The 144179-nt window shown below is 46.6% G+C and overlaps 2 protein-coding genes across 2 annotated transcripts in view; both read left to right on the forward strand.

Moving 5' to 3' along the window:
* Positions 1-6914, forward strand: part of LOC143961307 (transmembrane 4 L6 family member 5-like) — a 20677-nt gene extending 13763 nt beyond the window's left edge. The window contains exon 5 of the mRNA XM_077470564.1: positions 4103-6914. Within this exon, the coding sequence (XP_077326690.1) occupies positions 4103-4107 (5 nt within the window). The 3' untranslated portion in view covers positions 4108-6914. The remainder of the gene's footprint in view (positions 1-4102) is intronic.
* Positions 6915-25733: 18819 nt separating this feature from the next.
* Positions 25734-89834, forward strand: LOC143961309 (transmembrane 4 L6 family member 5-like). The gene is made up of 5 exons (XM_077470566.1): positions 25734-25981; positions 61421-61488; positions 78028-78230; positions 80469-80701; positions 89235-89834. Exons 1-5 carry the CDS (start codon positions 25801-25803, stop codon positions 89237-89239), a joined length of 690 nt encoding a protein of 229 aa, XP_077326692.1. The 5' UTR covers positions 25734-25800; the 3' UTR covers positions 89240-89834.
* Positions 89835-144179: the final 54345 nt, after the last annotated feature.

The raw sequence follows: 144179 nt of genomic DNA on the forward strand, positions 1-144179 counted from the left end.
CACCCTGAGACGCACTGCACACATGGAGTAATTAAAATTAATGTGTTCCCTTAGTCCTATTATTTCACCAGTGGGGCAGAAGAAGAACCCCTCTTGGCTGCAGACATTGTTTGCACTATATACGATTAAGAAGTTTAGGGGTAGCAGTAGTATACAGTGCCACACTGTCTACACCAGGGGTAGGCAACTTTTGAGAGGTGGAGATCTAACTTGACAATTAAGAGATCAAATGGGGTATGGCGCACTTTTTTATATAAAAAAAAAAAATTTACTTGCAAGCCCCCCGGTGAAAAGTAATAACAAGCATGGCATGGAGAAAACTTGTAAAAATATAAGTGAAGCCTACCTTAAAAGTTAGCGTCAGCCAGGCACTCGGTATTCACTTTAATTCACAGTTTTTTTCATGTCTGGGGAGTCTTCCCCTCAAGTCTGATGCCGGAGTCCATCATGAAGGCAGAACATCTGGTAATACAGGCTAACTTGCTTGATTAGTTCCAGGCCTTGCTTTCTGCTCTGAGTAGTGGGTAGGTCAGTGTACAGAGTTCAGTAGTAGGTAGGGCAGTGTACAGAGGTCAGTAGTAGGTAAGTCAGTGTACACAGGTCAGTAGTAGATAGGGCAGTGTGCAGAGGCTAGTATTAGGTAAGTCAGTGTGCAGAGATCAGTAGTAGGTATGGCAGTATACAGAGGTCAGTAGTAGGTAGGGCAGTGTACAGAAGTCAGTAGTATGTAGGGAAGTGTACAGAGGTCAGTAGTAGGTAGGGCACTATACAGAGGTCAGTAGTAGGTAGGGAAGTTTACAGAGGTCAGTAGTAGGTAGGGCAGTGTACAGAGGTCAGTAGTAGGTAGGGCAGTATACAGAGGTCAGTATTAAGTACAGCAGTGTACAAAGGTCAGTAGTAGGTAGGGCAGTGTACAGAGGTCAGTAGTAGGTAAGGCAGTGTACAGAGGTCAGTAGTAGGTAGGGCAGTGTACAGAGGCTAGTAGTAGGTAGGGCAGTGTACAGAGGCTAGTAGTAGGTAGGGCAGTGTACAGAGGTCAGTAGTAGGTAGGGCAGTGTACAGAGGCTAGTAGTAGGTGGGGCAGTGTACAGAGGCTAGTAGTAGGTGGGGCAGTGTACAGAGGCTAGTAGTAGGTGGGGCAGTGTACAGAGGTCAGTAGTAGGTAGGGCAGTGTACAGAGGCTAGTAGTAGGTAGGGCAGTGTACAGAGCCTAGTAGTAGGTAGGGCAGTGTCCAGAGGCTAGTAGTAGGTGGGGCAGTGTATAAAGGTCTGTATTAAGTCGAGCAATGTACAGAGGTCAGTAGTAGGTAGGTCAGTGTACAGATGTCAGTAGGAGGTAGGGCAGTTTACAAATAGGGCAGTGGACATGGGTGAGCAGGACAGGGGGTCAGCAGAGCAATATACAGAAGGGCATGGTATGAGGGGCTCAGGAAGGCCTGGTATGGGATTGTCAAGAGGGCACGGTGCACAGGGCTCAGGAATGAATGGTACGGGGGGCATTTAGGATGGCCTGGTATGGGAGGGTCAGGAGGGAATGGTACAGGGGGCTCAGGAAGTCATGGTACAGGGGGGTCAGGTGGCACGGTATGGGGGAGTGAGGGAGGGGGCCTATATTGAAGGAAAGGTGTAAGAGGGGCTTTGCAATTGGCTAGTAATGGTGCCAAAAGCACAAGTCCCTGCCCTGCTTCTGTCCTTTTGCTAGAACACTATCCCACCTAACACTAACCCTCTGCCATATTGTGCCCACTCCATGCTTGAGGCCTCCACACGACATTCCCTGCAGTTGATCTTTATATCCTTAAAATTAATGTCCACTCATGTATAAGGTTGCTGTACTTGATTGATGGTACTCAGGAAATGGCATAACAATCACATCGACATACAGTGCATTTCAGAGCCACTTGACATTACATAGTCAAATTAATAAATCACATTTAGTGGACAATCTACAGCAGTCACACATGAAAGCATATGTAGCACTTGGAGCAGCCATCTCCCTCTAACAGACTCTCCTTCAAAGTCCACTCCATAGCTCTACCCAGCCAGTATGCTTCTTGCCGTTACTCTGCTGGTCCCAGAGTCATTAGTATTCACTCAGAGGGCTCTGACTTGCCCATTAGGCTTTAGGCATCCAGCTCACGACTCTCCATTAGTAGTTCCAGAGACAGAATTGCTGCAGTTGCTTCTACTGAACTCTATACTCCTCTCCTGGGACTTCTGCCCTGAGCAGGACCTTGGCTGTGCTGACTACCCCTACATAGGCATGGGGTACTTGGCTCCTATGCCCAATCTGCTATAGGGCTTCTCCCAACCTGGCTTAAAAATATTTGCTGCCTCACCCATGACATCACTGCAGAAGGGCTCTACCTAAAAGGGGACTAACACGTCTACTGTAACCAGACATCGTTCTGGCACAGAGCCATCTAGTGGCAGACTAGCTAACTGCACCCGCCTACACTGGTCTGTACTAATAAGGGAGGGTCTATATTGAGAGAGAGGTTTTGTACTGAGGAGGGGGGTCTGTACGGAGGGGGTCTGTACTGAAAAAATTGGTCTATACCAAAGGGGGGGGGGGGGGGCTATATACTGAGGAAAGGGGTCTATACAGAAGAAGGGGTGTATTTACTTAGGGGGTGGGCTGGAAGGGGGTTCTAGTCTTAGTGGGGGCATACGGTGATGGAGGGGTCTGTACTAAGGAAGGAGGGTCTATACTTTGGGGACAGCACTGAGGAAAGGGGTCTGTACCGAGGGGGTCTATACTGAGGAGGGGGGACTATATAAAGGGAGGGAGTGTACTGGGGGCCTGTACTGAGGAGGTACTCTGTAGTGGGGGACTGTAGTGGGGATCTGTACTGAGGTGGTGCCCTGTACTGGGGGTCTGTACTGAGATGGCGCCCTGTACTGGGGGTCTATACTGAGGAGGTGGAGGTGGTCTATTTGTTATGCACTCTAAACTGAACAGGTGTTGCAGTACCCCTAGTGTCACAGGTTTCATCCATTATCTGTGTGGAGGGGGGGGGGGGGGTTACACTTTGGTATCTTTGCCCCCTCGTCCTGTATACTGCGATGCACATTAATTTAACCACACTCCTTTAAGCCACACTCAATATTTAGAGCAATGTAAACCACACCCACTTTTTTACCATGGCGCACTATTTTTATTTCTTTTTCCCTAGGGCCCAATTTATGATACTGAACACAGGTCAATTGATTTCATAAAATGCCCCTGATAAACAGTTACTTATAATATCCCTATCCTCCACCCACCTACATATAATATGTTATCCCAACATTTCATACTCCTGATATGTGTCTGTTTTACCATGTACTTGCGTTAAAAAGAATCCTGTTTTCTTTGCATTGCTTCCTTTGTATGAAACACCTGGTGATCCTGCTAGTCCCCCTTCTTCCTTAATTTAAACTGACCACTCCAAGCATGAGAGCATCTCCATCTCGGTGTGGTCAGATTTCTAAATGTGCTGGGAGAACAGCCTGTCTGTGCTCCAATGGCCAAGCCTTGTGCAGACACGCCCCTTATGCAGCCGAGAACAGAAATCATGTGATCACTTAAAAAAAATAAAAAAGGTATTTATACTTTATATCTTATACCTTTGCACAAATGTTTTGCCTTTCATTTATATTGTAAAGTAAATGGGTTGTTTTACAAGAGGAGGCTTCACATATACAGTAAACATTATTCCATAGCCCTCTCCTAACATTACAAAGCATGTAAGGATTTTTTGCCAGAAAGTAAAAAACACCTAAAAAGGTAACTAACAATGATTTTTAGTTATGCTATGTTAATGGAGATATGTAGCAAATATAAAGTAGGTGTTATGCCAATTTGGCTGCATAAGGTTCCTGTTCTGGTGACAACTGAAAATATCAGATTCCCCCAAACTTTTTGTCATAATGACAATGGTACAAATCAATCAGGACAAATAAAGAGGATCAACCTTCTTATACCTACTTATCAGGGGTACAGACAGCAATAAAAACCTAACAGGGGTTCAAATTTGCAGGTTGACTTTCAACGTAATATTTGCATTTGATTAGTTTGAATATATTTGTAATCATTTTTTTGTTTTTGTTCTCATTACAGGTTAATACAGCGACTACGCTTGGAGCAAGAAGCACTTTCCTTATAAACATTTAATTTCCCTTTACATAGACTGGATGTGGGCTGGTTGCTTTTAAAAATGAATCTGGATCTATACATGAGGCTTCTTGTGTCCTGCCAATTATTATCTGTTAAAGCGGAACTAAACCCTCCTATACTTTTCAGCCAAGGAAGCTGCCATCTTGGCCTCTGTTTGATCCGCAACTGCCATAGTGCTGCACATGTGATCAGTTATGACTCCAGACATGTCATGGTTTGACATTTTGGCTGAGAGCAAAACCAATGTGAGGCTGGGAATGTAACTGTTTTTTTAAACCGTTAAGTTGTTGGGTTTAGTTCCACTTTAACCACTTTTAAGATCAGGCTTTTTTCTCACACTTCTCACATACATGTAAAAATTTGTATTTATTGCAGAACACAAGCGCCCTTTGAATTCCGGTATAGGTCCACTTTAATGCTATCTTTCCACCCTGAACTGAGCATGTTTTAAATGAGAACTCCTGGTACAGAGCAACATACAACAATATAAATACAATGTCAATAACTACTTAATAGATTAAAGTACACCTATTGCTATCAAAAAATGTGTTACTCCTGACCTTACCTAAAGCAAATCTGTGGCAAAACAAGAGGTACTAATTGACAATAGCATGATCGTTAGCTTCTCTTTTATGATCTGCTCTGAGCATCTTCACCCCCTTTCCCTATCCTCCATCCCGCTTCCTTATCCTCCACCCTCCTTCCCTATCCTCCACCATTCTTCCCTATCCTCCATCCCAGTTCCCTATCCTCCATCCCGCTTCCTTATCCTCCACCCTCCTTCCCTATCCTCCACCATTCTTCCCTATCCTCCATCCCAGTTCCCTATCCTCCACCCGCCTACTCTATACTCCGTTCCGCTTCCCTATCCTCCACCCTTCTTCCCTATCCTCCATCTCACTTCCCTATCCTCCACCCACCTACTCTATCCTCCATCCTGCTTCCTTGTCCTTCATCCCCTTTCCCTAGCTTCCACCCCCTACTCCATTTTCCATCCCGCTTGCTTATTCTTCCTTATCCTCCATCCCTTTTCCCTATCCTCCATCCCCTTTGCTTATCCTCTACCCCGTTGCCTATCCTCCACCCCCTACTCCATTTTCCATCCCGCTTGCTTATTCTTCCTTATCCTCCATCCCTTTTCCCTATCCTCCATCCCCTTTCCTTATCCTCCACCCCATTGCCTATCCTCCACCCCCTACCCTACCCTATCCTCCATCCTGTTTCCCTATCCTCCAACCTCCTTCCCTTGACTCCACCAACCTACCCTATTCTCCACCCCTTACCATATCCTTCACATCAGTTCCCTATCCTCCATCCCTCTTCCATATACTCCACCTGCCTACCCTATCCTCCACATCCTGTTCCCAGAACTCTATGCCTCTTTCCTATCCTTCACTCCCTACCCTATTCTCCACCATGCTTTCATATTCTCCACCCACCAATCCAGATCCTCTACCATCCTTCCCGATACTCCACCACCCTTCCCTGTCCTCCCCCCTGCTTCCCTATCCTCCACCCCCCTTCCTTATCCTCCACCCACCTACCCTATCCTCTACCTCACTTGCCTGTCCTCTATCTCTCTTCCATATACTCCACTCCCTAACCTATCCTCCACCCCCTACTCTATAATCCATCCCTTACCCTGCCCTCTACCCCCTATCCTGTCCTCTATCCCTCTTCCATATACTCCACACGCCTACCTTATCCTTCATCCCCTACCCTTTCCTCCACCCTCCCTTCCCTGTCCTCTATTCTATCCTCCACTATCATTCAATATCCACCACCCTTTCCGATCCTCCACTCCCCTACCCTATCATCCACCCTCCAACCCTACCCTCCATCCCCTTCCCTATCTCCCATTCCCCTTCCCTATCCTCCACCCACCCTCCCCTGTTCTCTATCTCTCTTCCCTATATTCCATCCCCCTACCCTATCCTCCACCCCGCTTCCCTATCCTCCACCCCGCTTCCCTATCCTCCACCCCACTTCCCTATCCTCTGCCCTGCTTCCCTATACTCCATACTGCTTCTCTATCTTCTGCCCTGCTTCCCTATACTCCCCTCCCTAATCCTCCACCCCTTTTTCTATCCTACACCTCCCTTCTCTATCCTCTACCTCCTGCCTGATCCCTCACCCCCTTAGCTATCCTCCCCCCTACTCAATCCTCCATCCCCCCATCCTCCACCACCCTTCCCAATCCTCTGCTCCCCTTTCCGATCCTTCCATTCCTGATCCTCCATCCACTCTGCTCTATCCTCCACCCTCCTTCCCTATCCTCCACCACTACCTCCACTTTCTGGTTGTAGGAGATTCATTCAGTGTGAAAGAGGCAAAACTGAAAGTTTAGCTATTTTCTCTCCAGGTTCTATACAGAACAGAGTGAATCAGGACACCAGTTTATAACCACTAGATGGAGCTGGTAATCATAGAAAATGCACATTATGGATATCAGCTCCATCTAGTGGCCATAATGTACTATTTTCTCAAACCACTTTTTGTGAACATTTGACCTGGAGAGAAAATAGGCTGATAACATTCGATTTTGCATGCAGTTTTACAAGATGAGTAGCTCTGTGATTTTTTTTTTTTACTGTTGTTGTAAATTGTATCAGAAACAACAAATGCATATTTTCTGATTTTATAAACATTATTCCTGACTGGACTTCTTGCTGTAAACACCTTGAGGACAGGAGGAGAAAAAGCGACTGGCCCCTCCCTCCCAGACTGACCAATAAACATCTACTGCAGCAGAAAAGGGCTAACTGAGTTTTTATTGTGATGTACAGAATATGTAAATAGCTTTATTCATTATTTAATATCTTTATGCGACTTGTGAGATAAAACTAATTATACATTTTTGTGATTAAGCAATGGACTCCTTTGTGTTTTCTACAGTTTGATCTGAAAATATTCTGTGTTAAAAAAAGGTTTAGTATTAACAAGGGCTATATAGCACAACACCAACATGCACAATCCTTGGTATTTAATAGAAAAAAAAAACAATGTGTTAAACTGGCCATACGCCTGAGACCGGGTTCACACTGGTATGACAGACATACAATCTGACTTTGGGAGCCCATGTCACATTACGTGTATAAAACAATGGTTCCCTTCGAAAGCTGTCTTAACTGGCCTGACACAAGTCGGTCTGACTTTGAAAAATGTTCCTGCACTACTTTGGTTCAGCTTTGGTCATACTTCAGTCCATTGAATGCCATCAAAGTCGGATCAAAATCGGATCATCATCTTAACTGATCCGACTTTGGTATGTGACTTGTGCTCTGAGGATCTTGAAGGGGAACCACACGCCAAAATAAAAAAAAAGGCAAAGAAGATGGAGACCATGCCCCTTGTGACATCACCGCCCGGCGCATGATGGGGCAGTGACATCACAAGGGGGTGGGGTCTCCAGATGATATCATCGGATGGCCACACCCCATGGCTATAAGTAAGTAATGGCACATGCTGGAATGAACATTTACAGCGGGAGCTAGTGTTGGGAGAAGAACTGGAGGAAGAAGACAGAGGAGAGGGGAGAACCGGAGGAAGAACTGGTAGTGGAAGGAGACATCAGTGCAGTGAGAAGAACCAGAAGATGAAGACCTTACCACAGGGAGAAAAAATTGGAGGGAGAAGAGGTGCTGGAGCTGCTTTAATAAAGGACTTTGTCAAAAACCTGTGTGCTGGTTTTATTTCTTTTTGACACTTTTTTGGGTGAATGGGTAGAAGTACAATGTACCCCTTCCCATTCACATACAATGTACCCTATACTCATTCACATGTGGGGACCTGATAAGCCCCCCACCCGCAGACCCCTGGAACCACCGCCTAGGGTTATAAAGAAGAGGCCCTTGTCCCCATCAGCATGGGGACAAGCTGCTTTGGGGTGGGGGGGGCAGCATATGATAAAATTGGCAGAACAGTGGCTTAGTCGTTAGCACTTCTTTCTTGTAGTACTGGGTTCCTTCGTTTATAGCCTGGCTATACCGGGCACTCGATGTCCACTGGTGCACACCGATCATTGGCTGGGAACCCAGAAGGAAGACCGAGTGCAGATGGAAGAGCCTGCAGCAGTGACGCCGGAAGGCTTAGTTTTCAATTTAACATAAAGTGCTAGTATGCAATGAATACTAGCACATTATGCCTTTACCTTTCAGGTTACAAAAAAAAAACACCTAGCGGGATCACCTGTCCTTTCAGCCAATTAGGTGATGAGTCTCAAAACCTGTTTCCTGATTGGCCAGTAGGAGGATCAGTGTTACAATAGCGAATATTCATTCGCTGTTGTAACACACCTGGGTGGGCCTTGAGTGCATTCTCTGCGCCTTGAGCCCACCCTATTTTGAAAGCTATTGGAATCCATGCATCCGTCATCCTGCAAGGGGCCAGAACGTTGCATGGGGGGGGCGGTGATGGATAGCGGGAGGGAGCCCCCTGCTACGCAGGTTGAGGGGCTCTAGGGTGCTCGTCTAATCTGGAGGAAACTCTGTTTGGGATCTGGAGATTTGTGATCTGGGTGGAGGACATCTTGAATCCTGGGACCCTCCCAAAGAGTCCATGTGTTTGGAGGGGAGAAGCGACAAGTGTGCATGTCAGACAGAGCTGACAAAGGGCCCGGAGCAGCAGGAAAGAGTGCCAGCAGAGTTGCAGAGTGTGTACGGAAGGACAGGGACACTGTTACAGGGTCAAGAGGACTGAGGCACACACCCTGAGCAGTAGTGCTGACCAGAGAGTAGGGTTGCCACCTGTTTAGGATTCACCTGGACAGTCTGGGTTTTAAATCACATGTCCGGTTTTAGTTTGCCTCAAACCCGGACACATTATCCAGACCGGACTGTGGCTCCCCACGCTCCATGGGCCTGTCTGTGACATCTGGATAGAGGGGGGGGGGGACATTACTACTCTCCTTGGGGCACCCAAAGGTGTCCCAGATCTTTTACAATGCTATAGTGTATACTACAAAAAAAAATAAAAAATTGCTGTGCATTGCTAAAGTGTTCAGGTTTGGCTTGAAGAAAAGGTGGCAACCATAGAGAGCCAGGTGGCTCAGTATTTTTCCTTAACATTGAAACCCCTGTTAGCCCCTGTACACACGGTCAGAGATTTCGACAACCAAATCCGTCGGATTTTGCCCATCGGATTTTGTCCGTCGGATCTTGTCCGAAACTGTTGAATACACACGGTCGGGCTAAGTTGTCGAAAAATCCGATCTTTCAGAACGTTATGACGTAATTTCGTTACGATGGGACTACGTTCAGGCTGGTAGCCAATAGCTCAATAGCTTTGATGTAGGAATTTGATCTGAGCATGCGTGGCACTTGGTCCGATCAAAATTCTCTACACATGATCGGAGTATGTCCGATCGAACCAGTTGGTCGGGAAATATTTCCAACAAGTTGGAAATTTGGGTCCGACGGATATTCCGACAGAAACATTCCGATGCATACCACACACAGTCGGATTATCCGACAACACGGTCCGATAGGACACATTCCGACGGATTCTCCGATCATGTGTACAAGGCTTAATGGAATCCTGGATGGACTGTTTATTTATGTTTAATAAAAGTGGGCCAACAAGCACTAGATGTTTACATTCCTTGTGACAGCAATGAAAGTGATCCAAACTTTATTTTTTTAAAGAACACTGTAAAAAAATGTTTTTAAAAATATTTATTAATAAAAAAAAAAAAAAGTGCCCACTTCCTCCCGTGCTTGTGCACAGAGGCGAATATGGGCACGCATGCACGCAAACAACAACCATCACACACATGTGAGGTAATGCCACGAACGACAGATCTTGGGCAGTAATTCTAGCACTAGACCTCCTCTGTAGATATAAAGTGGTAAACATTTTAAAGGCTTTCAAAGTATTGCCTATAGATAGTAAAATTGACAACATTTTCCAACGTGGCCGTGCACAAATTTGAATCATGACATGCTTGGTATCAATTTACTCGGTGTGACATCATCTTTTATATTTTATTAAAAAAAATGGGTTATGTATTGTGTTCTTTTGCTTTAAAATTTCAAAAAAACACTACGCAAAAATCATGTGACATAAAAAATTAGCAAAACCCACCAATTTATTCTTTAGGGCCTCTGCTTTAAAAAAAAAAAAAATATATATATATATATATATATTTATAATTTTTTTTGTCAAATGTTTTTTCATTATATTAGTAGTTATGTGTGTGTGTGTGTGTGTGTGTGTGTGTGTGTGTGTGTGTGTGTGTGTGTGTGTGTGTGTGTGTATATATATATATATATATATATATATATATATATATATATATATATATATATTGTATATATAATGTTTGGGGGTTCTAAGTAATTTTCTAGCAAAAAAAAAATATTTTCACATGTATATAACATGCCAGAAAATGCCTGGTCTTCAAGAACTGGCATGGACTTTACTCACTGGTGAGCGCTACACTGAGCTAAACAACTCCCAAACATTACAATCCATATAAATAATATATATATATATAAAATATAAATAAATAAGACCGATATGTACAATTGTTTTATATATATAACTACTAATATAACGAAAAAACATTTGACAAACAAAAACCCAAAATATTTATATATGCTAATAAATAGAGCCTGTATTTTCTGTCTATATCTCATGTATAAATGTCAGCATTGAGGGACTAGCAATAACTAGCCAGCAGAGGGAGTGTGGAGCATAGCTTCCACACATTGGAAAATATACATAAACAAAAAAGAAACAAAGTATCTCATTTTAACAGCAAAAAAGTTAAAACATTCAACAAGTCCAGAAACACAAATATTAAAGTGGTTGTAAACCCTTACCACTTTTACCTACAAGTAAGCCTATAATAAGGCTTACTTGAAGGTACTGGAAATATCTTCTAAACCTGCACGGTTTAGGAGATACTTGCGCAAATGTCATCGGCCCATGCACTCCATGCACACTGAAGAAAGGGCACAAGCATGCCATGACCGTCGGATCCCACGTGCATGCGCGGAAGTGATGCCAGGCAACTCTGGCCAGTCACAGAGACAGAGTCCACAGCACCGCAAGGAAGAGGGGTGAAGATGGATGCGGCCACCAGCAGGAACATCGCGGGCTTCGTTTGCAGGCAAGTGGCACATAATGGGCAGCTCATTGATTTCAATGGGCTTGCCACCAGCAGGAACATCGCGGGCTTCGTTTGCAGGCAAGTGGCACAAAGGGCAGCTCATTGATTTCAATGGGCTTGCCCTACGCATGTCAAATGCAGCAGGGTAGCTCACGGAGCTTTTTGCTACATTCTGCTAGCTGCATTTTTTTTGCTTCACATTCTATCACGTTTGTTGTGCGCTTTTGTGCGCGCTAAAACACAAATTTTCTTGCCGTGTTTGGTGTGCCATTTTGTGCATGCTTTTACATGCATTCCTAGAACGCACTGATGTGAATGGAGCTATAAGCCTTGTACGCACGATCGGATTGTTGGCAGACTGTTGTCCTAAAATTTGACCGTTAGAACGCTCCTTCTGACAATTGTTGTCCAGCTTTCAGCCAACAAATGTTGGATGACAGGCTAGTACATTTTTGGTAGACAATAGTCTGTTGTCTGATTTTCTGATGGTCAATACACAAGTCCGTCACACAAAAGTCAAAAGTACAAACACGCATGCTGGGAATCAATGCTCACCAAACACAATATTAGCAGAAGGGGCCCAAAGGGTGGCTCTCAAGAGCTGAAATTCCTCATAGTACGTCACTACGTTTGTGTTTGTTGGCTGACAATTGCGTACCCTTAGTATGCAAGACAAGATCCTGGCACACACCCTTTGGACAAAAATCAGATGCTTAGTTGGTGAACAATTGAATCGTGTGTACAAGGCCTTAGACCCCATACAAACTATTCGATTTTCTGCAGATTTCTGTCTTCAGATTTACCAAAACCATGTAGTGTAAAGCCTTGTACACATGATCAGATTTTCTGCAGACAAAACTTCTGACTTTTGTCTGAAGGGTATTGGCCAGCAACTTTTCTTGCATAAAAACAGCAAGGAATTTTCGGCCAACAAACAAGAACATAGTGACATACTACATGGTTTTTCAGCTCTTTAGCACCACCCTTTGGGCTCCTTCTGCTAATTTTGTGTTAGTAAGGCCCCTTTCAGGCGCTACAGCGCTAAAAATAGCGCCTGTGTAGCGCCTGAAAAAAACGGCCCCTTTCACTCCTGTGTGAAAGCCGGAGGGCTTTCACACTGGAGCGGTGCGCTGGCAGGGCAGTGAAAAAAGTCCAGCTAGCCGCATCTTTGGAGCAGTGAAGGAGCGGTGTATTCACCGCTCCTAAACCGCTCCTACCCATTGAAATCAATGGGGCAGCGCGGCTATAAAACCGGGGTTAAAACCGCCCCGCTATCTGCCGCATACCGCCGCTAAAACTACGGTAAAGTGCCGCTAAAAATAGCAGCGCTTTACCGCCAATGCCCGCACCGCCCCAGTGTGAAAGGGGCCTAAAAGTTTGGTGAGTGTTGATTCGCGCTTCTCATTTTGCTCTTTACATTTTGCACATTTCATGACCAATTATGTCATATGCCTTTGCTGTGGGAGCTCCAGTAAAATAATCCGGATGATTTTCGGAATTATCTCCAGATGAAGGACCCCTGCTTTCACCAACTCTTGGCATTGTTGACCCCCTATTTTAAGAAGTAGGACACATGTATGAGGCTTTTATTTTATTTTTTTGGTTGAATAATGATTTGATTTAGTATATTTTCTAGATTTTTGATGCATAGAATACAGTTTTTGGTTAAGTTCTATTGGCAGAGAACATGTTAATTTTATTTGTTTTCTTTTTTTAATTCACAATAAAAAAATTGTGGAAAATAATACTTGACTATGTCTTTTACTTCAAATGACAGTTTGGGAGTAGGCAGTTACATTTTAAAAAATACAATGTAAAATTAACAAGGGACACCAACATAGTTGTATCTTTGATCTTAAAAACTACGGGATAAGGGCTCCTTCACACGGACGTGTCCGGGTACAGAGCCCGCTCCACTCAGCGGGGGATCGCTCCGTCGATCCCCTCTGAGCAGGAAGATGACAGGTCTGTCTTTGCACACTGTGCAGGGACGCACCTGTCAGAGCGCCACTCTCCCCTATGGTAGATCGGATGACGACGGATCATAGAGTCCGTCGACATCTGATCTGCAGATGGATGGAAAAATACGTTTTTCCTCCGTCACACGTTTTCAGACAGGTCACCGCTGACATCCATCCCTCCATAGACTTCTATGGAGTGTTCGTTCAGGTCCACCTAAAAAACTGACAGGCGGGCCTGAATGGATCGTCCATGTGAAAGGGGCCTAATGGTGTTGTGGTAATTTGCACCAAAAACAAAACAAAAAAAACAAGCATAATGTGCTCTGCATTTGGAGATTTTCATAATTTTCCGCATCACGAATGTGAATTCTCCATTACGAACGCTAGTTTACAAGACCGACCATGCTTCCGAGCATGCGTGTTTGTACTTTGGACTTTTGTCCGACAGACTTGTGTACACACGCTGGGAAATTCCGACAATGCACATTTGTCCACGGAAAATATTAAAGCCTGCCATCCAACATTTATCTGCGACAAAATCTGACAAGAATTGTCCGATGGAGCATACAAATGGTCGGATTTTCTGCTAACAACCTGTCATCACAAAATCCGATCGTGTGTACAAGGCTTAAGGGCCTGCCTGATTACATACAAATTGAAACTCTAATGCCCCGTACACACGAGAGGGATTAAGTCTGACAGACCTCCAAAGGAGTTCCGCCGGAGTTCCGACGGAGTTCTGGCGGACTTTTCGACCGAACGGACTTGACCACACACCATCACACCAAACTCCGACGGAGTCGAACGTGATGACGTACGACTGGATTCGACGTAGGAAGTTCATAGACAGTAGCCAATAGCTGCCCTAGCGTCGGTTTTAGTCCGTCGGAGTAGCACACACACAAGCAAATTTTTCGAAGGGGACCGGGTCCGGCGGAGTTCCGTCGGGAAAATTTGAAGCATGCTTCATTTCTAAAGTCCGTTGCAGCCCACACACGATCGGATAGTCTGACGGACTCAGTCCGTCGGAGTTTGGATGTCGAAAAGTCCGCTCGTGTGTACGGGGCATTAAGGTTTCACCTCATATTATATGGTTTTGGTAAATCCAAAGACAAAAATCTGCAGAAAATCAAATAGTGTGTATGGGGTCTTAGGGCATGTTAGGCTACCCTTCCTCCACCCCCCTCCCTATCTTGCAAATGGTATACACTTTCCGGCCACTTTATTAGGTACACTTGTTCAAATGCTTGGTAACACAAATTGCTAATCAGTCAATCACATGGCAGCAACTCAATGCATTAAGGCATCTAGACGTGGTGGAGACAACCAGCATCAGAATGAGGAAGAAAATAGGATTTTTGTACTCACCGTAAAATCCTTTTCTCTTTCGTTCATTGACGGACACAGCTCCAGTAATCTTGACTGTAGGGTTATTACGCCACCTCCAGGAGAGTACTAGGCAGAACATGTAATACATGTGAAAAACAAAAGAACTTTACGGTTCTGCCCAGGGGGCAGTCCCTCTGGTAATAACCCCTCAGCCTGCTTCCTGCAGCTCAGTACGTCAACAAGCAGTATAACGTAAACCAATAGGAGGGGAGGGTGCTGTGTCCGTCAATGAACTTCAGAGAAAAGGATTTTACGGTGAGTACAAAAAGACTATTTTCTCTTTCGTTCATTGATGGACACAGTTCCAGTAATCTTGACCGTAGGGACATCCCCAAGCAGTGTCATAATGAGGGGTGGGAACAGCAACATAACTTCAGCCACAACCAGAGGTGCTCCCTAATGGGGGAGTCGCCATCTGAACCAACTGCATCAGAAATTGCAGTCAACATATGCATCAGAGTGCATCAACATTCAAAAGGGTAACTTTTCTCTTAACAGAAGAAAGAGTGTAAAATTACAACATTACACGGCCGGAAAATGTGCTTACATCCACTTTGTAGAATTTAGTAAAATTTTGAACGGGCGACCAAGTTGCCGCCTTACACACTTGAGTGACTGACGCTTTATGTCGAAAGGCCCAAGAGGTCCCAATTGCCCTGGTGGAGTGGGCCGTGACAGGAAAGGGGGGCACCTGTCCCTTCAAGGCATAAGCCTGGACCACAATCTGTCTGATCCACCTGGAAATTATGGACGACAAGACTGCCAATCCTTTTTTCGGACCAGCTACCGAAACGAACAGAGAGTCTGACTTTCGGAAGGGAGCCGTGGCAGACAGATATACCCTTAGATCCCGGACCATGTCCAGGGAATGGAGGGCCACCTCCTTAGGATGTCTCAGTTTAGGACACAGGGATGGTAACACAATGTCTTCATTGAGGTGAAAAGCCAAAACCACCTTCGGTAGAAAGGAAGGTTGCAGACGCAACACCACCTTACCCTTGTGTATAATGAGATAGGGAGACTTGCAAGACAAGGCCGCCAGTTCCGAAACCCTCCTGGCCGATGTAATGGCCACTAGGAAGACCACTTTCTGAGAAAGTGTTAACAAAGGGATTTCCCTGATGTTCTCAAAGGGGGTTTCTGAAGCGCCGACAACACCAGGTTCAGATCCCACTGAGCTAAGGGTGGACGCACCGGGGGGACTACATGCCGGACCCTTGTACAAAGGTGCTCACTAGAGAGTGAGACACCAAGGGTCGTTGGAAAAAGACAGCCAAGGCTGATATCTGTCCCTTGATGGTGCTTAAGGCCAGTTTCTGGTCCACTCCTCGCTGTAGGAACAGCAGGATCCTGGAAATGGAATAGGTGTGCGGACACCACCCCATCTCCTCACACATATAGAGATATAAGCCTTCCTTGTACGATGGTATATCTTCCGAGAAGAAGATTTCCATGCCCTTAACATAGTGGAAATCAGACAGACCTCGGTTTCTTAGCACCTGGCTTTCAACAGCCATGCCGTTAAAACCAGCGACGGTAAAGCAGGATGGAGAATCGGGCCTTGTGACAGAAGGTCTTCTCACATCAGTAACCACCAAGGAACATCCGCCAACAGGCGTAACAAGGACTACGAGGCCAATCTGGGGCAAGCAGTATCACCGTTATCCCCTCAGCCTCCACTCTGCGGAGAAGACGTGGTAACAGTTTGAACAGGGGAAAGGTGTAAATCAGCCGGTACTGTTCCCATGAAGCCACCAATGCGTCTGACGCGTCCACTCAAGGATCGCTTGTCCTGGATACGAACCTCCGCACCTTTCGATTGAGCCGAGAGGCCAGGAGATCCACATTTGGTGTACTCCACCACAGGCAAAGAAGCCTGAACACCTCCGGATGCAATGACCACTCTCCTGGGTCTGGCATCTGGTGACTTAGATAGTCCGCCTGACAGTTTTCTACTCCCGGGATGTATATGGCCGACGGGCCGGTACGTGCCGCTCTGCCCACCGAAGGATGTGAGTGACCTTCCGTGCTGCAGCCGAGCTTCTTGTTCCTCCTTGATGGTTGGCATATGCCACCGCCGAGGCGTTGTCTGACTAGATCCTGATCGGACGTCCTCATAGTCTCATCGACCATGTGGAGAGGCATAGCCTGATCGCTCAAAGTTGAGTGAGTGTAATATTTGTATTGCGCACAACGCGAACTGAATCGTCTCAAGGCGCTGTGAAGAGCTTAGTTGTCCTTCTAGAAGAGGAAGGTCTTGAGTTTTTTCCTAAAGGCTTGGTGGTTTTCTTTCAGGCGGATGTTGGTTGGTAGCGCGTTCCATAGCCGTGGTCCTTGGACAGTGAATCTCCATTCCCCCTTTGATTTATACCGAGATTTGGGAACGAGGAGGAGGTTTTTGTTAGATGATCGAAGACTGCGGTTTGGTGTGTAGTGTTTTATTTTCTCAATTAGGTATTGAGGAGCATCTCTATGCACGCATTTGTGGGTGAGGCAGAGGGTCTTGAATGTGATCCGATTCTTTATGGTTAGCCAGTGTAGGTTCCTCAGGGAAGGGGAAATTGATTCCCAGGTTTTTTTTCCTGTTTTCAGCCTTGTCGCCGTGTTTTGAATAAGTTGTAATCGTGCAAGTTGATATTGGGGTAATCCTATGTACAGTGAGTTTGCGTAGTCAAGTTGTGAGTTAATGACTGATCCAACTACCACTGCTTTGTCATTCTTTGGGATAAAAGGGATGAGTCTGCATAGCAGGCTTAGCAGATGGTGAGAACCACTGACTAGTGCTCCTATTTGTGCATCCATTGACATTTGTGAGTCAAAGATGACCCCAAGACTCTTGGCCTTAGTCTTTGGGGAGATAGTCTGCCCAAAGATGGTGGGTGGTGTCCAGGAGGTCTTGGTTCGGGGATTATGGTTTGAGCGAAGGATAAGAAGCTATGTTTTTGATTCGTTGAGTTTGAGGGAGTTGGTGGTCATCCAATCTTCTATTAAATTGAGGCAGTTTTCTAGTTGTTGTTGATGGTCTTTTTGTCCGGTGATACGGAGGTAAAGTTGTGTGTCGTCAGCATACGAGTGGAAGCAGAGGTCTGAAAATCTGATGATTTGAAGAAGAGGGCGAATGTATATGTTAAAGAGGACTGGCGACAGGGGCGATCCTTGAGGGACTCCGCAAGTGATTGCCTGGGATTCAGAGGGGAATTTGCCTAGTTTTACTGTCTGTGAACGATTTCCTAGGAAGGACGCGAATTATTGAAGATCAGAGCCTGTGACTCCTGAAACTTCTGTGAGGCGGATGAGTAGGGTATTGTGATCCACTGTATCAAACGCTGCACTGAGGTCTAACAGTACCAAGAGACATGATTCTCTGTCATCCGCTGCTTCAAGGGCGTCATCCCATATCTTGAGGAGAACTGTTTCTGTTCCATGGCCCGGGCGGAAGCATGATTGCAGCTGGTCCAGGAGTTTATGTGTATCCAGGTGGAGTTGTAACTGTTGTACTACAGCTTTCTCCATGATCTTGAATATGGTGTTGAGGCTTGTTATTGACCTACGGTTGATTGGGTCCTGAGGGTCGAGGGGTTTGATGATGCCTTTTTTGAGGGCGCTGGGAACGATCCCTTCTTGGAATGACCGGTTTATGAGGTGCCTTATAGTTGGAGTCACAATGTCTGAACATTCTTTCAGAAGTTTAGTGGGGATGATGTCAATTGGTGATGTACTGTCACAGAGTTTTTTAATGATGTTTTTAGTGGTGTCCACAGTAATTGGTCAGCGAAAACTTCGGCGGTTGTGGGATGTTGTTGTAGATATCATCTTTTTGCTTTTGTTGGCTGAGGTTGGCTGTTTTCTTCTGATAAATTGATTCCCTGATGGTTTCGATTTTGTTGATGAAAGTCAGACAGTTTGTTACAGTAATCTTGGGTTTCGTTTGCTGGAGGCTCTAGGCATACCGGGTTCATTGATTGAGTGACTATTTTGAAAAGTTCCAGAGGGCGGTTTAAGGCCGTTGAAATCGTATATATGAGAAATTATCCTTTTTTGCTTTGAAGATTGCTTTGTGATAATTCTCCGTGAGTCCTTTGTAGTTTGAGTGGTTTTCCTTGGTGGGATTTTTTCTCCATGTTCTTTCAGCTCTTCTGCGTTCTTTCTTTAGTAGAGAGGGGGAGCCATTAAACCATCCCAAGTTTTTTTTCCTGATGAGAGTCCTGCGTTTCAAGCACATTGATCGGCAACTGGGATTCCTCCCTCGACCAGAGGCCCTGGGTTGACTGTACTCCCAGTACTCCACCCCAGCCAGTCAGGCTGGCATCCATTGTGATCAGTGTCCAATGAAGAGGTAGGAACGACTTCCTGGACCGAAGGGCTGGAGATCTCAGCCACCAGAGAAAGGCATAGCAATGGGGGCAAAATTCACCCCCAGTCTCGCCAATCTGTTTATGGCCAAATGGGAGGAGGATGTTGTCTATTCTGAAAACAGACCATCATTGGTCTTGTGGGCCAGATACAGTGCCTTGCGAAAGTATTCGGCCCCCGTGAACTTTTCATCCTTTTGCCACATTTCAGGCTTCAAACATAAAGATAGGGTATGTCTCTATCAGTTTTGCACATTGAGAGACTGAAATTCTTGCCCATTCTTCCTTGCAAAACAGCTCGAGCTCAGTGAGGTTGGATGGAGAGCGTTTGTGAACAGCAGTTTTCAGCTCTTTCCACAGATTCTCAATTGGATTCAGGTCTGGACTTTGACTTGGCCATTCTAACGCCTGGATACGTTTATTTGTGAACCATTCCTTTGTAGATTTTGCTGTATGTTTGGGATCATTGTCTTGTTGGAAGATAAATCTCAGTCCCAGTTTCAGGTCTTTTGCAGACTCCAACAGGTTTTCATCCAGAATGGTCCTGTATTTGGCTGCATCCATCTTCCCCTCAATTTTAACCATCTTCCCTGTCCCTGCTGAAGAAAAGCAGGCCCAAACCATGATGCTGCCACCACCATGTTTGACAGTGGGGATGGTGTGTTGAGGGTGATGAGCTGTGTTTCTTTTACGGCAAACATATCGTTTTGCATTGTGGGCAAAAAGTTTGATTTTGGTTTCATCTGACCAGAGCACCTTCTTCCACATGTTTGGTGTGTCTCCCAGGTGGCTTGTGGCAAACTTTAGACGAGACTTTTTATGGATATCTTTGAGAAATGGCTTTCTTCTTGCCACTCTTCCCTAAAGGCCAGATTTGTGCAGTGTACGACTGATTGTTGTCCTATGGACAGACTCTCCCACCTCAGCTGTAGTTCTCTTCAGTTCATCCAGAGTGATCATGGGCCTCTTGGCTGCATCTCTGATCAGTCTTCTTCTTGTCTGAGCTGAAAGTTTAGAGGGGCGGCCAGGTCTTGGTAGATTTGCAGTGGTCTGATACTCCTTCCATTTCAAAATGATCGCTTGCACAGTGCTTCTTGGGATGTTTAAAGCTTGGGAAATCTTTTTGTATCCAAATCCAGCTTTAAACTTCTCCACAACAGTATTACGGACCTGCCTGGTGTGTTCCTTGGTCTTCATGATGCTCTCTGCGCTTTCAACTGAACCCTGAGACTATCACAGAGCAGGTGCATTTATACAGAGACTTGATTACACACAGGTGGATTCTATTTATCACCATCAGTCATTTAGGACAACATTGGATCATTCAGAGATCCTCGTTGAACTTCTGGAGTGAGTTTGCTGCACTGAAAGTAAAGGGGCCGAATAATTTTGCACGCACCACTTTTCAGTTTTTTATTTGCTAAAAAAGTTTAAAATATCCAATAGATTTCGTTTCACTTCACAATTGTGTCCCACTTGTTGGTGATTCTTCACAAAAAAATTTTTTTTATATCTTTATGTTTGAAGCCTGAAATGTGGCAAAAGGTTGAAAAGTTCAAGGGGGCCGAATACTTTCGCAAGGCACTGTATATAGACGGCATCCTCCACCTATGGGATGGTACCCCTGAGTCACTTAGCAAATTTTTCACTTTTCTTAATCATAATGACAGAGGGATTTTTTTTACTTTTGAATTCAGCACTACAAAGGCTAATTTCCTGGATTTGGAGATAAGCATTTGTTCGCGCAAGTTTGTTTCAAACCCATTTCAAGTCTACTGATCGGAATAGCTTCATACCGAATTTTAGTTGTCATCATCAATCTTGGCTTGAGTCAGTCCCTCAAAGCCCATTTTTTCAGTTACGCAGAAATTGTACCAATATTGATACATTTTTTACTTTGGCTCAGTCACTTAGATGGAGATTTATTGAAAAAGGTTATGATCTAGTCAGTAGAATTGATCGCGACCTACATAAGGTATTTATGACCAAAAAGGAGTTCCTTATTATCAACAAAACCTCCACTATCTCAATTGGGGACCCACTACACTATATAAAGGCAGTTATTAAAGTGGATTGGCACCCCAGATGATGTCCAATGAGACGAAACGCGTTGGGAAGGACTGCCGAATCCACTGCTACTGCCTTGTTTTAAGCACTTGATTGTTACCACTGAAATGTGTGTCTCTCTTTTAAATAAATTTTAATTTTGCTGTAAATTCTCTTAGCAGAATTACGCTATGTGTTCTCCTTTTCTGTTTTCTCTTCTTTTGTAACTAACCGTGTGGCTATTTCAATACAACATTGAGAGTTATCTAACTGTTTCCTGATCCCTGTGACTGTGAAATTGGTATTATTACCACTCAAGCTAAAGTGACCCAGTGGGTATACACCCATTTGTGTCCAATCGCTTCAGTAAGCCTCCTAATATTCATGACGGCGGATCTCTTGTTACTTCACTCACTGAATAACATACTTTTGACTGCATATTATTACTTCACGGTTTGAATCACTATCACGACCATTTGCTTCTGGATCTATTTGGACGTTATTATTAAGACTTTGGATTACCTTTTTTATATTCTTTTACCTTTATGAAGATTTTTCATCAATTATGCCACTATTGTTTTTGCACATATAGAGCACTGGTGTATTGTTATATTAAGTATTGTTTATTATTTGTATTATTTCACTATTTTCATTTATAAGTGATTTTTTGAGCGCTGCACTTTTTTATCTTTTATCACCAGAGAAGAGAGTCCCTGACTAACTGGCTCATCTGAATCTGTTGATCCAGTGATAACGGACATTTTCTCAGCATCCCAGTCAGGCAGCATCCCCCACGGGGGGGTAACATAGGGACAGGGAGAGAAGAGAGGGAGGAGAGAGACCCCTTAATTGACCTCCCAGGGAATACCCAGCTGCTCTGTCCCCATCCGGACGAGCTGGGGACATCCCATTACAGACCCACACCGAGCAGTAGATATGTGCAAAAGGAAAAAATTTGTTTAGTTTCGTTTCATTTTAATTAGTTAATTCATTAATTTCGTTTTAGTTATATTCGTTAACTTCCTTAAATTCGTTTTCGGATTTCGTTTAGTTTTCTGCCAAATTCGAAAAATCAGCCACATTCGAAAATATTTCAACCAAATTCGAAAATATTTCTACCGGATTCGAAATGATTTCAACATGATTCGACATTATTTCAACCACATTGCGAAAATATTTTGTGACCCGACTTTAGGGCCATGTATCTCTGGGTCACTTGGTGCTAGAAACTCCATACCAAATTTGGGGTTTCTAGCTATAAGTGACCCCGAGATATGTGGCCCCAAAATCGGGTCGCAAAATATCATTCTCTGCTCTAACTAATAACATTTTGCGACCCGATTTTGGGGCCACATATCTCGGGGTCACTTATAGCTAGAAACCCCAAATTTGGTATGCAAACACAATAATACTAGCACTACAAAATATCCAAATTTGAAGTATCTAGCTCCAAGTGACCCCGAAATACATGGCCCTAAAGTCGGGTCATAAAAATATTTTCGAATGCGGTTGAAATAATGTCGAATCATGTTGAAATTATTTTGAATGGTATGAATGGTTTGAATAGTATGGGGTGGCTGCTGGCCACGGCACACTGTGTCAAAGACATCTGTAGTCTGGTCATATGTGTGCCCCTGAGCATTGCGCTCACCGGCCACCCCTGGAGCCTGAGGGGCATGCAGCCAGCTGTTGATAACAGATTACAGGATCTTAAAATCTTGTGCAAAAAGTCAAAAACAGGAAAAAATCCCCAGGACCAATGGTCCGGGCAGGGAGCCTAGGTCCTTCTCCTTCACTAAGCAGAAAAAAAAGTGACCCCGAGATACATGGCCCTAAAGTTGGGTCATAAAAATATTTTCGAATGCGGTTGAAATAATGTCGAATCATGTTGAAATAATTTCGAATGCGGTTGAAATAATTTCGAATCATGTCGAATTCATTCGAATTCATTTGTTATATTTCTTTCGTATTCGTTGTAATTTGTTATTTTTTTATTTTTTGTTTCGTAACTAATCGAAATTCGGCCGAATTTTGTATCTTTCAGACATTCGGATGCATCCGAATGTCCGAAAGATGCGAAATTCGGCCGAATTTAGATTCGTTACAAAACGAATTGCACAAGCCTACCGAGCAGTATGGGGTGGCTGCTGTCCACGGCACACTGTGTCAAAGACATCTGTAGTCTGGTCATATGTGTGCCCCTGAGCATTGCGCTCACCGGCCACCCCTGGAGCCTGAGGGGCATGCAGCCAGCTGTTGATAACAGATCACAGGATCTTAAAATCTTGTGCAAAAAGTCAAAAACAGGAAAAAATCCCCAGGACCGATGGTCCCGGCAGGGAGCCTAGGTCCTTCTCCTTCACTAAGCAGAAAAAAAACCGGAGCTGCAGGAAGCAGGCTGAGGGGGTTATTACCAGAGAGACCACCCCCTGGGCGGAACTGTAAAGTTCTGTCGTCAAGATTACAGGAGCTATGTCCATCAATGAATGAAAGTGAAAGAGGTTTCACAGTGCCTTGAAAAACTATTCACAGTTTTCACAAATGAATTTGTAAAAAAAAATGAAAACCATTTATCATTTTCATTCTAATTCACAATTATGTGCCACTTTGTGTTGGACTATCACATAAAATCCCAATAAAATACATTAACGTGTTTGCTTGTAACATGACAAAATGTGGAAAATTTCAAGGGATATGAATACTTTTTCAAGGCACTGCACACAGTTTTAGGGTCTTGGTAATCTGCTTATAGCCTAGGCCATTAATATTTAGAGCAACAATTCTTTTTTTCAGATCCTCAGAGAGTTCTTTGCCATGAGGTGCCACGTTGAACTTCCACTGACCAGTATAAGAGAGTGAGAGCAATAACACCAAATTCAACACACTAGGTCCCTATTCACACCTGAGTCCTTGTAACACTAATGCCGCGTACACACGTAGCCGACTATCTGGCAGACTTAGTCCCAGAGGATGTTGGGACTGTGACATCATAATAGGCGGGGACATCATCCGGTGATGTCCCTATATAAGTCGCCGCGCGTCGCGTCCATGCCACTGTGAGCGGAGGATGCGACGAGGCAACATCTGAAGAAAAGAAGAGAAGAACAGAAGACGGCGAAAGCAGCGACATCGGCAACAGAAGACCGGGCCACCGCCTGTAAAAGAGCTAGAAGAAGGCGCGGTGGCCCGGCAAGAAGAACCGAAGAGGGGGACAAGACCCCCGAAGTCGGAAGAAGAGGGCGGCGGCAAAGAAGAAAGCCGGGCTCCTCCCCTAGCAAAAGAGCTAGCAGAAGATAGCGGAGGAGTCCGGCGAGAAGAACCCCGAAGACGGAAGACCCCCGGAGCTGTGCAATAAAGTATTTTATCTCGTGTGTTGTGTTTTTTTTTGTACTTTTATTTTACAGGTGAATGGGTAGGGGTACATTGTACCCCATACTCATTCACATAGGGTGGGGGGACAGTATCCAGGGGCCTCCTTATTAAAGGGGGCTCCCGGATTCTGATAAGCCCCCCGCCCGCAGACCCCGACAACCAACAGCCAGGGTTGTCGGGAAGAGGCCCTTGTCCTCATCAACATGGGGACAAGGTGTTTTGGGGTGGGGGGGGCGCGCGGCCCCCCTTCCCCAAGGCACCCCCCCATGTTGAGGGCACGTGGCCTGGTACGGCTCAGGAGGGGGGGGGGCGCTCGCTCGTCCCCCCTTTTCCTGGCCGGCCGTGTAGCGTGCTCGGACAAGGGTCTGATGTGGACCTGGGGGGGCCCCCATGCCGATTTTTCAGCGTTGGGGTTCCCCTTTAAGTCTATAGCAGGTGACGGGGCCAGCGACGCCTCCTTCGCTGGCCCCGGCTACCTGGAGACGCGCTCAAAATGAGCAGACTTTTCTCCAGGCGGGAAAAGTCCGTTCATTTCAAAAGTACGGTGGACTGGCACACACACGGCCGGAAGGCTACACACGGGCGGATTGTCCGGCGGACTTGACTTTTCCCCTGGATTGTTTGATCGTGTGTACGCGGCATAAGGAGTCAAATGACATCGGGCAGGGAAAATTGCTAATTGGGCCCTATTTGGACATTTTCACTTAGGGGTGTACTCACTTTTGTTGCCAGCGGTTTAGACATTAATGGCTGTGTGTTGAGTTGTTTTGAGAGGACAGCAAATTTACACTGTTATACAAGCTGTACACTCACTACTTTACATTGTAGCAAAGTGTCATTTCTTCAGTGTTGTCACATGAAAAGATACAATAAAATATTTACACAAATGTGAGGGGTGAGATACTGTATATATATATATATATATATATATATATATATATATATATATATATATATATATATATATATATTCTTTTTTGTTGTTTTAATTTGTACTGCTTTTTGCATTCAAATCTTATACCTACTCCTAACCTGCATATTTGTTTCAAGATAGTAACTTGAAGCTACTGGATAGTTGTGGCAACCAAGGAACTATAGTAATTCTGAATAGGAGGTAGGCATTGGCAGCCTTCATATGTCTTCTTTTCAGGTTCCCTTTACTTTGAGACAAATATCCATGCAATAGGATTACCTCTCTGCTGTCATCCTACACATCATATAACTCCATCAGGCGATATGGTATCAGCACCTATATCTTGGAGAATCTCATCTCTATCTTGCAGAGAGCCAGTCCAAACTCCATGTTCCAATGCCGTGACTGCGAGCAATCTGGGAGGCTGGTCTCCTCTTCTGGCTGTACTTTATAAGGGTGGCCAGGGACTTCTCCATCAGTGCTCACCACCTCTCACCATGTGCACGGGCAAGTGTGCCAAATGCATTGGATGCACCCTCATCCCCCTCTCCATCATCTGCATCACATGTAACGCCATTCTGTTTTTCCCGGGATGGAGCACAGAGCCGTCTAAGGAGCCCGGGACTAAACTGACATCAGAAGTCACCACGTGTTTGGGGATTTTAGGAGGCGGCATTAATGTAAGATGGATTTCTTTAGTTTACTAATGCAAACTATTATTTAACCTTATTTCAGATTGTTGGTGCTGAAAGCGGTACAATTATTTAGCATGAAAATTTGGCGTTTTATATTGTAGTCCTGTAATTCTTAGGAATAACTCACTTAAATCTGTCCAAACCTAGCAGACATCCCGGTTATGATAACGTTTGAAAAAACTAAATCATAAATTATAATATAATAAATAAAACCTTCGAAAAACAGCGCTGGTCTAAACAAAGTGCTAGACAAATATATATGAAAAAATCAAGTGTAAATAAAACAAAAACTTGATATTAGTGTTAATACTGACAGTAGTAAGTTCTTGCTGCAACCCAATGCGAGACACACACAATATACAAAAATCAAAAAATATAGCTGCGCTAAAACTTATAAAACAAAATTATAAAGTGACATAATTTTTCTAATTTACAAAAAATCCCAAAAACATGCAAAAATAGTGCCAAAGTAATGATTTCCAGGCATATAAGCAGTCCAAAGAAAAGGAAAGATGGATAGGATGCTGAATCTTAGTCCATTTTCGGTGACTCTCAAAAACCACCCTTTACACACGTAGCAGGTGCACCCAGAGTAGAAAGAGATTATCCACCACCAAATTAGAGGAGGCTTACCAGCTGTCAAGATCTCTTTCTAAGGAGATCATACGGGCTTGTAAAATGTTACGTTCCTGGTCCCCACACTGGGCTCTGTTGGTAACACCAATCTATCTGCTCCCTCTTTATGGTATATCTCGTTCCACCACAATCATTTAGTACGGCAAAGAGAGAAGAAAAAAAGCTCCCATAGCATAATTCCGTAAAGATTTATTAAAATATAAAAAGTAAAGTAACAACTCACGAATTCCCAGCAGAGTGTAAGCGTATAGCGTATAAAAAACGAGCCGGCCGGCTCTCTCTTGTTTGCACTGCCCGCCCTTCCGGATTAACGTGGAAATGCGGTGACGTCAGCAGGCCGCTCACCCTATGTCGTTTCGTCAAAAGTGACTTCTTCCTGGGGTACCGTACCAGATAGATTGGTGTTACCAACAGAGCCCAGTGTGGGGACCAGGAACGTAACATTTTACAAGCCCGTATGATCTCCTTAGAAAGAGATCTTGACAGCTGGTAAGCCTCCTCTAATTTGGTGGTGGATAATCTCTTTCTACTCTGGGTGCACCTGCTACGTGTGTAAAGGGTGGTTTTTTGAGAGTCACCGAAAATGGACTAAGATTCAGCATCCTATCCATCTTTCCTGACGCATCATGGCAGCACACACAGTGGGTTGTGACTCCGCCTCCACAACCTGATAGGACTGGTTAGCTATAAGGTTTGAAGAGGAGTCCACCGTTGCATTCTCCTTTTTTTCCTCACCTGTATGGGACATTACGTTCGAGTTCGGTTAGCAAGGAACCCCTTACCGCACCACCCCAGCTAGGTTCAGCCTCTCCTACTTGGAAGTCCCTGTCCGTACGGTCTCTAAATGAGCCATAACGCAGGGAGCCCCACTCTGGTGGTCTCAGGGGCAAAAAATTACTAAGCAGCAAGCCTTTTTAAGAAAAAACAACAACAACCTTAAAAAGGTTGTAATAACTGCAGCGGTCTCCCCCCTTTTCCTATCTGTTGAGCTCCCCAACATGTCTCCGTTCTCTGCCTACCTTCTGTTTCAGTCCTCAGTTTCCTTCCTTCTTTTTTCCTTTTTTTTTTTTTCCTTCCTTTTCCCACTCTGGGCATGCTGAGCCCTGTAGTCCCACGGCGCTGTGTCCCTTCCATCATGGCGGTTCCGTCTGGATGTTCGGCGCTCAGGAAGTGACACTCTCCCTTGCCCTCTGCGTTTGCCAGCATCCAAGATGGCGCAGGGCGGCGCAGGCGGCCAGTGCGCATGCGCGGCGGTGACGTCATTCCTCCAGCGACGGCGGGCTATTTAAAAAATGTCATTTTTCGTTTTGAAGTGCTGCTTGTGCCTTCCACGCCATCTACCAGCCTGATCTCTGCACACAGCCTGCTGCCTTGCAAGACAAGTCCTCCTGAACTCTGGTAAGCTGCTTTTCTTTCATCCTTATGCACTTTGCCATTCATTTATTTGCTGCACCTTCAGCCCATACTCTGCATTGGCTCTTATACTGAAAACCTCTGGTCACAGGTGTACTCTATTCTTCCTCATGGAGACCGCTGCCTTAGTAGACCATCCTAGAACCATAAGGTAAGGGGGCGTATGGATTGGTAAGTAGCGAAGAGGAGAAAAAGAGAGCTCTGCCACTAATACCTTTCATTTTGGTAGCTCTGGCAGGTCTTCGGGGTCATCCCATTCTAAAAGAAAGGAACGTTCCCCCTCAAGACACTCTCACTCTCGGCGAAGTCGGTCAAGGTCTTCCCGTCATCGCAGAGAATCGCCATCCTCACATCGAGAGGAACACCATACCCGTCCTGCGGTTAATACCTGCTGGGTCTGCGGAGCGCAAGCATTACCTAGTAAGCTTGTCTGCCAAGTCTGTCTGGAGGAAGCAACCCGGGACAAGGAAGCGGACGCTAGAGAAGCCTCCAATATTATAAGAGACTCAGTTAAGGAAACGATCCTGCAGGTGACAGCTTATGAACCAATCAGGTCATCTAACTCAGCCTCAACCTCTCATTCTCCTCAGGATCCAGATGACTCCCCAGAGGATGAGGATCCTCTGACTCCTACAGTTTTTGACTTTGCGTTAATAAACCCCTTTGCGAAATCGGTTAAGGAGGCGATCGGTTGGGAGGAAGAGAGAGACGTTCCGCCTAAGTTAAGGAAATACTTCCCTAACCTAAAAAAAGACCCTGAGGTCTTCCCCTTTATCGAAGAGCTAGAGGAGCTCATAAGAGATGAATGGCAAAAACCAGAAAAGAAATCCGGCTTAAATAACAGATTAGCGAAGCTCTATCCCCTAAAAGAGCCAGCAGTGAATCCTCTTATCTCTGCTCCCGTGGTAGACTCATCACTGATGCGCTTAGCGCGCCATGTAACCCTACCAATAGAGGACGCCGTAACCTTTAGAGATGTGATGGATCGCAAAATCGATCTCGACCTTAAGAAAGCCTACTCAGCAGCGGGGGGGGCCTGTAGGCCCGCAATCGCCCTAGCAGCGGTCGGTAGAGCCATCACCTCCTGGACATCTGGAGTTGAAAAATTAATCGCAGAAGCGGCGGACCAAGACAAAATTATTTCAGCTCTGCAGGAACTTAGCCTTGCGGGTGATTTCGTAGCGGAGGCGGCAGTGGACGTTATTCGGTCATCAGCAAGAGCAATGCTGGCCTCAGTAACTTCCAGAAGGGCTCTCTGGCTAAAACCTTGGGTTGCTGATGCGACTTCCAAATCCAGCTGGTGTAAGATCCCTTATGATGGCACTAACCTTTTTGGCTCAAAATTAGATTCCGCAATATCAAAGGTCACGGGGGGAAAATCGGGTCTAATACCATCGGACAGAAGATCCAAGCAGCAGAAAAATCCGCCTTTCAGACGTCACCTTCCGGAAAGGTACCGGGACGTAAGGTCCTATAGACCCGGCAAAGAATTCAAACGGAATTGGCGAAGCACACAACCCTCTTTTGTAAGAGTCCAAAAATCGAAGACAACCGCGCCGGGAGACCAACAAAAATCTTTTTGATGCCACGCATGCCCAGCCCGCAATAGTTGGTGCGAGGCTGAGGCTATTTGCCCAAACTTGGGTAGACAAAATAGAAGAACCCTGGGCGATATCCACCATTCAGCAAGGTCACAGGTGGAAATTCAAGCAAAAACCGCCAAAAAACCACTACAAATCTACCAAGCTACCCTTTTCGCGCCTGAAGCGAAAGCTTTTAGTCAGATACATTATGGAGTTGCTCCAGAAGCAAGCAATTATAGAAGTTCCACAGGAGCAGAGAGGAGAGGGGTTCTACTCCCCCCTTTTCTTGGTGTCAAAGAAAACAGGCGACCTGAGGCCCGTGTTGGATTTAAAGAAGTTAAACCAAATGATTCTAGTCGAATCATTCAAGATGGAGAGTCTCCAATCAATATTACTAGCAATAGGGGAGAAAGATTGGTTGCTCTCGGTCGATTTATCCGACGCTTATCTACACATTCCAGTGCATCAAACCTTTCAAAAGTATCTACGCTTTGCGATAGGCAAACAACACTTTCAATTCAAAAGCCTCCCATTTGGGATATCAACGGCACCCAGGACCTTCACAAAGGTGTTACTTCCGGTTATAGCACTACTGAGAGAAAGAGGTCTAAGAGTCCTACACTACCTCGACGATATTCTTCTTCTAGCAGACAGCCGAGAAATACTTCTACGACATCGTTCAATTCTGATTTCCACACTCCAGCAATTCGGGTGGATAGTGAATTGGAGGAAGAGCAACCTGGTCCCAGTGCAGAAGATGGTCTTCCTAGGAGCCGAATTGGACACCAGATCCAACACGGTAGGGCTTCCCCAGGAGAAAATTCGTCCTCTTATCCGCAAAGTGAGAAAGCTACTATCAGTAGAACACCTATCTGCAAGAAAATGCTTAAGTATTCTGGGCTCAATGTCATCAACCTTTCTAATGGTTCAGTGGTCTCAATGAAACTCCAGGGTATTTCAGAATTCGTTCCTAAAACAATGGAACGGGGTGTCCATGTCACAACAAATAACAATCACCAGAGCAGTCAAGGAGTCAGTACGTTGGTGGACTCAAACCAACAATCTAACTCGCCGTCGTCCTATCGTTCATCCACTCCCAGAAATAGTAACGTCAGATGCCAGTTACCTTGGTTGGGGTGCGTATCATCTAGATCGGGGAGCACAGGGCCGCTGGCCCTTCTGTCCACAGGGGATAGTCTCGAATGTTCTGGAACTCAGGGCTGCATGGCAAGCACTTCTAACTTTCAGTCCTCTCCTTTCAGGGAAGAATGTCCTCCTGCGTATGGACAACACAGTGGCTGTGAATTATGTCCACAGGCAAGGGGGCACAAGAAGCAAAGTCCTAATGCGGGAAGTACGACCTATAATCGAGTGGGCCCAAGTCTACCTGACGGATCTGAAGGCAGTATACGTACCTGCAATTCACAACCAACTCGCGGACGATCTAAGTCGAATATTTATTTCAAACAACGAGTGGTCTCTCAGTCACAAGGCCTTTACTCTTCTGACACACAAATGGGGTGTTCCCGACATAGATCTGGCAGCGACTCCAGCGAATCGCAAATGCACTCGCTTCTTAGCAAGGACCGCCTATCCAGCAGCAACAGGGATCGACTGTCTCCACCATCCTTGGGAGTTTCGCCTTGGTTACATATTCCCTCCGGTGCCCTTGATAGCCAGGTTTCTGGCCAGACTGAGGACTTCGTCTTCCACGGTAATAGCAGTGTTGCCCTTCTGGCCCAGAAGACCGTGGTTTCCGGCCATCCTGCAATTGAGCACAGAAGAGCCTCTCCCACTTCCACTGTTCCCAGACTTGCTCTCACAGGGGAAATTTCTACACCCGTCACCACCAGAACGACTACACCTGATGGCTTGGAAACTGAAAGGGAAAGGTTACTAGATCAGGGTTGTTCATTAAGAGTAATATCCACCTTACAACAAGCAAGGAAGAAGTCGACAAACGACATATATAATAAGATTTGGAAAAGATTTTCTGCAATAGCCCAGCTACAGTCCTGGAATCCCCTTTCTCCTTCAGTCTCTCAGGTGTTAGAATTCCTACAACTAGGCCTAGAGAAAGGCTTAAGATCAAGCACTTTAAAAGTTCATGTCTCTGCCATATCCGCAATGACAGGAATCAAGTGGGCCTTAAATCCCCTCATCATCCAATTTCAGAAAGCATGCCTAAAAATAAGGCCTCCTAGAAAACCAATTTTTCCGACCTGGGACCTATCGATTGTCCTGGAAGCTTTAACCAAAGAACCTTTCTCGACGGGGGGATCAATATCCCTATGGGACTTGACACTAAAGCTATCGTTTCTAGTTGCAATCACATCGGCCAAGAGGGTCTCTGAGCTGCAAGCTCTACTAATCAAAGAACCACACCTAGTTTTCTTCCCAGACAGGGTCGTACTCAGACCTTCGGAACGGTTTGTGCCAAAGGTAGCTTCTAGCTTCCACTTTAATCCGGAGATCAATCTTCCCGTATTTCTCAACACAGATGGAAACCCACACCCTCTGGACGTGAAGTCTGCAATATCCGCCTACCTGGAGGCTACCGCTCCATTCAGGAAGTCAAAAAACCTCCTAGTCATTCCGCATGGCGCCAAAAAAGGTCAAGCGGCTTCCTCAAGAACAATATCCTCATGGTTGATTAAAGCCATCAAAAAAGCATATCTAGTTCAACATCTTCCAATACCGGAAAGCCTGAAAGCGCATTCGACGAGAGCGATGGCGACCTCATGGGCAGCATACAGCAGAGTATCACCAGAGACTATTTGCAAGGCAGCAACTTGGTCATCAAAAACCACATTCATGTCTCACTATAGAATAGATCCGGCTCAATTAACCACGGTTGAGTTCGGGAGATCAATTATTCAATCAAACTCATCTATATCCTGTACTTGAGTAAATAAAGAAAACTTCTAAAACGCACCCTCCCATGTAGCGAGTTATTTCCCACTGTGTGTGCTGCCATGATGCGTCAGGAAAACGGAAAATTGTATACTCACCTTTCCGTAATTTTCCTTTCCTGACGCATCCCATGGCAGCACACAGGATCCCACCCCTCTAAGGTGATAGTTACTGAGAATGCAACGGTGGACTCCTCTTCAAACCTTATAGCTAACCAGTCCTATCAGGTTGTGGAGGCGGAGTCACAACCCACTGTGTGTGCTGCCATGGGATGCGTCAGGAAAGGAAAATTACGGAAAGGTGAGTATACAATTTTCCGTTTTCCTTTTCTTTGGACTGCTTATATGCCTGGAAATCATTACTTTGGCACAATTTTTGCATGTTTTTGGGATTTTTTGTAAATTAGAAAAATTATGTCACTTTATAATTTTGTTTTATAAGTTTTAGCGCAGCTATATTTTTTGATTATAATATAATAAATAACTATAAATAATTATACCAAATAATAATATAATAATAATAAAAATTATTCAATAATGTAATCAAACCAAAAACAATGAAATTTGCTTTTCAGTATTTGATGACGGATCTCCCCACAAATCACTATCGCTCAATTCTACAAGTGATTATAATTTATTATCGCTGTTTTCTAGCTGGTCTAAAACCACTTTTGATGTAAAGGGATGATTTTGGTTGCTATGGACAATCTCCAGTTTCCAGGCAGAAAGAACAGTTTTTTATAATATAAAACTGCATGCAGGGCACTGGAGAAACTACTAGGGACAAAAGGAATGTGAAATTATTTCATACAGTAATGTAATCTGTAAGATTACATCATACTGTATGTATAGTGTGTGTTTCACTTTTTGAATTTGGCGCCGTTCTCTGTCCCCGTGCGTCGCAACTGTCGCTTGGCTCTGTGATGAATCGAACGGAGACATTGCAGGATGCAGGGGACAAGGTAAGTAAGCTCTTCCTGGATCCTGCAATGCGATCCTGAGTCTGGCTTGGGGTTACCGCTTTTGGTTCTGAAATTCCACCCCGAGCCAGACTCGGGAATACCGCCAGGGAGGTTAAAATGGGAAAAATATATATATTCATTCCTATGTATGCAGTGGCGTTGCTATGGGGGTCTGGGGGGGGGGCCACCCGCACCAGATGACACCCGCCAGAGGGGTGACACTGGGGCTGCCGTTAAATACTGTACTATATTGCTTGCAGCGGAGCGGTGCGAGCAGGGCACTCAGCCGTGCGGGGGAGGCTTCCTGTAACACTTCTCAGACCAAGACTGGGATGCCATTAAAGTTCATGTGTGTGTAAAGGCTTGGAAAAAAATTTGTATCGAATAAATTGGTAGTCACATGACTTACACTTGAAAAATATTGCTCATAACATGCAATACAATTGATAAGTTGACATGATAGACAATAGATAGAAAATAATCCCCACCCCCCCCTTTTTTATAGGGCAATATTAATATTTGATATTTATCTATTTTTACAGTACATTGTCGAATTACACTCCTGATGAGTGGCTGTAATGCCATGAAACGCATTGAGTGCTATTAGATGCCAAGATACATCTGGTTTAACTATGTATAAATTTCCTGTATTCAATTTATTATCTATGTCTATCATGTCAACTCATCAATTGTATTACATGCTATGAGCATTATATTTCAAGTGTAAGTCATGTGACTACCAATTTATTCGATACAAATGTTTTTCCAAGAGTCTGGTATGAATTTTAGATTATAATAGTAAACAATTTAATTACGCATATATTTATGTATCTATTCTGTTCTTCTTATTATTTTTATGGCGGGCCTCATTCAAAGTCCCAATTCACTCTTCTTTACTGTAACTTACAACAGGGATGGAGGTCTGCCATTTGGCTGTGCCAGGTCACACCTATTTCATTTTGGCAATATAGTGTATCACTATGCAGTGGTAAAAATAAATAACCAGCTATATGGTTGGGGAACAAAATATCTTCTCTGCTCTGAAAATAACAGCTTCAACTCTTTTGGGAAGGCTGTCTACAAGGTTTAGTAGTGTGTCTATGGGAATGTTTGACCATTCTTCCAGAAGGCACTGATGTTGGACAAGAAGGCCTGGCTTGTAGTCTCCGCTCTAATTCACCCCACAGGTGTTATATTGGGCTAAGGTCAGGACTCTGTGCAGGCCAGTCAAGTTCCTCCACCCCAAACTCGCTAATCCATGTCTTTACGGACCTTGCTTTGTATACTGGTGCGCAGTCATGTTGGAACAGAAAGGGGCCATCCCCAAACAGTGCCGACTCTGCCGAGTTGTGAGCATGAAATTTCCAAAATGTCTTGGTATGTTGACGCCTTAAGAGTTCCCTTCACTGGAACTAAGTGGCCAAGCCCAACCCCTGAAAAAAAAACTCCACACAATAATCCCCCCTCCACCAAATGATTTGCACCTATGCATAAAGCAAGGTCCTTAAAAGACATGGATGAGCGAATTAGTTTAATTTAATTAGCCAAAATATGAGCTATGGTGAAAAATCAACTAAATTCCATGGAATTGTCAGCTGATCAGCGACTGCATCCTAGTGCTAGCAACTAGGCACTTATCCACATCAAATATAAGGCAGTTTCAGTAGTGCAGAAGGCATACAGGGTTTACATTCAGTAGGATGCTGGAGGCTTTCTTCCTGAAGCAGGTTTTCTTGTGGCTAATTAAGGGATGCTGCACTGTCCTACAGTGTGCAGGCTCGCTCCAGACTGGTATGCTGTTTACATGCAGAGAAGTTCCTTCTTCCCACCAATGGGTACAAACAGGAGTTGTCCTGGATGTCCCTAGACTTTCCCTTCTCAAGGCACTACAACTGAAAAAAAGAAATGTAGAATCTGCACCATCTGCAGCCTCACTGTGCCCATCAAATGCGGACTCACTGTGCCCATCAAATGTGGCTTCACTGTGCCCATTAATTTACACCTCACTGTGCCCATCAAATACAGCTTCACTGTTCCCATAAATTGTAGCCTCACTGTGCCCATCATATGCAGCCTCACTGTGCCCATCGTATGCAGCCTCGCTGTGCCTATCATATGCGGCCTCACTGTGCCCATCAAATGCGGCCTCACTGTGCCCATCAAATGTAGCCTCACTATTCCCATCAATTGCAGCCTAACTGTGCCCATCAATTGCAGCCTCACTGTGCCCATCAATTGCACTCTCACTATGCTCATCAAATGTGGCCTGTACAGTACGTAGGGTGTACAGTATGTGCATATAGAGAGGGTGGATTGTGTTAGTATATACAGGGTGTGTATATATAGCTGCACACAGGACATATGATGATATATACCTGCAGTCAGTGATGGAGGAAGGTCTCTATATAAAGGAAGGAAGATGGGTGTATACAGCTATATATACACCCACCTTCCTTCCTGTATATAAAGACCTTCCTCCATCATCAATGACTGCAGAAATACATCATCTGTCCTGTATACAGCTATATATACAGGAAAGATAATGAATATCTGCAGTCAGTGATGATGGAGGAAGGTCTCTATATACAGGAAGGAAGGTGGTTGTATATATAGCTGTATACAGGAGAACAGGATATGATCTTTCTAGCAAATCCATTAGCTTGCACTTCCAACTTTCCAATATGCGTTGCTCCTCCTAAGTTGTCACCTAGCTGGCTGTGGTTCCTCACTCCCGGGTCACTGCGGAAGGTATGCGGCATGCCAGTCCAGTGTGCCACTTGACTACAGGATTTTTTCCTGTGATGATGAAGGCAGCCTAGGCAGTAGGCAGCGATGAGTCCTCCTTGCTTCCTGAGTCGGATCTCTTCCTTCAGTCCTCAGTGAGCGATGCACACTACTCCAGCCAGTGCCAGTCCTCAGTCCACTTGAGTGCGCGGCACCAGCCAGATCTATAATGACAGGCTGCACTGCATGTGACTCACTGGAGGCTGGAGCCAAGTAGCAGAGTGGAGCCATCACATCGGATTAGAGCAGCAGCCAGCAGTCATGTCAGCAGAGTCAGAAAAAAGTCAGTGCCAGCGGACCCTTGACAATTTCCAGGAGGGTCACTTGCTCCCCTTGCGGACGCCCATGATGGCTGCAGTCCAAACTCCAAAACAGGATTTCCCTATATGTCACATGTGCTCTCACACACTGCACAATCACCCTTGGGATTTGTGTGCCAGCAAACATTGCACACATGGAGGGTGATGTCATAGTGGGGTGGAGTGAAGGGTTCGGGAAGGTTAAAAGTGGGGTGGAAAGGAGGGTGCAGAAAGGTTCAGAGTGGGGTAGGTGGGAGGATGCAGGGAGATTCAGAGTGGGGTGTATAGGGGGGGTGCAAAAGGATCAGAGTGGGTTGAAAAGAAGGGTACAGGGAGGTTCAGAGTGGGGTGGAAATAAGGGTTCGGGGAGGTTCACGATGGGGTGGAAAAGAGAGTGCAGAAAGGTACAGAGTGGGTTGGAGAAGAGGGTGCAGTGAGGTTCAGAGTGGGTTGGAAAAGAGTGTGCATAAAGGTACAGAGTGATTTGGAAAGGAGGGTTCAGGGAAGTTCAGAGTAGGTTGGAAAAAAGGGTGCACAAAGGTTCAGAGTGAGGTGGAGTCATTCTTCCAGAATCAACTTTAGCAACTATCAACATCAAGGCAGAGAGGACATATTGGTGCCATGCCTGACTTCTCCCTAACACACAGAACAAAAGTACTTCTCTTGACAAGCTCTCTAATTAAGGAACTAAGAACAGGTGTAGACATCTAGTAGTGAAAAGTACATACCTAACACCTTGATACATGCTGACCAGAGTTAAAGATTGCACAATGCATTAGGCCGCGTACACACGGGCGGACTGTTCGCCCAACCTTGTCCGCTGAACAGTGTTTGGGCGGACAGTCCGCTCGTGTGTGGGCTTTCAGCGGACAGTTTCAGCGGACAGTTGGACGGACAAAGTCTTTCGGAAATTCCGAAAAACTGTCCGCTGAAACTGTGTTTGAGCGAACAGTCCGCCCGTGTGTGGGCTTGTCCGCTGTACTTTCGAAATGAGCGGACTGTTCCCGCTCGGAAAGTCCGCCCATTTCGAGCGCGTGTACAGGTAGGCGGGGCCCGCGAAGGAGACGTCGCGGGCTCCGCCGCCTGGAATGGGCTTAAAGGGGAACCCCAACGCCGAAAAAAATCGGCGTGGGGGTTCCCCCCAAGTCCACACCAGACCCTTGTCCGAGCACGCTACCCGGCCGGCCAGGAAAGGGGGGCGAGCGAGCGCGCCCCCCCTCCTGAGCCGTACCAGGCCGCGTGCCCTCAACATGGGGGGTGCCTTGGGGAAGGGGGGGCCGCGCGGCCCCCCCACCCCAAAGCACCTTGTCCCCATGTTGATGAGGACAAGGGCCTCTTCCCGACAACCCTGGCCGTTGGTTGTCGGGGTCTGCGGGCGGGGGGCTTATCGGAATCTGGGAGCCCCCTTTAAGAAGGGGGCCCCCGGATACCGGCCCCCCACCCTATGTGAATGAGTATGGGGTACAATGTACCCCTACCCATTCACCTGTGAACTAAAGTACAATAAAAAACACAACACAGAGAAAAAATATTTTATTGCACAGCTCCGGGGGTCTTCCGTCTTCGGGGGTCTTCTCGCCGGACTCCTCCGCTATGTGTGTGTAGCTCTTTTGCTAGCGGAGGAGTCCGGCTTTCTTCCTCCCCGCCGCCGGCCTCTTCTCCCGACTTCGGGGGTCTTGTCCCCCTCTTCGGTTCTTCTGCCGGGCCACCGCGCCTGGTCCGGTGGCCCGGTCTTCTGTCGCCGTCTTCCGTTCTTCTGTCGCCGCCTTCGGTTCTTCTGCCGGGCCACCGCGCCTTCTTGTAGCTCTTTTACAGGCGGTGGCCCGGTCTTCTGTCGCCGCCGCCGCCTTCCGTTCTTGTTCTTCTTCTTGTTCTTCTTCTTCTCCTGGAGATGTTGACTCGACGAGCTCTCCGGCCGGAATGCCAGGGACACGCTCCGCTGCCACTTATATAGTGACAATGGGGCGGTGTCACATGGTATATGTCACATGGGTTGGTCACATGGGTTGATGTCACATGGGGACTATGACATCGTAAGGGGGCGGGGTCACCATGTGACCAACCCATGTGACATATACCATGTGACACCGCCCCATTGTCACTATATAAGTGGCAGCGGAGCGTGTCCCTGGCATTCCGGCCGGAGAGCTCGTCGAGTCAACATCTCCAGGAGAAGAAGAAGAACAAGAAGAAGAACAAGAAGAAGAACAAGAACGGAAGGCGGCGGCGGCGACAGAAGACCGGGCCACCGCCTGTAAAAGAGCTACAAGAAGGCGCGGTGGCCCGGCAGAAGAACCGAAGGCGGCGACAGAAGAACGGAAGACGGCGACAGAAGACCGGGCCACCGGACCAGGCGCGGTGGCCCGGCAGAAGAACCGAAGAGGGGGACAAGACCCCCGAAGTCGGGAGAAGAGGCCGGCGGCGGGGAGGAAGAAAGCCGGACTCCTCCGCTAGCAAAAGAGCTACACACACATAGCGGAGGAGTCCGGCGAGAAGACCCCCGAAGACGGAAGACCCCCGGAGCTGTGCAATAAAATATTTTTTCTCTGTGTTGTGTTTTTTATTGTACTTTAGTTCACAGGTGAATGGGTAGGGGTACATTGTACCCCATACTCATTCACATAGGGTGGGGGGCCGGTATCCGGGGGCCCCCTTCTTAAAGGGGGCTCCCGGATTCCGATAAGCCCCCCGCCCGCAGACCCCGACAACCAACGGCCAGGGTTGTCGGGAAGAGGCCCTTGTCCTCATCAACATGGGGACAAGGTGCTTTGGGGTGGGGGGGCCGCGCGGCCCCCCCTTCCCCAAGGCACCCCCCATGTTGAGGGCACGCGGCCTGGTACGGCTCAGGAGGGGGGGCGCGCTCGCTCGCCCCCCTTTCCTGGCCGGCCGGGTAGCGTGCTCGGACAAGGGTCTGGTGTGGACTTGGGGGGAACCCCCACGCCGATTTTTTTCGGCGTTGGGGTTCCCCTTTAAGCCCATTCCAGGCGGCGGAGCCCGCGACGTCTCCTTCGCGGGCCCCGCCTACCTGTACACGCGCTCGAAATGGGCGGATTTGCCTCCGCCTTACGTGGGCGAGTCCGTTCATTTCAAAAGTTGAGCGAACTGTTTGCCCAACCTTGTTCGTCAAACAGTCCGCTCGTGTGTGGGCAAGTCCGCTCATGCAAATTTTGAGCGGACTGTTTGATGAAACTGTTTGCCGAACAAGGTTGGGCGAACAGTCCGCCCGTGTGTACGCGGCCTTATAGGTAAGAGCCAAAATTCGCCCACTGCAAATATGCCCATTCAGGGTGGTGAAATCATCACCGGGCAAATCCTAATCTTATACCTACTCCAAACCTGCATATTTGTTTCAAGATAGTAACTTGAAGCTACTGGATATTTGTGACTAGGGATGAGCTTGGTGTTCGAGTCAAATGCACATTCGACTCGAACACCGGCCGTTCGCCCGTTCGGCGAAGCCAGCACTCTTTGGGCCGTTCGCGCCAAATTCACATGGCGCTCACGGCCCATGATGCACTGCGCCATCGCAGTGCATTGCTGGCTCATGATTGGCAAAGCATGCACTGTGACCCCGCATGCTTGGCCAATCTGGCCAATTATAGCTCAGGCTGTGTAGTGTTCCGGCGTCTGCAGGAGTTAGTGGATGTTGTGTGTGTGCCTTCACCACACAATACATCTGTATCTACCTTTCATTGCTGTTCTGAGTGTTCTCTAATTAAGCCATCTGCCATCTACCATCTACCATCTGCAGGAGTTAGTGGGCGACTGGGTGTTGTCTGTGTGCCTGCACCGCAGAATACACCTGCATCTACCCATTGTTGCTGTTCTCTAATTGAGCCATCTGCCATCTGCAGGGGTTAGTGGGCGATTGGGTGTTGTCTGTGTGCCTGCACCGCAGAATACACCTGTATCTACCCATTGTTTCTTTTCTCTAATTGAGCCATCTGCCATCTGCAGGAGTTAGTAGGCGACTGGGTGTTGTCTGTGTGCCTGCACCGCAGAATAAACCTGTATCTACCCACTGTTGCCGTTCTCAAATTGAGCCATCTGCCATCTGCAGGAGTTAGTGGGTGTCTGGGTGTTGTCTGTGTGCCTGCACCGCAGAATACACCTGTATCCAGGGGCGGATCCAGAGTCCAGTCTCAGGAGGGGCACTGCTATCAAATATGTTTTTTTGGGGGCAATTTATATGGGAAATGGCTGGTATTGGCGCTTCAATCATTACGGCACCATGGTTGTTATGGTGTCAGGATGATTGAAGCGTATTATTTCTAGTAATACATTGTAATATAAAATTAAATGGTTCAACTCACCATAATGCAGAATCAGTGGGAGCCCTGAGGGTGTCATTTGCCATGTCGCCTGCCACCAAATGCGGATTGTTACTTGCCACGTCACCTGCCACACATTGCGGATTGTCACTTGCCACGTTGCCTGCCACACATTGCGGATTGCCACTTGCCACGTAGCCTGCCACACATTGCGGATTGTCACTTACCACGTCACCTGCCACACATTGCGGATTGTCACTTGCCACGTCGGCTGCCACCAGATGCGGATTGCCACGTAGCCTGCCACACATTGCGGATTGTCACTTGCCACGTCACCTGCCACACATTGCGGATTGTCACTTGCCACGTCGCCTTCCACACATTGCGGATTGTCACTTGCCACGTCGCCTTCCACCCATTGCGGATTGCCACTTGCCACGTCACCTGCCACACATTGCGGATTGTCACTTGCCATGTAGCCTGCCACACATTGCAGATTGTCACTTGCCACGTCGCCTGCCACACATTGCGGATTGCAACTTGCCACGTAGTCTGCCACACATTGCGGATTGTCACCTACTGTGTCACTTTTCTGCTAAGGTGTTCTTTTGTTGAGTCCAGAGTGAAGATAGGCAGCAGAGAGATGATGTAATCTCTCTGCTGCACACAGCTTCCCGCACAGTGAGGGCGGAACTGGAGGGATGCAGGGCAGTGAGAGATGATGTCATCTCCCTGCTCCCCTGCCTGCTGGCTTCCTGATTGGCCAGCAGCCCTCCTAAGCCACCCAGCTGCCCCCCCTCACCCGTCCACTCAGCGCAATCACCCTCGGAACCGGCCACGCTGGAACCCGCGGAACCGGCCGCACTGGCACCTGCGGAATCGGCCGCACTGGTACCCGCGGAACCGGCCGCGCTGTCATCAGCTGCCGGTATTCTCGGAGGGGGCAATTGACCCGTTGCCCCCCCTGGATCCGCCCCTGCCTGTATCTACCCTTCATTGCTGTTCTCTAATTGAGCCATTTGCAATCTGCAGGAGTTAGTTTGTGTTGTGTGCCTCCAACGCAGTATACACCTGTAGCTACCTATATTGCTCTTCTCTAATTGAGCCATCTGCAGGAGTTAGTTGGTGTTGTGTGCCTCCAGCACAGCACAGTATAAACCTATATCTACCCTTTATTGCTGGTGTTCTATAATAAAGGTATTTGCAGGAGTTAGTGGGTGTTGTGTGCCTCCAGCACAGCACAGTATACACCTATATCTACCCTTTATGGCTGGTGTTCTATAATAAAGGCATCTGCAGGAGTTAGTGGGTGTTGTGTGCCTCCAGCACAGCACAATATACACCTGTATCTGCCCTTTATTGCTGGTGTTCTATAATAAAGGCATCTGCAGGAGTTAGTGGGTGTTTTGTGCCTCCAGCACAATATACACTACCCAATTTCTGGTTTTCCTATCTCCCTGCAAGCCATTACCATGTCTGGAAGGCCAACAATGAGAGGCAGACAGGCACGAGCCAATAAAAGAGGGCAAGCAGGCTCTGTGTCTAGAGACAACAGTGCTGGTCGTAGACGCAGTGTATCGTCATCAGCATGGGACACGCTTGTCCTTATTTTCGGCAGCTGGACATGTTTAGCCGCATCATGCCGAAGACTTGGTAGAGTGGATGACCAAGCCCTCTTCATCCTCCTTATCCTCTCTCACCCAGGCTCAGGGTACTAGCAAAGCAGCTGCCAATGCATCCTCTTCCCTCATCTCAATGTCATCATCAGTGACTCCTTCCCTAGACCCACCACGTCCTACTGAGGAGTCCCCCGAACTGTTTGAGCACAGTGTTGGGTACATGCTCCAGGAGGATGCCCAGTGTTTTGTAGACTCTGATGATGATACTCAGCTAGAGGAAGGCAGTAGCATGAGCGCAGAGAGAGGGGATGCCCAAGAAGGACAGCAATCTAGCAGTCATGTTCCACAAGCTGCAGCATACTGCCAGGTTTGCTCCAGTGATGAAGAGGGAGGGGATGATGAGGGCACTGACTCCACGTGGGTGCCTGGTAGAAGAGAGGAGGAGGAGGAGGTACATCTCCAATGAGGCAGGATGCCCTCTGGGGGCCAGCTTAGGGGCAGCACACCGACTGAATCACACCACAGAGCTCTGCCTGTGCAGGGCCCTGCCTCTGTGCGTTATTCTAAAAGTTCTTTGGTATGGGCCTTTTTTGAGACGAGTGCATCAGATTGCATAGCTGCTTTTTGCAACATATGTCTCAAGCGTATCTTGCATGGCCAAAACATCAGCCGCTTGGGCACCACATGCTTGACCAGACATATGTTGACCTGCCATGCAGCTCGTTGGCAAGCTTACCTCAAAGACCCACACCAAAGAACAAAGCAGACCTCTCCTTGCTCCTCATCAGCTGGGATCTCCAACCCCACTAGACCTTCAGTCCTCTCTGAAACTTGTGCTGAGAGGAATGAAGGTGTAGAATTAGGTGTGTCACAGCCAAGTGCTGGTGGGCACTCTGCTAGCAGTACACCCACATCCGATTGTAGCAGGCAAATTTCCCCGCCCCAGCTGCTGGACCGTAGAAAGAAGTTCACTCCCAGCCATCCGCATGCTTGTTGAATGCTAGCTTGGCTAAATTGCTAGCACTTCAACTGCTACCTCAGTTGGTAGACTCGGCCCCCTTCCGTGAGTTTGTGCAATGTGTGGTTCCTCAGTGGCAGGTCCCCAAACGCCACTTTTTCTCATGGAAGGCGATTCCGGCTCTCTACCGGCATGTGGAAGGCAATGTCCTTGCCTCGCTGGACAGGGCGGTCAGCGGTAAGGTGCATATTACTGCTGACTCATGGTCCAGTAGGCATGGACAGGGACATTACCTGTCTTTCACGGCCCATTGGGTCACTCTTCCGGCAGCTGGGAAGGATGCAGGACAAGGTGCAGTAGTGTTGGAGGTTGTTCCACCACCACACCTCCAAAATGCTACTACTGGTTGTGACACACCTCTCTCCTCCACCCCCTCCTCTTCTTCTTCCACCATGGCCTCTTCCAGTGCTCTGTCCTCGGAACCAGTGGTGCTCCATAGGCGTTCAAGGGGCTACGCAAGTACACAGGCAAAACAATGCCATGCCGTTGCGCCTTGCGCTGGTTTCTTTGGGGGACAGGAGCCACACTGGGGCAGATATTTTGTTAGCTCTGCCGGGGCAGGCCGAGAGGTGGTTGACGCCGCGCCAGCTTAAGCCAGGATTGGTGGTTTGCGACAATGGCACCAACCTCCTCTCCACCCTCCAACAGGGACAACTGACCCATGTGCCTTGTGTGGCTCACGTCCTTAACCTGGTGGTGCAGCGGTTCTTGGGCAGGTACCCGGGCTTACAGGATGTCCTGAAGCAGGCCAGGAAAGTCTGTGTGTATTTCCGCTGATCATTTAATGCCTGTGCTCAGCTGGCTGAGCTCCAAAAGGAGTTGAACCTGCCCAAGAACCGCCTTATATGTGACATGCCCACCAGGTGGAACTCAACGTTGGCCATGCTCCAGTGGCTGCACACGCAGCAGAGGGCCATCAATGAGTACCTGTGTGACTACGGCACCAGGACAGGGTCAGGGGAGCTTGGTTTTTTCTCACCACGCCAGTGGGGCATGATCAGGGATGCATGCACTGTCCTGTCACCATTTGAGGAGGCCACAAGGATGGTGAGCAGTGACAGTGCATGCATCAGTGACACTGTACTTCTTGTCCACCTGTTGGAGCATACACTGCGGGGAATAATGGACAGGGCACTTGAGGCAGAACAGAGGCAGGAAGAGGAGGACTTCCTTGCCTCTCAAGGCCCCCTTTATCCAGACAGTGTTCCTGCTGTCCCACACATCACACAGGAAGAGGAGGAGGAGGAGGAGGATGATTGAGACAGCATGGAGGTGGAGCCTGGCTCTCAGCATCAGCAGCGGCAGTCTTGTAGGGATGATTTAGAGTCCCAAGAAACCTGTGGACTTGTACGTGGCTGGGAGGAGGTAGCTGCGGATCATGTTGTCCTTAGTGACCCAGAGGACTCTGGACCGAATGCCTCAGCTAACCTACGCTGCATGGCCTCCCTGATCCTGTTAAGCCTGCGGAAGGATCCTCGTATTCTTCAGATCAAGGAGAGGGACCATAACTGGCTGGCCACTCTCCTTGATCCACGGTACAAGGGTAAGGTTGCAGACCTTATCTTGCCGTCCCAGAGGGAGCAGAGGATGAGACATCTCCGGGAGGCATTGCAGAAAGGTCTGTGCAACGCGTTCCCAGAGACTGGGAGGTTACAAACTCCTGGTCCTGGACAACGTGTTGCTGAGGCATTGGTCAGAAGGAGCGGTGGAGAAGGTGGCCACCTGACCGATGCATTCAGACAATTTTTTAGTCCGCAGCCCCAAGGTATGATCGGTTCCAGCAACCATCGCCAGCGTTTGATTTACATGGTGCAGGAATACCTAGGGGCAAGGTCAGACTTGGACACCTTTCCCACCGAAAATCCTCTGGCTTACTGGGTCTTGAGGATGGATCACTGGCCAGAGATTGCACAGTATGCAATTAAGCTACTGGCCTGTCCTGCATCCAGCGCCTGTCCTCCAACTCGGTTGATCGACTGACCTTCATAAAGATGAATCAGTCTTGGATCACCACCAGCTACCAAGCACCTGAAGCTGATGTAACTGAATAATTTTTTTTGAAATATCACATCCCTTCAAGACTGCCTGTGCTGATGCTGAGTGACTGTCCTGTTATGTTGACTGTCTATCCTCTTCCTCCTCCACTGATATCTTGGAAGAACATTTTTGGTTCTGGGTGATGCCACCAGCCCAATGTTTCAGCCCCTGTTTAACAGGGGCGTGTAATTACAATTTTTGATGCAACGCTTTGCAGCAGGGCTCATTCCTGCACTACAAATAGAGTATATGGGAGAGGTAGCAGTGTCATGGCACCAGCACCAATGCCTAAGGCCCAATTTTTCAGCCCTTGTTTAACAGGGGCGTGTAATTACAATTTTTGATGCAATGCTTTGCAGCAGGGCTCATTCCTGCACTCCAACTAGAGTATCTGGGAGAGGTTGCAGTGTTGTGGCACCAGCAAGCAGTGCCTAAGGCCCAATTTTTCAGCCCCTGTTTAACAGGGGCATGTAATTACAATTCTTTATATAATATTTCACAGCAGGGCACGTTCCTGCGCCCACCGAGAGTAACTGTGAGGACTTACAGTGTTGTGGCACCAGCACCACTACCACCACCACAACCACCAAAGGCCCTATTTTTCTACCACTGTTCAACAATGGCATGTAATTACAATTCTTGATATAATTGTTCACAGCAGGGCTCCCCAGCACCTACCAAGAGTCACTTTGAGGGCTTACAGGTTTGTGGCAACACCAACACCTTAGGCACAAATTTCTGCAGAGCATATAGGGCAGGCCCCTACTTTCAAACATCCAACTTACAAACGTCTCCTACTTGCAAATGGAAGGAGACAACAGGAAGTGAGATAAAAAAATACGGACAGCAAAACAAATTATACAGGGGTGATAACACTTCCCTATGTTTTCCAAAAAGCTTAAAAATAGATTTTTTGACTGGAGCTACACTTTAAAAATGTACCAGTTCAAAATTACAAACAGATTCTACTTAAAGCGGGAGTCCACCGGGACTCCGCGTTTTTTTTTTTTTTTTTTAAAAGCCAGCAGCTACAAATACTGCAGCTGCTGACTTTTAAATAGTGACACTTACCTGTCCAGCGCGCCCGCGATGTCGGCACCCGAAGCCGATCGCTCGCTCGGCTGCCGGGTCCCGCCGCCATCTTGGGTATGGGAATCAGGAAATGGAGCCTTTTGGCTTCATTTCCCGGTTCCCTACTGCGCATGCGCGAGCCGCGCGGCGCAATCCGGACGGTCCCCGCTGCCTCTGGGAGCTGTGTGTTTCCCAGCAGGCAGCGGGGCACTTGCTGAAGGGGGTGGGCGCTTGCGGAACGGGGGCGTAACGTACGCCCGTTCCGCAGAGAGCTAGCCCGGAAGTGGGTGCAGTTACCTGGATTATCCAGGTAACTGCACCCCCCTCCCCCCTGAAAGGTGCCGATTGTGGCGCCGGAGGGGGGGGGGGATTCCGATGAGCGGAGGTCCATTTTAGGGTGGACCTCCGCTTTAACACAACAAACCTACCCAGTCCCTGTCTTGTTTGCACCGTCTGTATACCCCTGTTCTGAGTATATAGGGCCTGGGGGCCCCACGCCTTTCCTTTTTTTAATATGGGTACGGGGTTCCCCTTAATATTCGTACAAGACCCAAACTGGCTGGTAATGGGCAGGTGGGCTACCTATGCCATTTTCCTCAATGATTTTCATCCATATCGCCGGAACCAGATATTACATTAAAACCGCAAGCAGTTTTAAATGACTTTTTTTCCGTTAAATGTCCTTTTGTACAGGGACTGTTCTAAACACGGGAAACACGTGCCACTTCACAGGCATACTATAGACACCCCCCAGGCATATTTAAAGGAATATTTCACTTTTTTTTCCACTTTAATCGTCATTAAAATCAGTGCTCCTGAAAAAACTGCAGTTTTTAAAAACATTTTAGACAATGTCCCCTGGGGCAGGAGCCAGGTCCCCAAACCCTTTTTAGGACAATATCTTGCATATTAGCCATTCAAATTACCACTTTTTATTTTGAACGTTCGAGTCCCATAGACTTCAATGGGGTTCTAACGTTCGTGCCGAACGCGGGGGTCGTTCGCAAGTTCTGGTGCGAACCGAACCGGGGGGTGTTCGGCTCATCCCTACCGGCCGCTCTGTATGTAGCTTCTGACAGGCATTTTTGAAATCCTGACAATTACAGTATCAAAAGAAAAAAGAAGGCATAAACAGGCTGATACTTGTAAATTCCCTCTTGCTTTGATTTTTCTTTTGATACTGTAATTGCCAGGATTTCAATAATCCATTCTGAGGGGTAAATTTAATAGAAATTTCACAGTGTTTTCTTCACCATAATCCCCCATTTATTGTGTAGGAGTGTAATGGCTTTTTACCCCGGGTGATGAAATAGACCAGGAGATCCGTGCAGCTTTCCAAAGGGACACAACCCAATCCTTGATGAATGAGGAAGAAATCAGTGATTTGAAGAGCATAAAAAAATATTCATTAAACATTTAAACAGAAAGTGGGACGTGTCCTTTCTGGATATCTATACAGAACACAGAATTATCCCAAGGGGCCTCCATGACAAAGTTGTCCCTGCTGAACATCTCCATAATGAAAGGTTTTTAAACAAATGGAAAACTTTGTATATAAATCATGGGATTGATAGTAGAGGAATAAAAAATCCAGGTGGATGAGTTAATTAAGCAGACTGAGGAGAGTACTCAAAGTTTAGAAACATTCAGACACGGAGGACTTTCAGAAATATAATGAATAATTTAAAAAGGAATTAGAACGAACACAGCGAAATCTAAAATTCATCAGTCAAAATTTCGAGTGGACTTAAATGATTGGGAGACAGGATATCTTTGACCTAACCCAGTGATGGTGAACCTTGGCACTCCAGATGTTTTGGAACTACATTTCCCATGATGCTCATGCTCTGCAGTGTAGTTGAGCATCATGGGAAATGTAGTTCCAAAAAATCTGGGGTGCCAAGGTTCGCCATCACTGACCAAACCATTCATAGTAGACGTAATAGTTCTAGGAGACAGGGACCATTATCATCATCGTGCTCAGGTGGTGACAGAACCCCAAGCGCCACAGATGAGGAAATAGGGGAAAAATCTGTGACTTTTTTTTAGAACAAGAGGGGCCAGAGGGCCCCAATAATCCACAATAGGAACAACAGCGTGGAAAAGGGAAAAACAAAGAACAAGGGAACCACAGGCAGGAAAACAAGAGCATGGAATCAAAACAAATCAATATAGAAAGTGTAGAAGAAACCCTAAAAAAAAAAATGATAAACCTCGGAAATTGGTTTTCCATTGTCACCTAGACATATCATTTTATATTTAACCACTTGCTTACTGGGCACTTAAACCCCCCTCAGTCCCAGACCAATTTTCAGCTTTCAGCGCTGATGCACTTTGAATGACAATTGCGCGGTCATACAACACTGTACCCAAATGAAATTTTTATCATTTTTTTCCCACAAATAGAGCTTTCTTTTGGTGGTATTTAGTTACAGCTCGGAGTTTTATTTTTTGCTAAACAAACAAAAAAAGATGCAAAAAAAAAAAAAAAAAAAATCATGTTTTAATAGTTTGTTATAAAATTTTGCAAACGGGTCATTTTTCTCCTTCATTGAAGTACTGATTAGGCGGCACTGATAGGCTGCATTGGTGGGCACTGATGGGCTGCATTGGTGGGCACTGATGGGCTGCATTGGTGGGCACTGATAGGCTGCACTGGTGGGCACTGATAGGCATAGTTAAGGCGGCACTAATAGGCACAGATAAGGCGGCACCGATGGGCACAGATAAGGCGGCACTGATGGGCAAAGATGGGCACAGATAAGATGGCACGGATGGGTGGCACGGATAAGTGGCACGGATGGGTGGCACGGATGGGCACTGATAGGTACCACAGATAGATGGGACTGATGGGCACTGATAGGTGGCACTGATAGGTGGCTCTGATAGGTGGCACTGCTGGGCACTGATGGGCGGCACTGCTGGGCACTGATGGGCGGCACTGCTGGGCACTGATGGGCGGCACTGGGGTGCAGCACCTTTGAGGCAGATTTTGGGTGGCACTGTGGGTGGCACTGCTGGGTGGCACTGTGGGCACTGCTGGGTGGCACTGTGGGCACTGCTGGGTGGCACTGTGGGCACTATGGGCACTGCTGGGTGGCACTGACAGGGGGGCACTTACTTTATTTCAGGATGGCACTGCGGGTGGCAGGTGGGCACTGGCAGGGGGCAGGTGTCCGTTTAAATTGCTGGCCGTGATCGGGACTGATGTCCCGAACACGGCCGCCGGCGATCGGCTTTTTTTTTTTCTCCTCGCGCTGTCAGACGTAGTCCCGAAAATGTGGGTCCGCGCTATTGCCGTCATTTTGCAATAGCGCGGTACCCAAGTGGTTAAGGGGGATGTCCTTTTCACCAACGAGCAATATGGACGAATTTACCATCTATAAGGACATAAACCTCTTTTTTACGGAAAGTCTTTTTAAGATCATTTTACGATCCAAAAGGATACATCCCAATATATTAATATATGGACACTAAGGCCGCGTACACACGGGCGGACTGTTCGCCCAACTTAGTCCGCTGAACAGTGTTTCAGCGGACAGTCCGCTCGTGTGTGGGCTTCAGCGGACTGTTTCAGCGGACAGTTTGACGAACAAAGTCTTACGGAATTTCCGTAAGACAGTCCGTTCAAACTTGGTTTTGTCCGTCCAAACTTGGTTTCAGCGGACAGTCCGCTCGTGTGTAGGCAAGTTGGACGGACTAAGTATCGCGCATGCTCAGAAAGGGTTTACACGGCCGAAGGTTGCATTGCAGTATATAGGACGTCGTTTTTCTAGTCCCGTCGTACGTGCTGTACACGTCATCACGCACGTTTTCAGTGGACTGTTCGTTCATCGTGTGTGGTCAAGTCCGTTCATGCTAATTTTGAACGGACTGTCTGTCGGATTGTTTGACGAACTAAGTTGGGCGAACAGTCCGCCCGTGTGTACGCGGCCTAAGTCTTCATGTACATGGGACATTTTTACAATCTCTCGATTTTACTTGACAAATAGTAATCCATGTTTAAAACTCCCGTTTTGCCTCGTTTACATGCCGCGTTTAGCAGTGTTTTGCAGTGTTTGCCTTTAGAGGCGTTTAAAAAGAAAATATTTTCTAATAGCCAAAAATTAAAAACACCTGTAAACCAAACATGGCTAAATGCAAGTTGCCGCGTTTAGAAGCGTTTTGCACTTGAAATGCCTCTAAACTCAGCTTCTAAACCCCATTTTTTGCAATCCAAAAAAAGCCTCTAAACTCAACTGCCTAGAAACGACTATAAACGACCCTGTATACATGTACTGATAAGATAACAGAGGAGAGTTCAGGAGCTGTTGGAAGAAAAATGTTCAACTGCTCATAAACATACGTTTACCAGCAGCAGTGTACATGAGGCCTTATCTGTCCAAGGAGCCCACAATGTCAGCACCCCAGCCGATCTTCGGATTGGCTGTCGGGTGCTGCCTGCCAAAATCGGCACTAAGGGAAACCGGCAGGGAAGCCTTTCAGCTTCACGGGCAGCTCCCTACTGCGCATATGCAAAGCGCGCTGCACTTTCTAATTGGCCTAGTGGCGTAAGGAGGAGGAGGGGCCAGAACTTCCCAGAGACTGCGCTACTACGCCATCTCCGGAAGTCCCTCCTCCCCCCATAAAAATGCCAAATGTGGCACTGGTGGGGGGGGGGGGAGCAAATAAGGGGAAGTTCCACTTTTGGGTGGAACTCCACTTTAAGAAAAAATAAATGTTTCTTGAAATGGTTCAAATGGATTTAAAAACCATTGACTGTAATTGCAAAGATCAGGAAAATCTCACTCTCGAGGAACGTCAAGAACGAACAAAGTAAATTATAAAAAGAAAGTGAAAATACAGCTGAGTGATAGTACCACCTGTAGACTATTTGATCAAAATCCTTTCCTAATACAGGTTAAACATCTTAATGAGAGACTAAGTTTGGCAAGTGAAGCAGGGCTACTAACCAAACGTCAATATGACTATCTGAAAGTGACTGACTATCATGTACCCACATTTTATATAATACCAAAGATATGTAAATGTGCAAAAAATCCACCGTTGAGACCCATAGTGTCAGCGATAAAGGGCCCCCTAGAGAGGATAGGCAGGTACTTGGATCTCTCGCTGAAGGACATGATGGTCCAATTAAAATCCTAAGTACACATCCTCCGTAAAAATTGATAATTCGAAAATAGAGGGAGACTAGTGGTTGGTTGGAATCAATGTGGAATTACTCTATACATCAATTCCTCTATACACCACTGTGGCTTATAAGCAGTACAATTTTTCTTGGACTACCATTATCTGGGTATGGGTCTGCAAAATGAGCTACTGTTGGATCTTCTGGAGTTTGCCTTGGAAAATAATTTTTTTAAACTCTCCAGAAAATACTACCAAAAAATTAGAGGAACATTCATGGGTGCACTGTGGGCTCCGCCCTTCGTGTGCCTCCATTTTGGATTATGGGAGGAATTTGATGTTTACACCTCACCAATGTACCTTGACCATGTTCACACCTGGTTAAGGTACATTGATGATGTGCCCCTACAGTGGAAAGATGATATAGATACACTGCATTCTTTTATTGAACATTTAAATCAAAATGACCGTAATATTTGCCTTATGTACTCCTTTGACAAAACCCAGATTCCTTTTTTAGATTTATTGATTTCTACTGAGGACAGCTATTTGGTAACGCAAACTTTTCATAAACAAACGGCAGCGAATACTCTACTACAGGCTGAAAGGCATCACCCAAAATGGCTCAAAAATGTAATACCTGTGGGCCAATTCCTCCACATTAAGTGGAATTATGCTAAACAAAATTGACTATATAAAAGAGGAAAAAGAGCTTTACTCCAGGTTTTGGGAACGTGGATACTCACACAGGCAACTGCATGGGACTAAACAGAGAACAGTGATCTGTGATAGAAGAGTACTCCTCTAAAGGACAGATAAGAAAAATGAAACTGACAGTCCTGGTCCCTTCAGATTGATAAAAAAAAGTGAGAGAAGTGCTCCAACTCCAAAAGCACTGAATAACCCATGGCTAGCTAAACATGTTGGAGAAATTAAAAAAATGGTGGCCCGGAGGGCACAGAATTTTAGGAGAGATTTTGGAATTCACAAGGACACCTATCAGCAATCAGAATATCCCAGAACAAAAGAGATATTTCCTTGTGGAAAGTGCCAAAGTTGTCCTTTTGTGGATCACACAAATGTATTTATGGATGAAAAAAGATACCAAATAAAAGATTTAATTGCTCTACCTCTCGGGTGATATATATGGTTCCATGTGATAAAAATCTATATTGGAAAAACTAAAACAGCTTTGAATCTGGATGGGAGAGCACAAGAGAAATTAAAGAAAAGAACCCCGAAAACCCTTAGCTAAACATTGTCAAATGGTACATGGGGACAAGTTGGGCGGTATGAAAATGAAAGTATCTCCCACGAGGGGAGACTTCAATAGGGTTCTGCTAAGAAAGGAGAAATGGTGGATATATAAACTTATATCACTTGTCCCCTGTGGCTTGAATGAGATGAATCTCCAGGTGTTCCTTGAGGATTAGGTAATATATGGCACAGTATTATCTCTCCCGGTGTATTTATATACCTTAGCCTTAGATAGGTAAAGATGGTTTTGATCATTGGAATTATTAATACATATTAAACTAAAATCTTTCAGCAAAGTCTTTGTATAAAGAAAGCTGTTGCCTCCAATTCTAAATAACCCATAAGATACTAAGGAGATTAATAGTGCTTCTCCGGTACACAATGAATGGGGACTTTGTGCATATGCTTTTCATATGGGAATTGCAGTGTCACCTTAGGAGAACAGCAATGGACGGCTCTACCATTTGGACCTACACAATATAAGGAAGGCAGTGGGTAGATGTACATCATCCTGGTGAAGCTACCCTTGTACTTAAGTGAAACGCGTTGACATCACAGATACTTCACGTGATGCCTCAGATCCATGCCTCCTTGGCTCTCAAGCAGGTGGCGAGAACAAAACGGAACTGCAGTGACAGCTCCCGAGACAGGTCGCAGTGACTGGAGGCTGGCCTGACAGAAGTTGGAGCTGGAGCAGGAGACCAGCGACTATTATCGGCTGTGAAAACCAACAAAGCTGCGCTAAATACAAACATTTTTAGGTGAAAATGCAATATAATAAATAAAGTCCATGTGAAATGGTGAAAGATATTAAATAAAGCTTCTTTAAAGTTCCTTTAAAACTCCAACACCTCAAGTGATAAAAGCTCCTTTTGTAAATACCACCACCTCTGATAATAAGGGCACTTATAAGATCCTATTGACCTTCTATCGCTAGAAAGGTTAAACGAGCAACAATCATAACCATCGGTGCAATGTTGTATGCCCCTCTATGGAACTTTGACTTCTTCCCCTTATCTCCAAACCAGCCACACCAATGGACCCATGTATATAGGGAAAAAGATGCTCCAATAGTGTAAAATCATTTACTAGTTTATTAAAACAATTTAAAAGTTGCATGTACATCCATTTTTAAAATACACGCCAGCTGTACAGTCTCTCTGGCCGGAAAAACAATACACCTGTGCTTCCGGGATCAGTGTAAACGCAATGACATCAGCACATAGCACTGTCCTACATGTTTTGTCATAGATGAAGTCTTCCGGGAAATATTACCGGCTGACAGCTGAATTCTATGTAGCAGCCACCGAAGGATCAGGAATCTTCCATACCAGCAGGGCCGGATTAACAGAGGGGCTATTGGAGCTGCAGCTCCAGGCCCCTTTCTCAAGATAGGCCCATTTGTCAAACCCCCCCCCCCCCAAAAAAAAAGATTGACTTTGAGGATTGTAGCTCGGCGATCAGGAGTGACAGAGACCCCACATTTGGGGGGTAGGTAGCTAAAGACCCACTCCAGCACTGGTTAAAATATGGGGCTGCTATCATCTATGGTTCCGGAGATACAGGGCTCCTTGCGCTGCCTGTCAGAAGCTACATACAGAGCGGCCGGTAGGGATGAGCCGAACACCCCCCGGTTCGGTTCGCACCAGAACTTGCGAACGACCCCCGCGTTCGGCACGAACGTTAGAACCCCATTGAAGTCTATGGGACTCGAACGTTCGAAATGGAAAGTGCTAATTTTAACGGCTAATATGCAAGATAGTGTTCTAAAAAGGGTTTGGGGACCTGCCTCCTGCCTCAAGGGACATGGGTCACTGCAAAAAAAAGTTTTAAAAACTGCCGTTTTGGCGGGAGCACTGATTTTAATGACGATTAAAGTGAAAAAAAAAGGTGAAATATTCCTTTAAATATGGTGCCTGGGGGGTGTCTGTAGTATGCCTGTGAAGTGCCATTTGTTTCCCGTGTTTAGAACAGTCCCTGCACAAAATGACATTAAACGGAAATAACACCATTTAAAACTGCTTGCGGTTTTAATGTTATATCTGGTTCCTGCAATATGGTTGAAAATCATTCAGAAAAATGGCATGGGTAGCCCTCCCTGCCCATTACCAGCCTATTTGGGTCTTGTACGCATATTAAGGGAAACCCCGTACCCATATTAAAAAAAGGAAATGCGTGTGGCCCCCAGGCCCTATATACTCAGAACAGCAGTATACAGGCGGTGCAAACAAGACAGGGACTGTGTAGGTTTGTTGTGTTAAGTTGAATCCGTTTGTCATTTTCAACCGGTACATTTTTAAAGTGTAGCTCCAGTCAAAAAAAACTATTTTTAAGCTTTTTGGAAAACATAGGGAAGGGTTATCACCCCTGTATAATTTGTTTTGTCGTCCATCTTTTTTCATCTCACTTGCTGCTGTCTTCTTGCGTTTGCAAGTAAGAGATGTTTGTAAGTTGGATGTTTGAAAGTAGGGGCCTGCCCTATATTATAGCGGTATGTACTGGGTACAGAGCACGCAGACGCACGCACTATCTCCTAACACTACTGACTGCAAGCTCTATTATTAACCACTTGACCACTGGGCACTTAAACACCCTTAATAACCAGACCAATTTTCAGCTTTCGGTGCCCTCACATTTTGAATGACAATTACTCAGTCATGCAACACTGGACCTATAGGAAATGTTTGTCCTTTTTTTCACACAAATAGAGCTTTCTTTTGGTGGTATTTAATCACCTCTCAGTTTTTATTTTTTGTGCTATAAAAGAAAAAAGACCGAAAATTCTGCGAAAAAATGAATTTTTCTTCGTTTCTGTTATAAAATTTAGCAGATTAGTAATTTTTTCATCATAAATTTTGGCCAAAATTCATACTACTACATATCTTTGGTAAAAATAAGTACAAATTGGTGGATATTATTTGGTCTTTGTGAAAGTTATAGAGTCCACAAGTTATGGTGCCAATATCTGAAAATTGATCACACCTGAAGTACTGATGGCCTATTTCCTTTTTTTTTTTTTTCCACAAAATTGTCATATTATCAGGTTATTTCACACACACAGCATATGCATACCACAAATTGCACCCCAAAACACATTCTGCTATTACTCCCGAGTACGGCGATACCAAATGTGTGAGACTTTTACACAGCGTGGCCACATACAGAGGCCCAACATGCAGGGAGCGCCATCAGGCGTTCTGGAGCACCCAGGCCAATTCTGACATTTCTCTCCTACATGTAAAAATCATCATTTATTTGCTAGAAAATTACAGAGAACCCCAAAACATTATATATATATATTTTTTTTAGCAAAGACCCTGGAGAATACAATGGTGGTCGTTGCAAATTTTAATCTCACACGGTATTTGCACAGCAATTTTTCAAACGCGTTTTTTTGGGGGAAAAAAACAGTTTTGTGCTTAAAAAACAAACAAAAAAAACAGTAAAGTTAGCCCAATGTTTGCATAACGTGAAAGATGAAGTTATGCTGAGTAAATAGATATCAAACATGTCACTCTTCAAAATTGCACATGCCCGTGGAATGGCGCCAAACGTCGCTACTTAAAAAATCCCCATAGGCGACGCTTTAAATTTTTTTTTACTGGTTACATGTTTTGAGTTGCAGAGGAGGTCTAGGACTAGAATTATTGCTCTCGCTCTAACGTTCTCGGCGATACCTCACATGTGTGGCACATGCGAGCACATGGGGACATGGGCGCTTTAATTTTTATTTTATTTTTTTATTGTTCATTTTACTTTATTTATTTTAGTTTGACATTTTTTTCCCCAAAAATATATTTTTGATCACTTTTATTCCTATTACAAGAAATGTAAACATCCCTTGTAATAGGAATATGGGGTGACAGGTCCTCTTTACAGTGAAATCTGGGGGGTCAATATGACCCCACATCTCACCTCTAGGCTGGGAAGCCTGAAATAAAAAATAAAAAAAAGATTCTGGCTTTGATCGTACTGGCGAGTTGGTAGAAGCACCGAAGGGCGGTGAGGGGTGGGGGGCGTCTATGGCTGGGTATTTCAGGGTATCACCGAGTATGGCTGGGTATCTCCGAGTATGGCTGGGTATGGCAATTTATGGCAGGGTATTACAGAGTATTGGCGGGGTACTACAGAGTAATAGCAGGGTACTGCAGAGTATTGGGGGGTACTACAGAGTAATGGCAGGGTACTGCAGAGTATTGGGGTTACTCCAGAGTAATGGCAGGGTACTGCAGAGTAATGGCAGGGTACTGCACTGCAGAGTAATGGCGGGGTACTGCAGAGTAATGGCGGGTACTGCAGAGTATTGGGAGGTACTGCAGAGTAATGGCAGGGTACTGCAGAGTAATGGGGGTTACTGCAGAGTAATGGGGGGTACTGCAGAGTAATGGCCGGGTACTGCAGAGTAATGGGGGGTACTGCAGAGTAATGGCAGGGTACTGCAGAGTAATGGCGGGTACTGCAGAGTATTGGGGGGTACTGCAGAGTAATGGCAGGGTACTGCAGAGTAATGGGGGTTACTGCAGAGTAATGGGGGGTACTGCAGAGTAATGGCAGGGTACTGCAGAGTAATGGGGGGTACTGCAGAGTAATGGCAGGGTACTGCAGAGTAATGGGGGGTACTGCAGAGTAATGGCAGGGTACTGCAGAGTATGCACTGGTATTGCAGAGTATTGGCAGGGAATTGAGGGGTTAAATTTGGTGAGCAGCGATGTGGGCACTGCAGATGCAGCCCACATCGCTGCTGACACCGATCTCTTTCCCCTCCGCTGTACCGATCGGTACAGAGAGGGGAGGGAGGAACCGGCGTCATAACATGACGCCGGTTTGTTTACAAGTGATCACTCCATCATTTGACGGAGCGATCACGTGGTAAACGGCCGCTATGAGCGGCCGTTTACCGTGATCCGTGATGCGCCGGGTCCTGCGGACCCGGCGGTCACGGATGCTCTCGAGTGCGCGCACCAGGGGGCGCGCGAGAGCAGAATTCTGGGAGGCCGTTAATTAACGGCCTCTCAGAGTTAAACAACCGCCCTGAAGCCGTTAATCGGCAATGGGCAGTTGTTAAGTGGTTAAAGCTAGATCACTAGCTATATAGGTGAGGTGAATATAGTGGTGTATACTGCAGTCAGGGCACAGACAACAACCACTACACAGCAGCAAGATAGGAAATCAGCCAAAAACGATTGGTGTGTAACTGTGTTGAAGGTACACAGAACACCCACTGCTTCAGATGCTAACTAACACACTACACGAGGCCGCCTCAAAGGCGGCCTTATATAGTGTGGGGCATGCACTACACAGCCTGAGCTATGATTGGCCACAGGCAGGATGCCTGTGGCCAATCATGGCTCTCCTCGCTGCCGGCGCTGCGATTGGCCAAGCATGCGGGGTCACAGTGCATGCTTGGCCAATCATGGGGCAGCAATGCACTACGCCAACGCAGTGCATTGTGGTCCGCGCGCGCGCCACTCGAATTTTGACGCGAACGGCCAAAACGTTCGGAATTCGCCGAACGGCCGAACAGCCAATGTTCGAGTCGAACATACGTTCGACTCGAACACGAAGCTCATCCCTAGTGGTGAGTTTACACTTTTCATTGAACAGAGTTTGGATAATTAAGGGTTAACCAGAAAGGTCATAAATTAAAGGGGTTGTAAAGGTAAATGTTTTTTCACCTTAAAGCGGAGGTCCACCCTAAAGTGGACCTTCCGCTCCTTGGAATCCTCCCCCCCTCCGGCGCCACAATTGGCACCTTTCAGGGGGGAGGGGGGTGCAGGTACCTGTACAGTACAGGTATCTGCACCCACTTCCGGGATTGCTCTCTGCGGAAAGGGGCGTAGATTACGCCCCTTTCCGAAAGTCATCCACTGCCTGCTGGGAAACACACAGATCCCAGAGGCAGCGGGTCCATCCTTATTGCGCAGCGCGATTCGCGCATGAGCAATAGGGAACTGGGAAATGAAGCCGAAAGGCTCCACTTCCTGATTCCCATACCCAAGATGGCGGCGGTAGCACCCGAGAGACGATCGAGAGATCGGCTTTGGGTGCCGACATCGCGGGCGCGCTGGACAGGTAAGTGTCACTATTTTAAAAGTCAGCAGCTGCAGTATTTGTAGCTGCTGGCTTTAAAAAAAAAAAAAAACGGACTCCCGGCGGACTCCCGCTTTAATGCATTCTATGCATTAAGGTGAAAAAACATCTGACAGTGCCTGAGCTCCCAGCCCCCCCCCCCCCCCCGTTTTACTTACCTCACCCCTCGAAAGTCTGCGCTCGTCCCCTGACGTCCTTTCCACCGTTCAGCCTGGCCGCTGATTGGCTGGAGTAGATGGATGGAAAGCAGCGCAGCCATTGGCTCGCGCTGCTGTCAATCACATCCACTGATGCGGAGCGCCGGGGGTGGGGCCGTGTGATACAGCGAGCGGCTATAGCAGCCAGCTGTATCACGGGAGCGCGCCCGCAGATGCTTCTCACCATGCGAGGGAGCTCGCATGAACGTAAGAAGTACCTGCGGGAGGAAGCCGAGACAGCTGCCGAGGGACCCCAGAAGAGCAGGTTCGGTGCCACTCTGCAAAACGAGCTGCACAGTGGAGGTAAGTATAACATGTTTGTTTTTTTTTGGTTTTTTTTATTCACTTTACAATCCCTTTAACTGCTCATTATGTGGACAGAATGCTTGGGGAGATAGTGATGTGTTCCTGCTTAGGAGATGCATGTTAGCTTGGGGGGCTGCAAACACTGACCGGCTCCAACACACACTCGCTGTTATTCAACCCTTCACATATTTCCACATAAACTTCCCTCCTGGCATTAAACATTGCCAGGTATTGTGCTCAGCTTACCACCCCAAACTGATGTTCCTCCCTCAGCTCACCTCTCTAGCTGCATGTCCTATGAGCAGAATAGCTGATCTATCCGTCAGCTAGACCTAGACCTGATCTACCTGTCAGCTAGCTGTGATTGACAGGTAGACTGAAGCAGAAGCTTTCATGGGGCCCCCTATTGGCAATGCCTGAATGGTCAGGTGTGCGGTACTTACTATTGGGAGTTGTGTCGGTAGCTGCTGGTGTAGCAACTGCCACACAGCTTGCATACTTCAAAGTCTTGAAGGATGCTAATGGGAACTGAGTTCCTGTTGTGGAAAAAGTACAGGAACTCCGTTCCCATGCGTTCCCGCAGGACTTGAGCCCTGACTAAATCACATGGTACCTTGATCTTCTACTGTGAGACAAGACTGGGACCTTGAATGCGTGCTGCAGCAGAGATTCCTTGGTTCCCCCATGTGGAAGCAAATTGTATAATTTGCTTTGGAAAGGAGCTTCCGTAACACTCAGGATCTTTGTGAAGCCCATTGAATACTCAAAAATGATCAAAAACCAACTTAAAGAGAGACATTAGGCTCTGAGCTCCCCCATTAATTACCTCTCCTCCTTGATGGTGTATTTTTTGTAAAAAGTTTTAACATTTATTTACATTTTTGCAGCCAAAATGGCACAATATCTACTTTATATTTGTTATATGTTCCCATTCACGAAGCGTAACTTAAATATAAAAAATAAATAAAAATGCAGCTTACCTTTTTACTTCCTTTTTTGCTTGCCTAAAATCAAGCTTTTCAACAGCCATTCTCAACCAGAGTTCCATGGAACCTTAGGATTTATCTACAGCAAGGGTCTCCAAACTTTCTATACGATGAGCCAGTTTACTGTCCTTCAGGCTTTAGGGGAGCTGGACTGTGACCATCAGGAATAGAAAATGTCTCAGCATCAGCTGGAGTAAACAATGCACCATCTTTGGTGTCAGTGAGAGGAATTGTGCCCCATAGCTTGCGTCACTGGGAGGAATTGTGTCCCATAGTTGCTGTCTTTGGTAGGAATTGTGCGCCATCTATGGTGTCATTGGGCACCATTGTTGATGTCATTGGGTGGAACTGTGCCACATTTGGCCTCAGTTTGGAGACCAATGGTCTAGAGGTTGGTGGTGGTTCCTTTAACTATGGCTGTTTGTCCTCCCATCTGATTTGATGGTGCTTGAACAGTTCTGGGGCCAACAGCATTCTTCAAAGCCAACAGCATGACACCCGGGATCTTTTTTAGCTGTATGAAAGAGTGATATTTTAAGGGAGAGAATCTTCCCACTGACCAGCGATGTAAAGGACATTTTTCACACTGATGCCTAATTCATTTTACAAGGTGTTCTCCAAGACCTGAACATTATTTTAAAGGTTCCTCTGGGATAAAATGGTTGAGGAGACCAGCAGCAGCAAAATGTCAAAATGTGCCAATCGAGGGAAATACAGTATTATTTTAGGAAGTACGGCAGTGATTTATGATAGATGGTGCTTTAGCAAAACAAAATGTCCTCCAGTTAGGGTTTATAGCGATGTTCATATACAATATTTGATTTTGACTTTGCTCAATCATGTTTCTCTTTTACGGGTCCTACTTCCAAGCATTCAAATGGCTGCAGCTGGTGGGAAAGGATGTTGTGGTAACCGTTGTGGGGTAAGAGTCAGTTAAGCATAAAACACATTTGTAAAATTATCTCTTTTTGATTTGGGATTTTTTGGAGGAGGCGGTCACAAGCAGATTTTGTTAAAAAAAAAAAAAAGATCAGTTAGTAGGTAGGGTGGCAACATTTCATTGGAAGATTACCTTATCAGCCATTATCATTTTACAGTTTTTTTTAATTTACATATCTAGGTTTACACTGATAGCAGTTCTGTGTAAGGTGAAAGGTGAAATACACTTTCAAGGAAGAAGAACTAATGTAAATAGAACACAGTCCTTGTGTACTGCACCTTCCATATAAACAGCATCACTCTAGTATTAGGCCTTACCAGGTACTGTATATAAGCTCTGCACATGCAGACCACTCTATACAGAGGATCTCCCCTGCTCACTCCATCAGTCTCCTCACACATCACCAACTTACTAACAGACATATCAGCCTGGATGTCACATCACTTCCTCCAACTCAACCTATCCAAAACCAAGCTCATGATATTTCCTCCCCTACGTGCCTCTACCCCTGATTTCTCTGTCAAAATCAACGGCTCAACTATCATCCCGGCCTCCCATGCCAATGTCCTAGGTGTAATCCTGGAACTCTGAACTATCTTTTCAGCCCCACATCCAATCGCTGTCCAAAGCTTGCCACCTCAAACACCACAACATCTCCAAGATACGCCCCTTCCTAATCAATGACACCACAAAGCTTCTAATCCACTCCCTGGTCATCTATTGTATCAACTAATGCAACTCCCTCATTGGCTTACCTTTAAATAGGCTATAACCCCTTTAGTCCATCATGAATGCTGCTGCCAGGCTCATCCACCTTACAAACCACTCGGCTTCTGCTAGTCCTCTCTGCTAATTCCTCCATTGGCTGCCACTCACCCAACAAATTAAATTCAAGATACTAACAATAACTTACAAAACCATCCACAACTTGGCCCCCGGGTACATCTCTAACCTATTCTCAAAATACCAACCAAATTGTTCTTTTAGTTCCTCCCAAGACCTCCTGCTCTCTAGCTTCCTTGTCACCTCCCACCTTGACCCTCCCTCTTAGATTGTAAGCTCTAACGCACGGGGCTCTCTGATTGCTCCTGTATTAAAGTGTATTGCAGTTGTCCTGTCTACCCTAAAGTTATAAAGCACTGCGTAAACTGTCAGCGCTATATAAATCCTGTATAGTAATAATAATAGCTATATATTGACAACAATTTGCACAGTGCTGTAAAAAGTAAAGAGGGTTAGGAGAGCTCTGCTTATGAGAGCTTACAATCTAAAAAAAGGAAGAGGGGGGGTGCAAGTGATTGAAAATGTAAAAACTGTGTGGGGATAAGTTGAGTGGAGAAAGCAAACGTTCAGTTGTTAGTATGAGGTGGGATGGGCTTCCTTATAAAGGTGAGTTTTCAGGGTTTGCCTTAAGATGGACAGAGTTGGAGCTACCTTGATATACTGGGGCATGGACTACTTCTGGAAAAGTCCAGGAGGGGAGCATGGAAGGAGGTCATGAGGGAACTAGAGAGCAGGAGGAGCAAAAAGAACATTTTGGCTGATTTGTGACTAGGTTGGTGGTGGGTGACTAATATTTAAAATTGTATTTGTTGGGTGAATGGAAGCCAGTAGAGGGATTTGCTTGGGGGTGGTGGACACTGAATGGTTGGTAAGGTAGATAAGTTTGGCAGCAGCATTTATGATGGATAAATGGGGATAGACTGCAGTGCCTTGCGAAAGTATTAGGCCCCCTTGAACTTTTCAACCTTTTGCCACATTTCAGGCTTCAAACATAAAGATATACAATTTTTATTTTTTGTGAAGAATCACCAACAAGTGGGACACAATTGTGAAGTGGAACGAAATCTATTGGATTTTTGAAACTTTTTTAACTAATAAAAAAATGAAAAGTGGGGCGTGCAAAATTATTCGGCCCCCTTGCGTAAATACTTTGTAGAGCCACCTTTTGCTGCGATTACAGCTGCAAGTCGCTTGGGGTATGTCTCTATCAGTTTTGCACATCGAGAGACTGAAGTTCTTGCCCATTCTTCCTTGCAAAACAGCTCGAGCTCAGTGAGGTTGGATGGAGAGCGTTTGTGAACAGCAGTTTTCAGCTCTTTCCACAGATTCTCGATTGGATTCAGGTCTGGACTTTGACTTGGCCATTCTAACACCTGGATACGTTTATTTGTGACCCATTCCTTTGTAGATTTTGCTGTATGTTTGGGATCATTGTCTTGTTGGAAGATAAATCTCCGTCCCAGTTTCAGGTCTTTTGCAGACTCCAACAGGTTTTCATCCAGAATGGTCCTGTATTTGGCTGCATCCATCTTCCCCTCAATTTTAACCATCTTCCCTGTCCCTGCTGAAGAAAAGCAGGCCCAAACCATGATGCTGCCACCACCATGTTTGACAGTGGGGGTGGTGTGTTGAGAGTGATGAGCTGTGTTGCTTTTACGCCAAACATATCATTTTGCATTGTGGGCAAAAAGTTCGATTTTGGTTTCATCTGACCAGAGCACCTTCTTCCACATGTTTGGTGTGTCTCCCAGGTTGCTTGTAGCAAACTTTAGACGAGACTTTTTATGGATATCTTTGAGAAATGGCTTTCTTCTTGCCACTCTTACATAAAGGCCAGATTTGTGCAGTGTACGACTGATTGTTGTCCTATGGACAGACTCTCCCACCTCAGCTGTAGTTCTCTGCAGTTCATCCAGAGTGATCATGGGCCTCTTGGCTGCATCTCTGATCAGTCTTCTCCTTGTCTGAGCTGAAAGTTTAGAGGGACGGTCAGGTCTTGGTAGATTTGCAGTGGTCTGATACTCCTTCCATTTTTAAAATGATCGCTTACACAGTGCTCCTTGGGATGTTTAAAGCTTGGGAAATTTTTTGCATCCAAATCCAGCTTTAAGCTTCTCCACAACAGTATTACGGACCTGCCTGGTGTGTTCCTTGGTCTTCATGATGCTCTCTGCGCTTTCAACAGAATCCTGAGACTATCACAGAGCAGGTGCATTTATACAGAGACTTGATTACACACAGGTGGATTCTATTTATCACCATCAGTCATTTAGGACAACATTGGATCATTCAGAGATCCTCGCTGAACTTCTGGAGTGAGTTTGCTGCACTGAAAGTAAAGGGGCCGAATCATTTTGCACGCACCACTTTTCAGTTTTTTATTTGCTAAAAAAGTTTAAAATATCCAGTAGATTTCGTTCCACTTCACAATTGTGTCCCACTTGTTGGTGATTCTTCACAAAAAATAAAAATGTTATATCTTTATGTTTGAAGCCTGAAATGTGGCAAAAGGTTGAAAAGTTCAAGGGGGCCGAATACTTTGGCAAGGCACTGTATGTAGAGGTAGGCCAACAAGGAGGGAGTGGCAGCAGTTGAGGGTGAGACGTAACAACAAGGGAGTCAATTAGGAGCTTGGTGTTTTCATTGGTTAAGAATATTTTGGAAATGTTGGAAGGTAAGGGCGGCAAGAGTTGGACAGTGATTGAATGTGGTTCAGGAAGATGAGACCAAAGTCCAGGATTATAGCCTGGCGCCCTGGCATTAGGGGAGGGACTAAAAGTTGTGCTATTGATCTGGAGGGCACACAGGGGGTGGAGGAAATATTATGAGCTCAGTTTTCAAAAGAATAAGTTTTAGAAACTGATGTGACATCCATACTGGTATGTCAATTGGTAAAATAGTGATCCACAAGGAGACTTAAGGAGATGAGCTGAGGACTAGAGAGATAGGAAAGATTATCACCATGGTAGTCGGATGATACCCAGAATAAAAAAGACTCACCATAGCATAATTCCAATGAGAACCATTTAATTTGATAATAAAAATTACAATGTTGCAGTTAAAAGACAACAAAATAGCCTGCCAGCTGTGCAGAACGCCCGTCTGCTTAGACACCTGTACGCGATGACGTCAGCACTTCAGCTACGCCAGACGTATGTTGTCTGGTCGTCTGTGCCCCGACGACGTCATTATTTGATGAAACGTACATCGGGAGGAGCTAACGTGCTGATGTCATCGCGTTCAGGTGTCTAAGCGGACGGGCGTTCTGCACAGCCGGACGGATATTTTTCTGTCTTTTAACTGAAACATATTAAGTGTAATTTTTATTATCAAATTAAATGGTTATCATTGGAATTATGCTATGGTGTGTCTTTTTTATTCTGGGTATCATCTGACTACCATGGTGATAATCTGTCCGATCGGGGGTTTCGTACTGTTTTGCTGGCCATACCCTATGGATCACTTGGAGGCTCCGGTTTCCATTCTTGGATAAAGGCCCTGGCTGGGTATTTGGTCGCAAGCTGTTTTAGCTTGCCATTTGGTAAGCGTGCATTTGTTGTGATGATCACACTTTGGTTGTGGTGGAGGAACTATCACTGATTTCAAATTATTATGTACATTTTTTTCACAGATTTTTGGTTATGACCGGATTCCTTGTGGAATAAGTTCTACCTTATATCACCCACAGATTTTTATTTATATTTATATCATATATAATTGTTTTTCTTGATTTAACTATTCATTTTGAGTGCATAACATTTTTTCAATTTATATTGACTTATGTTCCTTACATTGTTTGTTTATTCAAATAGTTTTTCTCACTTATTAGCACTGCTAAATTTTTTCCTACTAACTTTATGTGTGTATCTCAATTTTGGTGGCTGCTTAGTTGTTTATTTTATTCATTTTTGGTGGTTTGTTTTTTTGTTAGGTGTTATTAGCACGGTATTTTTATTTTATTTTACTAGAGAGATAGCTTTGGGTGTTGTCAGCATAGAGATGGGATTGGAAGCCATGGGAGGCTATCAACCGACCAAAGGAGGAAATGTATGTAATGCCGCGTATACACGATCAGACTCTCCGGCAGACTTGGTCCGGCGGACCAGAATCTGACGCACAATTCGATCATGTGTGGGCTCCAGCGGACTTTTTTTTCCCAAAAGTCAGATGAACCTAGAAATAAAACATGTTTCAAATCTAGCCGATGGACTCAAGTTTAAAGGACTAAAAATCAGGGAAACCGTTCATCTGTGTGCTAGTCCGACTGACCAAATACGATGCAAGGGCAGCTATTGGCTACTGGCTATAAACTTCCTTGTTTAGTCCCGTTTACGTCATCACGTTCAAAAGGAACGGACTTTCGAATGGACTTTTCCGGTCATGTGTGGCCAAGTCCGCTCGTTCAGAAAGACCGTCGGACCTAGTCCGTCAAAAAGTCCGGTCGTGTGTACACGGCATAAGAGGGGCCATATGTTTGTTACCCAGAGTGGACTAAATGCACACAGAGGCCACGGAATGCAGCAACATGTATTAACTCAAAGTTCCAACATGGTGACAACAGAGCCTGAATATTACAGCTGAACCTGGTAAAGCAATACTTTACAGAAGGACTTGTAGTACACAGTCTTAATACTGCAGAAGGCACTTTAACGGGCTTGAAACCTGACAGCATCTGACGTAGAGGGTGACTGGTAGGCAGTGCGGTGGCAAGAGCATCCAAGAGGCAGAAGAAAGGAGGTCCATGGTAGCAGCTCAGGCCTAAGGTCCCTACTCTGTCCTTTCTCTACCAGCAGTTTGCCCTATGCTAGTCTCACAGTCCCTCACCAGCAGGTTACTGTCCATGACCTAGCCACTTCACAAATGCATGCCAACTGCAGTGTAACAGTGCTATTTATTAACACTACTTATTAACAGGTGATATATCGCGCTATAACAAATATAATTATAGTGTATATAAATGAGGGTCTGCAGCGATTAACCAAGTCATTTAAACCAGGTAGAATACATTAAAATAAAAAAATTGCGTTAATCTCAAAAAATTATGAAAGGAAACTCGATCTTATATGTGATATGACACACTTAGGCCGCGTACACACGAGAGGATTGTCCGTCCAACTAAGTCCGTCAGACAATCCGACAGACAGTCCGTCCTACTTTTGAATGAACGGACTTGACCACACACGATGAACAGACAGTCCGCTGAAAGCTTGCTCGATGACGTGTACAGCACGTACGACGGGACTAGAAATACGACGTCCAATACACTGCAATGCAACCTTCGGCCGTGTAAATCCTTTCTGAGCATGCGCCATACTTAGTCCGTCCAACTAGCCTACTCACGAGCGGACTGTCAGCTGAAACCAAAGTTGGACGGACTGTATTACGGAAATTCCGAAAGACTTAGTCCGCCAGACTGTCCGCTGAAAAAGTCCGCTGAAGCCCACACACGAGCGGACTGTCCGCTGAAATACGTTTCAGCGGACTAAGTTGGACGGACAATCCTCTCGTGTGCACGCGGCCTTAGTGCATGAAAAGCATCAAAATGTACAAAGTGCCAAAAACAATAAATAAACAATTCAAAGTCAGTGCAAAGAGTGGATCCTTATCGTTGATGTAAAAAGTCCAAAAGTAGAAAGCAGATATTCAACCACCAAAACGTCATACAGAGCCTTTTGTGGCATCCCACACACAGTAATCAGGGACTCTTACCAGATGGTGGGGCCCACCTATCGCTAGAATGGTCAGACAAACAGGCAGAACAACCTCTGCAGGGTATAGGAAACCAGGAAGCCTCCGGGACACTCTGATGGTAAATGAATCCTCCGATGTAATCCTCCTCATGGTGGGACATCCAAGCCAACCAAAAACAGGAGATGACCATATAAAAGTTTACAGCTTGTATAACAGTGTAAATTTGCTGTCCCCTCAAAAGAACTCAGCACACAGCCATTAATATCTAAACCACTGGCAACAAAAGTGAGTACACCCCTAAGTGAAAATGTCCAAATTGAGCCCAAAGTGTAAATATTTTGTGTGGCCACCACTATTTTCCAGCACTGCCTTAACCCTCTTGGGCATGGAGTTCACCAGAGCTTCACAGGTTGCCACTGGAGTCCTCTTCCACTTCTCCATGATGACATCACGGAGCTGGTGGATGTTAAAGACCTTGCGCTCCTCCACCTTCTGTTTGAGGATGCCCCACAGATGCAAGGCAGTGGTCATCATGGAGGTGTGTTTGGGGTCGTTATCATGTTAGAATACTGCCCTGCGGCCCAGTCTCTGAAAGGTTGGAATCATGCTCTGCTTCAGTATGTCACAGTACATGTTGGCAGTCATTGTTCCCTCAATGAACTGTAGCTCTCCAGTGCCAGCAGCACTCATTCAGCCCCAGACCATGACACTCCCACCACCATGCTTGACTGTAGGCAAGACACACTTGTCTTTGTACCCCTCACACACTTGACACCATCTAAACAAAATAAGTTTATCTTGGTTTCAGCAAACCACAGGACATGGTTCCAGTAAACCATGTTCTTAGTCTGCTTATCTTCAGCAAACTGTTTGCGGGCTTTCTTGTGCATCATCTTTAGAAGAGGCTTCCTTCTGGGATGACAGCCATGTAGACCAATTTGATGCAGTGTGCGGTGTATGGTCTGAGCACTGACAGGCTGATCCCCCACCCCTTCAACCTCTGCAGCAATGCTGGCAGCACTCATATGTCTATTTCCCAAAGACAACCTCTGGATATGACGCTGATCACGTGCACTCAACTTCTTTGGTCGACCATAGCAAGGCTTGTTCTGAGTGGAACCTGTCCTGTTAAACGGCTGTATGGCCTTGACCACTGTGCTGCAGCTCAGTTTCAGGGTCTTGGCAATCTTCTTATAGCCTAGGGCTAGGCCATCTTTATGTTGAGCAACAATTCTTTGTTTCAGATCCTCAGGGAGTTCTTTGCCATGAGGTGCCATGTTGAACTTCCAGTGACCAGTATGAGAGAGTAATGCCGTGTACACTGGACCGGACTTTTTGACAGCAAAGGTCTGACGGAACGAGTCCGTTGGACAATTCGATCTTGTGTGGGCTCCATCGGACCTTTGCTTGCCAAAAAGTCCGGCGGACTTTAGAAATAGAACATGTTTTAAATTTTTCCACCGAACCGAGAAATCCGTTCGTGTGTATGCTAGTTCGACGGACAAAAACTGACGCTAGGGCAGCTATTGGCTACTGGCTATGAACTTCCTTATTCTAGTCCAGTCGTACATCATCACGTTCTAATCCGTCGGACTTTGGTGTGATTGTGTGTGGCCAAGTCCATTCATTTAGAAAGTCCGTCGGAACTCCGCCAAAACTCTGTCGGAAAGACCGCCGGACCTAGTCCCTCGAAAAGTCCGGTCGTGTGTACGCGGCACTAGAGCTAGAAAACCAAATTATACAATAACACACCTGCTCCCCATTCACACCTAAAACCTTTTAAAACGAACGAGTCACATGACACTGAGGAGGGAAAATGGCTAATTGAGCCCAATTTGGACAATTTCACTACTCACATTTGTTGCCAGCTGTTTAGACATTAAAGAGGAAGTAAACCCTGATGAGTTTACTTCCTCTTTCATTCCCTGCAAAGGTAAAGCATAATGGACTACTATGCATCGCATAGTAGTCCATTATGTGTCACTTACCTGACACAGGAGCCAGCTAAGTCACCGCTGTCCCCTGTAGTCCGGCGCATCCATCTTCTCGGTGGGTCTCGCTGCTCCGCCGCTGTCATTCGGTGAAGCCGCGATGACGTCACTCCCACGCATGCGCACGGGAGCCGACACTCGCGGCATATCGCCGTTGACCGTGGCGTGCTGTCTTTCAGCAAATATCTCCTAAACCGTGTAGGTTTAGTAGATATTTCTTGGACCTACAGGTAAGCCTTAATCTAGGCTTACTTGTAGGTCAAAGTGGTTTGTAAGGGTTTACAACCACTTTAATGGCTGTGTGTTGAGTTATTTTGAGGGAACAGCAAATTTACACTGTTATACAAGCTGTACACTCACTACTTTACATTGTAGCAAAGAGTCAATTCTTCAGTGTTGTCTCATGAAAATGTATAATAAACTATTTACAAAAATGTGAGGAGTGTACTCACTTTTGTGAGATACTGTATATTATATGCTCAAAAATCAGAGAATCAAAAAAATCATTATCAAATTACCAAAATGGGATGGCCATGAGAGATTAATTATGCTATATGGAAATTGGTAGTTATTGATTTTTTTTTTTATTTTCTGTTTTTTGTTGTTTGATGGGGAAATAAAGATATACATATATACACATATATTATTGAGTAGGCTAAATGTGTGGGAATGCGAAAGATGCACATATACATATATACATACAGATATATATATATATATATATATATATATATATATATATATATATATATACTGTATGTATATATATATATATATATATATATATATACTGTATGTATATATATATATATATATATATATATATATATATATATACATATCCGTGCATATGTGTATACATACACACACGACGTACATAAGGGCATTCGTACATACACACACACGCACATACAACATGGACCAATGAGGACAGATATGGTCATAATAGAATATTAATTTCAATATCTTCATTAAGGCCTCCGGGCAATAGCCTATCCAAAGTATAAATTCAGTCATTTTCCCTCTCACATAGCTGTTTATAGCGTTCTGCTTTGGGAAAATGTTTGGATATGACCTCTATGACCCAAACACGAAGCCCTAAAGATGACTGCTTGTGAAACTCTTTAAAGTGCCTTGGGACACTATATTTATCCACTCCATTTTCAACAAAGTTACGGTGTGTTCACCAAACCTTTTACGGAGAGTACGGATGGTTCGGTCTACATAGAGTAGGCCGCATGGACACGTCAAGCAGTATATGTACTCAGATGAGCATGTAAAGAAGTCTGGTATTGTGTACTGCTTTCCTTTACATGTGAAATCTTTTTGACTATGTGTTACGTGTTTACACGTGAGACATAGGGGTTTTTTGCACTGATACATTCTCTTGATGTTAAAGAATGTCAGGGAAGCACTAGTGGTTTTATTTTACTCTGAGCTATTTGGGCTTTGATGTTTTTTGCTCTTTAAGGTACTAAAGGTTGATCAGTTAGTGTAGATTTTAGATGGGGATGCTCGCTCAATATGTCCAATGTTTAGAGAGAATTCTCTCCATCTTCCTAAACTGAGTATGGAACTGTGTGACAACTGGCACTGGTTGTGTACTGTCCTCTGTTTTAGTCTTTCTGTCACTTGTTATGTCTGTATGAAGATAGTGTTGAAAAGATTCTTCAATGATATCATCAGGGTAATCTTTTTCTTTAAATTTGGTCTTGAGTATCTGACCATGGAAATTGTAGTCCTGTGTACGAATACAGTTATGCTTAAGATGGCAGAACTGGCTCTTCGAAAATGTTCACCCAATGTGGATGGCGATAACTCCTATAGTTCAAATTGGAGATGTAGGAGGTGGGTTTTGTGAAATTGTGAGCACAAATACTGTTATCATGATGGAACAATTCTAGATCCAAAAACGCAAGCTTATTGTCATCAGATACTACAGTGAATGACAAGCCCATAGTGTTGGTGTTGCAAATCCTGGAGAAATCCTGGGATTAGATTATCTGGCCCATCCCAGATAATGACTACGTCATCAATATAGCGTCCATAGAATGCTAAATGGGAGGCATAGGGGTTGTTCTACCAAATATGAAGATGTTCCCAATAAGCGCATGGTGAGGTTCGCAAAATTTGCCCCCATCCCTGTGCCCTGGGTCTGAATAAAAAAGTAACCATTGGCTTTAAAATAGTTGTGTGTCAAGCAGAATTCCAACATTTCCAAAAGGAAATTTACCTTATGGGGATTACGTTGTGGGTCCTCATTGAGGTAGTACTGTGTAGCCTGTAGGCCTACATTGTGCCGAATGGAGGTTGTTAGAAGTTTTTGAGTTAATTAATATTTTAAGTGATAAAAGTTTCTGAAAATATATGTAAGTTATATGTACGGTAATAAGTGATGGTTTCTGAAGGTCACATAACAACACAGAGTACAGAGAGGAGTGGTTTTGCTGAGTAGGTACTTCTATTTTTGAGTTACTATGTCAGGACAATGGGTGGAGTTATGCTACTTATCTTTAGACTGAATCATATTAGGTATATATGCAAATATGGGTGTTATTAGGATATTCTGACATAACATCATGAAACAGTATAAGAATGGAGTTGGATTATGGAGTTGGGAAAGAGGTGGGAAGAGAAAGAACTCTACATTTTGGAGAATGTAGATCAGATGTCCCTTTCCTCCTTCTGAGGGTATCACCATGCCATATGTTACCAGATGTCAGTTGTCTTTGTTTATCTTTCTGAACAATAAAACAACTCTTGTTGAAGTATTGAACGAACGAAGGATTCTTCAATTTCTGCTCCTGAAAGTACGTTGGAAATGCGGCCTTGGATAAAGACATACATATCTCCGCTACACATCCTTTAGGAGAAGGGATACTGATTCACATATTACACAAAGACTTTGCTATTCATTCAGAAACGCCCCTGTAAGTATAGTAGAATACTAGAGTAATATGTATTTTACTATAGTATGTAGAGTATGTAGTTTTTTACTACATCTACTCTCTATGCTTTTTCTTACAGGGTTGTAGAGGGAAACTACATCTGGCTAGAGCCAACAATAAGACGGCTCCCAGCTATATTGTTGTAGCATATTCAGTCGTTGGATACTATCCTTAATGTGTGAAGGAAGGTTATTGACTATAGGCTGCAAAAAATGGTCAATGTATATCGAGATGTAAGCGCTTTCCATAAGCGCAACAATCAGACTCCCAGGCAGGTTGACTAGGTCCTTATGAATCTTCGGGAGAATGGGCTTCCTCAGAGAACATGGGCAGTGGGTCACTGGTAAGTTTATTGTCTGAAAGGAGCCTGGAGGATTCTAGCTGATAGTCCAAAATATTCTGAACCACTATAGCTCCTCCTTTATCAGCTGATCTGATGATGAGCTCTCTGTTATCTGTAAGTTGTGTGAGAGCTATAGTTTCGGCCATGGAGAGATTTGATAATGACTGGGTATGTGTGGAGGTTTGCTGACACATTCGTAGGATTTCCGCATAGACAACCTGATAAAAACTTTGGACATAGGGACCTTTGGCAAAGGTGGGATAAAATATGGATTTAGGTTAGAATTTAGTCTGCTGAATGGGTGGGGATGTGGACAAGTGCTGAGTGAGTAGTTTGACGTAATGAATATTCAGTCTATAGGTGCTCCAGATGACCCAGGGCACTTCTTTCCGAGACACTAAGATCCAGGGGATCATTTTTCGAATAACTAGTGCCCAAAGGGCTGGTGACAATGTGCTGTTTAACATTGAGATTCTTATGGGCTTTGATATTAAAGTAGCCTTTTACAGTAATATTCCAAATGAATCTATTGAGATCTAGAAAAAGGGTAAGGGGGTTGGGAAGTGCTGTTGGAGCAAAAGTTTGGCCACGAGCAAAAAAAGTGACTGCTCAGATTTGGACAAGACATGATCAGATAGATTAAATCTTTATAGTCTGCGTAGGAGGTAGAGGGTGTTGGTTCATCTATGGTTATCACATTAGAAGTGATTGTGGACAAGGGTGGAGAGTCTAATTGAATAGCCATGGTGCTTGGATGAGCACCAATGCTATTATGTACTTCTGTGGGGATCGAAGCTATCACAGAAGGAGTGAAAATGCTAGAGTCAGACTGAGAAGACAAAAGACAGAGTATGATACTGTCACTACGTGAGGCAATATGAGGAGATGGGGTAGAAGGTAAGGTTGCTGTCTGTCTAGGGGGTTTATTAGTTGTGACCTTCTTGTTTTTAAGGGAAACTAAATGTTCGGTTTGGGGTGAGTCCTTTGTAGTTAAACAAGGAACAGCAGTATTGACTTTAGTCAAGGTGGAACATGATTTTGATCTGGGATAATGGGTAACTTGGGAGAAGGTTGTTTGTGGGTTCACAGTCCATAAGGGGAATGGGATCATCGAACATAAAGGGACTGCAATCATTATCATGGTGCACAGGATACTTATTGACAGATCTAGGTTTCTTCCAACAAAAAACCTTATTAGTGTTATAGTCATCAAAATCTCTACAGATTTTCTGTAGTTTAGTTCCAATAAGACATTCTTCTTGGAACTTGGTCTTTAATTTAAGTTTCCTAAGCCAGGATGTGGGTAGAGACGTGGTGTGTAATTGGAGAGTGTGAATGAGATCTGTGATTTTTAAAAAAACAAAAATGTATATTGGGTGTCCCTCTGCTTGGTGACAATCTCCATCCTTTTTTGGGTGCAGGACTCGGAAATGTTAGGCCACTCATGAGCTAAATCTGGACCCAAAAAGGAGCATGTTTTAGTATCTCTAATGCCGCGTACACACGATCAGACTATCCGGCGGACCAGAGTCTGTCAGACAATCCGCCCGTGTGTGGGCTCCGGCAGACTTTTTCTTTCCAAAAGTCCGGTGGACTTAGAAAGAAGTTTTGACTCAAAATTGTCTGTGCGCTAGTCGCTAGTCCGCCGGACTTTTGAAATGAACGGACTTGCCCACACACGGAGGAAAGTCCGTTAATTTTGAACGCGGCTCCAGGTAGACGGGACTAGCGAAGGAAGTCAATATCGCCACCTCCATCGGCGAGATTGACACCTCGCTGGCCCCGTCACCTGGTATGGACTTAAAGGGGAAGCCCTATGCTGAAAAAATGTTGTGAAGGTCCCCCCAAAGTCCATATCAGACCCTTATCCAAGCACGCAGCCTGGACGGTCAGGAAAGGGGGTGGGGGCGAGTGAGCCCCCCCCCCTCCTGAGCCATACCAGGCTGCATGCCCTCAACATGGGGGGGTGCTTTGGGGAAGGAGGGGCCCTGCGGCCCCCCCACCCCAAAGCACCTTTTCCCCATGTTGATGAGGACAAGGGCCTCATCCCAACCAGGGCCTTCTTTAATATTGATTGGACCCGGGGCAAAAATTTTCTTGGGGCCCCTCTCCCCCATTCAATTTTGCTCCCCACCTTCTCTGAGACATACAATAATTAGCAGCTAGACTTAAAATCAGTTTACTGTATCAGATCAGGCAGCGATTGCAATTGGTTGCCAGAGGTTACAGCATATCATTACTGCTTACTGACTGGTTGCTAGAGGTTACAGCATACATTACGGCTCACTGATTAGTTGCTAGAGGTTACAACACATGATTTCTGCTTGTTAATTGGTTGCTAGAGATTATTGTACAGTAATACTGCTCACTGATTGGTTGCTAGAGGTTACGGCACATCATCTCCTCACTGCAGGGGGGAATGATATACATATGAATGTCACTTTTCTTTACATATCAATGCCACCGGCCTCAGCTATTTACATATGAATGCCCTGGATATTTACATATGAATGAAGGTTATTTACATGTAAACACAGGGTCTGCAGATGAGTCATTTGTACACAACAATAGGGCAGAGCTGGGCAGCATTAGTAGCAGCACTTCACACTGAGATATCAGGACACAGCACAGGACTAAAACTTCAAAGGACAAGGGAATTTAAGCAACTGCCCCCTTTGCCCTGCCTTAAAGACGGCCCTGATCCCAACAACCCTGGCCATTGGTTAATAAGGGGGCCCCCAGATCGCGGCCCCCCACCCTAAGTGAATGAATATTGGGGTACCATGTACCCCTACCCATTCACCTGGTGAAAAAAGTATAAAGAAATAAACACAACACATGTTTTTAAAATAATTTATTGCACAGCTCCGGGGGTCTTCTCGCCGGACTCCGCCGCTATCTTCTGTTAGCTCTTTTACTAGTGGAGTAGCCCGGCTTTCTTCTTTCTCGCCGCTGCCGTCTGGGGGTCTTCTTCCAACTTCGGGGGTCTTGTCCCCCTCTTCAGGGGTCTTGTCCCCCTCTTCGGTTTTTCTTGCCGCCGTCTGGAGGTCTTCTTCCAACTTCGGGGGTCTTGTCCCCCTCTTTGGGGTCTTGTCCCCCTCTTCGATTCTTCTTGCTGGGCCTCCGCTTTCTTCTTCCAGCTCTTTTACTAGCGGTGGCCCAGTCTTCTGTCGCTGTCGCCGCCTTCTCTTCTTCTTCCTTGAGATGTTGACTCAACGCTCTCTCTGGCCGAAATGACAGGGACGCATTGTGCAGCGACTTATATAGGGACAAGGGGCGGGGTCACCGGGTGATGTCACATGGTGACTCCGCCACTTATGGTGTCACAGTCCCAGCATCCTCCTGGACTGTGACATCATGTGACATCACCCGGTGACCCCACCCCTTGTCCCTATATAAGTCTTCATTTAATAAGGGGGGCCCCACCCTATGTGAATGAGTATTGGGGTACCACGTACCCCTACCCATTCACCTGGTGAAAAAAAGTGTAAAGAAAAAAACCCAACACATGTTTTTAAAATAATTTATTGCACAGCTCCGGTGGTCTTCTGTCTTGGGGGGTCTTCTCGCCGGACTCCTCCGATATCTTCTACTAGCTCTTTTACTAGCAGAGGAGCCCGGCTTTCTTCTTCGTCGCCGCCGGGGGTCTTCTTCCAACTTTGGGGGTCTTGTCACCCTCTTCGGTTCTTCTTGCCGGGCCACCGCTATCTTCTTATAGCTCTTTTAATAGCTGTGACCCGGTCTTCTATCGCTGTCGTCGCCTTCTCTTCTTCTTCCTTGATATGTTGACTCGACGCTCTCTCTGGCCGCAATGACAGGGACACGTTATGCATACTAGCTCATTATGCCTTTGTCTTGCAGGGGTTATTTATTTATTTATTTATTTTTCTGAGGTTTTACTTCCTCTTTAACTGCTACACTTAGAAGGCGCTGCTTTGTCTCTGTTTTTATGTTCCAGAGTTTCCTCTATCTGTAAGCTAGCAGCCTTCTTGGGATAAGCATTCCTAACAATTATACATGGACTATATGTCATGGACTTGAATACTTTCCCTATGTACTGATCCCATTCCCATATTTTTTTCCTCACCCTGAGTGTGCCAAATTAACCCATTGTTTGGAAATAATAAATGTGGTGGACATGATATGTTAAGAGATATCTGGACAGGGGAGATTTCATCACAAGGTGCATCTATCTTTTTTTTTTTTTCGAAATGATTGGTAATGGCCTAAGCAGTGGATGAGTTAGTAAGTGGAGACAATGGGGGACAAAGTATCAAGTTAGGGGTTGAAAACAGTTGATGAGGACTGGATTAGTAGATGTTAATCACGTAATAGGTTTGTTTGGCAGCACGAGGGAGGAATTATATTTCAGGAGGGGAGATTAATACAGGGTAAAGTCGCTTCACACCCGCTTAACAGCATGGCTCATGAGACCTTTGATGTTGATCTTTTTGCACGGGGCCTAATTCTGTGCATAGAGCAAGGGTGGTCAAGAAGAATGAGAGAGTGAGTTGTTGTAGGCTAAAGTCAGGGCAGGACAGGGGTGAGACATTGTTGTAAAGGTAGTTTATAGCAGAATAGAAAAAAAGAAGAGATAAAGGTTTCCATAAGGAACTGTTTGCTGGGATGAGCAGGAAACTGCATGTAGAGGAGCAGCCTTTTTAGTTGTTTTCTCTTACTTGGTTACTTTAAATTGCAGAACTGTTTTAACACTTATACATCTGCTCATGGTAACTCTAAACCTCTGTGTCCATTGTCTTTCCAGATGTTTCTGTCCATTCTGGGTGCAGCTTCTATACTCGCTGGATCACTCTTCTGCCTAACAATGTCTGTTATGGGATTACGCCATGGACCGGTCTGTCAGTATGATAACCCTGAAGAAACAAATACTACTGGCTCCCCAGTACCCACCACCAATACCTCCCTGATCTGGGGTCGCCCATTTGTGAACCCACTGATGGAACACAAGTAAGTCCCATATATTTTTGGCTTTTTAAAAGGTCAGTTCAGTTATGACCGTGGAGACATGAATCACTCACTTGCTTCTTATATTTCTTTGTGGCCTCTATCGTTGAATTTGTGTATTGAGCTTTATGCCATGATGCACTAATATGTACCTCATGTTAGTACATTAGCGCAGATTGACCTGCCAGTGGATCCCCTCCACCGGTGTGGTGCAAGCACGCCAATCTATCACTGACGCTTCCATCTTTTCCTGGTCTTCCTTCAAAATTCTGATGTTCTAGTCTAGCACCCTCCTAGTGTAGTGTAGGCTGCTAGGAAAATGTAGCTAGCTCCTCTATAATCAGTGGAGCAAGTGGTTGATTATCCAGGGCTGTTTAGTGTTCCACAGGCTGCTGTTCTATTGCTTCCCCTTGTCTTCTAGAGCAGGGGTCTCAAACTTGCGGCCCTCCAGCTGTTGCAAAACTACAAGTCCCATGAGGCATTGCAAGGCTGACCATTACAAGCAGGACTCCCACAGGCAGAGGCATGATGGGACTTGTAGTTTGGCAACAGCTGGAGGGCCACCAGTTTGAGACCCCTGTTCTAGAGGATTCTAGAAGTATGGTGGGAGGAAGGACAGAGCAAGCAGCCTGAATATTATGGAGGGGTGGGCTCCCTCTAGGCATACCTGCCCTCAATATATCCAGTATTATATACTGTATGTGCTTCAATTTTGGAGACTCTCAAAATGTAAAGTTGGAACTGCAGTACACTGGGGTGCCATGAAGTGCCCCCGCAGCTTACGCATTAATATGCAAATGGATTCAAACAAAACCCCTGGTTTAAACGTGAACTATTAGACAGGACAATGTGGTTTGCAGCAGGCTGGCTGGTAAGTGAGCAGGGAATTGTTCTTTGACATGCATCACCCTTACACATGCGCCTTGCTGCAAAGACCAGTTATAGGTTGGGGTGGTTGCCATTTGTTTGCCTATTTATGGGACTCCAGCCCATCCCTGGGAAGGTGTGCCCAGAAGATGGAGAGAAAGCCCTTAAATAGTCTGAGGCCGGAGCAGCAGGGTGCAGTGTTCCTGGGTCCAGTCCTGCAGGAGGAGACCCCTGTGCAGGGGCTATGTGGAGTGCTAGAGAAGCCTTTGTGAAGACATCAAGGTCCCAGCTAAGCTTAGCTGGGGGGGTCTATTCACAAGTTTAAGTCCAAGGATCAAGTTAGGTCTGGAGAAGCTCACTGGAGAGAACCAGGAGAAATGTGGTGGGACAGAATCCAGCTGTCCTAAGGTGGTATGAGTCTACATCTCCCTCACAAGGAAGAGCCTGGTGGATATCGGCAGGAGGCATCTGATGATCCTGTGAGTAGTTGAACTTCAGTGCTGGAGGAAAGTGTGTAGCTCTTAACTCTGGAAGGAGTACAGGTCACAAACAGCATAAGAGGTCCTATGGGACATTCAGTAGTTTGTACAATACAGCCAGCATTTCTGTGAAGTGTAGCCACAAATTGAGGAGTCCTCAAGATATCTAGTTCTACAGTTTTGGGATATACCATTCTCTCTTCCTATCCCACTCCATTGTTTCCAGTGAAAACCCCAAACCAAACCCCTAAAAATGAAGAAATGAAATTTGACTGCCTAGGACTGCTAGCAACAAGGCAGAATGGGGCGACATCATCACTGGAAGTTTTTTGTCCAGGCTTCAGGAGGTAGGTAAATGTCCTACACCTTAGGCAAGGGCATTATCCAACTTAAGTCAAAATTGTGCAGTTTGTTTTTAGCTACAGTTGCCTCTTACCTACATAGATAATTTTTTGGTAATGGTGAACTAACCCTTTAAGCCTTGTTAAAGGTGGCCTCTCTGAACCCCTGAAACACATCATTTTTTAACAAAAAATAATGACAAATCATATCCGAGGTATAAAATAGCTTGGCCTTTTTCCTACAGTTTTCTAAGAGCCACCAAAGGCCCCTGCACACCAGATAGTCGACAACTGAAAGGTCCCAAACCCAGTTAGGACTTCCAACAATGTCATGGATCCAGCACTTCACCGATACAATTCCCTATCATGTCTGAGATAATGGCACCAGTGGGGTATGTTATGTCAGCGTGCGCTCCATACCTAACTATCCCACCCTCTGTATCAGTTTAAGTTACAAGAATCCCCTCAAAATATTCCTGATTAGATATTTACTCTCTCAGTTCCTTAACATGTTGGTGCTTTCTGAATCCAATTATCTTCTTTTTTTTTCCCAGCAATAAAAACTACCTCTTCTACCCAGAATTATGGAACACGTGTCTGGAACCTCCTAATGTGGTGGAGTTCAACATCATCCTTTTCTCTATCTTGATAGTAGCGAGTTCCATTGAGGCCATCCTGGGCACCGTCCAGCTGATCAACAGTATATTTGGTGTCATCTGCGGAACCTGTAGGAAAAAGGAGGACGACTATGAGGACACAATGAAAGATGAAAAGAAAGAAAACAAATGTAAGCAGCACCTAACCTAATTTATCACCAAGCCATACCAAACTGTTTGTGTTGACCCATCTCAACCAGATTATAGAGACAATGTTAGTTTGCATATTCAGGGCAAATGATAGAGTCTACACATAGCCCATCCCTACTGGCAGGGGGACAGTTACCCTCACCACCTCTCCCACACTACTGGTGCCCTCACTGGTTGAGTGGGGCTTCTGAGTTAGAGGGAGCTCATGATTAGTGGCCAATCAGCAGGTCCAAACAGTACCTACCGGAAGCTGTTATTCATCCGACTCTGTCCTGTAGTGATATAGTGACCTGAACCAAAATGTATAAAGGCAGACTCAGGTGTCCAAAACACCCCTATGTGTGTCAGATGCTTAACATTTCAATACCGGATGCTTTTACCCCCCTCCTGCTGAGGCCAATTTTCAACTTTTAGTTCTGTCACACTTTGAATGACAATTGCGTGGTCATACAACATTGTACCACAACTAAATTGTTATATTTTTTTATCACACAACTAGAGCTTTATTTTTGTGGTATTTAATCACCACTGAGTTTTTTTTTCTTTTTTGCTAAATAAACAAAAAAAGACTGCAAATTTTGAACAAAAACATGTTTTCTTTGTTTCTGTTATAAAATTTTGCAAACAAATAATTGTTCTTCATAAATGTAGCACTGACCCCCCCGAAGGAGCGGCTCATTATTTTTGGGCTTACCATTACCTTCTTGACCTCGTATGTGTCTAGGAGTTTCCGGAGGTAGATGGCCCAACGAACTGCAGAGACTGACACTGGATCCACTTTAGGGATTTTTATTTGCAAAACGTTAAACAGAACAGTCTCTCAGAAGGGAATAGAGGGTATGGGTAGTAAAGCTCAGGTACTCTTGGAACTGCTGACACTTGAATGTCTCTCTCTATGCAATCCAGGGAATAGCCATTCGCAACTGGATATAACAACTATCGGATAAATCCCTTTTGGTGAATTTAGCAACCGACAGGTGATTCAGATAAAGAAAAGTCTCTTCCACAGACTTGGTTGAAACTGAAGGATGAAATCAGAGAACTCTCATACGGTACCACTATCTTGCAGCCAGTCCAGTGATACCGTATGAGTGTGGATTCACCTGGTGTCCTTTCCAGCTTAGCTTCCAGGCTCTTGCTGAGCAGCCAGCTTTGCGCATGGCCCTCTTCTGAAGAGTCCTCCCCTGGTTGCGTTTTCAGTTGCTGGGCCTCTCCAAAACCGAGACGGCACCGGACCACCTTGGAACCCTCCTTCCAGTTACTGTGCCTTGGGCTAGCCAGCCCCGAGACTCAGAAACGGATGGATCTGCACCCCAGGCCATGAGGGCCTCTGGGGGCTGGTCAGGAGACCCCGGACCAGGCAGTCAGAAAGAATCCTCTGGACCAGAACCCCGAATCACGTGACCTCAGTACCTTAAGTACCCTTTCCCAGAATACACAGCGAGACAACACACCCACTGATTGGTTCCGAGAAAGATTGGCACCCAAAACGTCCAACCGGACTGCATTCCAATGCCTGCCAAAGGTGACACCCACACCTATGGCCAAGCAGAACACAATACAGTCCAGCCAAACTGATACTGAGACCATAATTTACTACAATTAACCCAACTATGGTCTTAGGAACATTTAAATTGACAAATACATAGCGCATGCTCTTCAGGAGCCCGGCGCTACATAAATTTAGCTCAAAATGTATTCTGCTACATTTCGTGGTGAAAATAACCCAAATCAGTGTATATTATTTAGTCTGTAGGAAAGTTATACAGTCCACAAACTATGGTATTTATATAATATTAATATTTTAATATTAATTAAAATTGATTAATTCTGATAGAAAAAGAATACCCAGATGATTTAGTCACACAGGCCTTTATGGAACACGCAACCAAGCATTCACCTACGAAAAAACGTCCCAAAAATTCCACTAATGACTATACTACAATTAGGTTTATTTCTACCTTTAACACACAATATAAACATATGTCTAAAATAATTCTTAAACATTACGATATCCTAAAGCTGGATCCGATTTTAGCACCACTCCTTCCGGTCAGACCCCAAATCACTTTTAGACGCTCTCGTACAATCAAAAATATTATTGCTCCCAATAAACTTATAAAATCCAATAGAAAGGATAATAATATATTCCCTGATATTAGGATGTACTTTGATAATAGATGTGGGATTTTTAAATGTCGTAAAAGAGGTTGTTATACTTGTCAGTCCATCCCCAACGGCCAATCCACCATCACTACATCCAAAGGAAAAACCTTTGAGATTAAACAATTCATCACGTGTTCTACAGAATACGTAATATATGTTTTACGTTGTCCCTGTGGCCTCCTTTATGTAGGCCGCACTATGCGGGCCCTACGAGTCAGGGTGGGCGAACATCGCCGCCTGATTAAAGAGGGCTGCATTCAACACAGCGTGCCACGCCATTTTCGCCATTGTCATGATAAAAACTTTAAAGAAATGGAGGTCCTTGCAATTGAGGCTATCCCCAAGGGTACCCTAACGGCCAACGAAAGATTCTCCCACCTTTGTCGCAGGGAGACCTTCTGGATATATCTTATGGGGTCTCTCTCGCCTGATGGCCTCAATGAAGACATTGACATCCTCAGCATAACCTCTTGATATAGGTTACTCAGATATAGTCGCTACTCATCGTTCATGACCGCCACCCTACATTTTTTATAGAAAATATATTTTCATTTTCTTTCATTTTCCTTTTTTTTTTTTTTTTTTTTTTTTTTTTTTTTTTTATGAACGAAGAGTAGCTAATATATTTATTCTAACTATCCTATAGGAAAGGACTTAATAATAATAATATAAAATATATCTTTTAAATAATTTGTTTTTTTGCCCTTGGTCTCCGCATTTTTTTCCCCCCCTTGAGTTTTTTTAACTTACAGTGTTTTTTTAACTTACAGTGTCCTTTTATCCATAGCATTCTTCTCCCTTCTGTATATCCTTTAATATCCCCATGGAGGCCCACGCAGGCACGGGGAGAGCATGCAGGCTTCAGGCGGGTGGTGGTGTGGTTGGGAATCGAACCAGCGTCCTGCTTGCTGCTAGGTGAGAGTGCTAGCCACTACACCACTGTGTCAACCATATGTTTCAATCCACATTTCCTATTAGATGTTTTCTAACAGTTCTTTCACTGACACAGACCCCTGTCTAATAAGGTTTTAACTGCAGGAGGCTTAGTGACACATTAGGGGTTAACCTGAGAGACTTCGACAGTCCCCGCCCCTACACACTACCCGATGCCTTTATCTTTCTGGTTGCTGTATGCCGCTCCAGCTTTGACAAAGCGCAGGAGCGCGAAACATGTAAGCAGGAGAGTCGGCATAGCAACCTTCCCCTTCACAGCCTTCCACGTGACAAGCCTCTCATGTGATCCACAGCCGCTCGGACAAGCCGCACTGCAGGCAGTGCAGCGTTCTCCAAGCTGCCTATGTGTACAGCTGATATCATCTGGTGACTAAGCTTGATCCTTACCACCTAGCGTGCAGCATTACACCTCTGCCTCCAAGCCGAACGCTTCAGATGGAGCTGAAATAAACACCTCCCCCTCGGTCATCAGACTGGACTCATCAGCTCTGCAGCCCATTGAACACCTATGAAGTGAGTGTCCCTAGAAACGTTGTTCCATTCGTTTACACTGACTTTTTGGGTTCTTTCAGATGATTGATTGCATTCATTAGGCATTCGAAAGCTGTGCACATTGGTCGTTGGTTTTGACCTTTCCAAAGTTATAATTGAGAGATCTGAGGAGCTTTTCATTATCAAACATCTGTCCGTTTTATGATTGGTGTTTTTTATGTGTTTGAGATCCTGCAGGGATCAGATGTCTGTGTTTATTTTTTACATTTAATAAATGACATTTTAAAGTCTTTTTCACATCAATCTACTAGTCCCTTTGATGCGCTGTTTTTGATCATTAATTCTGATGGGCATGGCTGGCTGGCTGGTATTTTGAAGTTGTAATTTTTTTGGAAAGTTAAGAAATTAAAGAAAAATTCCTTTCCACAATCTCTTTTGTTTTACATACTATTACCAGTGCAGTACAGTGTTGTCATATAATTGGTTATAATTTTTTTATTACCGTATTTATCGGGGTATAACACGCACTGGCATATAACACGCACCCCAAGTTTAGGAGGGCATTTTAAGGAAAAAAGTTTTAGGAGGGAAGTTTAAAGGAAAAAAAACTTACATTTAAATGCCCGTCAATGCAGCCTTATCAGTGTGCATCTGCAGCCTTGTCCATCATTGCAGAATGATCAGTGTCATTTGCAGCTTGCCCAGCGCTGTTTGCAGCCTTGCAGAGTGTCATTTGCAGCTTGCCAGTGTCATTACCAGTTTGCCCAGCGCCGTTTGCAGCCTTGCCCATGTTTAAATATCCTGATGCCGAGACAGACCGAGTGAGCGCCGCCGAAAAAGACCGAGTGCCGCCGAAAAGACCGAGCCATCTGCTCGTAGTCCTGCCTCCCTGCTGTTTATGGAGCAAGCGCTGCTGAAAAAGACCGAGCCGACTCTACTGTGTATTCGGCTTGGCTCGGCTCGCAGTCCCGCCCAGTATGGGCGGGACTGCAAGCTGAGCCAAGCCGAGTACCCAGTACAGTTGGCTCGGTCTTTTTCGGCAGCGCTCGCTCCAGAAACAGCAGGGAGGCGGGACTACGAGCGGAGCCGAGCAAAATCGGTCTATATTGATGGGGTGGGCTGAAAGAGTGTCTGTACTGAGGGAGGTGGGCCTGTAGTGAAGGAGGGGCATAAGAGGGGCTTTGCAACTGGCTAGTAATGGCACCAAAAGCACAAGTCCCTGCCCCACTCCTATCCTTTTTCTAGAACACTATCCCACTTAACACTAACCCTCCACCATATTTTACCCACTCCATGAGTACATGGCCTCCACACATAATTTCCTGCAGTTGATGTTTATATCCTTAAAAATTAATGTCCACTCATGTATAAGGTTGCTGTACTTGATTGACTGTACTCAGGAAATGGCATAACAATCACATCGACATATAGTACATTCCAGAGCCACTTGACATTACATGGTGAGCCACATTTAGTGGACGATCCACAGCAGTCACATGTAAAACATATGCAGCACTTGGAGCTGTCATCTCCCTCTAACAGTCTCTCTCCTTCCAAATCCCACTCCATAGCTCTACCCAGCCGGGTATGCTTCCTGTAATTGCTCTCCTGGTCCCAGAGTCATTAGTATTCACTCAGAGGGCTCTGCTAGTCTAGTAGGCTTTAGGCATCCAGTTCACGGCTCCCCTTTAGTATTTTCAGAGACAGGGTTGAGATCACTGCAGGAGGGCTTTACCTAAAGGGGGACTAACACCTGATGGCACTGTTTTCTGTAACTATACACTATTCTGGCACAGAGCCACCTAGTGGCAGGCTAGATAACTGCATCTGCCTACATTGGTCTGTACTGAGAGGGAGGTCCAGTACTGAGAAGGGGCTCTGTACCAAGGGAAGGGGGTCTGTCCAGAGGAAAGGCGTCTATATCAAGTTGGGGGTGGGAGAGTTTTCTATACTTAGAGTGTATACTTGGGTGTATGTACTGAGGAAAGAGGTCTGTACTGAGGAAAGAGGTCTGTACTGAAGGAGGGGGGTATGTATTGAGGAATCAGGTCTATACAAAGGGATGGGGAGGGGGTATACTGAGGGTGTTAGCTGGACGAAGGGCCTGTACTGAGGGAGGGAGGTCTATACTGAGTAGGTGGGCTGGAAGGGAGGTCTGTACTGAGGTGGGAGGGGGACTGTACTAAGGAGGTGGTCTGTATTGGGGGTCTGTACTGAGAAGGTGGTCTGTATGTGGGATCTGTATTGAAGAGGTAGTTTGTACTGGGGATCTGTACTGAAGAGCTGGTCTGTACTGGGTGTCTGTACTGAGGAGGTAGTCTGTACTGGGGGTCTGTACTGAGCAGGTGGTCTGTACTGGGGGTCTGTACTGAGGAGGTGGTCTGTACTGAGGAGGTGCTGTGTGCTGGGGGTCTGTACTGAGGAGGTGTACTGTACTGGGAATATATTCTGTACTGGGGGTCTGTACTGAGGAAATGGTTTGTCTGGAGGTCTGTACTAAAGAGATGGCCTGTACTGAGGAAGTAGTCTGTACTGAGGAGGTGGTCTGTACTGGGGGTCTGTACTGAGAAGGTGGTCTGTACTGAGGAGGCGGTCTGTACTGAGGAGGTTGTCTTTTCTGGGGATCTGTACTGAGGAAGTGGTCTGCAGTGGGGATCTCTACTGAGGAGTTGCTCTGTACTGGGGGTCTGTACTGAGGAGGTTCTCTATACTGGGGGTCTATACTGAGGAGGTGCTCTGTACTGAGGGTCTATACTGAGGAGGTGCTCTGTACTGGGGGCCTTTACTGAGGAGGTGCTCTGTATTGGGGGTCTGTACTGAGGAGGTGCTCTGTATTGGGGGTCTGTACTGAGGAGCTGCTCTGTATTGGGGGTCTGTACTGAGGAGCTGCTCTGTACTGGGGGTCTGTACTGAGGAGTTGCTTTGTACTAAGGAGTTGCTCTGTACCGGTGTTCTGTACTGAGGAGTTGCTCTGTACTGGGGGTCTGTACTGAGGAGGTTCTCTATACTGGGGGTCTATACTGAGGAGGTGGTCTGTACTGGGGGTCTATACTGAGGAGGTGCTCTGTACTGGGGGCCTTTACTGAGGAGGTGCTCTGTATTGGGGGTCTGTACTGAGGAGGTGCTCTGTATTGGGGGTCTGTACTGAGGAGCTGCTCTGTACTGGGGGTCTGTACTGAGGAGCTGCTCTGTACTGGGGGTCTGTACTGAGGAGTCGCTTTGTACTGAGGAGTTGCTCTGTACCGGTGTTCTGTACTGAGGAGGTGCTCTGTACCGGGGTTCTGTACTGAGGAGGTAACGGGGATTGTGGGACTGTGACACTGGAAGTGACGCCGACCGAGATCGCTGCTTGTTTTTACATCGCCTGATTGTTTTTATACTAATGTGCGTCTCTGTCCTAATAATTTTTTACTAATAAAGTTGTAATATACTACACTATGGGGCATCCCTCCTCTTTCTAATTTCCACCTATGATACATTGGTGAGACCCTCCATCTCGGATACCCTAAAGGTCGCTCTTAAAGGGGGTGCTAATGATGACTGTAGGCAGGATAGAGACACCGCGCTAGGATTCCTAAAGGGGACCGTCACCAAGGACCCAAAAGATATATAATTTCATGCTGTTGCCTTACAGCAGTAAGGTAAGGGGACACCCATACACCTAACTAAGCACGGAGGATTACACAGGCATCCACCACTAGCAGCACTGTTCCCAAGTGGGGGCACCAGCAAGTTATGTTTTGGATCTACACTATATAGTGCACCGCAAAAAATCTTTGTTGGATGATATGTTTATGGATACTTTAATTTATGTTGCTTTATGAATGTTTATATTATATGTATGATTAGACACGTGGTTCTTTTCTTTTTGGATTTTGCACTTGGGAGATAAGCACTCCATTCTATAGATCAAAGACTGATCATTGCCAGCACTTACCTTGCACCATTAGCCTGGGCCTATTGCCCTGGGTCACATATAATTTTTATGGACACATGTTTATTTATTTTTCTGTTACTTATGATCTTATAATTCTGTTCACTTTATGTTTACTTGGCAAATAAGCACTTTACTTTGTACGCCACTAATTTTATTACTATTAGCCCACTAGTTCTTTGGGCCTTCTGTGACACTTCTACATCACTACCTACCGTATACATCATATTTTTAGAGACATTTTTATTTAGAGCAATGTAAATCAAATCCACTTTTCATTGCGGTGCACTATATGTGCCACATTGTCAAGACTGGAGCTGACATGCTCCCCTGCACAGCCATTCACTGGGAAGGTCAGTGTACAGCTGTTCCGCCGCCGCCACTTCTCTAAGCCCCTTATGTAGCTGAGAACAAAGATTATGTGATCACTTATACTTTATATTTTTTACCTATGTACAAATATTTTGCCTTTCATTTCTATTTTAAACTACATGGGTTGTTTTGCAAGAGGAGGATTCACATATACTTTAAACATTACTCCACGGCTCTCTCCTAACATTACAAAGCAGGGAGAGCATGTATGGATTTTTAAGCAAAAATAAATAAAAATAAACAAAATTTCTTAAAAAGCACCTAAAAAGGTAAGTAGCATTTTTTATTTATTTTTTAAAATGTATGCTATGTTAATAGAAATATGTAGGTAGTATGGCAATTTGGCTGCAGATGGTTTCCCCCACACCTCCTGCTCTGGGGACAACTGAAAATATCAAATTTTCCATCACTTTTTGTCATAATGAGAATGGGAATCAGGAACAATAAAGAGGATCAACCTCCTCATACCAACTTATCAGTGGCACAGACAGCAATAAACACCTAACAGGGGTTCTAATGTGCAGTTGGTCTTTTAATGTAATGTTTGCATTTGATTAGTTGGAATGTATTTTCATTTTTGTTTTTTCTCATTACAGGTTAATACAGCGACCACGCTTGGAGCAGGAAGCACTTTCCTTATAAACCTTTAATTTCCCTTTACATAGACTGGATTCCAAATGAATCTGTATATATACCCGTGACCCTGTGTGTCCTGCTGATTCTCAACTAATCTGGAACTAAACCCTCCTATCCTTTTCAGCCAAGGAAGCTGCCATCTTGGCCTCTGTTTGATCTGCAACTGCCATAGTGCTGCACATGTAATTAGGTATGACACCAGACATGTCATGGTTTGACAGTTTGGTTGAGGGCACAAGTATAATTTACCAGCTGGCATTTCAATGTTCCACTTTAAGCTAATAGACATTAAAAAAGATCTTGTAGATATGACCACCCTGGGTCTCCACTGCTGCTGCTAGGCCAAATGCTCAAGTGATGATCATGACATGTGGTTTCTGTCAGAGGGACATGTGAGACACAGCCAACCAATCAGCAACTCACATGAACAATGATCCTCACGTGCCACGCTGTACCCAAACAAAATTGACGTTCTCTTTTACCCCACAAATAGAGCTTTCTTTTGGTGGTATTTGATCATCACTGTGGTTTTTATTTTTTGCGCTATAAACAAAAAAAGAGCGACAATTTTAAAAATAAAAGCACTATTTTTTTTATTTTTGTTATATTAAATACCCCCCCCCCCCCCCCAAAAAAAAAAAAAAAAAAAATATATATATATATATATATATATATATATATATATACACATACACACATACAGTGGTGTGAAAAAGTGTTTGCCCCCTTCCTCATTTCCTGTTCCTTTGCATGTTTGTCACACTTAAGTGTTTCGGAACATCAAACCAATTTAAACAATAGTCAAGGACAACACAAGTAAACACAAAATGCAATTTGTAAATGAAGGTGTTTATTATTAAAGGTGAAAAAAAATCCAAACCATCATGGCCCTGTTTGAAAAAGTGATTGCCCCCCTTGTTAAAACATACTATAACTGTGGTTGTCCACACCTGAGTTCAATTTCTCTAGCCACACCCAGGCCTGATTATTGCCACACCTGTTCACAATCAAGGCATCACTTAAATAGGAGCTGCTTGACACAGTAAGGGCCACCAGAAGATCCTTAAAAGCTACACATCATGCCGAGACCCAAAGAAATTCAGGAACAATTGAGAAAGAAAGTAATTGAGATCTATCAGTCTGGAAAGGGTTATAAAGCCATTTCCAAAGCTTTGGGAATCCAGCGAACCACAGTGAGAGCCATTATCCACAAATGGCGAAGACATGGAACAGTGGTGAACCTTCCCAGGAGTGGCCGGCCGCCCAAAATTACCCCAAGAGCGCAGTGACGACTCATCCAAGAGGTCACAAAAGACCCCACAACAACGTCCAAGGAACTGCAGGCCTCACTTGCCTCAGTTACGGTCAGCGTTCATGCCTCCACCATCAGGAAAAGACTGGGCAAAAATGGCCTGCATGGCAGAGTTCCAAGGAGAAAACCACTGCTGAGCAAAAAGAACATCAAAGCTCGTCTCAATTTCTCCACAACACATCTTGATGATCCCCAAGACTTTTGGGACAACATTCTGTGGACCGATGAGACAAAAGTGGAACTCTTTGGAAGGTGTGTGTCCAAGTATATCTGGCGTAGAAGGAACACTGCATTTCATAAAAAGAACATTATACCAACAGTAAAATATGGTGGTGGTAGTGTGATGGTCTGGGGCTGTTTTGCTGCTTCAGGACCTGGAAGACTTGCCATGATAAAAGGAACTATGAATTCTGCTGTCTACCAAGAGATCCTGAAGGAGAATGTCCGACCATCTGTTCGTGTACTCAAGCTGAAACGAACTTGGGTTCTGCAGCAGGACAATGATCCTAAACACACCAGCAAGTCCACCACCGAATGGCTGAAGAAAAACAAAATGAAGACTTTAGAGTGGCCTAGCCAAAGTCCTGACCTGAATCCTATTGAGATGTTGTGGTATGACCTTAAAAAGGCCGTTCATGCTCGAAAACCCTCTAATGTAACTGAATTAGGACAATTCTGCAAAGATGAGTTGGCCAAAATTCCTCCAGGACGCTGTAAAAGCCTCATTGCACGTTATCGCAAACGCTTGGGTGCAGTTGTTGCTGCTAAGGGTGGCCCAACCAGTTATTAGGTTTAGGGGGCAATCACTTTTTCACACAGGGCCATGATGGTTTGGATTTTTTTTCACCTTTAATAATAAACACCTTCATTTACAAATTGCATTTTGTGTTTACTTGTGTTGTCCTTGACTATTGTTTAAATTGGTTTGATGTTCCGAAACACTTAAGTGTGACAAACATGCAAAGGAACAGGAAATGAGGAAGGGGGCAAACACTTTTTCACACCACTGTATATATAAATCTTCCTCAGTTTAGGCCAATACGTATTCTTCTACATATTTTTGGTAAAACAAAAAAGAAAATTGCATTAAGCGTATATTGATTGGTTTTGCACAAAAGTTATAGCGTCTACAAAATAAGGAATATATTTATGGCATTTTTATTGTTCATTTTTTTATTAGTAATGGCGGCGATCTGCGATTTTTATCATTACTGTGACATTGCTGCAGGCAGATCGGACACTTTTGACACTATTTTGGGACCATTGACATTTATACAGCGATCAGTGCGATAAAAATGCAGTAATTACTGTGTATATGTCACTGGCAGGGAAGGGGTTAAACACTAGGGAGCGATCAAGGGGTTAAGTGTGTTTCCTGGATGTGTTCTAATTGTAGGGGGGATAGACTCACTAGAACATGACAGAGATCACTGCTCCCGATCACTGGGAGTAGTAGATCCCTGTCATGTTGCTAGGCAGAACAGGGAAATGCCGTGTTTACATAGGCATCTCTCCGTTCTGCCTCTCTGTGCCACTATTGCGGGCTGCCGGCAGACAGCGCATCCGCGGGACCCATTGGCACGCGCCGCCGACGGAGTTATTTATGGGTATGTCGTTTTGTACACCCATGATATTCCACTGATGTATATTGCCGTGAGCCATTCGGCAAGTGCTTAATCACCACTGAGTTTTTTGTTTTTTGCTAAATAAACAAAAAAAAGGCATATTTCCTTATTTCTTTAAAAAAAAAAAAATAGCAAATTAATGATTTTGGTTCATAAATTTTGACAAAGTTATACTGCTTCAAATCTTTATGTGCATATTTAAAAAAAAAAAGTGCATAAGTAAAAGAAAAAGTCCTTAGTCCATATAGACAAAGTTCCGATACTCAAAGCAGCGTTCCAATCAAATAAATGAAGTATGACCAGCATTCACATGTAGAAACATTTGGGAAATCAGTAGTATGTTGATAAGTGATGAGACAGTTTAATTGATAGGTTAGGGATTCTACTTAATTATTGATAGGAAAATAAAATCCACCAGAGTCCACATCCACATCAGAGTTACCCATCCTCCATCTACCTACCCTATTCTGCCATCCCACTTTCCTGCATCCCACTTCCCTAACTTCCACCCAACTACCCTATCTCTACTCTGCTTCCCTATCCTCCACCCCCCTCCAATTCCAGGTTCTCTACCCCTGTACCCTCTCCTCCACGCTCCTACCCTATCCCCCATATCCCTCAATTCCAGATCTTCCACCCCCCTTCCCTGTCCTCTATCCCTCTTCCCTATCCTCCATTCCCCTACCCTACCATCCACCCCTCCATTCCAAATCCCCCCCCCTTCCCTGTCCTCTATCTCTCTTCCTTATTCTCCACCCTCCTACTCAACCATCCACTCCTCCATTCCAGATACTCCACCCCTCTTACCAATCCTCAACCCCTCCCCACCCTACCATCCACCCTCCCTACTCCATCCTTCACCCTCCTTCCTTATCCTTCACCCACCTACTCCATCCTCCACCCTCCCTACTCCCTCCTCCACCCTCCTTCCTTATCCTTCACCCGTCTACTCTATCCTCTACCCTCCTCCCCTAGCCTCCACCCCTCCATTCCAGATCCTCCTCCTACCCTATGCTCCACCCCCTTTACGATCCCCAACCCACCTACCCTATCCTCCACCCCTCAATTTCAGATCCTTCACTCCCCTTCCGTGTCCTCTATCCAGGTTTCCTATCCCCCACCGTCCTTCCCGAACCGCGAGCCGACATTCCAGATCCTCAGACACCCTTCCTGATCTTCTATCGCACTACCTTTTCCTCCACCCCCCCTTACCCTATCCTCCACCCTCCTTTCCTATCCTCCACCCCCTTCGCTATCCTCCACCCCCCCTTCCACATCCTCCACCCCCTACCCTATCCTCCTTCCCTATCCTCCACCCCCCTTCCACATCCTCCACCCCCTACCCTATCCTCCACCCTTCTTTCCTATTCTCCACCCCCATTCCAGATCCTTCACCCTCCACCCCCCATTCCTATCCTCCACCCTTCTCTATCATCCCCACCCCCTTACCTATCCTTCCCCTCCTACCTAATCCTCCACCCTCGTCTCTATCCTCTACCAACCCTTTCTGATTCTCTCCCTCCTCCCTGATCCCCTACCGTCCTTCCCAATTCTACACCCCTCTTCCAGACTTTTCCTCCCCAATTCCCTATCCTCCACCCTCCTTCCTAATCATTCCACCACCCCCCCCTTCTCTATCCCCCACCACTACTTTCATTTTCTGGTTGTAGGAGGTAACCATAGTGCCCTCCCACCCACAATGTATTGCCTTTTGCAACTTAAGAACTGTCACCTTATTCATGTATATACTGTATTCATGCCACAGCTCCACTTAAAATGTGTTTCTTGCCACAGTGGCCCCTCTTTCCAGCATGTTCTCTTGATCATTAGAGGTCATTAAATGTTCGGCTATTTTCTCTCCAGGTTGAATGTAGCGTGAATCAGGGAAATACCATATTATGGCTGTTAGATGGAGCTGATGATTGTAGAAAATGTTATGAGCATTAGCTCCATCCACTGGCCATAATGTGATTTTTTTTTCCCAAGCCACTGTGTTTTTATGAATGAATAACATTTGACGTCGAGGAAAAAATAGGCTAATAACATTCGATTTTTTTTTTCCCCATACACACAGAACAAATGTATCAATAGCTCTGTGACTTTTTGTACATTTTTGTTTTTTGTAAATTGTATTAGAAACAACAAATGTATATTTCCTGTTTTTATAAACATTTTTCCTGACTGCATTTCTGCTGTAAACACAGTGCAGACAGAAGGAGAAAAAGAATCTGCATAAAAGCTGATTGGCCCCTCTCTCCCTGACTGTCCAATAAACATCCACCGAAGCAGAAAAGTGTTGAGTTTTTATTATGATGTACAGAATATGTAAATAGTTTAATTCATTATTTTATATCTCTGTGCTGATTTGTGAGATAAACTAATTATACATTTTTGATATGAAACAATGGACTCCTTTGTGTTTTCTACAGTTTGATCTATAAAATATTATTTGATAAAAATGTTTTTAGTATCAAAGAGGCTCATATAGCTACAGTGCCTCGAAAAAGTATTCATACCTCTATTTTATTGGGATTTTATGTGATGGACCAACACATAGTGGCACATACAGTAATTGTGAAGTGGAAGGAAAATGATAAATGGTTTTCAACATTTTTTTATTAATAAATATTTGAAAAGTGTAGGGTACATTTGTATGGCGCCCCCCTGAGTCAATACTTTGTAGAACCCCCTTTCACTGCAATTATAGCTGCAAGTCTTTTTGGGGATGTCTCTACCAGCTTTGCTCATCTAGAGAGGGACATTTCTTCTCATTCTTCTTTGCAAAATAGCTCAAGCTCTGTCAGATTGGATGGAGAGCGTCTGTGAACAGCAATTTTCAAGTCTTTTTAAATTATTACAAAAAGCCGCGCTTAGGTCAGCAGTCTCGGTTGCAGCTTCCCCTGAAAATAAAAGGTGCTTTACCTAAAAAAAAAATTATACTGAAAAAGGGGTCAGTGGCGCTACCTTTTATATGGGCATATATACTACTACCCTGTACCCTGAGTATTTTCATGTAAACTGCATAGATCGCTCCGACTGCGTTCCACTGGATCGAGTCTCCCAGAAGTGACGTAGTTTTGCGTGGCTCCGTCTTACGCGTTTTCGTCATCGACGTCTTCAGCGGCTGAAGATAATACTATTATTAATTTTTATAACTTTTTATTATTTTTTAAAGAAACTTTGGATAATTCTTTACAAAAAGTTTTGTTACCTGCGTCTGCACGTTAGTCACTGTATTGTTTGGCTATACTGCATTGCATATTTCTTATATGGTATACATAAGCACGCTTTGATTAGGGACTGAGCACTTTTCATTTAATGACTAACTGACCCCATGATTATTTGATCACTCAAAATCGGCACTTATTACCATATCATATTTGGGACACTTAGTCAGTATATGTATTAACATAAGCACCAACATATAGTACAGCACACACATTTCTGCGTCTCCAGTGTGTGTTTTCTTTTCTATACCCCTGTATGTGTGATACCCTCTAAAAATACCGTATTTTTCGGACCATAAGACGTACTTTTTTCCCCATAAATATGGAGGAAAATGTGCCTGCATCTTATGGTGCGAATATATACGATTGGCACCGCCCCCCCCCCCCCCCCCCCGCTGCGCTCCGGAGCACTCCGCTGCCTCGGCCTTAGGAAAGGTCGCGGCTTCGGCCTAGCTCCAGAGCAGCGGCCATCTTGGTGCACTCGGCCGTTTGCAATGTGATCGCTCTGTCAAATGACGGGGCGATCACTTAAAAACAAACCGGTGTCATGATGTCACGGGATAATCTCTCCCCTCTGTGTACAGATCTGTACACTGAGGGGAGAGATTGGATGGCAGCAGCACTGTAGGCTGCATCTGTAGTGCCCACAGCGCTGCTCTGTGACAAGTGCAGTCACAGCCATCCATGCCCTGCCAATACTCTGCAATTCCCTGCCAATACTCTGCAATACCCTGCCATACCCTGCCAGTACTCTGCCATACCCTGCCTATACTCTGCAATACCCTGCCAATACTCTGCAATACCCTGCCAATATCCTGCCAATACTTTCTATGGTAATGGTCACTCTGCCTTTTCTATGGTATTGGTCACTCTGCATTTCATGGGCATTGGAAAATATTTTAGTACACCATTTGGTTCAGAATATTTTTTTTCTTGTTTTCAACCTCTAAAACCTAGGTGCCTCTTATGGTCAGGTGCGTCTTATGGAGAGAAAAATACAGTACTTCTTTTGCAATAGGCACATGCACGCTGTGTGCATATAGCGTGTTTCTTCTTTTTTATATCATTGCACGTTTAATACCCCCAATTCTCTCTGCAATAGGCATATTAGCTCTATGCAGTTTAAATGAAAATACTCAGGGTACAATAGTAGTATATATTCCCATATAAAAGGTAGCACCACTGACCCCATTTTCAGTATAATTTTCAAGTCTTGCCACAGATACTCAATTGGCTTTAGGTCTGCACTTTGACTGGACTATTCTAACATACGAATATGATGTGTTCTAAACCATTCCATTGTAGCTCTGGCTGTATGTTTAGGGTCGTTGTCCTGCTGGAAGATGAACCTCTGCTCCAGTCTCAAGTCTTTTGCAGACCCTTAGCCCTTGTACACACGGTCGGACATTCCAACGGAAAATGTCAGATCGGACCGCGTTGTCAGATAATCCAACTGTGTGTGGGCTCCATTGGACTGTTTCCATCAGAATAGCCCACGGACAAAGTTTTAGCCCTTGTACACACGGTCGGACATTCCGACGAAAAATGTCCGATCGGACCGTGTTGTCGGATAATCTGACTGTGTGTGGGCTCCATCAGACTGTTTCCACAGCACTACAAAACTTTCCGACAACATGATCCAATCGGACTTTGTCCGATTGTGTGTAGAGAATTCCGATCGGACAAAGTGCCACGCATGCTCAGATCAAATTCCCTAGACCAAAGCTATTGGCTACTAGCCTGAACGTAGTCCCGTCGTAACGAAATAACGTTGTCACGTTACGTACGATCGGATTTTCCAACAACTTTGTCCGACCGCATGTATGCAACACAAGTTTCGGACAAAATCCGACTGATTTTGTTGTCCGACCGTGTGTACAAGGGCTAACAGGTTTTCTCCTAAGATTGCCCTGTATTTGGCTCCATCCATCTTACCATCAACTCTGACCAGCTTCCCCCTGCTGAATAAAAGCATCCCCACAACATGATGCTGCCACCGCCATATTTTACAGTGTGGATGGTGAGTTCAGGGTGATTTGCAGTGTTAGTTTTCTGCCACACATAACATTTTTATTTTAGGCCAAAAAGTTCAATTTTGGTCTCATCTGACCAGAGCACTCTTTCTTCCACGTGTTTGCTGCGTCCCCACATGGCTTCTCGCAAACTGCAAAATGGGACTTCTTATGACTTTCTTTCAACAATGACTTTCTTCTTATCCCTCTTCCATAAAGGCCAGATTTATGGAGTACACGACTAATAGTTGTCCTGTGGAGAGATTATCCCACCTGAGCTGTGGATCTCTGCAGCTCCTCCAGAGTTACCATGGGCCTCTTGGCTGCTTCTCTGATTAATGCTCTCCTTGCCCGGCCTATCTGTTTAGGTGGACAGCAATGTCTTGGTAGGTTTGCAGTTGTGCCATACTCTTTCCCTTTTCAGATGATGGATTGAACAGTGCTCCGTGAGATGTTCAAAGCTTTGGATATTTTTTTATAACCTAATCCTGTTTTAAACTTCTTCACAACTTTATCCCTGACCTGTCCAGGGTGTTCCTTTGCCTTCATGATGCTGTGTGTTTACTAAGCTTCTCTAACAAATACATTGTTTGTACATTGGAAACTGTCAAAACTTGTTCAATAAATACCTTTTTGATTAATAAAAAATAAAAATAAAATAAAAAAATAAGGTGTTTTAACAAACCTCTGAGGGCTTCACAGAACAGCTGAATTTATACCAAGATTAAATTACACACAGGTGGACTCTATTTACTAATTAGGTGACTTCTGAAGACAATTGGTTCCACTAGATTTTAGTTAGGGGTATCAGAGTAAGGCCCCTTTCACACCAACGTCCCGTTCAGGCCCGCCTGTCAGTTTTTCAGGCGGACCTGAACGGGTGCTCCATAGAGCTCTATGGAGCGTCGGATGTCAGCGGTGACATGTCCGCTGACATCCGACCCGCTCCGATCCGAAAAAGTGTGACGGAGGAAAAAGCTATTTTTCCATCCGTCTGTGGATCGGATCGGGTGACGACGGGCACTGCGGTCCGTCGTCATCCGATCTCCCATAGGGGAGAGCGGCGCTGTGACAGGTCCGTCCCTGCACAGTGTGCAGAGACAGACCTGTCATCTCCCTGCTCAGCGGGGATCGGCGGAGTGATCCCCGCTGAGCAAACGGACATCCACGGGGCGGATCAGAACTGATCCGCCCCGTGTGAAAGGACCCTAAAGGGGCTGAATAAAAATGCACACCACACTTTTCACATATTTATTTATAAAAAAAAATGAAAACAATTATGTGCCACTTTGTGTTGGTCTATCACATAAAATCCCCCAAAAATATATTTTTTGGGATTATTCTGTCCACAGGACAACTATTAGTTGTCCTGTGGACAGATTCTCCCACCTGAGCTGTGGTCTCTGCAGAAAGAAAAACAGAAAATGTTAAACTGGCCATACACCTTACAATCCAATTGTATAATCTCCTTGAGATATACCAACAGCTATGTACTGGAAAGGCCCGCCTGATTGGATTCAAACTAATTGGATAGATTAGGAAGGTCTTCATATTACACAGTTTTGGTAGTTGATAGTAAAGAGATTGGACATATAACAATGTAATGTGTATGGTGACCCTTAGAGAAGACCTTTGCAGATGTTAAAATGATGATGACAAGGCAGATGAATATAAAGAAATAGAAGGATAGAAGGTTCAAGATCAGTGGTCTCCAAACTGTGGCCCTTTACATGCCTTTATCTAGCCTTGAGGCATTATTCCTCCTACTGACATTAACAATGGGGCATAATTCCAGCCACTGACAGCAACAGTGGGGCACTATTGATCCCACTGACACTACCTATGTAGTATTATTCCTCCCACTGACACCACCTATATAGTATTATTCCTCCCACTGACACCACCTATGTAGTATTATTCCTCCCACTGACACCAACTATGGGGCAGTATTCCTCCCACTGACACCAATGATGGGGCTCTTTTCCTCCCACTGACACCAACTATGGGGCAATATTCCTCCCTCTGACACCAATGATGGGGCTCTTTTCCTCCCACTGACACCAATGATGGGGCAATATTCCTCTCACTGACACCAACTATGGGGCACTGTTCCTCCCACTGACACCAACTATGGGGCACTGTTCCTCCCACTGATACCAATGATGGGGCAATATTCCTCCCACTGACACCAACTATGGGGCACTGTTCCTCCCACTGACACCAACTATGGGGCACTGTAACTCCCACTGACACTAACTATGGGACACTATTCCTCCCACTGACACCAATGATGTGGCACTATTCCTCCCGCTGACACCAATGATGGGGCACTATTCCTCTCACTGACACCAACTATGGGACACTATTCCTCCCACTGACACTAATGATGTGGCACTATTCCGCCCACTGACACCAATGATGGGGCACTATTCCTCTCACTGACACCAACTATGGGACACTATTCCTCCCACTGACACTAATGATGTGGCACTATTCCTCCCACTAACACCAATGATGGGGCACTATTCCTCCCACTGACACCAACTATGGGGCACTATTCCTCCCACTGACACCAATTATGTGGCAGTATTCCTCCCACTGACACCAATAATGGGGCACTATTATTATACAGGATTTGTATAGCGCCAACAGTTTGTGGAACACTTTATTCCTCCCACTGATATGAATGATGGGACACTATTCCTCCCACTGACACTAATGACAGGGAACTATTCCTCTCACTGACACCAATGATGGGGCATTATTATTATACAAGATTTATATAGCACCAACAGTTTGTGCAGCACTTTATTCCTCCCACTGATATGAATGATGGGACACTATTCCTCCCACTGACAATGATGGGGCACTAGTCCTCCCACTGACCATTCCTCTCACACCAACTATTCCTCTCACTGACACCAATGATGGGGTACTATCTCCCACTGACACCAATGATGGGGTACTATTCCTCTCACTGACACCAATGATGGGGTACTATCTCCCACTGACACCAATGATGGGGTACTATCTCCTACTGACACCAATGATGGGGTACTATCTGCCACTGACACCAATGATGGGGTACTATCTCCCACTGACACCAATGATGGGGCATTGCTACCGATGCCAGGACCTTTTTTTACTCCTAGTGGCCAGAGTCCACCACTCTAAAGTCTGAAGGATAATAAACTGGCCCATTGTTTAGAATGTTTGGAGACCCCTGCTCTAGAAAAGTGTGATGTATCTACAGGATCTATATAGAAGTCCCAAGTTCTGCTGTTTGATCTCCTGGGCATCTCATAAGTCCCCATCCCTATCCAAGTTTAATCTCCCTCAATAAAAACAAACAAAAACAAGTGCAAGGACTGCTTTTATGACTCTGAATGAATGACAAGTGTGTGCCTGGCTGGGGCAGGGTGACAGACGGGCCACAATACTCAGCAGCTCTTACTGGGGTTCCGATACACGGACATGGTATAGGAAGTGGTCATAGGCTGTGAGGACATGGTACAGGAGGTGGTCAGAGGCTCTGCAGACATGGTACAGGAGAGTAACAGGAGGTGGTCAGAGGCTTGCGGAGGGGTCCGGTCTTACCTGGCCATGAAGTAGAGACGAACGTGCCACCACTGAGAGCAAGGCGAGTGCCTTACATTTAAAAATGGTGCCGCCAGCGCCATTATGTCACTGCGCATGCGCCCGCCTGCCAGAAAGTGGCCGAGTGTGTGCGGGCTTTCCCAAGCCCAGCTAGCTTCGGAACGGTGCATGCGCAGTTGACATGTCGGCCCACAGCCATATTTTTTTATGGGCGCCGCTGCAGCCACAGCTCAAAGCGGCCCCAGGGCAGGCGGCCTAACGGGAAATTTCCCACTCTCTCGGTAGGCCAGTCTGGCCCTGTAGAGCAACACTTATTTCCTGGAGCAGGGGACAGGCTTTTCTACTCTGCTTTTGATAAAATGTCAACTGTAATACCTCTTGTTTTATGTACTTGGAATGTCGGTTGTTGATTTTAAATGAGAGTTTAGTTGGGCTTTAAAGCTGAAGTGTAGTTATAATAATTACTTGTAATGAAGAATTCCAGGTTGCTGGAATCCATAGAAATCTTCATGTGACAGCACAGCACACAGGCAGCACAAGTACCCGCTCATCACCAACACCGGTGCTGCAAAATGGAATAAGAAGAGGCTCAGGTACCGCTTTGCTCTAGTAAATGACTTTGTTCATAGTAAATCTAGTAAATTACTTTGTTCATAGTAAATCTAGGTAATGTGAGTGACAGTACTCAAAACAAAACAAAAACAGACCATACTTTTTCCACCGCCCCGATTGCTGTGGCAATCATAGGATAAACCCCCCTATGCCACTCCTCCAAAACATTTAGCCTACAAAAAGATTTCCCTTCAGGGTATTTCCAAAAAGAAAGAAAAACCCCGAAAAGAAGACGGCTACTATGGCTATAGCGGGCAAATAAGGAGTAAAGGTTTGAATATGGCGATTTTATACATAGAATGTCTTTGCTGAAGCCGTCAATAAATAAACAATATCAATGACGGGTTAGTCACACCTTAAAGTGGATGTACACCAGAATTTTTTTTTCTTATGTCATAATGTAGAGCAGCCTTTCTCAACCTTTTCAACACAGAGGAACCCTAGAAATAGCTCTCCAGTCTCAGGGAACCCCTGCTAAAAATTAGGAATCCACAACTCATGATACATTAGTGTGATGGCTAGTGGGAATAATGGTCCTTATACTTGTGGTCATTGGGAAGAATTACCTCCTTACAGATAGCTAAAAAGATCAATAGTGTCGGTGGGAACTTATCTGAGAGGCAGAAATGGCCCAATGCTGAAGGAACCCCTAACAACCTCTGGAGGAGCTCTAGGGTTCCACGGAACCCTGGTTGAGAATCACTGATGTAGCGTATAAGATTTCCTATCATTTGAGCCCAGTCTTGCCACAAAGAGTTAATCCAGCTCTGAGCAATCCTCTTTTATTGTTCAGTGAGATAAATCTTGACAAATAGAGAAAAACGTTGTCAAATCCTTCCCCTTGCTGTGATTGACAGGTGATTAACATATCTTGTGCACTAGCCTTAGAGACATGCATTATTTTTTAATTCCCTCCCACTCCTTTCTTCTGCTGCTCTGCCAGGATTAGATGTTCCCCACCTCAGCATAATTGGGCATGCTGAAGTCATGTGGTTACTTTCCTGTCTTTTCACTGGATGTTAGAGATCATAGCAGAAGTTCAGTGTAAGAAATACACAGGAGAAAATGCATATTGACAAGGGGAGTGTAGAGGTGGGTGGGGAGTCTATTGACATCACGACTCCGCCCACCGAGCTCTGGACAACAGACCCACCCACAGAATCTGCAGTTTTTCGGGTCTCATAACAGACAGAGGGGAGACATTTGACAGATAAAGATACATGCAGAAGGCATGTATATCCTTCTAGATAACCCCTATGGCAGTAGTTTAGAAAGGATGACATTGGGTTTACATCTACTTTAATTCCTTTTAAAAGTGTCACTGCAAAACACAACCAGCCACCGAACAGATCACGTATATGTAACATGTATACTATATTTGGCTCATAGCTGGCAATTCACCAATTGCTGAGTTCATTACGTTACCGGTTATGGATATCACCAGGGCAACGTTGATCAGTTACCAGTAGCTCATCGATTGGTCACTCTCAATTCGGCGTCCTTATTTCTCCTCGGAGATAAACTAAGCCAAAGCTGCCACTCCGCTGGGCGCTGATTTCCTTGTCATGGATTTATCCAAGGTGATGTTCAGTGCTAGCCGTGTTACTGCTCGAGAGGCATGACAAAGAAATCAGCGTCCAGCGGAGTGGCACCTTTGGCTTAGTTTATCTCCGAGGAGAAATAAGGACGCCGGATTGAGAGTGACCAATCGATAAGCTACTGGTAACTAGGGATGAGCTCAGGCGTGTTTGCATGGTCCATGTACAAAGCCTGCCAGGAAGTCGGTGCAGCGCTGCGCTAATTACAGGCAGTGAGACATTGCCTGATCTCTGCAGCCGTGCATCGGGGGGATTTTTCACACTGTGATTTGCGCAACTCTGCACTGACTTCCTGGTCGCCTCTGCACGTGGACCATGCGAACACGCCTGAGCTCATCCTTACTGGTAACTGATCAACGTTCCCCTGGTGATGGGGTTCCTGGTACTTAGTGGGGGAGATGAGGGGGTCCTGGTACTTAGTGGGGGGGAGATGGAGGTCTTGGTGCTTAGTGGGGGAGATGGAGTTTCTGGTACTTAGGGGGGGGGGAGATGGGAGTCCAGGTGCTTAGTGGGGGAGATGGAGTTCCTGGTACTTGGGGGGGAGATGGGGGTCCAGGTGCTTAGTGGGGGAGATGGAGTTCCTGGTACTTGGGGGGGGAGATGGGGTCCAGGTGCTTAGTGGGGGAGATGGGGGGCCCTGGTACTTAGTGGGGGGAGATGAAGGTCTTGGTGCTTAGTGGGGGAGATGGGGGTCCAGGTGCTTAGTGGGGGAGATGGGGGTCCAGGTGCTTAGTGGGGGAGATGGGGGGTCCAGGTGCTTAGTGGGGGAGACGGGAGTCCAGGTGCTTAGTGGGGGAGATGGGGGGCCCTGGTACTTAGTGGGGGGAGATGAAGGTCTTGGTGCTTAGTGGGGAGATGGGGATCCAGGTGCTTAGTGGGGGAGATGGGGATCCAGGTGCTTAGTGGGGGAGATGGGGGTCCAGGTGCTTAGTGGGGAGATGGGGGGTCCAGGTGCTTAGTGGGGGAGACGGGAGTCCAGGTGCTTAGTGGGGGAGATGGGGGGCCCTGGTACTTAGTGGGGGGAGATGAAGGTCTTGGTGCTTAGTGGGGAGATGGGGATCCAGGTGCTTAGTGGGGGAGATGGGGATCCAGGTGCTTAGTGGGTGAGATGGGGGGGTCCTGATACTTAGTGGGGGAGATGGGGTCCAGGTGCTTAGGAAATCAGCATCCGGCAGAGTGGCAGCTTTGGCTTAGTTTATCTCAGAGGAGAAATAAGGACGCCGGATTGAGAGTGACCAATCGATGAGCTACTGGTAGCTGATCAACGTTCTCCTGATGATATTCATAAGTGATAACGTAATGAACTCAGCAATTGGTGAATTGCCAGCTATGAGCCAAATATAGTATACACGTTACATATACGTGATATGTTCGGTGGCTGGTTGTGTTTTGCAGTGACACTTTTTTTTTTTTATACATTTTATCTATTCAAACTGTGCCCAATACGGGCGTGTACAAAACAATAGACACACAATTTTTGGAAACAAAGGGGAAAAGATTGGAAATACAGAGTGGATTCGTCATACAAATGGAGGGAGAGGCAGATATTTTATACATCAGATACTTAACATCGATCAAATGGAAAAGCTAGCTCAAGTTATAACCGGTTGGCCAAAGGCTTTCAAGCATAAGATCCACTGTTGGAGAGTAGGGTGAACATTACAAGCCTACGTATCTTCTGCCTTTTGCCACCCTCTCCCACCAGCTTCTCATCTCCCCGGGCGAGGTCCCAGCGCCCGGGGCTCAAGGTCAACAAGAATGGTATGAAAGAACATTTGGGGGGGGGGGAGCGGAATGGGGGGGAGGGGAGTTCTGGTTGATTCAGGACAGCCCCCAACTTTTTCCCCCATTCTCCAGGTTATTAATTACCCTACATTGTTCTAAGCGATACACCTTCAGGGGTGAAGATGAACTGGTGCCAAAGAGCCCATGTTTTTTTTAATTTTTCCTGTTGTTATCTCCCAGTGAGTACCAGGTCTTCCATTTTACTGATGTCCTCCACCTTACGAATCCATGACGCCACCGATGGTGGTGTTTGGCTTTTCCAGTAGAGTGGGACGCAGGCTCTGGCCGTGTTTACTAGATGACACACAATAGATTTTTTATACTTTTTGGTGAAGTAGGAAGAAGGCCAGATCATCGGGGACATTGTATTCCATAAACTTTTGGGTAATGGTCCTAACTGTTGACCAGAAATAGGATAACTTCGAACATAACCAAAATACATGCAGCAGTGTGCCCTGTTCCATCCGGCATCTCCAGCAAAGTGCTGAAGTGTTCGGATAGTAAGTCTGTAAGGCTTGAGGGGTTAGATACCACCTTGTCAGGAGTTTGAAGTTGGTTTCTTGTACTTTCGTACAAATAGAGGATTTTAGGGCAAACTTATTAATATGTTGAGTCTGGTTCGAAGTAAGCGCACAATTCAAGTCTCTCTCACACTTTTTTCGGAAGGCCAGGTGTGTGTCATCTGCCGGAGCGATTAGGAGGTTATACATTGTGGACAACGTTCCTGGGAGTGCTCCGGTGGCGGAGCAGTAGTCTTCAAAGGAAGTCAAGGGTTTATCAAACTGCTGTGGGGATGGCAGAGAGTGGAGGAATTGTCTAAGTTGAACGGCAGTCCAAAAGGTTAGCTTAAAGGGGCCCACCTGACTGCTCAGTGTCTCTATGGATGGCCAAGAGTTACCCCTCGGAAGTGTCATGCCTGTGTGCGATTTATTTTAGACATAGCGCTTACAACTTGGGGGTCGATCCTGGGGGGAAACTGTGGGTTCCATATAATGGGGTACAGCGGGGAGTTGGGTGCGGATAGCGCCTTTTGGGAGCAAGCCTGTGATCCCACCCAGAGTGTTGTTCCTATCAGAGGATGCCTCTTCATGGTGGTGGGAAGGTGTGTATAGCACCAGACCGCTCCTTGTAAGGGCACTTGCACTTGGGATTGTTCTAGATGAGTCCACGGCTTCAGGTCCCGTTGTCGACACCAGTCTATAATTCTAGTAAGGTGTACTGCTTGGCAATACTTCTTCACATCTGGAACAGCTAAGCCTCCATTAGTTTTAGGTAGGGAAAGCAAGGCTTGGGCTAGTCTCGGTTTTTAATTTGCCCAGATAAAGCCAGTGAACTGACCATGCACTTGTTTAAAGAATGATGTGGGGATTGAGACTGGGAATGCTTGCAATAAATATAGAAATTTGGGCAGGATGCACATCTTAATGAGGTTACATCTACCGAACCAGGAGGGGAGGCCTTTATTCCATGACTCCAATAGGGTTTGCTTTTGTGCCAGTAATGGGGGGAAGTTACGTTTAAAAGTCTGATTTAAGTTTGCCGGAACGGAGGTCTCCAAGTATGTCAGAACTGTGGATGGCCATTTGAAATTGAAACTGGTTTAGAGTGTTTGCACGGCTCTCTGCGGGAGCGCTACACCCATGGCCTCCGACTTAGTATAGTTAATTTTAAGATTAGATATCCGCCCGTATTCCTCAAACTGCCGGAGGAGATTCGGCAGGGACACAGCCGGGTTTGAGAGAGAAAACAGAAGGTCGTCCGCGTATGCAGAGACCTTGTATTGAGCATCGCCAGCTACCAGGCCTTGGATGTCCGGATTGTTCCTTATTTTTACATAAAAAAGGCTCTAGGGAAAGGGTAAAGAGTAGGGGGGATAATGGGCAGCCCTGTCTGGTTCCGTTTTTAATTAGAGGGGTCTGATAGGATCCCATTCACTTTAGTTTATGCCGTAGGGGTAGAGTATATTTGGGTAATCCACCTGATCATTTTTTCTCCCAGTACTATATGTCTGAGGACAGCAAATAGGTATTCCCAATTAACCCTATCAAAGGCTTTTTCTGCGTCAGTGTTCAAAAAGACTGAGGGTGTGTGGGTTTGATTAGCGATATGAATTAGGTTCAACACTTTAATCATGCTATCTCTAGCTTCTCTCGTCTGGATGAAGCCCACCTGATCCAGGTGGACCAGGGCCTGCAGGCGAAGGGCCAGTCGGATCGCTAAGATTTTAGTGAAAAATTTAAGATCCGTGTTTAACAACGAGATCGGTCTATAGCTACTGCAAGCTAAGGGGTCCTTGCCTTCCTTAGGGATGACCGTAATGTGCGCCCGCAAGGAATCCCCAGCGAAGGAGGCCATGTTCCCTACGTCGTTGCAGAAGGACACCATGTGAGGGCTGAGGGATGGAAGCAGCGCCTTATAGTAAGGAAGGGTAAAGCCATCCGGCCCAGGTGCCTTCCCAGGTTTAGCTGAATTGAGTGCCAGTGCCAGCTCTTCTGGTGTAATCGGGGCCTCTAGTTCAGCTATGCTGTCAGGGGATAGTGTCGGGATCTGACTGGAGGAAAGATATGTTGGGCTCCCTGCAGGTTGTAAAGGGTGCTATAATAATCCTTAACCACTTCAATACAGGGCACTTTCGCCCCCTTCCTTCCCAGCCCAATTTTCAGCTTTCAGCGCTCTAGCGCTTTCAGTGACAATTGCGCGGTCATGCTACACTGTACCCAAATGAAATTTTTATCATTTTGTTCGCACAAATAGAGCTTTATTTTGGTGTTATTTATTCACGACTCCGTTTTTTATTTTTTGCGATATAAGCGCAAAAAAGCGGAAATTTGGAAAAAAAAAACAATATTTTCTTTTTTCTACTTCAATAAAAATCCAATAAAATCAAATTTTGTCATAAATTTAAGCCAAAATGTATTCTGCTACATGTTTTTGGTAAAAAAAATCCGTTAAGTGTATAATAATTGGTTTGTGTGATCACGGACATATGTACGCAAATGATCATGTACATATGTGTGCAGGTGATCACGTACATATGTGTGCAGATAATCATTGGGACATGTGATTTTAGTGGGACATATGTGGGGGACATGTTTTTATTATTAGGGACATGTGTTTTTATTATTTGGGGACATGTATGTTTTGGGGACATGTGTGGGGACATTGTGTTTATACTGTGTGATGTGTTTACTGTGTGGTGTGTTTACTGTGTACACTAGACTGGTGATCAGTGAGTAAAAAGCTGTAAAAAGCAGCTCATACTCACTGATCAGCAGCCGGCTGCAGCGATCTGCTCTCCTCTCCACAGCGATGACTTCTGTGTGAGGAGAGGAGGAGCCGATTGCCTAGCAACCGGCTGTTTGTTTACATCACATGACGGCCGTGATTGGACACGGCCGTCATGTGATCAGGAGGGCCAATCACAGAGCCCTCCTGCCGATCTGAGATGCGCCGTGTCCGGGTGACACGGGCGCACCGGGATCGCGCCGCTGCGCGCGCGCGCGATCCCGCTACTCCTGAATGACATTCCTGAACGTCCTATCAGGAGTAGGCGGCTCCCACCCGGCCGTATATGTGCATTGGCCGGGTGGGAAGTGGTTAAATGCATCCGCTATGTGGCGTGGGAGGCTAACCTTTACATTTGCTGTTGTCTTAGTGTGGGGAATGAAAGTCTGCATCTTGAGATCCCTGACTGCCCTTGCCAGGATACGCCCGTATTTATTCCCTGATTCATAGGCTACGAGCGGGCATTTTTGCAATGCTGCCTTGGCTTTATAGCCTAGGAGGTCGTTAATCTGGCTTCGGAGGGATGAGAGCTCAGCCTCCAACAGTGGGTCAGGGGAGGTTTTGTGTTGCGACTCTAGCACCTGAAGCTTGGACAGAAGTGAATCTAGTTGTTTCCCGGTTTCCCTTTTTATGCACGAGCCATTTTTTATAAGAATACCCCTGATAACCACCTTGTGTGCCTCCCACACCGCCCCCGGAGAGGAGTCAGCTGTTGTGTTATTCTTAAGTAAAAGGATAGTTCTCTATTCACTGCCTCCAGTATCTCCGGCCTCTGCAGTAGACTTTCATTGAGATGGCAAAAAAGTGTCCTCCGGGATGGGTTCGTGGACAGCGCGTAGGTTAACGTGATAGGAGCGTGATCCGACCATGTCCTCTGGCCTATAGTGGAATCCTGAACTGAATGCAACTGACTATGGGGTATTAGGAAATAGTCTATTCCGGTATATAGTTTGTGGGGAGGGGAGTAGAACGTGTAGTCTCGTTCACCCGGGTGTTGGAGGCGCCATATATCAATTAACTGTGTCTTGTGTAGGCATTTGGTAATCCATTTACGGGCACTTACAGGTATGGAGGAGGATCCCGACGAAGCGTCCACGTTAGGGGCCAGGGGAGCGTTCCAATCTCCCCCTAGAATCAGCTGGCCTTCCTGAAAGTTAGTTAGTTGAGCTATGGTGCGTCTCAGAAAGATATTCTGACCTTCATTTGGGTCATAAACGTTCGCTATCGTTAGTTGTATATCTCCAATTGAGCCTTTAAGGAACACGTATCGGCCCCCTGGGTCTATCTTTGAGTCTCTAAGAGTCCAAGGTATTTTACTGGAGATGAGGATGGAAGCCCCTCTAGATTTAGTTTTGTTGGTGGAATGGTACGTTAAGGGAAAGAATGTGTTTTTAAGGACTGGCAACCGGTCTTCTTTAAAATGAATTTCCTGAACATAGACTATATTGGCCCGGGCGCATTTTAAGTCATTCATTAACATACGCCGCTTCTCTGGGGTATTATGGCCTTTCGCGTTTAAGGAGTATACGTGTAGGCTGTCCATTCTCAACCAGAAAGAGAAAAAAAGTAAAAGGGGGCCCTGGGTAGTGTTGGCTACAAGGAGGTATCCGATATCTCCCCAGAGGGGATTCTCCTTACCTACCGGGTCGGGGATGCTGCGACGGCCAGAGCCCAGGAAAGAGGGGAAGGGTATGGTACAAAACAACAGGGGGAATGGAAGGGTAGGAACTATTGCAAGCAAGGAGCTTGCGTTTGCACGTCTCCACCAAAAGCTGCCGAGGACGTGCTGGCCTATGTGGGGAAGTGGCTGGGAACGGCTAAGGAGGGGGTGCTCCCGACCCTCTCTGACCCCCCGGAGCTCTAGAGCTATAAATTACTAGGCCTATTGGCAGCTGCAAATTCCTCTCCCCTGTCCCCCCAGCTCCCGGACGGGCTGACAGGGAAGGACAAGGGTGTGGAATTAATGGGGGTCACCAGAACCGCCCCCAGGATTCTGCATCCGTCACGCCCTATTAATAGAGACCTCTGTCACGTCAATCCCGAACTGGATATCGATGGAGGTTCAGTCTGGGCTGACAATTCACAAGGGGCTCATGTAAGGTTTAACTGCATTCGACAGCCCCCTCCTCTGGACAGGGTCTCCCATCCGGGGAGTGAGGAGGGCATTCTCCATCCCTCACTGGATAAGGGAGCCATCTCTCGACATCCTTATAACGGGTGCAGGGCCTGACGGGCCCATCATAACATTAATCATATTGCCCGGAGGGGCACCCTACAGAGTGGTGACCCCCCCATAAACAGGTAGGAAATAACATCTAGGGAACATTTTGCATTTAGGTAACTTAAAACCGGCATTATCTGTAGTCTTCTAAAGGTAAAAAATAAAAAAAATAACACATGAGATAATAAGAGGCTTACTACTCAGACATGTATACCATGGGGAGAGATCCCAACCCCCATACCCCCGACCCCCGCCAGTCAGGCTTAATGCTGTCCAAGCCACGAGGGGGGCAGGGAAGTCCCCCCCATCTGGCATGCCGGAGGGATGTCTCCCCCCTTGTAGCGGGGGTGAAGGAAAACTCCTCCTCAGGCATAGTTTGTATTTAAAGTTTCTCTTCAACCACCACCCCACCAGAAAAAAAAAACAACTCTCCTGAGAATCAGCATATTTACAGCGACCCCCGTGCCCCACACCCATCCCCCATGTACGTACAGCACAGCAGGCTAGATAGAGCTCCAGATATGGGGGAAGATGGGGGGAGTACATTTCTCCATGTAAGGGGGCATCCAAAATTCAAGTTCTCTTGCGACAGGAAAAAAGGGGGGGATCCATCCCTCCTGTACCAGAACCCCCATGCAGCAATCACCCTTTAAGTCTGGGTTTCATTCACATGTGATTGCCCAGAGGGCTCCCTAGGAAGTACAGGCATTGGCCCCCACTGCCATGTCTCTCCCACAAGTACCCGTATTCACCCATCGGCGGGAGCGTCACTCACCTAAGGGCCCGTACCTCACCCCAGGAACACAAAGGGCTCAGGGGGAGGAGGGCGTTACAAGAGAGGGGTGGACATTACATTAGGGTTCTCGTCCCCGTTGTGAGGGGGTAACCCCTCAAAACTCACGTGTCCCTTCTGGCGTGGTTGCTCGGGATCTTCGGCGTTGTCTTTGGGGCCTCGGCTGGACCGCAACAAGGGTTGCGGTCTGGACCGTCCCCCCGGCGGCGGGAGAAACATCAGCCAGTTCTGTACCCTGAAGGGATCCACATCTAGAAACGTGAAAAGGGCAGGTAAATCCCCAAGGGAGAGGAGATTAAATGAACACTGGTCCTTTCTGAAAGTCACCGAGAGTGGATACCCCCAGCGATAGGTGACTCCTCCATGGCAGGCAGCCTCCAGCACCGGGCGGAGCATGGCTTTTCTCTGGAGGGTAGCTCGGGAGACGTCGGGCAGGAGCTTGATGGTGGCCCCATCAAAGTCTATATCTCCAGCCTCCCACGCCCTGCGGAGGACCGATTCCTTGTGGGAGTAGTGGTGGAGGTGGCAGATGACATCCCTCGGCCTGTTAGGGTCCTGTGACTTCGGGCCCAGCGCTCGGTGGATCCGATCGAATTCCAGGGTCTGTGGGAGCGGGTCACCTGGGAGCGTACGGAAGATGGCCGTGGCCGTAGCAGCCAGGTCCTCTGGCCCAGTCGCCTCTGGAAGGCCTCGCAGACGGAGGTTGTTCCTTCTGCTTCTGTACTCCATTTCCTCCTGGTGCAATTGGAGTAGAGTTGTGGCATCGATGTGGGCATCCTGAAGTCTCTCCAGTGCAGTGACCCTCCTCCCCAGGTCCGCCGCCGAAGTCTCTCCCTGCGTTAGGCTCTCTGATACGGAGCTCAGCTCTCCCCTCACCTCCTGCAGGACATTGCGGTGTTGTGCCTCCAGTCGGCCTATGAGGGATTCAATATCCATCTTAGTAGGTAGTGCCTTGAGGAGCGCCCACATCTCGGCATTCCCTCTGGAGCCCGCAGAGTCCATCAGTGGGGCCTCAGCGCCCGACTGCAGATCAGGAGGGATATCTGAAAGGGAGTCCGATCCCAGCGAGGCAGCCGGAGAGGACGATCCGCTCCCCCGAGCCGTGCTCCCCTTGCCACATGAATCCGCCATTTTAGAGGTAGCGGGGGGGAGCTGGGGATGTGTGAAAAACTGTGAGATCGTTCCCGCAGTATCTTTCGGTTTAGCCTGCCAGGACTTCTCTCGTGCCCTCTTCCTCTTCACATACATGCCTCGATCAATTGATGAAGATTAGATCATATTTGGCTCCGGTTGTCGGGAGAAGGCCAGGAGCTCGTAAAACAAGCGTTATCACCCAGCCATGCCCAGGCCACGCCCCCCTGCAGTGACACTTTTAAAAGGAATTAAGGTGTGACTAACCCGTCATTGATATTGTTTATTTATTGACGGCTTCAGCAAAGACATTCTACGCATAAAATCACTATCTTCAAACCTTGTATCACATAAAGCCAATTGGAGTGTGTCTATGTTATAAGTCACAGAACTGGCATACCGCTATATGTGGGACATTTGCAGTATACATGTGATCCATATATATGAAGGCTTTGAGGCAATATACTGTAAGCAATTGTGCTCGGGAGTGTAGTGAAGAACATCGCACCAATGAAAGGAATGAGTGTTTAATTAACTTGATGATTGACACTATTAACCCCTGAGGATTGCAACAAAAACATTCTATTTTGGAAAAACAACTATATTTAAACTTTCTATCACTTGGTGCTGTGAAAGAAAGTTGGTTTCGAAGTAAATGAGGGCACAGGAATGTGAAAGTAAGAGCTTTCTGAGGCCCATCAATTTGGTGAAAATAGTATCAACGCATTCAAATATATACAATCAATAAAAGTGGCCACCTTCACTCTGAGTGCCGGTTCACACAGGGGCGACACGACTTGCAGCGCGACTCACAGACGCGACCTGCACACGACTTCAGCAGCGACTTGCAAAACGACTTCTTTATAGAAGTCAATGCAAGTCGCCTGAAGTTGCCCCAAAAATAGTACAGGAACCTTTTTCTAAGTCGGAGCGACTTGAGTCGCTCCTATTAGAACGGTTCCATAGTACAGAACGGAGCGAGATTTGTCAGGTGGCTAAGTCGCCTGACAAGTCGCGGTAGGGTAAACAGGCACTTAGGCAATTTGTTTAGCTGACAATGGCACCAGCCCTTTTACTTGATATATGATGGATTCATTTATCGGGTCTCCGCAACCCTAGGGACCACGCATACGTTGATTTCCTGTTATAATATTATACGGATTATTTACAGTATTGACAAGAGTGGGAACTCTACGGGATTTCAATGTATGCCTGGTAAAAGAGGCGCCTCACCCGATATATGTTATATGTGAGTCTATAGTCTGTCTTAAGCCGCGTACACACGGGCGGATTGTATGGCCTACTTAGTCCGCCGAAACACATTTCAGCGGACAGTCCGCTCGTGTGTGGGCTTCAGCGGACTTTTTCAGCGTGCAGTCTGGCGTACTAAGTATTTCGGAATTTCCGTAATACTGTCCGTCATACTTTGGTTTCAGCGGACAATCCGCTCGTGAGTAGGCTAGTTCGACGGACTAAGAATGGCGCATGCTGAGAAAGGATTTACACGGCGGAAGGTTGCATTGCTGTGTATTGGACTTCCTATTTCTAGTCCCGTCGTATGTGCTGTACACGTCATCGCGCAAGCTTTCGACGGACTGTTTGTGCATCCGTGTGTGGTCAAGTCCGTTCATTCGAAAGTATGACAGACTGTCCGTCAGATTGTATGACGGACTAAGTAGGCCATACAATCCGCCCGTGTGTACGCGGCCTTAATGTACGTAATTAGTTGTAAGATGTGTATAAGAAAAAAACGCGCTGCAAAGCGAATTCATCTAAAAGCTGCAACTTAAAGTGATATACAACACTAACAACACATGGAAAAAATTAAGCTGCGCTAAAAATTGTGATAAGGTAAGCAGTAATATCACAACCACTCACAAACACATAAATATACAATATGAATCCCCAATCTCCATGTTGATAACTCTCAAAGAAAAACTGTATATATATGGGAAATATCAAAAAGTGTACGGAGCAAAGTCCAAATTATAATTTACAAATAAATGTATAAACTAAATAAAAAAGTCCAATCCGGGAAATGAAGAGAAAGAACACCCAGTGCCAAGTCCTCAATGGTTCACCGTGCTGTGTATCCACCACCTATATGAATTAGGCTTACCATATTACCAATAGGGAACGGCTTGTCTCCTCACCACATGGGGAGTGGGGTAAGATGTATTTCACCCGATCTCTCAGATGATCATCTGCTCGTACCGTGAGGCATACATTGACCAGGTCGCCCTCTGCAGGGCTCTTGATGGCGTTCAGCGGCAGGAACCAGACAGATTTTTTAATCAAACAATACTCCATGGCCATAGAAAGAATAAAAATAAGACCCACATCGGTAAAATCCGAAGGTTTTATTTGAAACAAAAAGTAAAATAACATAGGACTAAAATATTTTTGAAATAGCCAGCCAGCTTAAAACAAACAGTTTGCCCGTGCAATACGGAGCGAGACCAACACGTGGTGTAGAAAGTTTGTATGACCCCATATATTGCTCTACAGATCATCTGGGAACTTCCCAGGATGTGTCATAATGTGCAGTGATTCCGGAAAGTATTCACAGCCATGGGCGTCCGCAGAACTTTTTTCAAGGGGGGGGCATAATTTTAGGGTCACCCATGCGCCGCCCCTTTTCAACAATGTCATTATCAGATTATCATGGTCAGAGACTGCAGACTTAGTACAATCCCTAGGATAGGTAATGGATAATGGCCAACAGGCCCTCTTATCAGACCCAGCGAAACAACACCAGTGATCCCTCCGGCTGGAAGATCGCTAACGTGCCACGGGGGCGACTCTGGTCAGTAGTGTAGCATGTATGTACCCTGGCAGTGACTCTTTCTCTTTCTCTCTCTGGTGATGCTGGACAGCATGGCTCTCTATGGTGGCATGGGGCAGTGTAGTTCTCTCTCTGGTGGCGCTGGGCAGCGTGGCTCTCTCTCTCTGGCTTCTGCCCAGCACAATCCTTGTTCTTTTTCCTGTAGCACCCTCTCCCTCAGCTTTTTTCCCAGGCTACAGTCTCTCAATCTCTCGATCAAGCTGTATCCTCCTCCCTGTGGAAAATGGGGCCACCAATCTTTGGGACTACATGTCCTATGATTCTCTCCTCTCCTAGTCTCTTTTGATTGGCCCTCAGTTATGGCCAATAGGGAAGGAACAGAGCGGGCAGGAACAGTTATGGCCAATAGGGAAGGAACAGAGCGGGCAGGAAGCTGGGCGAGGAACCTGGTGAGAGCTGTCATCTCTTCTCCCTGACAGAAGAAAGGAGGGGGTGACCGGGGTAAACCTGATAGCACCGCCGCCGAGTTCTCTGCTGGACTGAGCACGGAAAAGAGCCCACAGTCACGCTACACTAATAGGGGGGCTTGGCAGAACCTTGATGGTGTCACCCCCACTGGCGGGTTGCACATGGGTGTGGGCTGCCCGCACCCCGATATGGAGGGAACTGTGTTGAATCTCATCCCTGATTCCAGGGGGGGGCACTTGACCCCCCTTGCCCCTACCTGCGGACGCCCATGTTCACAGCCCTTCACTTTTTCCATATTTTGTTATGTTACAGCCTTATTCCAAAATGGATTAAAATTTGTTATTTTCCTCAAAATTCTACAAACAATACCCCATAATGACAACGTGAAAGAAGTTTGTTTGAAATCTTTGCAAATTTATCAAAAACAAAAAACAAAACAAAAATCCCATGTACATAAATATTCACTGACTATTCTCAATATTTTGTTGAAGCACCTTTGGCACCAACTACAGCCTCATGTTTTTGAGTATGACGCTACAAGTTTGGCACTTCTATTTTTGGGCAGTTTCTCCCATTCTTCTTTGCAGGACCTATCCTGTGCATATCCTGTTTCCATTGATAATCCTTGAGATGTTTCTACAACTTGATTAGAGTCCACCTGTGGTAAATTGAGGTGATTAGACATGATTTGGAATGGAACACACCTGTCTAAATAAGGTCCCACAGTTAACAGTGCATGTTAGAGCACAAACCAAGCCATGAAGTCCAAGGAATTGTCTGTAGACCTCCGAGACAGGATTGTATCAAGGCACAGATCTGGGGAAGGGTACAGAAAAATTTCTGCAGCAATGAAGACCCCAATGAGCAAAGTGGCCACCATCATCCATATATGGAAGAAGTTTGGAACCACTAGGACTCTTTCTAGAGTGGGCTGCCCGGCCAAACTGAGCAATTGGGGGAGAAGGGCCTTAGTCAGGGAGGTGACCAAGAACCTGATGGTCACTCTGACAGAGCTCCAGCGTTTCTCTGTGGAGAGAGGAGAACCTTCCAGAAGAACAACCATCTCTGCAGCACTAATCACGCCTGTATGGTAGAGTGCACAGACCGAAGACACTCCTCAGTAAAAGGCACATAACAGCCCGTCTGGAGTTTGCCAGAAGGCACCTGAAGGACTCTCAGACCATGAGAAACACAATTCTCTGGTCTGATGAAACAAAGAACTCTTTGGCCTGAATGGCAAGCATTATGTCTGGACTAAACTGGGCAACTGCTCATCACCACCAATACCATCCCTATAGTGAAGCATGGTGGTGGCAGCATCATGCTGTAGGGATGTTTTTCAGTGGCAGGAACTGGGAGACTATTCAGAATTGAGGGAAAGATGAATGCAGCCATGTACAGAGACAGCAATGATGAATACCTTCTCCAGAGTGCTCTGGACCTCAGACTCGGACGAAGGTTCATCTTCCAACAGGATAACGACCCTAAGCACACAGCCAAGATAACAAAGGAGTGGCTACTGGCCAACTCTGTGAATGTCCCTGAGTGGCCCAGTAGGGTTGCCACCTGTCCGGTTTTGACCCGGACAGTCCGGGTTTGGACACATGTGCCCGGGTTTCCACCCGTCGGAGACCCGGGCAGACATCAACCATCCTGTGCCAGCTGGATCTCTGGCTCCGGCCGTCGCGGCCGCAACAAACATCAATGTTCAGTTCACACTGCCCAAACATCGTTGCGCTCCGAGTCTGAGCCCAGTTCAGCAAAGGGCAGCAGCGGGTGTTCTGTGAATGGCCGAGTAGGCTGCAGGTCATGTGTGGGACGGACCGGATGGGGAACATGAAGGTCCCTGAATAATTCGTCTCAAGCCGTAGCTGCTGGTCACATGTGGATGCAGGGCTGCACTGTGTCTGGATCATCGTGACAGCCCTGCATGCTCCGGAGTCCTAACCCACGCTGTGTTTCTGTCTCCTGTCCATCTCTCTCATCCGCTCTGTCAGCCGCCCCCCCCCCCCCTCCTGGCTCTCTATCTGCTAGACCCCCCCCCTCTCCTGGCTTTCTATCTGACAGACCCCCCCCACCTTTCCGGGCTCTCTATCTGCCAGACCCCCCCCTCTCCTGGCTCTCTATCTGCCAGACCCCCCTCTCCTCTCTGCCAGACCCGCCTCTCCTCTCTGCCAGACTCCCCTCCCCTCTCTGCCAGACCCCCCCCTCTCCTCTCTGCCAGATGCCCCTCTCCTGTCTCTCTCTCTGCCAGACCCCCCTCTCCTCTCTGCCAGACTCCCCTCCCCTCTCTGCCAGACCCCCCCTCTCCTCTCTGCCAGACCCCCCTCTCCTGTCTCTCTATCTGCCAGACCCCCCCCTCTCCTCTCTGCCAGACCCCCCTCTCCTCTCTGCCAGACTCCCCTCCCCTCTCTGCCAGACTCCCCTCCCCTCTCTGCCAGACCCCCCCTCCCCTCTCTGCCAGACCCCCCCCTCCCCTCTCTGCCAGACCCCCCTCTCCTGTCTGTGTGTCTCTCTCTCTCTCTCTCTCTGCCAGACCCCATCTCCTCTCTGCTAGACCCCCCTCTCCTGTCTCTCTCTCCTCTCTGCCAGTCCCCCCCTCTCCTGGCTCTCTATCTGCCAGACCCCCCCTCCTCTCCTGTCTCTCTCTCTGCCAGTCCCCCCTCTCCTCTCTGCCAGACCCCCCTCTCCTGTCTGTGTGTCTCTCTCTCTCTCTCTCTCTCTCTCTGCCAGACCCCATCTCCTCTCTGCTAGACCCCCCTCTCCTGTCTCTCTCTCCTCTCTGCCAGTCCCCCCTCTCCTGGCTCTCTATCTGCCAGACCCCCCTCTCCTCTCTGCCAGTCCCCCCTCTCCTGGCTCTCTATCTGCCAGACCCCCCTCTCCTCTCTGCCAGACCCGCCTCTCCTCTCTGCCAGACTCCCCTCCCCTCTCTGCCAGACCCCCCCCTCTCCTCTCTGCCAGACTCCCCTCCCCTCTCTGCCAGACCCCCCCCTCTCCTCTCTGCCAGATGCCCCTCTCCTGTCTCTCTCTCTGCCAGACCCCCCTCTCCTCTCTGCCAGACTCCCCTCCCCTCTCTGCCAGACCCCCCCTCTCCTCTCTGCCAGACCCCCCTCTCCTGTCTCTCTATCTGCCAGACCCCCCCCTCTCCTCTCTGCCAGACCCCCCTCTCCTCTCTGCCAGACTCCCCTCCCCTCTCTGCCAGACTCCCCTCCCCTCTCTGCCAGACCCCCCCTCCCCTCTCTGCCAGACCCCCCCCTCCCCTCTCTGCCAGACCCCCCTCTCCTGTCTGTGTGTCTCTCTCTCTCTCTCTCTCTGCCAGACCCCATCTCCTCTCTGCTAGACCCCCCTCTCCTGTCTCTCTCTCCTCTCTGCCAGTCCCCCCCTCTCCTGGCTCTCTATCTGCCAGACCCCCCCTCCTCTCCTGTCTCTCTCTCTGCCAGTCCCCCCTCTCCTCTCTGCCAGACCCCCCTCTCCTGTCTGTGTGTCTCTCTCTCTCTCTCTCTCTCTCTCTGCCAGACCCCATCTCCTCTCTGCTAGACCCCCCTCTCCTGTCTCTCTCTCCTCTCTGCCAGTCCCCCCTCTCCTGGCTCTCTATCTGCCAGACCCCCCTCTCCTCTCTGCCAGTCCCCCCTCTCCTGTATCTCTATCTGCCAGACCCCCCCTCTCCTCTTTGCCAGACCCCCCTCCCTGCCAGACTCCCCTCTCCTCTCTGCCAGACCCCTCTCCCCTGTCTGTCTCTCTCTCTCTCTCTCTCTCTCTCTCTCTCTCTCTCTCTCTCTCTCTCTGCCAGACCCCCTCTCCTCTCTGCCAGACCCCCCTCTCCTGTCTCTCTCTCTCTCTTTATCTGCCAGACCCCCCCCCCTCCTCTCTGCCAGTCCCTCCTCTCCTGGCTCTCTATCTGCCAGACCCCCCCCCCCCTCCTCTCTGCCAGTCCCCCCTCTCCTGTCTCTCTATCTGCCAGACCCCCCCTCTCCTCTCTGCCAGAAACCCCCCTCCTCTCTTCCAGACCTCCCTCCCCTCTCTGCCAGACCCCCCCTCCTCTCTGCCAGTCCCCCCTCTCCTGTCTCTCTATCTGCCAGACCCCCCCTCTCCTCTCTGCCAGACCCCCTCTCCTCTCTGCCCGACCCCCCTCCCCTCTCTGCCCGACCCCCCTCCCCTCTCTGCTAGACCCCCCTGCCCTCTCTTCGAGACCTCCCTCCCCTCTCTGCCAGACCCCCCTCCCCTCTCTGCCAGACCCCCCCCTCCTCTCTGCCAGTACCCCCTCTCCTGTCTCTCTATCTGCCAGACCCCCCCCTCTCCTCTCTGCCAGTCCCCCCTCTCTTGTCTATCTGCCAGACCCCCCCCCCCTCTCCTCTCTGCCAGACCCCCCTCTCGTGTGTGTGTGTGTGTGTGTGTGTGTGTTTGTGTGTGTGTGTGTGTGTGTGTGTGTGTGTGTGTATGTGTGTGTGTCTCTCTCTCTCTCTCTCTGCCAGACCCCCTCTCCTCTCTGCCAGATCCCCCTCTCCTGTCTCTTTCTCTTCTCTCTCTGCCAGACCACCCTCTCCTCTCTGCCAGTCTCCCCTCTCCTCTCTGCCAGTCCCCCCTCTCCTCTCTGCCAGATCCCCCCCTCCTGTATGTCTCTCTTTTGCTCTCTCTCTGCCGGACCCCCCTCTCCTCTCTGCCGGACCCCCCTCTCCTCTCTGCCGGACCCCCCTCTCTTCTCTGCCAGACCCCCCTCTCTTCTCTGCCAGACCCCCCTCTCTTCTCTGCCAGACCCCCCTCTCTTCTCTGCAAGACCCCCCTCTCTTCTCTGCCAGACCCGCCTCTCCTCTCTCCTGTCTCTCTCTCATTTCTGCCAGACCCCCCTCTCTTCTCTGCCAGACCCCCCTCTCTCCTGTATCTCTATCTCTCTCCTGACCCTTTTTTACCTCCCCCCCCACCTCTTTCCCTCCTCAGGTGATGGGGGCCCTAATCATTTCTAACAGCAGCCTGTGAGTGAATGCTCCAGCTCCCACACTTCCTGGCTCGAAGCAGCTCTCGGTAAGGCAGTCTAATGGGGGTCTTTAAGGGCAGGGGACACTGATGTGGGGATCCCTGATCTATCAAGGGGGGGACCGATATAAGGGAAGGGGAATCTGAGCTAATGGGGGGAGTCTGTGGGGAGGGGGGTTCTGACTGCTGTTGACCACTTAGAGACCCCCTATTATATCAGCACCCCCTCCCCCTACTTGGAGACCTCTATTAGATAAGGGGAACTCTCTTTATATAAGCACCCCCTTTAGAGACCCACATTATGATATAAGGATCAGTGTGTCCTTATATCAACCCCCTTTTTAGAGACTGGTCTCCTCTCTGCCAGACCCCCCCTCTCTTCTCTGCCAGACCCCCTTCTCTTCTCTGCCAGACCCCCCTCTCTTCTCTCTCAGACCCCCCTCTCTTCTCTGCCAGACCCCCCTCTCTTCTGAGACTGGTCTCTAAAGGGAATCTGATATAGGGGACCCTGATCTAAAAAAAATAAACAAAAATAAAACATGCAGTGCAACCTCCCCTTATAAATATATTAATTCAAATGTGAAAAAATAAATTGTAAATGATGGTGGAAACCCCCCAGGATAATCCAAGTATTAATACACTCCAATCTTATTTAAACATACATATTGTTCAATTTCCACAAACATACAATAGTGTATGAATAGTGGTGTAAATCCATTCCACAAGGTGTTGTGCTAATATCCAACGTATATAACTCAAAAGGTGTTTATAAATTGGATATTAGCACAACACATTTTGGAATGGATTTACACCACTATTCATACACTATTGTATGTGTGCAGAAATGAACAATACGTATGTTTTTTTTTTTTTTTTAAAGATTGGAGTGTATTAATACTTGGATTAACCTTGGGGGTTTCCACCATCATTCACAATTATTGAGGTTGTGCTGCATTTTGTTTCAATTTAAAAAATGTTTGGGTCTCTAAGGGGAGGACTGATATAAAGGGATTCTGATCTAATGGGTTCCTCTATGGGGGTCCCTGTATTATGGAGGGTATAATACTGACCCCTATATTAAGTGTGTGACACTGACCCTGTGTTATGGGGGTTAACACTGACCCCTGTCTTGAAAAGGGGGGGTGATACTGACCCCTGTATTATGTCGCCTAGGATTGCCACCTGTGTGGGGTCCACTTGAATAGCTCAGGTTTTCAATCGTGTCTGAATTTCTGCCTAAGACCCAGTCACATTATTCAGATCGAACTGTGGCTTCGCAAGTTACCAAGATAGTCGGACACCAATCCATTGCCACCTGTTAAAATTGGCCACACAAACTGTTCGTTCGGAGTGTTACGTGCGACGCATTATTGCTCTCCTCCTGGTCTTTAAAATCCTATAGAGTATAGCACAAAAAAATTTGCCATGCACCGCTAAAGTGTTCGGGTTTGGCTTGAAGAAAAGGTGGCAACCCTATGGCCCAGGCAGAGCCCAGACTTCAACCCGATTGAACATCTCTTGAGAGATCTGAAAATGGCTGTGCACCGACGCTCCCCATCCAACCTGATGGAACTCAAGAGTAGTGATGGCCGAACGGTTCGCCCGGCGGTCGTTTCGCGGCGAATTTCCGACATTCGCGGTCCGCACGTTCGAACGCCTTTTTCCGTCGTTCGCCGCGGCGGACTTACGTGTTTAATGTATACAAGAACTTTAACCTTTGGTGACACGTTTATCATGTGATACAGGACAGCCAATTGAGACATGACAGCACATGGACACTTGTACATTCCCCCTAACCTATAAATACACCCGATCCGGTGGCCATTTTACATTCTTTCTTCTGTTAAGATAGGGACAGGTTCCTGTGTGGAGTAGGGAGAGATAAACCACTAGCTATTTGGTACACAAAAGTTCTTTTCAGGACTGGTATAGGTGTTAGGTGTTGATAGGTTTGCTGTGCTGCTGATTCTTGCAGCAGCCTGAGTGTCTTTTGTTAGTTTAGAGAAAGGGAAAGGACGGTGTATGCTACAGGGACAGCCAGATTAGTCTTTCATCATCATCATCATCATCATCATCATTAGCTGTTACTATCAAGGTCCACAAAAGAGCTGTTCCAGTAACCACTAATCGTTCTCTTTTTTTGCCAATTTGTATAGGGACAGGAAGGAAGCAGTGTTGTCAGGCAGTGAGGGTAATTTTAAAGACTTGCTGTTATTATTAGTTCCACAAAGGTTCTTTTCAGGACTGGTATCAGTGGTACAGTAATAGGCTTGTACATGTATAATATTCTTTCTTCCAAATATAGAAAGGATATTATACTTGACTGCTGCCCTTCTGCTGCAGTCTGCTAAACATTCACAACTCACTTGTTCCACAAAAGTTCTTATAAGGACTGGTAACTTGGTATAGGGTGCTACGGTACATAGGCTTGAGTGCGGTACAGTCTGCTGTTCTGTAAGGACCGCTATCGGTCCACAATAGATAGGGTTGACGTGCACCACTGCTGACCGCTGCCCTATACTGCAGCAGTCCTTCAGCGGTATAGGGACTGACGTACAGTCTGCTAATCACTAACACACAACCTGCTTGTTCCACAAAAGTTCTTATAAGGACTGGTAACTTGGTATAGGGTGCTACGGTACATAGGCTTGAGTGCGGTACAGTCTGCTGTTCTGTAAGGACCGCTATCGGTCCACAATAGATAGGGTTGACGTGCACCACTGCTGACCGCTGCCCTATACTGCAGCAGTCCTTCAGCGGTATAGGGACTGACGTACAGTCTGCTAAACACTAATACACAACCTGCTTGGTCCACAAAAGTTCTTATAAGGACTGGTAACTTGGTATAGGGTGCTACGGTACATAGGCTTGAGTGCGGTACAGTCTGCTGTTCTGTAAGGACCGCTATCGGTCCACAATAGATAGGGTTGACGTGCACCACTGCTGACCGCTGCCCTATACTGCAGCAGTCCTTCAGCGGTATAGGGACTGACGTACAGTCTGCTAAACACTAATACACAACCTGCTTGGTCCACAAAAGTTCTTATAAGGACTGGTAACTTGGTATAGGGTGCTACGGTACATAGGCTTGAGTGCGGTACAGTCTGCTGTTCTGTAAGGACCGCTATCGGTCCACAATAGATAGGGTTGACGTGCACCACTGCTGACCGCTCACCTATACTGCAGCAGTCCTTCAGCGGTATAGGGACTGACGTACAGTCTGCTAATCACTAACACACAACCTGCTTGTTCCACAAAAGTTCTTATAAGGACTGGTAACTTGGTATAGGGTGCTACGGTACATAGGCTTGAGTGCGGTACAGTCTGCTGTTCTGTAAGGACCGCTATCGGTCCACAATAGATAGGGTTGACGTGCACCACTGCTGACCGCTGCCCTATACTGCAGCAGTCCTTCAGCGGTATAGGGACTGACGTACAGTCTGCTAAACACTAACACACAACCTGCTTGGTCCACAAAAGTTCTTATAAGGACTGGTAACTTGGTATAGGGTGCTACGGTACATAGGCTTGAGTGCGGTACAGTCTGCTGTTCTGTAAGGACCGCTATCGGTCCACAATAGATAGGGTTGACGTGCACCACTGCTGACCGCTGCCCTATACTGCAGCAGTCCTTCAGCGGTATAGGGACTGACGTACAGTCTGCTAAACACTAATACACAACCTGCTTGGTCCACAAAAGTTCTTATAAGGACTGGTAACTTGGTATAGGGTGCTACGGTACATAGGCTTGAGTGCGGTACAGTCTGCTGTTCTGTAAGGACCGCTATCGGTCCACAATAGATAGGGTTGACGTGCACCACTGCTGACCGCTCACCTATACTGCAGCAGTCCTTCAGCGGTATAGGGACTGACGTACAGTCTGCTAATCACTAACACACAACCTGCTTGTTCCACAAAAGTTCTTATAAGGACTGGTAACTTGGTATAGGGTGCTACGGTACATAGGCTTGAGTGCGGTACAGTCTGCTGTTCTGTAAGGACCGCTATCGGTCCACAATAGATAGGGTTGACGTGCACCACTGCTGACCGCTGCCCTATACTGCAGCAGTCCTTCAGCGGTATAGGGACTGACGTACAGTCTGCTAAACACTAATACACAACCTGCTTGGTCCACAAAAGTTCTTATAAGGACTGGTAACTTGGTATAGGGTGCTACGGTACATAGGCTTGAGTGCGGTACAGTCTGCTGTTCTGTAAGGACCGCTATCGGTCCACAATAGATAGGGTTGACGTGCACCACTGCTGACCGCTGCCCTATACTGCAGCAGTCCTTCAGCGGTATAGGGACTGACGTACAGTCTGCTAAACACTAATACACAACCTGCTTGGTCCACAAAAGTTCTTATAAGGACTGGTAACTTGGTATAGGGTGCTACGGTACATAGGCTTGAGTGCGGTACAGTCTGCTGTTCTGTAAGGACCGCTATCGGTCCACAATAGATAGGGTTGACGTGCACCACTGCTGACCGCTGCCCTATACTGCAGCAGTCCTTCAGCGGTATAGGGACTGACGTACAGTCTGCTAAACACTAATACACAACCTGCTTGGTCCACAAAAGTTCTTATAAGGACTGGTAACTTGGTATAGGGTGCTACGGTACATAGGCTTGAGTGCGGTACAGTCTGCTGTTCTGTAAGGACCGCTATCGGTCCACAATAGATAGGGTTGACGTGCACCACTGCTGACCGCTCACCTATACTGCAGCAGTCCTTCAGCGGTATAGGGACTGACGTACAGTCTGCTAATCACTAACACACAACCTGCTTGTTCCACAAAAGTTCTTATAAGGACTGGTAACTTGGTATAGGGTGCTACGGTACATAGGCTTGAGTGCGGTACAGTCTGCTGTTCTGTAAGGACCGCTATCGGTCCACAATAGATAGGGTTGACGTGCACCACTGCTGACCGCTGCCCTATACTGCAGCAGTCCTTCAGCGGTATAGGGACTGACGTACAGTCTGCTAATCACTAACACACAACCTGCTTGTTCCACAAAAGTTCTTATAAGGACTGGTAACTTGGTATAGGGTGCTACGGTACATAGGCTTGAGTGCGGTACAGTCTGCTGTTCTGTAAGGACCGCTATCGGTCCACAATAGATAGGGTTGACGTGCACCACTGCTGACCGCTGCCCTATACTGCAGCAGTCCTTCAGCGGTATAGGGACTGACGTACAGTCTGCTAAACACTAATACACAACCTGCTTGGTCCACAAAAGTTCTTATAAGGACTGGTAACTTGGTATAGGGTGCTACGGTACATAGGCTTGAGTGCGGTACAGTCTGCTGTTCTGTAAGGACCGCTATCGGTCCACAATAGATAGGGTTGACGTGCACCACTGCTGACCGCTCACCTATACTGCAGCAGTCCTTCAGCGGTATAGGGACTGACGTACAGTCTGCTAATCACTAACACACAACCTGCTTGTTCCACAAAAGTTCTTATAAGGACTGGTAACTTGGTATAGGGTGCTACGGTACATAGGCTTGAGTGCGGTACAGTCTGCTGTTCTGTAAGGACCGCTATCGGTCCACAATAGATAGGGTTGACGTGCACCACTGCTGACCGCTCACCTATACTGCAGCAGTCCTTCAGCGGTATAGGGACTGACGTACAGTCTGCTAATCACTAACACACAACCTGCTTGTTCCACAAAAGTTCTTATAAGGACTGGTAACTTGGTATAGGGTGCTACGGTACATAGGCTTGAGTGCGGTACAGTCTGCTGTTCTGTAAGGACCGCTATCGGTCCACAATAGATAGGGTTGACGTGCACCACTGCTGACCGCTGCCCTATACTGCAGCAGTCCTTCAGCGGTATAGGGACTGACGTACAGTCTGCTAAACACTAATACACAACCTGCTTGGTCCACAAAAGTTCTTATAAGGACTGGTAACTTGGTATAGGGTGCTACGGTACATAGGCTTGAGTGCGGTACAGTCTGCTGTTCTGTAAGGACCGCTATCGGTCCACAATAGATAGGGTTGACGTGCACCACTGCTGACCGCTGCCCTATACTGCAGCAGTCCTTCAGCGGTATAGGGACTGACGTACAGTCTGCTAAACACTAATACACAACCTGCTTGGTCCACAAAAGTTCTTATAAGGACTGGTAACTTGGTATAGGGTGCTACGGTACATAGGCTTGAGTGCGGTACAGTCTGCTGTTCTGTAAGGACCGCTATCGGTCCACAATAGATAGGGTTGACGTGCACCACTGCTGACCGCTCACCTATACTGCAGCAGTCCTTCAGCGGTATAGGGACTGACGTACAGTCTGCTAATCACTAACACACAACCTGCTTGTTCCACAAAAGTTCTTATAAGGACTGGTAACTTGGTATAGGGTGCTACGGTACATAGGCTTGAGTGCGGTACAGTCTGCTGTTCTGTAAGGACCGCTATCGGTCCACAATAGATAGGGTTGACGTGCACCACTGCTGACCGCTGCCCTATACTGCAGCAGTCCTTCAGCGGTATAGGGACTGACGTACAGTCTGCTAAACACTAACACACAACCTGCTTGGTCCACAAAAGTTCTTATAAGGACTGGTAACTTGGTATAGGGTGCTACGGTACATAGGCTTGAGTGCGGTACAGTCTGCTGTTCTGTAAGGACCGCTATCGGTCCACAATAGATAGGGTTGACGTGCACCACTGCTGACCGCTGCCCTATACTGCAGCAGTCCTTCAGCGGTATAGGGACTGACGTACAGTCTGCTAAACACTAATACACAACCTGCTTGGTCCACAAAAGTTCTTATAAGGACTGGTAACTTGGTATAGGGTGCTACGGTACATAGGCTTGAGTGCGGTACAGTCTGCTGTTCTGTAAGGACCGCTATCGGTCCACAATAGATAGGGTTGACGTGCACCACTGCTGACCGCTCACCTATACTGCAGCAGTCCTTCAGCGGTATAGGGACTGACGTACAGTCTGCTAATCACTAACACACAACCTGCTTGTTCCACAAAAGTTCTTATAAGGACTGGTAACTTGGTATAGGGTGCTACGGTACATAGGCTTGAGTGCGGTACAGTCTGCTGTTCTGTAAGGACCGCTATCGGTCCACAATAGATAGGGTTGACGTGCACCACTGCTGACCGCTGCCCTATACTGCAGCAGTCCTTCAGCGGTATAGGGACTGACGTACAGTCTGCTAAACACTAATACACAACCTGCTTGGTCCACAAAAGTTCTTATAAGGACTGGTAACTTGGTATAGGGTGCTACGGTACATAGGCTTGAGTGCGGTACAGTCTGCTGTTCTGTAAGGACCGCTATCGGTCCACAATAGATAGGGTTGACGTGCACCACTGCTGACCGCTGCCCTATACTGCAGCAGTCCTTCAGCGGTATAGGGACTGACGTACAGTCTGCTAAACACTAATACACAACCTGCTTGGTCCACAAAAGTTCTTATAAGGACTGGTAACTTGGTATAGGGTGCTACGGTACATAGGCTTGAGTGCGGTACAGTCTGCTGTTCTGTAAGGACCGCTATCGGTCCACAATAGATAGGGTTGACGTGCACCACTGCTGACCGCTGCCCTATACTGCAGCAGTCCTTCAGCGGTATAGGGACTGACGTACAGTCTGCTAAACACTAATACACAACCTGCTTGGTCCACAAAAGTTCTTATAAGGACTGGTAACTTGGTATAGGGTGCTACGGTACATAGGCTTGAGTGCGGTACAGTCTGCTGTTCTGTAAGGACCGCTATCGGTCCACAATAGATAGGGTTGACGTGCACCACTGCTGACCGCTCACCTATACTGCAGCAGTCCTTCAGCGGTATAGGGACTGACGTACAGTCTGCTAATCACTAACACACAACCTGCTTGTTCCACAAAAGTTCTTATAAGGACTGGTAACTTGGTATAGGGTGCTACGGTACATAGGCTTGAGTGCGGTACAGTCTGCTGTTCTGTAAGGACCGCTATCGGTCCACAATAGATAGGGTTGACGTGCACCACTGCTGACCGCTGCCCTATACTGCAGCAGTCCTTCAGCGGTATAGGGACTGACGTACAGTCTGCTAATCACTAACACACAACCTGCTTGTTCCACAAAAGTTCTTATAAGGACTGGTAACTTGGTATAGGGTGCTACGGTACATAGGCTTGAGTGCGGTACAGTCTGCTGTTCTGTAAGGACCGCTATCGGTCCACAATAGATAGGGTTGACGTGCACCACTGCTGACCGCTGCCCTATACTGCAGCAGTCCTTCAGCGGTATAGGGACTGACGTACAGTCTGCTAAACACTAATACACAACCTGCTTGGTCCACAAAAGTTCTTATAAGGACTGGTAACTTGGTATAGGGTGCTACGGTACATAGGCTTGAGTGCGGTACAGTCTGCTGTTCTGTAAGGACCGCTATAGGTCCACAATAGATAGGGTTGACGTGCACCACTGCTGACCGCTCACCTATACTGCAGCAGTCCTTCAGCGGTATAGGGACTGACGTACAGTCTGCTAATCACTAACACACAACCTGCTTGTTCCACAAAAGTTCTTATAAGGACTGGTAACTTGGTATAGGGTGCTACGGTACATAGGCTTGAGTGCGGTACAGTCTGCTGTTCTGTAAGGACCGCTATCGGTCCACAATAGATAGGGTTGACGTGCACCACTGCTGACCGCTCACCTATACTGCAGCAGTCCTTCAGCGGTATAGGGACTGACGTACAGTCTGCTAATCACTAACACACAACCTGCTTGTTCCACAAAAGTTCTTATAAGGACTGGTAACTTGGTATAGGGTGCTACGGTACATAGGCTTGAGTGCGGTACAGTCTGCTGTTCTGTAAGGACCGCTATCGGTCCACAATAGATAGGGTTGACGTGCACCACTGCTGACCGCTGCCCTATACTGCAGCAGTCCTTCAGCGGTATAGGGACTGACGTACAGTCTGCTAAACACTAATACACAACCTGCTTGGTCCACAAAAGTTCTTATAAGGACTGGTAACTTGGTATAGGGTGCTACGGTACATAGGCTTGAGTGCGGTACAGTCTGCTGTTCTGTAAGGACCGCTATCGGTCCACAATAGATAGGGTTGACGTGCACCACTGCTGACCGCTGCCCTATACTGCAGCAGTCCTTCAGCGGTATAGGGACTGACGTACAGTCTGCTAAACACTAATACACAACCTGCTTGGTCCACAAAAGTTCTTATAAGGACTGGTAACTTGGTATAGGGTGCTACGGTACATAGGCTTGAGTGCGGTACAGTCTGCTGTTCTGTAAGGACCGCTATAGGTCCACAATAGATAGGGTTGACGTGCACCACTGCTGACCGCTCACCTATACTGCAGCAGTCCTTCAGCGGTATAGGGACTGACGTACAGTCTGCTAATCACTAACACACAACCTGCTTGTTCCACAAAAGTTCTTATAAGGACTGGTAACTTGGTATAGGGTGCTACGGTACATAGGCTTGAGTGCGGTACAGTCTGCTGTTCTGTAAGGACCGCTATCGGTCCACAATAGATAGGGTTGACGTGCACCACTGCTGACCGCTGCCCTATACTGCAGCAGTCCTTCAGCGGTATAGGGACTGACGTACAGTCTGCTAAACACTAATACACAACCTGCTTGGTCCACAAAAGTTCTTATAAGGACTGGTAACTTGGTATAGGGTGCTACGGTACATAGGCTTGAGTGCGGTACAGTCTGCTGTTCTGTAAGGACCGCTATCGGTCCACAATAGATAGGGTTGACGTGCACCACTGCTGACCGCTGCCCTATACTGCAGCAGTCCTTCAGCGGTATAGGGACTGACGTACAGTCTGCTAAACACTAATACACAACCTGCTTGGTCCACAAAAGTTCTTATAAGGACTGGTAACTTGGTATAGGGTGCTACGGTACATAGGCTTGAGTGCGGTACAGTCTGCTGTTCTGTAAGGACCGCTATCGGTCCACAATAGATAGGGTTGACGTGCACCACTGCTGACCGCTGCCCTATACTGCAGCAGTCCTTCAGCGGTATAGGGACTGACGTACAGTCTGCTAAACACTAATACACAACCTGCTTGGTCCACAAAAGTTCTTATAAGGACTGGTAACTTGGTATAGGGTGCTACGGTACATAGGCTTGAGTGCGGTACAGTCTGCTGTTCTGTAAGGACCGCTATCGGTCCACAATAGATAGGGTTGACGTGCACCACTGCTGACCGCTCACCTATACTGCAGCAGTCCTTCAGCGGTATAGGGACTGACGTACAGTCTGCTAATCACTAACACACAACCTGCTTGTTCCACAAAAGTTCTTATAAGGACTGGTAACTTGGTATAGGGTGCTACGGTACATAGGCTTGAGTGCGGTACAGTCTGCTGTTCTGTAAGGACCGCTATCGGTCCACAATAGATAGGGTTGACGTGCACCACTGCTGACCGCTGCCCTATACTGCAGCAGTCCTTCAGCGGTATAGGGACTGACGTACAGTCTGCTAATCACTAACACACAACCTGCTTGTTCCACAAAAGTTCTTATAAGGACTGGTAACTTGGTATAGGGTGCTACGGTACATAGGCTTGAGTGCGGTACAGTCTGCTGTTCTGTAAGGACCGCTATCGGTCCACAATAGATAGGGTTGACGTGCACCACTGCTGACCGCTGCCCTATACTGCAGCAGTCCTTCAGCGGTATAGGGACTGACGTACAGTCTGCTAAACACTAATACACAACCTGCTTGGTCCACAAAAGTTCTTATAAGGACTGGTAACTTGGTATAGGGTGCTACGGTACATAGGCTTGAGTGCGGTACAGTCTGCTGTTCTGTAAGGACCGCTATAGGTCCACAATAGATAGGGTTGACGTGCACCACTGCTGACCGCTCACCTATACTGCAGCAGTCCTTCAGCGGTATAGGGACTGACGTACAGTCTGCTAATCACTAACACACAACCTGCTTGTTCCACAAAAGTTCTTATAAGGACTGGTAACTTGGTATAGGGTGCTACGGTACATAGGCTTGAGTGCGGTACAGTCTGCTGTTCTGTAAGGACCGCTATCGGTCCACAATAGATAGGGTTGACGTGCACCACTGCTGACCGCTCACCTATACTGCAGCAGTCCTTCAGCGGTATAGGGACTGACGTACAGTCTGCTAATCACTAACACACAACCTGCTTGTTCCACAAAAGTTCTTATAAGGACTGGTAACTTGGTATAGGGTGCTACGGTACATAGGCTTGAGTGCGGTACAGTCTGCTGTTCTGTAAGGACCGCTATCGGTCCACAATAGATAGGGTTGACGTGCACCACTGCTGACCGCTGCCCTATACTGCAGCAGTCCTTCAGCGGTATAGGGACTGACGTACAGTCTGCTAAACACTAATACACAACCTGCTTGGTCCACAAAAGTTCTTATAAGGACTGGTAACTTGGTATAGGGTGCTACGGTACATAGGCTTGAGTGCGGTACAGTCTGCTGTTCTGTAAGGACCGCTATCGGTCCACAATAGATAGGGTTGACGTGCACCACTGCTGACCGCTGCCCTATACTGCAGCAGTCCTTCAGCGGTATAGGGACTGACGTACAGTCTGCTAAACACTAATACACAACCTGCTTGGTCCACAAAAGTTCTTATAAGGACTGGTAACTTGGTATAGGGTGCTACGGTACATAGGCTTGAGTGCGGTACAGTCTGCTGTTCTGTAAGGACCGCTATAGGTCCACAATAGATAGGGTTGACGTGCACCACTGCTGACCGCTCACCTATACTGCAGCAGTCCTTCAGCGGTATAGGGACTAAGAGTTTTGTCACAGGGTCATTTAAAAAATGACATGCAGAGGAAGAGGCAGGCCCTTCCGCAGGGGTGGTAGGGGTAGGGCAGGAGCAACAGGCTTGAGCCAAAGTGGGAAGTTGCAGAAGGTGCGTTCAATTACTTTAAAGGATGCACCAGACTTGGTTGAGTGGCTCGCTCAGCCTTACTCTTCTGCACCCTCCTCATCCTCTCGATCTGCACCCTCTTCTTCACTCTCTGCTATGTGCACCCCCAAAGACACTACCACCAACAACACGACCACCACCACCACCACCACATACCTTCCGCTTGAGTCACTGGAATTATTTTCCGATCCATATCAAGAGGACATTTCTGATGCGCAGCCACTCTTGGTATTGGATCAGGAAGAGGAGGTAGCAACAAGCGCTACTCAGCAGTCTGACGCCAGTACCCAGATCAGCCCAAGGAGGAGGTTGGTCCCCGGTGTTGCTGCCTACTCTACTTATAGCGGTGGGGAAGGTGACGTTGATGATGACGTGTCTAGTGATGTCACGTGGGTGCCCACAAGAGAGGAAGAGGAGGGGAGTTCAGAGGGAGATATGGACCAGCAGATAGGGAGGAGAAGCAGCAATGACTTACATTGCACAGCAGGGACAAAGCAGACTGCAAATGTATCAGGAGCGAGTCATCGACCATGTACGGTCACATCTGGCGCTCCCAGGACACCGGCACATGGCTCCGCAGTGTGGGCTTTTTTTAACGTGTCCGCTGCTGACAATAGCGTTGCCATCTGCAATCTTTGCAGTCAACGCGTTAGTCGCGGTAAGCCCAATACTCACCTAGGGACGACCGCCTTAAGAAGGCACATGAGCAGCCATCACCGAGCCCAGTGGGAGCAACGGAACACACAAAGCCACACTGCAGGCTCTCACCGTCCAGCCTCGTCTTCTACTTCTCCTTCTCCTCTCTCCTCACAATTGTCCTCCACTCCACCTTCCATCACGCCAAGCTCACATTTTTCTGCAAAAAGGCAGGCTTCCGTGGGCCTAATGTTTGAGCGTAAAAAAATGATGACGCCGGATAACCCTCTTGCCCAACGGTTGGCGGCTGGCTTGTCAGAACTCATAGCCCGCCAACTACTGCCATATAAACTGGTGGACTCGGAGGCCTTTCGCAAATTTGTGGCCATTGGAACACCACAATGGAAGGTCCCAGGAAGGAAGTATTTCTCAGAGAAGGGCATCCCAGAGCTATATGGCCATGTTCAGCGGCAAGTGAATGTATCTCTGGCACACAGTGTCGGTGCCAAGATACATCTGACCACAGACACGTGGTCTAGCAAACACGGGCAGGGAAGGTATATCAGTTTTACTGCCCACTGGGTGAACCTTCTGACGGCCGTCAAGCATGTAACCCGTGGCACCCGTGTAGATTTGGTTTTACCGCCACGGATTGCATGCAGGCCTGACTCTTCTTCTCCTCCTCCTACTCCATCCTCCTCCCTCTCCTCCTCAGCTGCCTCCTCCTTTTCCGCTGCTAGCGTCTCTTCCACTGCACCGCCCAAGCTCCCCAGAACCTATTCCACATGCCAGGTGAGACGTTGCCATGCCGTGCTGCGTCTGTTGTGCCTGGAAGCAAAGAGCCACACTGGCCCGGCACTCCTTTCAGCTTTGCGTTCACAGGCAGATGAGTGGCTAACACCGCTCAATTTGACAGTTGGTAAAGTGGTGTGTGACAACGGTGCCAATCTGCTTAGCGCATTGAAACAGGGCAAAATCACGCACGTGCCGTGCATGGCACACGTCTTAAACTTGGTCGTGCAGCGATTCCTTGTCAAATACCCTGGGGTCCAGGACATCTTGCGGCAGGCAAGGAAAATCTCGGCCCATTTCAGAAGATCTTACACGGCCATGGCTCGCCTTGCTGACATTCAGCGGCGACACCATCTGCCGGTCAGACGTCTTATTTGCGATTGCCCGACGCGATGGAACTCAACCTTCTATATGCTTGATAGGCTGCTCCAGCAGAAACGTGCAGTTAACGTCTACCTGTATGAACTCTGCGAAAGAAACGGTTCTGGGGAGCTGGGTTTTTTTTCACCGCGCCAGTGGCTGCTCATGCGCGACACATGCAGACTTCTGCGGCCATTTGAGGAGATCACCAAACTGGTCAGTCGCAGCCATGGCGCCATCAGTGACATGGTACCTTATGCCTTCTTTCTGGAGCGTGCATTGCGTCGTGTCATTGATCAGGCTGTGGAGGAGCAGGAGCGGGAAGATGAGGAAGTCGCAATGCTGGATGAATTCCCAGGGGGGGCTACTCTATCTGAGACAAGTCAACAACAGGAGTCTGATGAGGAGTCAGAGGAGGATGGTGCCGGGGCGGATGAGCAGGAGCAAGAAGAGCATGCTTTAAACCTTTCTGGGATCCCTGTTGTGCGAGGATGGGGAGAGGAGAATGAAGAGGACGACATTATCCTGGATGATGAGCAGGAGCCAGGCCACCACACCGCTTCCACTTTAGTGCAAATGGGGGCCTTCATGCTCCAGTGTTTTAATAGGGACCCCCGTATAAAAAGCATGAGGGTCAAGGACCAGTACTGGGTGGCAACGTACTTAGACCCCCGGTACAAACACAAAATGGCGGAAATGTTACCGCCGTCGCAGAGGGCTGTCAGAATGCAGCACTTCCAGGCCTTGCTTCGAGAAATGCTGCATTCTGCTTTTGCGTGCGCTGGCAGAGGAGCAATTCCCACTCCCAGAGAAGGATTTGCGGGTACCAATCCAACAGCGCCTGCAAGAAGAGGCCGGTTTGAAGATGTGTTGGTGACTTCGGATATGAGGTCATTCTTTCAGCCGACCCATCGACAGGTGTCATCCGGATCCAGCATCAGGGAACGCCTAGACCGTCAGGTGTCCGACTACATTGGGTTAACGGCCGATGTGGACGCTCTGAGGAGTGATGAACCCCTAGACTACTGGGTGGGCAGGCTTGACCTCTGGCCAGAGCTTGCCCAATTTGCAATCGAACTGTTGGCTTGCCCCTCATCCAGTGTCCTGTCCGAAAGGACGTTCAGCGCAGCAGGGGGGATTGTGACCGATAAGCGTACTCGCCTAGCTCACCACAGTGTTAACTACCTCACATTTCTAAAAATGAATGAGGCATGGATCTCGGAGGAATTCAACACATGTGATCAGTAGACCATGTATATGTCTATAAACAATTTTTGGAATCAAGCACACAGACCTTCTTAATTCATTTGGCTCACTTCCCTGACCCAAAAAAGCACACCGTACTATATGCCCCTACCCTCCTCTTTGAAGAGGTTGAGCGGTGTCATATTTCTACTGGGGCTGCTTATTATGAGGGGTTCCCACCATCCCTGTGCTGTGCTGACTTCCTCCTGGGTGTTCTTATTATGAGGGGCTCCCACCATCCCTGTGCTGTGCTGACTTCCTCCTGGGGGTTCTTATTATGAGGGGATCACACCATCCCTGTGCTGTGCTGACTTCCTCCTGGGGCTGCTTACGGTGCTGCTGTCAGCGCTGTATGTCACGGAGCTGCTGTCAGCGCTGTATGTCACGGAGCTGCTGTCAGCGCTGTATGTCACGGAGCTGCTGTCAGCGCTGTATGTCACGGAGCTGCTGTCAGCGCTGTATGTCACGGAGCTGCTGTCAGCGCTGTATGTCACGGAGCTGCTGTCAGCGCTGTATGTCACGGAGCTGCTGTCAGCGCTGTATGTCACGGAGCTGCTGTCAGCGCTGTATGTCACGGAGCTGCTGTCAGCGCTGTATGTCACGGAGCTGCTGTCAGCGCTGTATGTCACGGAGCTGCTGTCAGCGCTGTATGTCACGGTGCTGCTGTCAGCGCTGTATGTCACGGAGCTGCTGTCAGCGCTGTATGTCACGGAGCTGCTGTCAGTGCTGTATGTCACGGAGCTGCTGTCAGCGCTGTATGTCACGGAGCTGCTGTCAGCGCTGTATGTCACGGAGCTGCTGTCAGCGCTGTATGTCACGGTGCTGCTGTCAGCGCTGTATGTCACGGAGCTGCTGTCAGCGCTGTATGTCACGGAGCTGCTGTCAGCGCTGTATGTCACGGAGCTGCTGTCAGCGCTGTATGTCACGGAGCTGCTGTCAGCGCTGTATGTCACGGAGCTGCTGTCAGCGCTGTATGTCACGGTGCTGATGTCAGTGCTCTGTATTACGGTGCTGCTGTCAGTGCTCTGTATCTCCTGCACCCTCTTGTTTGCCTACCCTGGTCCCTGACCTTCCCTCTCCTCCATTGCCTTCATTAGCTCCATAGTCCTGAATTGTCAGAACAATTTCCCAAATAAAAAAAAAATGCTTGTAGTTATCGATCCCAAATTCACCTCATACATGTATTATGCTATTGTCCAGGTGGTGGGACTACGTGCTACCCCCTAATAATTACCCCGTGGCCGCAAATTCGACCTAAAGGTTTGCGAAATTCGCCTCCCATTGAAGTCAATGGAGCCCGCGGCGAACGGTCGTTTTCGCGAACGTTTGTGTCCGTTCGCGTTTCGCGTTCGCGAAACGTCCCGTCGGAAGTTCGTCCATCACTACTCAAGAGGTCCTGCAAAGATGAACGGGAGAAACTGCCCAAAAATAGGTGTGCCAAGCTTGTAGCGTCATACTCAAAAAGACTTGAGGCTGTAATTGGTGCCAAAGGTGCTTCACCAAAGTATTGAGCAAAGGCTGTAAATACTTCAGTCCATGGGACCTTTTTCATGAGGTCATTATGGGGTATTTGTAGAAATTTGAGGAAAATAATGAATCAAATACATTTTGTAATAAGGCTGTAACATAACAAAATGTGGAAAAGGTGAAGCGATGTGAATACTTTCCGGATGCACCGTATATGAGAAATTGTTGTGCTTAAAAGGTAACCAGGGTAAAAATACTGAAGATAAATGAATTTCTGACTGGGAGGCTTATCCATTTTCTTTGAGCAGCAATGAGTCAAAGTCCAATCTACAAGCTGTCACAAATGAACTGACACAAAAGAAAAACAATTAAAATTCCACAGAGGAAAACTGCAGATAAACCTTTTTTTCCTGGGAGTAAATGTTCCATCATCTATGTGTCCCATATTTAAAGAGACCCTGCTATCAAAATATATACTACAAAATATGTTCTGCCCCAATTTTATGTATTTTTTTCTTGTGTTTTATTAAACTGCACAAGGTTATTATTGTTCAATAGTATGCTGAAATCTAGTGGAGGTTTTAGGCCACAGCAGGTTGTTTACTATGTGATTTTGGTTTCTCCATCTGTCCTCCCCTCCTCTTTGGTGCTAGTTACTTCACCCTTAGCTAGACCGACCCCATTCCATTTTCCCTCTGTCAGTGTTTGTTATTTACAAAGATGGTGCCTAGGAAGGTCCTGTTTTCTTACATTTCAAAAAGACTCTGTATTGCAATTATCTGAAGTAAAAGTGTGCTGGATTCAACTTCTGCGTCTTATTGAAGAGTTAAAGTTATATTATAGGCAGATTTTTTTTAAACTAACAAACATGTTGTGCTTACTTGCTCTATATGCAGTTGGTTTTGCACAGAACAGCCCAGATCCTCCTCTTTTTGAGTCCCCTACTTGCCCCCCTGGCCCCTCCCCCTTGTTTGCAGCTTGCTATAGGGGCACCTGAGCAGTCTCGCTCCCAAGCTGCTGCTCTGTGTGTCCATTCACACGCTGAACATGGCTCACCCTCACCCCCGTCCTTTCCTCATTGGCTTGACAGTATAGCTCCCGCTGCTGTCTCAGCCATTGAGGAGGAAGAGTCCCAGAAAAGCCGCTGCTCTCAAGACCATCTCTGGATCAAGTTGAAGCTTAGGTAAGTATTGGGGGGGGGGGGGGAGGCTGTTGCACACAGAAGGCTTTTACCCTCATGCATAAAAATTCACAAAGGTAAAAAACGTCGAGCCTTTACAACCACTTTAACCTGCCTGTGGATGGTGACAAGTCAGCAAATGACTATACTGTTCAGACAGACTAGGTATAAGGAGGTATGCCAATGCATAAAATGGCATTTGAGACAGAACAAAATAAATACCCAGCTTAAGAATAAGATGCTGCACCACATCCTGATGGTCATTACATAAATTGTACATTTTATTATTTAAATCTAAATACATACTATCGCACATTAAAGCGGTTGTATACCCACTGACACTTTTTTTTATACCCCTGTAAGGCAAAAGGCATAATGAGCTAGCGCATACTAGCTCGTTATGAAATACTTACCTTAGAACGAGGCATCGATATCTCACCTGGTCCACGCCGAGGGAGATGACATGCTGCCTTGGCGCGTCTTACGGGTATCGCGGCTCCAGCACTGTGAGTGGCTGAAGCCACGATGCTGACACTCCTGCGCGCGGGAGACTTCTTTCCAGAAAGGTCCGGCGTCTCCCGGGCGTTCAGCTAAGAATCCGGTGTGCGCATGCTCAGCTGCAGTCAGTGGCTCATTGCAAGGGGAATATTTTTTTTACCTACAGGTAAGCCTTATTAAAGGCTTACCTGTAGGTAAAAGTAAAAAAATAGACTATACAACCGCTTTAAATCAGGTGTAAAATTTTCTAATTTCTTTTATTAACCGCTTGCGGACCAGCCACCGCAGTTTTACTGCGGCAGGTTGGCTCTGCTGCGCGACATCACTTTACTGTACGTGATTTGGGGAGGTCCGGATAGCAGGCATGCGCACGTACCCTCCGCAAGCCCCGTGAGTCTGGCCACGGGTCCCGTGCACTCGATGTCCGCGGGGATACCCGTGATCATCTCACGGAGAGATGCTAATGTAAACAAGCATTTCTCCGTTCTGCCTAGTGACAGGACACTGATCACAGCTCCCTGTAATCGGGAGCGGTGGTCAGTGTCGTGTCACACACAGCCTCTCCCCCCCCCCCACAGTTAGAATCACTCCCTAGAACACACTTAACCCCTGTAGTGCCCCCCCCCCCGGTTAACCCCTTCACTGCCAGTCACATTTACACAGTAATCAGTGCATTTTTAATCGCACTGATCGCTGTATAAATGTGAATGGTCCCAAAATAGCGCCAAAAGTGTCCAATGTGTCCGTCATAATGTCTTAGTCATGATAAAAAATCGCTGATCGCCACCATTACTAGTAAAAAAAATATATATTAATAAAAATGCCATGAAACTATCTCCTATTTTGTAGACACTATAACTGTTGCGCAAACCAATCAATAAACATTTATTGCGATTTTTTTACCAAAAATATGTAGAAGAATACATACCGACCTAAACTGAGGAAAGAAAATGTTTTTTTTATATTTTTTGGGTATATTTATCAAAGCAAAAAGTAAAAAATAATGTGTTTCTTTAAAAATTTACGCTCTTTTTTTGTTTATAGCGCAAAAAATAAAAACCGCAGAGGTGATCAAATACTACCAAAAGAAAGCTCTATTTGTGGGGAAAAAAGGATGTAAATTTTGTTTGGGAGCCACAGCGCACGACCGCAAAATTGTCAGGGTTAGGGCTCTAGGCTCCTCCTCTTCTGTGTGTGACAGCATAGGAAGCTGCTTCATACAGTGGCACACATGCAGGCTCGATCCTGAGCCTGGCTGTGTGTGTGTCAATTGACAATAGCTCCTGTGGCTCTCAGCCAAGCCTGTGAGAGTGAACAAGATAAGACTGGTAGGCGGGTACAGCGTTGGATCGATACAGGTAAGAATGGGGGGGAAGGGGGAGAAATCTGCACTGAATGTTTTTTACCCTAATGTACTATAACCACTTCCTGACCACCCTATAGCAGATTTACTGCCACATGGTGGGTGTTCTGTGCAGAATCATATATGTATATAGTATATATGTGATTCTGCACTTCCGCATAGGGGCACACCGCTTCTGCTGTAATTAGTCACAGCAAGGGCTCTCTTCCCCATGGGATTACAGAGGAAGGACTGCTGCACCATGTTATCCCGCTGGAGCACATGGTCCCCTTCTGGGTCACCCTGCTGGGATTTATCCAGGAACTAGGAACCTACCTTTACGGGACTTTCCTTTGGGCAGGGTATAAACCTGGGCAGCCTACATTAGGTAGTTAGGGTTGAACTTGCTCTATGCATGTTGTGCCATTGGACTGAATTACTAGATGTTCAGTAAAGTTTCAATAACCATTGATCTCCAAACTGTGGCTTGCAGATTCCTCCCACTGATATAAATGTTGAAACATTATTTCTTTCACTGACAATAATGATGGGGCATTACTTCTCCCATTGACACTGACAATAGGGCCCTATTAATTTCACTGATACCAATGATGGGGCGCTAGTCATTCAACTGAAACCAACAATGGGGCACTATTCCTCATACTGACACTGACAATGGGGCACTATTCCTTGCACCGATACCAATGATGGGACACTATTCCTCCCACTGATACCAACGATGGGGCACTATTCCTCCCACTGATACCAACGATGGGGCAGGTTTCCTCCCACTGATAGCAATGATGGGGCACTGTTCCTCCCAATGATGCGCCACTATACTGACACCAATAATGGGGCAATCACTAATACCCTTTACAGGGCACAATTCCTCCTACTGACCAGAGGAGCTATTTTGTTTACTCCCACTGACCACAGCCCAGCCCCCCTAAAGTCTGCAAGACAATAAACTGGCCCTTTGTTTAAAAAGTTTGGTGCATGAAGGTACACAGCGTATCAAAAAAAAAGAGCCTGTAACATCAATGGGGATGAAGAGTGAAAACTAGAGTACCACCAAGGAAGGGTTAACCATACGGAGGAGTTGACAGGAAGTCGTGTCTGACTTGCAGTTCCTATGGGTAACCAGGACTGGTGGGAATGCTAGGGCAGCCAGCCAGTGGGAAGGTGGTACCAGGCATGGGTGACGGGTCCTCTAGTTAGCAAGAGGGTTAGTGATCTGACTACCTCCCTAGCGTTCTGTGCCCCACTGCATTTGGGACCAAACCGCAGCACCAAGACCCCATGGATCTAGCTGCAGGACCCAAAACAAAAAGGTGAGGATAGACTCCACCTATAAGTAATTACCACAGGCTAAGCAGCTTATAAAGGGATCTTTAATGCAAATATCACAAAAAAATGGATTTAAAAATTCCACCACCAACACCCCAGCAGGAAAGTGTAAAACAGATAACATTGTCTACAATTGATGCAGCTGCTTCATTCACATTGCACACTAGACATGTGCAGAATTAAATATTTTGTTTCGGAATTTTGTTTTCGTCCGAAAAATACATTTATTTAGTTATTCCCGAAATTAATTTTTATTAATTTTGTTTTTCGTTAAAAAATTTCATTCGTCCGAAAATCCAAATGAATTAAGGTCGAATCTGTCATTGAAGGCTTATGGTGCCTGTCAAATGTTTAAAGAAGATTCGACGGAGCAGCGAAACTCACTGTATGATGCTGCAATCATACATTCAGGGTCGAATATTTCGACTACAAGCTATAGTAGGATTCTAATGTTGTACGTCTTCTATGTTTTTTTTTTTAAGGTTATTTGCATTGCACACAGGTCATGTTAGCATTAGCATTAAGAAAAAAAAAAATTAAGAAAAAATAATGCATGGGGGTCCCCCTTCGGGTCTGGTATGGATATTAAGGGGAACCCGTGCCAAAAAAAATGGCGTGGGGGTCCCCCTCAAAATCCATACCAGATTCTTCAGGTCTGGTATGGATATTAAGGGGAATCCCGCGCCAAAAAAATAAAATGACGTGGGGGTCCCCCTCAAAATCCATACCAGGTCTTTCAGGTCGGGCATGGATTTTAAAAAGAACCCCGCATCAAAAAAAATGGCGTGGGGGCCCCCCCTCAAAATCCATACCAGACCCTTATTCGAGCACATAACCTGGCAGGCCGCAGGAAAAGAGAGGGGGACGAGAGAGCACCCCCCCCTCCTGAACCGTACCAAGCTACATGCCCTCAACATTGGGAGGATGCATTGGGTGTAGCCCCTCAAAGCACCTTGTCCCCATGTTGATGAGGACAAGGGCCTCATCCCCACAACCCTGGCCGGTGGTTGTGGGGGTCTGCGGGCGGGGGGCTTATCGTAATCTAGAAGCCCCCTTTAACGAGGGGACCCCCAGATCCCGGCCTCCCCCCTGTGTGAAATGGTAAGGGTGTACAAACGTACCCCTACCATTTCACCAAAAAAGTGACAAAAGTGTTAAAAAAGACAGGAGACAGTCTTTGACAAGTCCTTTATTAAAGTCTTATTTCATCTTCTTTCTTCTGGTCTTCTTCCTTTCTTCATCCTTCGGTTTCTTCCTCCATCTTCTTCTTCCTCTGATCCTCTTCTTCCTCCGACCGATTCTTCTTGCTCTGGTGTTCTCATCCGAGATCTTCCTCCACGGCGTCTCTTCTTCGTTCTTCGTTCTTCGTTCTCCGCGCAATGGGAGGCTCCCGCTGTGTGATACTTCTCTTCTTCTGAAAGTTCTTATATAACGAAGGGCGGGGCCCCCAGGGACTCTGCCCCCCCCCCGACTCACGGTTCCATGCATCAGATGGAGGGGCGTAGTCACGAATCGATCTGAGGCCTTCTGAACAGGAACACGTGTAGCGGCACTCGGGCAGCGCATCCGCTGTCTCAGTCTTCCGAAGTTAAACTTGCCCCAAGCACCCACACTAACGCACAGGCGATCCAAGTAATGTCAGCGACAGGATATCTGACAGCGAATAACAGAGCTAGGCCTCTTAGGCCTCCGGGTTGAAGTAAGGCTCTGCATGGTAGGCTGCAACCTCTCTCTCCCTGTTACACAGAGAGGTCTGTCTCACGTCAGGCCCAGGAGGAAGAAACTCTGCGCACCCTTCTCGCTCCTTTTATGGTCACTCCCAGCAACCATTGTGTCACCAAGAAGATCCCTGGGATGTGTAGTCTCACACTGGTATGACAAACGCTCCGACATTGGGAGCTCATGTCGCCTGATGTGTGAAAAGCAATGTTTCCCTATGAGAGCCGTCTTAACTGTTCCGACGTAAGTTGGTCCAACTTTGAAAATGCTCCCTGCACTGCTTTGGTCCGACTTTAGTCCTACTTTAACCCATTGAATATCACTGAAGTCGGATCAAAGTAGGATCCTTGTCCTAAGCATCTGACTTGTGACATCTGACATGGTGATTACAGCAGCAGTAAAAGGAATTTATGTCACTCTGGGATTGTTTTGATTGGTCAAAGGACAAGTTGTACTATCTCAAAGTCTGAGAAAAATCGTATTTTGTTCATTCAAGTCATATGGAAGTAGGACCGATGTAGGACCCATGTAGGACCCATGTAGCAGGGCAAAGTAGGATGACAGACAGTTGATCAGTGTGAACCAAGCCTTAGGGTTCATGGTTGCCTAGCAATAGTCTGAAGGAAAACTATACATCCCATAATTCGCATTGTTGGGCACACAAATATGTGGTCACTGATTACATAGGTGACCAAAGGGACAAGTGATGTGTAAAAACACTGAAGAGTACGGTGCTTTCTGCTGACAGTCCATATCGCTACACCTATGAATACGGGTTATTGTGTGTGTTAAAACAGACAAGGCCTGTGTGACGCTCCCTCATCACATCCAGTGCAGCCTGCTTACTTGGACATGCTCAATGGACTTCTTGATCACTACGGCATCCATCTTGGATTAGGCACGCTAAGCCATTGCTCCACAATCAGACTTGACAAGTGGTGAACGCTTCAATCTCCAGTAAAGCAAC

Source organism: Lithobates pipiens, unplaced genomic scaffold (genome assembly GCF_037356315.1).
Source record: "Lithobates pipiens isolate NorthernLeopardFrog02 unplaced genomic scaffold, aLitPip1_a1.2 Scaffold_8, whole genome shotgun sequence".
Classification (NCBI taxonomy): domain Eukaryota; kingdom Metazoa; phylum Chordata; class Amphibia; order Anura; family Ranidae; genus Lithobates; species Lithobates pipiens.

Bases quoted from the DNA above. Each gene is read 5' to 3' on its own strand.
- LOC143961309 (XM_077470566.1), top strand. From the start codon at position 25,801: ATGTGCACGGGCAAGTGTGCCAAATGCATTGGATGCACCCTCATCCCC. The intron at 25,982-61,420 runs ATGTAAGATGGA...TTTCTCTTTTAC, and splicing joins GATTTTAGGAGGCGGCATTA to GGGTCCTACTTCCAAGCATT. The intron at 78,231-80,468 runs GTAAGTCCCATA...TTTTTTTCCCAG, and splicing joins AACCCACTGATGGAACACAA to CAATAAAAACTACCTCTTCT.